This window comes from Theropithecus gelada, chromosome 9, assembly GCF_003255815.1.
Source record: "Theropithecus gelada isolate Dixy chromosome 9, Tgel_1.0, whole genome shotgun sequence".
NCBI lineage: Eukaryota > Metazoa > Chordata > Mammalia > Primates > Cercopithecidae > Theropithecus > Theropithecus gelada.
Genome location: NC_037677.1, coordinates 50,023,620 through 50,150,622, shown reverse-complemented (window position 1 = coordinate 50,150,622; position 127,003 = coordinate 50,023,620). Strand labels below are relative to the sequence as shown.

Sequence of the window (127,003 nt, the reverse complement as noted above, 5' to 3'; positions counted from 1 at the left end):
CTTGCTTAAACCTGCAAAACAATATTTTTTAAAAATTTTTTAATGTAGGTAAAAATGTACATTCTTATGCCTCCTTATAATCCTTTTACCAAAGGTATATTTTACTTTTCTTATACACCTTGCACATAAACTGTTTGTTTTTTTCAATAGTTTTACATTCAGGAGGCCTAGTTACTTTTAAATTATACAACATTTTTTGCATAAGTTCTTTTTTTAACATACTTTTTTTAATAACCTTTTTTTTTCTTTCACGACTTTTACAGGCAATTTTTCAACATGCCTTAACTTTCTGACTTATTACAAACATTTCTTTCTTTAAACAACCAGTTAATTTATTTTAGGACAAGAATTTACCATATAACACTCTTTTTATATAAATTCGCCCCCTCCCCACCTTTTGTTTTTCAGAGATAATAACCATTCTTTTGCAAAGCAAACCTTTTTTTATGTCTGTGGACTAGACTGTCTAAGGCCACAAGAATAGAAATTACTATAATACATGTTATACTGTTAACTTTTAGCAAACTTTACTTTTGTTGAAAACCTTGTAAGTTTGGGATTTTAATTATCTTTTGCTATTAATAAGACCTTGTTTTATCCAAATTAGAAGTGGTATGATGGCTTTTAAAGGAATAGGGTACACTTTTTTTTTTCTTAACTACTTGTATATCTCTCTCTTTCTTTCTCTCTTTGACTTTGTCTCTCTCTCTTTGAGTTTCCTTTTGCCTCTGTCTCTTCCTCTCTCTCTCTCTGCCTCTCTCTTTCTCTCTCTCTCCTTGACTCCCTCTTTGTCTGTCCCTTCCTCTCTGTCTCTTTCTCTCTCTCTTTGCCTCTTTTCCTCTCTGTCTCTTTCCTTTCTCTCTCTCTGCTGGTTTTTCCTTGCCTCAGCCAGCCGCTTATGCTGTTGTTCTCTCAACCACTGTGTGTTGGGGGCGGGAGGTCTAAAACCAGCTGTAACCAAGTGTCTATGTATAGGAACTGGTCTGGGTTCCCTGGCTTACATGTTACCTTGTGCCATACCTTTGAAACAAGGGACCTGTCCAGGCTTCCTTCTAAAGGCCAACCTACTTCTAATGCTGGCCAGTCTATCTTACACAAAAGTTTTAAGTTTTACTGGTGTCATAGTACTCCATAGTTTCCCTTAAATTCTTTTTTGAAATTTTTCAACATAGTTCCTAGCAGGGTGGGCTTATTTGTGCCTGACCTATGCTTCTTCAAGACAAAACACCACGCTCACACCACAAAACAAAGAGCGGGTAAAAAGGGCACACACACACTTTTGCAGTTTGCACCAAACCAAAATCAAAACCAAAATCAGAGTATCCAAAAATCCAAGCCAGGTCAAAACTAAAACCAAAATATCAACCAATCCAAGTCAAGTCAAAAACAAAAACTGAAGTGCCAGTACAGGCATACCGTGGGTGATCAGGCCACGCTTTCACTCAAATGGAGTTGCCAAGTTCCCAAGACCAATCTTGTCAAGCAATTCAAACCAAGTCAAAACCAAAACCAAAGTGCCGGTAAAGGCACGCTGTGGGTGATCAGGCACGCTTCCACTCAAATGGAGTGGGCAAGTTCCCAAGACCAGTCCTGTCAAGCAATTCAAACCAAATCAAAACCAAAACCAAACCAAAGTGCCAATAAAGGCACGCCGTGGGTGATCAGGTCACGCTTCCACTCAAACAGAGTGGGCAAGTTTCAAAGACTAGTCTTACCAAGTTTTAGATGTCCAGATTCCAAGTGCCTGTTCCTTCCCGGTGTTCAGCCACTGCGTTGATCCTTCATGGGGGCCTGCCACACACTGCTCTGGTGAGGTGTCCCACCAGGGCAAATGCCTACCCGGGAGAGCTCTCAGGATCCGCGTAGCTCGGGCTGGTCGGAGTCCCCCACAGGAATGTTCCACAGGGCAGGCTTAAGCCGCCTAAGTAGCTGCCTCAACCATCCACCATTCACCTCGCTTCCCAGTCAGGGAACCAAGAAATGTAGCAGGACCAGCCACAGACAAAACTCCTCAGACACCGACTTAAAGAAGGAAGGGGTGTATTCAGCCAGGGGCATCAGCAAGACTCCTGTCTCAAGAGCCAAGCTCCCAGAGTGAGTAATTCCTGTCCCTTTTAAGGACTCACAACTCTAAGGGGGTGTATGTGAGAGGGTCGTGATTGATTGAGCAAGCAGGGGGTAGGTGACTGGAGGCTGCATGCACCCGTAATTAGATCGGAACAAAACAAGGTAGGGATTTTCACAGTGCATTTCTATACAATGTCTGTAATCTATAGATAACAGATTAGGTCAGGGGTCGATCTTTAACTACCAGGCCCAGGGTATGGTGCTGGGCTGTCTGCCTGTGGATTTCATTTCTGCCTTTTAGTTTTTACTTCTTCTTTCTTTGGAGGCAGAAATATCATCATATGAGGGGCGGTCTCCTCCCTTAAAACAAGGTAAACCCCAAATAAAATTGTAAGCCCCTCAACTGACTGATGGACTCCCTTCCTCTTGGCCAAGGGAATTCCAAAGTAAACCTGAATAAACTAGTTCAGGCCATGATGATAAGAGGAAGTCAGACATGCCTCATTATACTCTCTTCCTTTGTAATTCAGGCACAACTAAACAGTATTAACATTAAAACAGAGATCTTAAGACTAATAAAACAGACTTTTTATAGCAATAAGATACCAAATTCCAGCCTGACTCTAGTGTAGTATCACATGACAGGTAGCAAGCCCTGAAGGAAATTGAAATATTTTACCCCAACATATACTTCTTTGATGTATTTTGAAATGGTCCTGCAAAGCTGTCTCTTGTGGGGAAAATCTACATTCTGTAGAGAATCACACACCTTTTCCATCCTATCCACAGGCAGGCAACCTGGTGCCGCACCCTGGGCCTGGTAGTTAAAGATCAACCCCTGACCTAATCAGTTATGTTATCTATAGATTACAGACATTGTATAGAAATGCACTGTGAAAATCCCTATCTTGTTTTCTTCCCATCTAATTACCGGTGCATGTAGTCTCCAGTCACGTACCCCCTGCTTGCTCAATCAATCACGACCCTCTCACATGCACCCCCTTAGAGTTGTGAGCCCTTAAAAGGGACAGGAATTACTCACTTGGAGAGCTTGGCTCTTGAGATAAGAGTCTTGCTAACGCCCCCGGCCGAATAAACCCCTTCCTTCTTTAACTTGGTGTCTGATGAGTTTTGTCTGCTGCTCATCCTGCTACATTTCCAAGTCTTTTCCCTGATCCAGGAGAGAATTAACTAAGAGTCTGGTGCCTTTTTAGGTCTGACAAGAGCTCCGAAGCCAGCTACCTGGAGACTTCATCTGCATAGTAAGAACCTTGGTCTCCACAACCTCGTATCTTAACCCAGACATTCCTTTCGATTGATCCCAGGTCTCCACCTATGACCTGGAACCACCACTCCTTTGAACTGTCCCATCTTTCTGTACATAACTACTACTGGAAAGGGGTCCTAATCCAGACTCCAAGAGAGGGTTCTTGGACATCGTGCAAGAAAGAATTCCAGGTGAGTCCACAGAGTAAAGTGAAAGCAAGTTTATTAAGAAAATAAAGGAATAAAGAATGGCTACTCCATAGGCAGAACAGCAGCATGGGCTACTCAACAGTATACATATAGTGATTTCTTGATTGTATGCTAAACAAGGATTGGATTATTCATGAGTTTTCCAGGGATGGGCAATCCCCGGAACTGAGAGTTCCTCCCATTTTTAGGCCTTATAGGGTAACTTCCTGACATTGCCATGGCTTTTGTAAACTGTCATGGCACTGGTGGAAGTGCCTTTGACAAGCTAATACATTATAATTAGCATATAATGAGCCTTGAGAACGACCAGAGGTCATTTTCTTGTCATCTTAGTTTTGGTGGAATGTAGCCAACTTCTTCACTGCATCCTGTTTTATCAGCAAGATCTTTGTGACCTGTACCTGTGCTGATCTAGCATCTCATCCTGTGACTAAGAATGCCTAACCTCCTGGGAATGCAGTCCAGTAGGTCTCAATCTTATTTTACCCAGCCCCTATTTAAGATAGAGTTGCTCTGGTTCAAATGCCTCTGATAGAACAATAGGCATCTTACATGTATCAACTGTTGTCTTAAGTCTCCCTAAGGGAGGAGACCACCCCTCATATTGTCTTATGCCCAATTTCTGCCTCCAAAGAAAGAAGTAAAAACTAAAAGGCAGAAATGAAATCCACAAGCAGACAGCCTGGTGCCACACCCTGGGCCTGGTAGTTAAAGATCGACCCCTGACTTAATTGGTTATTTGCATAAAAAAGCACTGTGAAGATCCCTGTCCTGTTCTGTTTCTAATTACTGGTGTATGCATCCCCCAGTCACGTACCCTCTGCTTGCTCAATTGATCAGGACCCTCTCATGTGGACCCCCTTATAGTTGTGAGCCATTAAAAGGGACAGGAATTGCTCACCCAGGGAGCTCAGCTCTTGAGACAGGAGTCTTGCCGATGCTCCTAGCCGAATAAACCCCTTCTTCTTTAACTCAGTGTCTGAGAGGTTTTGTCTGCCACTCTTCCTGCTACATCCATAAAATGCATACAACCAAGCTGTAGCCCAACTTCCCTGGGCACATGTTCTCAGAATTTCCTGGGGCTGTGTCATGTGCTGTTGGTCACTCATATTTGGCTCAGAATAAATCTCTTCAAATATACAGAGTTTGACTCTTTTTGTTGATTAACAGTGGGAAAATTCACAGCACCCACGGGAGCCAAGTGTATCCTCAAAAGGATCGGGGGTTGAGGGAACAGATACCAGACAGACATACCAGCCTTGACTTCAGCAGCAGGATGCCCGGAGGCAGTAGGCTGGAGACTTACAAGGAAGTTCAGACTAACTGTAAAAATGGAGGAAACTATTGGGTTTTCGTACAGGTTGTGACAGGTGTGTGTACACTGAACATCAGCGTTGTGAGTTATTCTCATTTGTGCACGAGCTCTCACAGAACTCTGGAAAGAACCTTTGGAGTCAGACAGATCCGGTTCCAGTTGAAAAATTCCCACAACCTTTTTTATGGAGTGAAAGGAAGGTTCCCTTTCCCTGTTGAGTAAGGTAACAAGTAAATGCCTGTCTCCCGGAAGGGGGCAGATAATTAAATGAGGAGACAAACAAAGGATGGTGCCCAGGCCTGGTGCCTCCCTTCATTATAAGATGAGCTGCAGTTTTCTAAGTAAATAAGATGGGAGAGTCATTTCTGATCAATGTTGGGGGGTCTATAAAATGCTTTTGAAAGAAGAGCATGGTGACTGGGAGTGAAGTGTGTAACTCACGCCCAAAGTGGTTTGCCAGTAAAGGGTGGGGACACTTCAGGCATTTCCTAACTGGTCTTAGAAATTACAAATTAAGCCAGGCGTGGTGGCTCAAGCCTGTAATCCCAGCACTTTGGGAGGCCGAGACAGGCGGATCACGAGGTCAGGAGATCGAAACCATCCTGGCTAACACGGTGAAACCCCGTCTCTAATAAAAAATACAAAAAAACGAGCTGGGCGAGGTGGCAGGTGCCTGTAGTCCTAGCTACTCGGGAGGCTGAGGCAGGAGAATGGCGTAAACCCGGGAGGCAGAGCTTGCAGTGAGCTGAGATCCGGCCACTGCACTCCAGCCTGGGCGACAGAGCGAGACTCCGTCTCAAAAAAAAAAAAAAAAAAGAAAGAAAGAAATTACAAATTAAATTGGAAAAAAAAATGTCTTCCTTACAAATTCCCCAGTGTGTTAGGTGTGTCTCTGGAGAACTTTTCTTCTCAGGAAGGCAGCCAAGTTTTCAAAATCACCTTTGGAAATCATCTAAAGCCTCAAATTTGAGTATTTTTTTGTACCAAAACTGCATATGCTCAAAACTAACAGGTATTCCTGTTAAAATGCCTCTCATTTTCACCTTTCTCAGTTCAACATGAGATTTTGAATTTTCTAAAGAGCCCGAGGTGTTTGTTCCTTTTTTAAAGCAAGAATTTGACAGCTCTCTTTGAAATGTTAAAAGCAGGTGAAAATCTGTGAACAGTGATTGTCCCTGGGGAGTGGAGTTGAGGCAGAACTTACACTTTATGCCCTGTGTTGTTTAAATTAATGTGGCATGGATTGCTTCCGTCATTTTTCTGTAAGTGTTTTAAAAGCAGGTAGAATTTGACATCTGAATCTTTTCTTCCTTCGAAATATATGGTCCCAGGAAAACCTGCAAATCTGTGAATTGTATGTGTGACTAGTGAAGGCAGAGAGCCCCTGATGTAAGAAATTCTTCCTGCTTTTAGCAGAAACTAGTGCTCGTAGTCTCTGTTCTTCAGTGAGAAGAAGGGCTGTGTTGAGAACCTAAAGTCTTTCTGACTCCATGGCTGAGTGGTTGAGGGATCTTGAGAAAATTATCAAAGACCTGGTTCGGTTGATCAGTGGATCCAGATGAATCTTTCTCTTCACTAACCTGAGAGTCTGCCCCTAATTCCTGCACCACTGCTAAGCGACTACAGTCAGCTTTAAGAGTTGGCCTAGTCCCTGAACTCTGCCAGCTAGCTTGTTCTTTTCACCTCTGATGATGGTTTACCAAAAGCAACAAGGAACTATTTCAACAAAAAACAGGTAACAGGTGAGTGCCAGCTGAAGGTGTGATGCTGCCCAGAGAACTCATGACAACACCCTCAAATGAGCCCTGAGAAAAATAAAATCGTGGTGCTGATCCTGATATGGAACATAGACGTAATTCTAACCTTAGGAAGCACCTTTAGGGAACGTTGCTGAGGTTATTAACGCGTAGCAGGCACTCCAAATAAGAGCGGTGTCCCAGCTAGCAATGCAGCCTCAAGAGGAACCCCACCTCTTCCTCGCCCTCAAGCCTCTCCTGGGCTCCAGCTCTGCAATTGTCCCTGGTAGACAATTGCAGAGACTCCTGGGGTCTTCCTGTCCCCACCTTCTGCTGTGGCTGCTGTCTGCTTCACACAGATATCAGGACTCAGACCACAGCCTGCAAAGAGAATCTCCCAGGGGCCAGGCAGGTAACTGAGATAGCATGATGTATAGTTCAAAGAAACCAGTTTATTTGTGTGAATCAATTTTAGTTTTTGCAAATGCATAAAAGCATAAGGGCGGCCTGTCAAAATGTCTCCTGCCATTGATTTGCCCACTGAGCAGCCTGAGCACGTGGTCTAACTTGTTTCTCTAATCTGTGACAAAAAGAGAAAGCCAGTGAGGTGCACCATTGGCCAGTATCTGGCAGTGGGCAATGTCTGAACTGGCTTCCAGGAACCAGGGAGATCCTGAAGTGTTGAACCAGGTACTGGCATCTTCCCATATGTCCTTCAAGCTAGGAATCAACATCAGTTTTTTTGGTTAGGAGCTCATCCTTAGTCTGGGTGCTGTGACTCACACCTGTAATCCCAGCACTTTGGGAGGCCGAGGCAGGTGGATCACCTGAGGTCGGGAGTTCGAGACCAGCTTGACCAACATGGAGAAACTCTGTCTCTACTAAAAATACAAAATTAGCCAGGCATGGTGGCACATGCCTGTAATCTCAGCTACTCAGAAGGTTGAGGCAGGAGAATTGCTTGAACCCAGCAGGAAGAGGTTGTGGTGAGCCGAGATCGTGCCATTGCACTCTAGCCTGGGCAACAAGAGTGAAACTCCGTCTCAAAAAAAAAAAAGAAGAAGAAGCTCATCCTTATTAAGGCAAAGGACAGGTGGGCACCACATCACAAGGGCAGACACAGTTCTGTGCATGACACAAAATTCACATTTTTTTCTTTTTTTTCTTTTTCTTTTTCTTTTTGAAACAGGGTCTCACTCTGTCGCCCAGGCTGGAGTGCAGTGGCACGATCTTGGCTCACTGCAACCTCCGACTCCCGAGTTCAAGAAATCTCAGCTTCCTGAGTAGCTGGGATTACAGGCACATACTACCACGCCCAGCTAATTTTGTATTTTTAGTAGAGATAGGGTTTCACCATGTTGGTCAGACTGGTCTCCTGACCTTGTGATCCACCCACCTCAGCCTCCCAAAGTGCTGGGATTACAGGTGTGAGCCACCCTTTGGGATTACAGGTGTGAGCCACCGCGCCCAGCCAAAATTCACACTTTTTCTTCAGCCAGGGACAACCCCCAACCCATGCTCAACAACATGGAAATAACCTCCCACGCATCTTAGCATTCTCATTGCTGGAAGGGAATTTGCATGCTCCTCAATTCTTATATCCTCTAAGCATTGGGCTGCATTGCCTCCTCTTGCCCAAGTCTGACCTCCCGGATGACAGCTTCCAGATGGGCAGGTGTCACAGTGGACCTTCAGCACACCCAAGACATTGCAGAGCTCTGCACTGCTCACAGCTGACCAGAGAGGCTCAACCAGGCATAAAGGTGCAACTGGTTCACATGGCCTGCCCCAACTCACAGGGATTCTGCCCATGATTTGCCGTGGGCTCAGGTCTTGAGTTTCCAGGAGCTCACCATCCAGTGGGAAACAGCAGGCTGAGGTAAAGGTCATAGCATGCATTAACACTACCTGTACCGGGGCCAGGGAAGGCTTCAAGGTAGGGAGATTCTTGAGCTGGGGCTGGAAGGATGAGTAGCGCTGGTTTGGGAGTGGAGGTTTGAGAGCAGCCCAGGCAGAGGCTCATCAGGGTGCATGGGAAACATCCTCATTTCTCCCAAAAAATATTCCTCCTACCCACCATCTCTCATAGGCCCAGGGGCTCTGGATCCTCTGACACCATCTGAGACCAGAGCCTAGCAAGTGTTCAGGCACCCATGCACTATTATTAAAGGGAACTCAGACCCGCTATGATGGAAAAGGAGCCCAAAGCACTCCTGGAATCAGTCTCTACCTGGCTAAAGGACCCCCGGCCTCCCTTTTGCCAGTCTGATTCTTCTGCTGGTCCAGGAAGCCACCATGACCTGACCTACCATGCCAGGCCATCCCCCACCCAATCTCAGTCCAGCTCTGCAGAGCGTCCCCTCCCTCCCCCACCATCTGACTGAGCAACCTACCTCCCCTTCCTTCAGTATAGACAGCACTTACAATGCTGTGAGACAGTCACTCATCTGCACAGCTTCCTCCACCAACAGGAGCTCCTTGAGGCGAGGCTCAGTGTCTTCTGTGTCCCTGGAGCCAAGCGCACGGCTCAGCCCAGGTCACATGTCCAGTGAATGGCTGGCGTCTGAGTCTCCTGCACCTGTGGTCAGACTTTCCCCATGCCTGCCCTGGGCAGAGGCTCCTCTCCTCCAGGCCTTATTCAGTGTGATCCTGTACTTGAAGTGCCTTCTCATTTCATCACTGTCTTAAACATCAAAGTCCAGCCGTGGCCTCACCTCCTTTAAGAGCTGTGTGAACAGCCGGGCGCGGTGGCTCAAGCCTGTAATCCCAGCACTTTGGGAGGCCGAGACGGGCGGATCACAAGGTCAGGAGATCGAGACCATCCTGGCTAACACGGTGAAACCCCGTCTCTACTAAGAAATACAAAAAACTAGCCGGGCGAGGTGGCAGGCGCCTGTAGTCCCAGCTACTCGGGAGGCTGAGGCCAGAGAATGGCGTGAACCCGGGAGGCGGAGCTTGCAGTGAGCTGAGATCCGGCCACTGCACTCCAGCCTGGGCTACACAGCGAGACTCCGTCTCAAAAAAAAAAAAAAAAAAAGAGCTGTGTGAACACCTTGATGCAGATGGCTTCTCATACATGCCTCATACAGGCTTGTAAGAGAGATAGTCCTGTGCCCATTTCACAGATGGGAAGCCGATCCAAAGACATTCAAGGACAAGTTTGAGGTCACACTGCTAAGTGGCAGAGCCAGGACTCAAACCCAGGTCATCTGACTCCAGGGCCTGTGCTCCCTACATCTCATTGGTTACTCAAGGCTCATCCTTGGATGAGAACCTGCAAGGGTTTTATGATCCTTTTCCCAGACACAGCTGAGGAATGAGCAGGAAGAGCTGCATTTGATAGGATGATTCCTGACACTAAAAGTTAACGTTCAACTCTAGACAGTGGCTTTTCCTGGACAGTTGTTTCCTGCTCTCACCACTGAAGCCAGTGCTGAAACCTCTCTGGGCTGGGCATTTACAGCTTTCTGTGTTACAGGTTACTAACTGCATCTCGAAAGGCTGGTTTTCCTCTTGGGAGGGGCTGACTTCACCGTTTAGGAGAATTGCAAGGCTACCAGGGCCCTGCCCATTGGGAAACGCCTCTCTCTGACTCTATAAATGTCCAAGGTGGCCCCAAGGAGGACTTCTGCAGCACAGCTCCCTTCCCAGGACGTGAGAGTCTGCCTTCTCACAATGAGGCTTCTAATCCTTTCCAGCCTGCTCTGCATCCTGCTTCTCTGCTTCTCCGTCTTCCCCACAGAAGGTAGGGCAGCCCCCAGGGTGCAGGTCCCTGAGCAGGATTTCAGCATCTGGGAAGACTCTGATCAGGAATTGTTGGAAGGCAGGCCTTGGCAGGCAGTCCTGAGCCCTGGAAAGACGGGCTCTTGCTCCTGAACCTATAGGTTTGGGGTTCAGAACTGCCCGCAGGTGGCATGGGGGCTCCATTCACAGCCCCTGTACCCCCAAATACATACCCAGCCTAAGTAAAGTGGTGTATTCACCATGCAAACACATATACAAAACCTCTCAGCTAGATTATTGTGCCTACCTATCTAGCTATCTACCTATTGTGTCCTACCTATCTAGAATTTCTGGAGCCACTCTCTTGTACTTGTACTTGTATCATGCTTGGAGCAGAGTAAATCAGTGTTGGGCAAATGAATACATTAATTAGTAGACCATCTAAGTCTGAACATCCCAAAACCTCATGAACAGAAAATATCCATGAGCAACTGGAATGAAGGTGTGTGTGGTGGAGAGGTGGGGTATGTTTACGCATGTTTAGAAGAAGGGGACACCATCTTTTTACCTCTATAAATATGAATATTTAGCTCTGTTGCCTTTCTTTCTTTCTTTCTTTCTTTCTTTCTTTCTTTTTTTCTTTCTTTCTTTCTTTCTCTCTCTCTTTCTTTCTTTCTTTTTTTTTAGAGATGGAGTCTTGCTCTGTTGCCCAGGCTGGGGTGCAGTGGCGCGATCTCGGCTCACTGCAAGTTCTGCCTCTTGGGTTCATGCCATTCTCCTGCCTCAGCCTCCCAAGCCTGACTAATTTTTGTACTTTTAGTAGAGACGGGGTTTCACCATGTTGGCCAGGCTGGTCTTGAACTCCTGACCCCATGATCCATCCACCTCCGCCTCCCAAAGTGCTGGGAATACACGTGTGAGCCACCTCGCCTGGCTGCCTTTCTTGATTCAGATAGCTGAGTGTTTCAATACTTTTCTCTTGTCTAACCCTCTAGAGACTGCCTACACTTGTTTTTTGTTTTAGTGGTTATGGTTATTTAAACTTTTTGGTGGGGGGAGCTGGAGCTATAGAAATATATAAGGAGAAGAAAAACACTCATAATTCCATGATTCAAGAGTAGCCATGTTCAACATTTTGTTTATTTCCTTGCATGTAGAATTTTAAAAACTTAATTGATGTACCTCTGTATGTTTAAGGTTATATCTTTTTTATTTATCACTATATATATTGTTATAATCACCCAAAATACTTATGATTGAAGATATTCTGGAAGCATTTACAACACAGTGTCAGCAGCAGCCATCTCTGAGTAGTGGGATTATAACAAGTGTTTGTTTTACAAAGTTTCTGCAATGAAAATGTGCCACATATATAACAAGGAAAACAGTGATTAGAATTCCTCATAAACACAGCCCATGACATGCAATTTATCAGACCTCTATTTTTGGACATGTTGGAGGTTGCCAGTGATACCCTAGTGACAATTAAATGAGGATAGATATCTTCCCCCATAAAGTTTCCTATCCGTTTAGAACTATCTGTGGCAGATTGTTGAAGTAGCATTAATCAACTGATATTTTCCGGTATAACTTGCTATCAAGTGAATGTACTATGATGAATTTACATGCTTAGACATTTAGATAGTTCACAATTGTGTGCTTTTCTTTTTTTGAAGCAAGATCTTACTCTGGGCCGGGCGTGGTGGCTCAAGCCTGTAATCCCAGCACTTTGGGAGGCTGAGACGGGCGGATCACGAGGTCAGGAGATCGAGACCATCCTGGCTAACACGGTGAAACCCCGTCTCTACTAAGAAATACAAAAAATAGCTGGGCGAGGTGGCAGCGCCTGTAGTCCCAGCTACTCGGGAGGCTGAGGCCGGAGAATGGCGTAAACCCGGGAGGTGGAGCTTGCAGTGAGCTGAGATCCGGCCACTGCACTCCAGCCTGGGCGACAGCGCGAGACTCCGTCTCAAAAAAAAAAAAAAAAAAAAAAAAAGATCTTACTCTGTTGTCCAGGTCGGAGTGCAGTGGCATGACCATGGCTCAATGCAGCCTTGACTTCCAGGGCTCGAGCGATCCTCCCACCTCAGCTTTTCCAGTAACTGGGAAAACAGGTGTGCACCACAATGCCGTGCTAATTTTTAAAATATTTTGTAGAGACAAGGTCTCTCTATGTTGCCCAGGCTGGTCTTGAACTTCTGGACTCAAGCCATCCTCCCACCTTGGCCTTCCAGAGTGCTAGGATTACAGGCATGAGCCACCACACTCAGCCTACTTTACACATTTTAATTATGTGGTAAAAGGTATATGTGTACATAAAATATGTCCTTTATTCAAGCTTATTTTCTTCTTTCTTTCTTTCTTTTTTTTTTTTTTTTTTTGAGACGAAGTTTTTGCTCTTGTTGCCCAGGCTGGAGTTTAATGGCATGATCTTGACTCACCACAACCTCTGCCTCCCAGGTTCAAGCGATTCTCCTGCCTCAGCCTCCCGAGTAGCTGGGATTACAGGAGTGCGCCATCATGCCAGGCTAATTTTGTATTTTTAGTAGAGATGGGGTTTCTTGTTGGTCAGGCTGGTCTCGAACACCCAACTTCAAGTGATCCGCCCGCCTCAGCCTCCCAAAGTGCTAGGATTACAGGAATGAGCCACCACACCCGGCTCAGGCATATTTTCTTAGACTAGATTGCCAAGGGGAGAATTATTATGTCAAAGAAACTACTTATTGGACAGAAACCTGAGAAGGATGTGTTTTGGGGCCATTGTGTCTCTCAACACTGTTATTTCTGAAAAGTAAACCACAACAAGGCCTACCCTTTCCCTGGGACCTCTCATAGCCTGGCTCATCCTGAGTTTCTCCGGATAAATATTCCTGAGCCCTGTGCCTCGGAAGGGGAAGCTCACTCACTCACAGACAAGCCTGCTAAGGACAGTCTCTCTTCCTTTGTGTCCACCTTCAGGGAAGAGGCGTCCTGCCAAGCCCTGGCCAGGCAAGAGAGCCAGGCTCTGCTGCCACAGAGTCCCTAGCCCCAACTTGACAAACCCGAAAGGTAAGTACCCGCACGTCGTCCAGACTGTGGGGGAGAAGTTCTGCAGTGGCCGTGGGACCAGCCACACGTGCTGATCAGCCCCCACCCATGGCTAGCATCAGGCTCTGGCTGGGAGGACATCTTTGTTTTGTTGATTAATTTGATAACTCCCCCCAAAAAGTCAACAAATTAATCATTTTAAACTGAATACATTCTACCATGGAAAGAAAGCAGGGTGCAATTAGAAAACGTTGTGTGGAAACACCCTTACTTTAGGTGGGAGGTGTCTGAGGAGGGTGACATTTATGAGACCTGAACAAAGGCCAGGAGCCTGGCTGAGGACTGTGGAGGTGGGGGATGCAGGCAGAGGAGGCTCAAGGGTGAAGGGCAAGAGGCGGGTATGGAAGACAGAGGGCAACAGAGCTTGTGAGGTGCTCCCAGAAGCTAAGGACCAAGGCTGTCTGTGGACCCTGTGAACCTGAGGCTCAGACCAGCATGCAGGTCACCAGCAGGGCAGTGGGCGTGAGGGTCCAGAGAGCCACAGCTTGGCAGGAGGTAAGGCAGTCCCAGAGATGCCAGCAGGCAGCATCCAGGCTGCATGACCAGGGCGAGGCCCAGAAGAGCAAGGCTGTCCTCTCTCTGAGCCTGGGGGCACTGGGAGGCCTGTGGAGGACAGGCCCAAGCCCAGGAGGGCTGCGGGCACCCAGTTCCCTGCACAGGGGCTCCAGGCCAGGGCAGGCATTCATTGGCGTTGCCCAGCCTAGGTGGAAGAGCCAGGCTGCTGGAGCGTGTGTGAGGCAGGCAGATCTCCAAGGGGAGGCTGTGGAGCCTGAGTCGGACAGCCTGACACCAACCTGGGGCTCCTGCCTGGACTCTGCAGCCCCAGTGCCCTCTCTCAGGAGGCTGAGGAGGTCCCAGCTCCACTTGCTTCTCTGGGACCATGGCCCATGGGGTCCATGACCAGCGCCGGAGCCTCCATGCCTTTCCCACCTACCAAGGGGATGCTCAGCTGTGAGGCAGGGGAAGGACAGAGGGAAGAAGCAAGACAGGAGCAGCCGCAGACCTTCTTCCGGAGATGTTGACATCCTCTTCTTCCAAACTGGAATCACACCCAGCTGGCCAGGGTAAAAATAACCAGCTCTCACACACCTCTTGCTGAACCAGTGCGAGGTGCTAGCCCAGGAAGGATGCAGGGTGAACGCAGGCTGTGGCTCTGCTCCCCCAGTCCCCTGGTTCTGTGAAAGAAGGTGAAAACTTTCCAGAGAGAGGTGAAGGCGAGCCCCAAGAGCTCACACACCCTACCCCTCCTCTTCCTCTCTCTTGCACCGACTGCTCAGAGGCAGGAAGTTGAGGGAGTGTGTGAGCTCCCACCATGCACACACACACAACAAACCCAAACACACAAACACAAATACTACACACATAAGTAGATAACACGCCACACAACCACACACACACACAAATACATGTGCACACAGACTCACACCATTCACTACAGCCGCACAGACACATACACACTACACAACTACACACAGACACACAGCCTATACACACAATACACAGTATAGTGATAGACACATACACACAGCACAAACACACACCACACAACTACACACACAGACACATACTACATGCACTCTACACACACACACCACTCACTATACATACAGACACACGGACACATACACACTACACAAGTCCACACACAGACACACACTATACACACAAACACACTACATGCATATACACACTACACACAATCATACACACATAGACACATGCACACAGCACACGCACGTATACCACACAGACACATACACAAATACGTCTACACACAAACACATACCACACAACTATACACACAAACACACATAAATACGCACAAATATGTAACACTACACAACTATACACACAGACACACACACAAATACATTCACACACAGACACACACCACACGACACACAGACACACAATCACACACACACAAGCACACACACACGCTACACAACTACACACACTACACTCCTATGCTACACACAGCACACACACACTTCACACACAGATGGACAGATATACACCCAAGCACACACAGTGCACAAGAGACGTGGCCAGGTTAACTCCTGTGCAAGTACATGTGCATCCGTTTTGTTTTGTTACTTCGGGAGAATAAATCTAGGTGTGTGGCTCCTGTGCTGAGACTGGATTTCTTTTTGTGTGTATGTTTTTAAAATTCCATTGTAGAAATGTATGAACAACTTAGAACAAGAAGAGCAAAACAAACATATGTATGGGGTCCTTGTCATGTGATCTCATTGAAATCCTTGAGACCACCGTGGGGAGGTCTTGTCACCATTGTATAGATTGGGAAACCGAGACTGAGAAAGAAACTGAGGCAGAGCCAGAAACCAAGATCTTTCCACTTCTTTCCACTACAACAAACTTCTTCCCTATAGACAGAAAGTTTCCTGCAGCCTGTGTATGAAGACATGCGCGCGCAGGCCAGACGGCTGACTTCCCGGAAGGAAACAGCCCTTCTGGGCTGGGATCTCAGCTTCACCGCCCCGCTGGCTGTGTGCCCTGGAGCAAGTCACCCAGCACTGCTAAGCCTCAGTCTCCCTCTCTGTGAAGAGGGAGTGATAATAGAATCTCCTTCACTGGACCATGATGAGCAGTCAGTGGGGTCATGGCTATATAGGACTTGGCATCAAGCCTGCCACACAGTGCCCTGTAAACATGTCCTGCTGTTGCTATGGAGACAGACCCAGCCCTGCCAGGGCTGCTGGCACAGGAGATGAGCAATTCCAACACTGACAACTAAAGCCTGCACGTTCTTGTCCAGGCTTGGTGGTTGCACCTTCTGTCTTATGGACTGATGCTGGGGTTCAACAAGGAGGGAGAAGATGAGTCAGTGTTCCCAGGGTGTTGTGTAAGCAACAGCAGGATTGCTGAGTGTGCCAGGCTCCAGAAATCTGGCCTCGTGTGCTCCAGTTCACTGATGTATGACATAGCCCATGCTTCTGTCTGTAGAAACACAAATTAACTCAGGGTTGCCTGGAGGATGTTCCTGAGCCAACAACAGCAGCTATGACACACACACTTGCTAAATACTGACTACTCCTCATTCTGTGGTGTCTTTCTTGAACACTGCTTTATATCTCAGCACTGTGGTAGGCCCATGGGGATGACAATATGTGGAAGGCCCGGGACTCTGGGTCAATGTGACAAAACCATCTTCGAAAATCAACATGCTAAATGGCTGATTTGCTTCCTGAAGGGGTGGCCTGCCCCTCCACACCTGTGGGCGTTTCTCATTAGGTGGAACGAGAGACTTGAGAAAAGAAATGAGACACAGAAACAAAGTATAGAGAAAGAAAAAGTGGGCCCAGGGGACCGGCGCTCAGCATACAGAGGACCCACGCCGGCACCAGTCTCTGAGTTCCCTTAGTATTTATTGATAATTATCTTTACCATCTTAAAGAAAAGGAACTGGCAGGATAATAGGATCATTATAGGGAGAAAGTCAGCAGTAAGACATATGAATAAAGTTCTCTGTGACATGAATAAGATTACGGAAAAGTGCTGTGCCTTGATATGCATATGTAAACATCTCCATAAACCTTTTTAGTGCATAAAGAGCAGCATTGCGCTAGCAAGTCCCGCCTTTCGCCCTAAGGCGGTTTTCTCCCATCTCAGTAAACAGAACATACAATCCGGTTTTACATCGACATGTTCCATTGCCCAGGGACGGGCAGGAGACAGATGCTTTTCTCTATCTCAATTGCCAACAACCGCCAGGAGGCCTTCTTTCCTCTTGTACTAGTCCTCCTCAGCACAGACCCTTCACGGGTGTCAGGCTGGGGGACGATCAGGTCTTTCCCTTCCCACGAGGCCATATTTCAGACTATCACATGGGGAGAAACCTTGGACAATACCTAGCTTTCCTAGGCAGAGGTCCCTGCGACCTTTGGCAGTGTGCGTGTCCCTGGGTACTTGAGATTAAGAGAATGGTGATGACTTTTAACCAGCAAGCTGCCTTCAGGCACTTGTTTAACAAAGCACACCCTGCACAGCCCCAAATCCTTTAAACCTTGAGTCACCACAGCACATGTCTCTTGCAAGGACAAGGTTGGGGGTAGGGTCACAGATTAACAGCATCTCAAATGCAGAACAAAATGGAGTCTCTTATGTCTACTTCTTTCTATATAGACACAGTAACAGTCTGATCTTTCTTTCTTTTCCCCACAACTGAATTTATTACATTTACCAATTTACTTTAAAAAGACTTTTAAAAAAGTATTTAGAAAATTTATAGCAATCTGTAGAGCAGCTAGTCTTTTTGTTGTTGTTTTTTAAGAAGCAGGATCTTGCTCAGTCACCCAGGCTGGAGTGCAGTGGCACAATCATAGCTCACTGCAGCCTCAAATTCCTGGGCTCCAGTGATCCTCCCTCTTCAGCCTCCCCAGTAGCTGGGACTACAGATGCATGCCATCACACTCAGCTAACTTCTCTATTTTTGTAGAGACAGGGTCTTACTATGCTGCCCAGGCTGGTCTCAAACTCCTGGCCTCAAGCAACCCTCCTGCCTTGGCCTACCCAAAGTGTTTAAAGTACTGGGATTACAGGCATGAGCCACTGCATCTGGCCCGGTTTTTTTAAAAGGAAGTTTCAATGTGCTGACTCTGTTGGCTCTTTACGGGCATCAAGCACTAGCCCCAAGCCCAGGGGCTGCTTAGGCTTAAGCTGGGGTCAGAATGATGGCTGTGAAGGCCCTACCAGCCAGGAAGTGCTATGGTCCTGAAGCCTCAGTCAGGCCACCTTCCTTCTATGCATCCTGGGCCCACTGTGAGGAAGCTATTTGGGAAGACTGGGAGGTCCCGAGGGAAGCCTGGAGCCTGAGAGGCTGCCTAGGTCCTGAGAGCTCCATGCCACCTCCTGTTTTTGAAACCCAGCAAAATGGCTGAGCCCATAGTGGGAGACTCAGGCTGGAAGGGGCACAGCGAGGTTCCTCCCTCACCATAGGGTTGTCTCTGCCTTCAGGAAGGGGCTCGGACTGCATGGACAAATGTTACCCATTGAGGACATGAGGTTTTCAGCAACAACGATACCAGGATGGACATGAGTGCCCAGAAAATAGACCCTTGAAAGGAGGAGGTGAAGAGGACTGGCAGCCCATCCTGCCCAGTGGCTCAATCAGAGGGGCCTCAGACCCGTGGTCTTGCTCCTCGTGATTATATCTGTTAGCCATAGCTACAGAACAACCCACTCCCAATTTTAGTGACCCAAAGCAGTATTTATTATTTTCCATGAGTCTACAGGTCAGCTGGGTATTTCTTCTAGTCTTGGCTGGACTCATTCTTCTAAGATTTGGATAGGCAGCTCTACTGATCTTGGCTGGGTCTCTCATATTTTTGGTGTCTGTGAGTGTAGAATGGTCTTGGTTGGAACAGCTAGCCTCTCCTCCGTGTGGTCCTCCACGCTCCCTGCAGGCGAGCCCAGAATGTTCACATGGTGTCTGCCGAGTTCCACTTATATAAATGGAAACACGTCAGGCCTCTTGAGATATGGGCTCTGAACTTCCCGCCTTCATCTCTACCATATTCACTCTGGCCAAAGCAAGTTTCAAGGCCAGTCCAGATTTTAGGAGCAGGTAAATAGACTCCATATCATGATGGGAGAAACTGCAAAGGAGAGATGGAGAATTGCAACCATATTTGCAACCAGTCAACCACAAAATTTATTATAAGAGCCAGAGAAGATAGTCTTGGGATCTGAGGCGAGGAAAGGAGGTGGAGGAGGATCAGGGGTCAGGAAATCATGTGTCTCCACCAGAAAGGCTGGTGGAAAATGCTCATGAAATGATATTAATGGAAAAGAGTAAGTTATGCTATATATTACTAAGATTATCACTCTGGGAAGATCAAAGCATTTACCAATAGAAAAAAAAAAACAGAAAAACACACCAATATTATCACTTATTTGTGGTTAAGACATGAGTGGATGGATGAATTATAATTAAATGTATTTCTTTGTATAGCTAGTGCTTATATAGCAATTACTAGGTGTGGCACTTACATCCGCTAACTCATTTGATCCTTACAATAATCCTAAAAGTTAGACACTATTACTCTTGTCACTTCTACAAATGAGGGACCAAAGCACAGAAAGGCTAAGTAACCTGTTGCAGGTCCCACAGCCAGTAAGTAAGTGATAGATCCAGGCTTTGAATTCAAATAATCTGGCTCTCTTCAGATTTCATGATCTTAATTACCACACCACATTGCATATAGTAATAATCTGAAAACAGAAGGAGAAAAAAGTAATCTCATGGTCATAACTTAGTAACCCTTCTCATTCATTTGTGTGTCCTTTGCTTTCCATACAAACATGTTTACCTGGTTTTATTTTTTATTAATTATATCTCATTTTTTTCATTTTTCAATTTAAGTCTGAAGCGTTTTTCTTCTTGTTGCTACGCGGTGGTCGTAACCACAGGGTTCTGTCCCCATAAACATTTCCATCATCATGAATTATCATTAATTTTTTATTTTATTATCTATTTATTTATTGAGACAAGGTTTCACTTTGTCACCCAGGCTGGAGTGCAGTGGCTTAATCATGGCTCACCACAGCCTCGACCTCCCAGGCTCAGGTGATCCTTCCACCTCAGCCTCCTGAGTAGCTAGGACCACAGGTGTGCACCCATGCCCGGCAAATTTTTGTATTTTTGGTAGAGATGGTGTTTCATCATGTTGTGCAGGCTGTTCTTGAACCCCAGGGCTTAAGTGATCCACCAGTCTCAGCCTCCTGAAGTGCTAGGATTACCAGTGTGAGCCACTGCGCCTGGTCAAATTATCATTACTAATGAACAAGTTCTCTATTATAGGATATTCAGATTGTTTCCAAGTATTTTTTTTTCTGCAATTAAAAACAAAACTATGGGCCAGGCATGGTGGCTCATGCCTGTAATCCCAGTACTTTGGGAGGCTGAGGCAGGAGGACAACTTGAGGCCAGGAGTTCGTGACTAGGCTAGGCAACATAACGAGACTCCTATCTCTCTTAATAAAAAAAAAAAAAAAAAAAAAAAAAACAAACAAACAAAACAAAACAAAACAAAACAAAACCTATAAAGAATAGTTTAATGCATGCAGCTTTTTCTTTCTTGTGGATGATTCTTCCCATAAATGGGACTGGTTTGTCAAAAGATGCAAATGTAGTTTTGGGACACATTGCCTGGCATGTGCCATCTGGAAGGAGACAGCCAGGGGGCCCAAGGGCACACATCCATGTGCAGACCCTCCTACCAGAGTCATTAGACACAGGCCTCCCAGACCCGAGGCTCTTAGGTGGGCTCCACTTAGGATCAGCCACCTTCTCTTCATCTTCTACCAATCAATTAGATTCCCTTTGATGGGACTGAAATAACCTGGGCTGGTCATGTTTGCCATGAAAAGCCACTCCTAGGCCTCTACGGAAAAGGATAAGATCTAATTCTTGCCTTGATTTTTTTTTTTTTAATGTGTTTGAAAATGCATCTTAATTGTGTTTTCCTCTCTCTCCCCCCAACCTGGCTCTGACCTTGCCACCTTCCTGTCCTTGTCCCTCTTGTCTACTCATTGCTCCTCCCAGGACATCATGTGAGACTCTGCAAACCATGCAAGCTTGAGCCAGAGCCCCGCCCTTGGGTGGTGCCTGGGGCACTCCCACAGGTGTAGCACTCCGAAAGCAAGACTCCAGACAGCGGAGACCCTCACACCTGGCACCTGAGGTACCCAGCAGCCTCCTGTCTCCCCTTTCAGCCTTCACAACAGTGAGCTACAATGTTGGAGGGCTTCATCTTGGGCTGCAAGGACCCTGGGAAAGTTCAAGAACTCCATGTCCTTGTCTCAGTTGTGCCATCAACTTTCAGAGCTATCATGAACCAACCTCAGCCACAGGGCCTCAGTCGCCACCATGCGGGTCTGTCTAGTGCAAACAGGCGAGCATTCCACCATGACTGGTCACAGCTACACATCCAGAGACCATCAATCCTGCTAGGGTGCAGGGTAGCCAGCACCCAAGGGTGGCTGACTAAGACTGCAGAGTCTCCTCCATCTTCGGGTCCATTCAGCTTCCTGGCATTTAACCACCAGCATCCCCCCCAAGAAATCCCTTTGGACTCCCCAAGAAATCCCTTCCTAGCCTCCCAACATGAGTCTGCTGGAAAGAACACCCAAACAAACAAGTAATAAATAAATAAATGAACTCAATGCAGACACATCCTTGTTTGACAAGGTCAGTGATAGAGCCTGAGGCACAACTTTCTGCTAGAACAAACCTGTCCCTAAAGCCTTCCCTGCAGGCCACTCTTGGCCACAACACAATGTAACTATGTGAGGAGCAGGGACAGAGTCCCTGGGTCCGGCACATCAGGGCTCGAAGCCCTGCCCTGCTAACGGTGTTTTGTGTGAGCTGAGCATGTTGGGTCTTTTCTAGAAAACAGATTACAGGACCTACTTAGAGGGCAAATAGCCAGGTGTGAAGTGCCCACAAAGGGCCTGGCACACCGAGGGACTTGGTTCAGGGAAATCCTTGCCTCTCCTTCCCCATCCTGGGGGAGGGTGTTTATGCCCACGGTGAACACAGCGCTGCAGGGCTGAGGCTCAGAGAGCACAGATGGCTCAGGTCTGAGCAGCTTATCTCTCAACAAAGCTCCCTTCTAATCCGATTCTCACAGCAAGGTTGGAAGCCCCATCGCTGCACCCTCCACAGCCGCGTAGGAGAACGCCAGGCCCCCTCTGGGCTGATGGGCAGAGGTTCCCTGGCCCAGGGCTCTGGGGACAGTGGTACCCAGGGCAAGTCAGAGTCTGTCTTGTCACAGGCCAGACTTTTCACATCCCTTCCGTATGTTCCACTCTCAGGCTCACTCATTCACTCACTTGTTCCCAGGCTCTGCAGTACTGTGTTCACCACGGGCATAAACACCCCTTCAGGTGGAGCAGGGGAGGCGGGGACTTCCCTGAACCCAGCCCCTCTGTGCTCCAGGCCCTTTGCTGCACTTCACACCTGCCTACTTGCCCTCTGAGCAGGTCCTCTAATCTCCATGTTCATCTATCCCGGGGTAGTAATTGTCAGGCCCTGAGCTGGATTCTGAGGCTCGGAGATGAACAAATATGGTCCCTGATGTCTGAGAGGCAATCATTTGTTCCACAAAGTTGTGGGCACCCAGGTAAGAACAGAGGGCTGGGACTGTAGGAGAAGGAGTGGAAGATGAGAGGGAATGCAAAGACTGCTCAAACTTAGCAGAGGCCAGCCAGAGAAGGGGCGCAGGGTGTGTGTGTGTGTGTGTGTGTGTGTGTGTGTGTGTGTGTGTGGTGTGCAGAGGGGTGTGGAGGACATGGGAGGTGTAGGGGGGTTTGTGTGGTGTATGTGGTGAATGGTGTGTGTGTATGGTGTGCAATGTGTGTGTGTGATGTGTATGTGAGGGTATAGGATGTGTATATGTGATGTGTGTGTGATGTGTGCTGTGTGTGTGACAGTATGGACTTTGTGGTGTGTGTGCAATATGTATGTCTCTAGCGTGTGTGTAGTTTATACAGTGTGTGTGATGTGTGTTGTGGATGTGTGGTAGATGGTGGATGCGTGGTTTGCAGTATGTATGGTATGTGTGCATGTGGCATGTGTGATGTGTGGTGTGTGGTGTATGTGTGTAATGTGTTGTGTATTGTGTTGTGTGTGGTGTGTGTGATATGTGGTGTATGGTTGTATGTGTGGTGTGTGTTTGTGATGTGTATGATGTGTGGTGTGTGTGATGCATTTGTATGGTGTGTGGTTTGTGTGTGGGTTATTTGTGTGTGTGTGGACGGTGTGTGGTGTTTGTGTGATGCGCGTGTGTGTTGGGGCATGTGGTTTGTGTGTGTGTGTGGTGTATGTGTGCTGTATGGTGGATGTGTGGTTTGTGGATATTGTTTGTGGTATGTATGGTGTGTGTGTGGCATGTGTGATGTGTGGTGTGTGTGGTGTATGTGTGTAATGTGTGTGGTGTGTTGTGTGCGTTGTGTGTGATGCAGTGTGTGAATGTGGTGTGTGGTTGTGTGTGTGATGCATTTGTGTGGTGTGTTTGTGTCTGTGGTGTCTGTGTGATTGTGTGTGTGTGTGTGTTGGAGTGTGTGGTGAGGGGTGTGTGTGTGTGGTGTGTGTGTATGTGTGTGTTGGGGTGAAGTAAGGATGTAGCAAGGGCCAGGCAGGAAGCATGAGTGTTGAAGGAGAAGTCAGCAACTGGACAGCAGCATCAGGCAAAAGGGAAGCAGAGGGTTCAGCCAGGACCTAGGGAAGGGCCTGGAAAGTTCTCAATGTTTGGGGTTTATCTTGAGAGCAATGAAAAACCAGAGATTCAGTAAGCAGGAGAGAATGCCATGAGAGAGGGCCATTAAGAGACAGAAGGAAGGGAGCTGAGGCAGGGGTGGCAAGTATGGCACCAAGGGCCAAGGTTGGGGTGTTCAGAACAGCAGTGGAGAGGCTTTGGAGACGTGTTAGCTGCGGGGCTAACACGTCCACACTGGGAACTCCGTGCTGTGTCAGACCCTCACCAGGAACTCCTTTGGCAAGGTGGATCACCTAGCAGCAATGCAAGAGCTGGCCATTTCTGTGTCCTTCTCTCCCTTCTCTCTTCTCCACCCCAAGCCCAAAAAGTAAAGAAAAAACCCACAGACAAAAAAAATTAAACATGTGTGCTAGAGAGTCAACCAAAAGGAAGACTCAAAGGCCGTGTGCCCCACTGATGAGCTGACCTCCTTCTGGGAACCATGGAGAGGAAGGGGAGCAAGAGTTCTAGAAGCCTCAGCCTCTGTGAGGGGTGCAGGTGAGGAAGACCAGATATTTAATACACACGAATAAAAGGAAGACACAGCCTGGCCTGTGAGAAAGAAGGAGCACCTTCTCTGAGGGCCAGGATTGCAGGGTCACGGCTGTGAGCCACTCACAGTGAAATTGTGCTGCAAAGAGGCTGGCCTTGGGCCGTATGAGCTGTATGAGCAGCGACTCCAAGACCCCAAGAGGCCCTCAAGGGACACCAGCCCTTCAAAACAGCCTAGGTCAAAGGTGAGAACATAAAAGGAGCAGAAGACCCTGCACCTGCTCCACCCCAGCCTGTCCTATCTGTCCTTCTGAGGAGGGACGGAAAGCCTGTGATGGGTTCCCAGGCCAACAGAGATGCTCATGCAGAGCTAGAGGGCCGTGGCTCCTTGGGAGCAGGTGCTGCTTCCCTTAGAAATGCCAAAAACTTTCCTTCCCACTCTCACTGACCACCTTCAAAACTTGCAACATGCAGCTAGGCGCGGTGGCTCACACCTGTAATCCCAGCACTTTGGGAGGCCGAGGTGGGCAGATCATGAGGTCAGGAGATAAAGACCATCCTGGCTAACACGGTGAAACCCTGTCTCTACTAAAAATACAAAAAATTAGCCGGGCGTGGTGGCGGGTGCCTGTAGTCCCAGCTACTCAGGGGGAGGCTGAGGCAAGAGAATGGCAGGAACCCGGGAGGTGGAGCTTGCAGTGAGCTGAGATCACACCACTGCACTCCCTTCTGGGTGACAAAGCGAGACTCCGGCTCAAAAAAAAAAAAAAACTTGCAACATACACTTTTAATCTTTCTCAGCAACTGCTTGAACCCAGGAGGCAGAGGTTGCAGTGAGCTGAGATCACACTGTTGCACTCCAGCCTGGGCAACAGAGCAAGACTCCTTCTCAAAATAAATAAATAAGTAACTTTCTCAGCAGTGGAAGAATTTCGCTCTCAAAGGGAGGTTGAGACTAAAGGTAAACTCTTGTGAATAACATTTTTTCCAGCTTGGAGAGAAAACCCAAACATCTGGAAGTGGCTTTAAAATAATAAAACTGGAATTCTTATGTTGCCCTGGTTGACTCTTGAAGAATCTAGACCAGTTTGCAGGTTACAGTACCACCAATAGAGGACGTGTACAGTCTCCATGGCAACTAAAGGGGTCCATATTCCCTGAAAGGGTGGGACACTGCTATAATTGATACAGCATGAGCTTCAAAATCAGCTTTGGGCTCATATGATGATATGATGGCTCTGTCATACACCCACTTTGTGACATTGGGGAGGTCAGATAACCTCTCAGAGTTTCTCCCCATCTGTAAAATGAGGCTAAAACTGTCTATCGCACCTCCCAGCTCATCTCTGGGCAAATAGCCAATGGTAAACCACCTTCTGGAGCCCTGCAGGGGCCATACCCTGGCCAGTTAATGCTCACACAGTGACTCCCCTTACTGACTCTGCGGCATTTTCCCTGCTTTGGGAGCATAGGTGTGTCCAGGGCTCAAGTCTGGTCTCCCCAGCCATGGCTGGACCTTGCCCATTTACTAGGAGCCTGGTAACATGTAGGTGGCTCTAGAAGCAATGAGCAGACTCATGCTATCAACAGCTCCATCTCAGGAAGAGGTCTTTGGCACTCATCTGCTCTTTAACCTCAGTTAAACTACACTGTCCCTCAGGATATGCAAAGTTCAACCAGAATGTGGGGGACGGTGTCAAATTATAAAATGTTCACTCTGAGAAGTCCCTTTCCACATTAAATGCAAGAATTTCAACTCAATGTTTAAATATGCTGTGAATGTAAACATTTATATATGTGCCATAGTCTCCACCACTCCCTATTGCCTTTCACCCAGCCATTTCACACATTTCCATTTCCTGCCTGGTTCAGCAGGGATTTTCAGTGTATACCCCTGGTCGCTCCACTCTGCCAATTTATGGATGGATGGATAAGGAGCATGACAAAGGTCACGACCAGGAACCAACGCTTATGACATTGTCAGATGTCTCTTCATTCATTCATTCATTCATTCATTCATTCATTCATTCAATGTTCCTCTATTTGGCTGGGCACAGTGGCTCACCCCTTTAATCCCGGCACTTTGAGAGGCTGAGGTGGGCGGATCATCTGAGGTCAGGAGTTCAAGACCAGCCTGGCCAACATGGCGAAACCCCATCTCTACTAAAAATACAAAAAAATTAGCCACGCGTGGTGGCGCACAGTTACTCGGGAGGGAGAGGTATGAGAATCACTTGAACTTGGGAGGTGGAGGTTGCAGTGAGCAGAGATCATGCCACTGCACTCCTGCCTGGGTGCAGAGCCAGACCTCGTCTCAAAAAAAAAAAAAAAAAAAACTCTCTCTCTCTCTCTCTCTCTCTCTCTCTCTCTCTCTCTATCTATTGCTCTATTCATTCAGCCAGTCAATAATAAAATAATTACCCATTGAGGACCTACTTTGTGCCAGACCCTATGCTAATGCTGAAACACACTATGAATGAAACACAGCCTCTTCCCTGGTGCACAGCCTTCTAGGGGAGACACACAAGCAGACTGCACAAAATACTTTTTCTGTTTTTTTTTTAAAGACAAGGTCTTACTGCACTCACTCTGGAGTGTAGTGGTGCAATCATGGCTCACTGCAGCCTCAACCTCTCAGGTTCAAGCAGTCCTCTCATCAGCCTCCCGAGTAGCTGGGACTACAGGTGTATGCCATCACACACAGCTAATTTCTTTTTTTTTTTTTTTTTTGGTAGAGACAGGTTTTCATGGTGTTGCCCAGGCTGGTCTTAAACTCCTGGGCTCAAGTGATCTGCCCACCTCGGTCTTCTAAAGTGTTGGGATTACAGGCGTGAGCCACTGAGTCAGGCCTACTAAAGTCTTTTAAAGGCTCTGTTGAGGTTCCAAATAAGGAGCAGTTCTGCTTGGAGGCAGAGGTATGCTGGGAAAAAGAACTTTCTGGAAAGAGAGAGATCCTTCGATGTATTCCTCTACTCAGGCTCAGCCATGTGGCAGGCTGAGAAAGCACAGGAGACTACTGTAGGAAGGAAACAGGCAAAGTCAGGGTTAGAGGAGGCTCTGCCCACCCATGTGAATGCCCATACAAGCCAGGAGTCACAGTCAGTGGGCAAAATGGTTACTGGAGCCACTAACCTATTAGATGGGTGTAAGGAAACAGGTGGCACCACAGAGTCCCTCAGTTAAAGAGATAGGCAAGGTCTCAGACAGATAAGAAAGGGACCCCATCTTCATGTCAGAGGAAACTGAGGTAGCCACTCTACACCTGGCCTGGGTACAGCAAGGGGGCAGAGGAAGTCACATGTCACAGTAGATGGGTATCCAGCCTCCCCAGGCACACTGAGCCCACAGCTGAGCTAGTAACATCAGAGCACACTGCTGTGGGGCGGGACTCCCAATTTCCAGCCAGGGGAGGACATCCTGGCCCAGACCTGCAGAGGAGAGTCTTCAGGACCTCACCTGGACTGGGACAGTACCTGACGGAATTGTATCCAGAGACAGTAGTATGTCCAGTACACAGTTGACACATCCAGGCCTACTCAGAAACCCTGACCCTATTCCGTCAAGCTCAGTACCAAACTCTGCCTTGGGCCAGGACTTTCTTATCATGAGCAATCACTTTGTTGAAACTTTGGACAGAGCAGCTCAGGATGCCAACACACCAGGACAGAGGTCGGTCTGTCAAATGGTCTCACCGTCACTGTCTCAGACTGCTGAGGCAGAAGCAGGGCACTAGAGACCTACTGCGACTGTCTACCCGACTTGCTCCCTCCTCATATTGTCAGGAAATGAGCCTGAATCGCAGGCACCTGCTGCTCACCACATCCTCAGTACCAGATGGAGCCTGGAAGGCACCTGGCCCAACTGCTGTCAGTGCAGGTATGCACGTGTGTCTATGTGTGGAGATAAGACGTGAGTGGATTCACACATTGTTGGATATGTGTGTATGTGTGTACAAATGGGGCTATGACTCGTGTGTATGTTTGTGGGCAGCTGTGTGAATTCGTGTCTATGCACAAGGGCAAGGGACTTTGGGTTGGCACACTCAGGTAGATCAGATAAAGGCAAAGACATGGATGTACACGTGAGCCTGAGTTGGCATATTGGCAGACTTAGAACACATGCATGCTCAGGCTAACAGCTGACATGAGCTTTCTTGCTTACCAATAGCTGGAGCAGCTGCCATAAATCCACCAGAGGAAGAGCTGTCAGAAGCTGACTTTAAGATGACACTACCACTTTAAGATGTGGTACTGCACTGCAGGTACCATGGCAGGGAGGTCCCAGGAGACAGGGAGCTCACCACTCTTCAGGGGTGATGGGCATTTGCAAGACTGGGTGACTGGTGTCCCTGAGGCTGCCCAGGCTCTGTAGGTGACAGCCAAGTCCCATGTCTCATGACAGATGAGTCCTACTGAGCCTTGACAAACCAAGACCCTCCACACTGCAAGGTCAAGATCAGGGTCCATGGTGAGAATCACCATAAAGAGCTGCTGTTTTCCCAGGTCCTTAGGTGATTTGAGGACAGGGTTGTATCTAGGGTGACTGCCAAATACCAGGTTACCCTAGGCTTTGCTGGTTTTAGCATTGAAAGTCCTGCATCCCTGGAAACCCTCAGTCCCAGGCGAACTTGGGCAGCTGGTCACGTTAGCAGATCTAAACCCAGTACAGCTGAAAGAAGCAGCAGGAGCTGGAGTGGGGGGTGTGGAGGGTCTTTCTCAGAAAAGAATAGAAGTCAGATGTAATGGTGCTGCCTGTATTCCCAGCTGCTCAGGAGGCTGAGGCAGGAGAGTCTTTTGATCCTAGGAGTTCAGGACCAGCCTGGGTAACATAATAACACCCCATCTCTAAGAAGAAAGAAGAAGAAAATACAAAGCAAAATACAAAACTGGGGCTCTGGAAGGAATGTGTGATGTGTAAGTGAGAGGCCCAGAAGCTGAAGCTTCAGTAGCTTCAAGATCATCTACTTCTGCCATGAAAAGGGTTTGAACTGGGCAGGCACAGTGGCTCATGCCTGTAATCCCAGCACTTTGGGAGGCCCAGGTGAGTAGATCACCTGAGGTCAGGAGTTTAAGACCAGCCTGGCCAACATGGTGAAACCCCGTCTCTACTATAAAAAAAAAAAAAAAGAAAAAAAATTTGTTGGGCATGGTGGCGTGCATCTGTAATGCCAACTACTTGAGAGGCTGAGGCAGGAGAATCACTTGAACCCAGGAGACGGAGGCTGCAGTGAGCCAAGATCGTGCCATTGCACTCCAGCCTGGGTGATCGAGTGAGACTCCGACTCAAAAAAAAAAAAAAGAGTTTGAACTTTGTTTGGAGCCAACCCAAACTGTATGTGAATCCAAGCTCTGCACCTCAGAGAGGGAAAGTCACTTGCTTGGACTCACACAGCCAATGAGGACATCTCCTTCCTCTGTAAAGCAGACAAAATCACATTGGGAGAGTGGTGCGGGTCAAATAAGATAATATGGGAGAATATGCGTAGGCACATATGGCGTGTAGGCTACTCCTTCCCCTTCCCTCTCCAGTGCATGGCTGTTGACTGAGGAAATGGAGGAGAGAGAAATCAACAGCCCTAGATTGGTGAGGAGCAGGGCTAACAGGACCCAGGAAAAGCTGGCTCTTCTCAGCACACCAAGACATCTTGGCTCTGCCTCTGGCTCCTGGGAAACCCACAGCAAGCCTAAGTCTCCACATCCCTATATCGGACTTGCAGAATACTTGCCTTAGCTTTGTCCCAGCACTTTGTGAAGCAGATTCAGAAATGTCTGTGCAATTTAAAGTGTGTCTTTTCAGCAAAAGAGCCAAGCCCGAGGAGACTCAACAAGGGTTTTGGCCAATTAGGCCTGAGAACTGCTGCACATTCTAAGACCATTGATTCATCTTCCTTCTTCTCTGCAAATCCCTGACCCTTGCTCACAGTAGATCAGGTAGGGCTAGACCAAGGGATGGGGGGTGCTCTGTTCCCTCAAAGGCCCCTGGCAGGGAGACGGGGGAATGCTGAGACCTCAGCTGTGGAGACCTCTCCCAGGATCCCAGGAGCATACAGAAGAGGGGTCTCCTCTATCTGAGAACACATCCACCCAAGGGCATCCTGGGAAGTGACCTGGCTTGGGCTTGAAGTGACCACCCTGCACCCCCCCCATAAATGGCCCAACCAAGAGAAGGAGGACAGGCTGCATTTCCAAGCACCCTCCAGTGTCACAGCAGGAGAATGAGGGTCTAGCCCAGGGAGTTTTACCAGCAGCCAAAAAGCTTCCTGGGCTTACCTGTGTCTTCAAGTTATCAGCATCCAGGACCCCAATAGCAGTGCCTTGCTTTGTGTAAATATCCTCCAGAAATGAGATCTCACGCCTCTCAGGCAGTTCAGATCTACTTTGGCCAGCTCTGTGCAAGTCTGTCCTAAGATGGGGCTTGACTCTGCCTTCAGGCCCTTCACTCTTCCTTGGAAGGTTTGAAGAGTGGGTCAGCTGCCCCTTCATGGTCCCAGACTGGGCACTGACTGGGGATGGGGAGCAGAACTGCCTCTCACCCTGGTGGAGACTCGAGGGTCCTCCCTGCTGCCCACCACACAGATCAGACCCTTTGGGAGAGGTGGTCCAGCCTCGGGAACACAGCAGGAATGGGTTGAGATCACAGAGAGGGGGTCCTGATAACCCCTCACCATCTGCTGCCCACTCATCACCCTTTCTCTTTGCTTTGGTCTCACGCCGCTCATGGAACCTGCTTAGACTGCTAAGGCAAGGCCCTCCCGGTCGCTCCACTAACTTTTCTTCTGGAATGCTTAGCTCAGAGAGGATGGCTAAGCCCCTGAAAGTCACAGAGGAAGTTCATGAGAAAAGAAAACTCCCATGAAGCCCAAGCCCCACCAGGACTTAGGGACCCTGGGAAAGCCCAATTTTCCAGCGCCCTCCTCAGGACAACTTGGGGGAAAGACACTCCACTCCTCCACGGTGTCCTGTTCTGCACTGGGGACCCCGCCAAGGGGGCGTGGTGGGCGGGGAGTCCTCTTGTCACGCCCTCCTGCCCCCGCCCGCGGTTGGGAGCCTGTCTCTCCGCTCTGCACCGCTAATTGGTCTTGTCAGGTGGCCGGCAGGAGCAGATCCGAGCCGTGTCATCCTCTTAGCGCCCTCACACCACCCGCCGCTCCCACCCCACGCCCCCTCCCGCCGCGGCTGCAGTCGCCGCTACCCCCATTGTGTTTTCTGCCCTCCCCGCGGGCCCAGGGCATGCTCCGTGCCCCTGCGCCGGGCCTCGGCGGCGGCAGGAGACACTCCGCGCCGGCGGAGACATGAGGCGTGGCCGGTGGGCCGCCCTGGCCCTGGGGCTGCTGCGCCTCTGCCTGGGTGAGTGGCCGCTGGGCCCCGCTGGCCGCGTGGATGGAGAGGGAGGTGGGCGCCGGCGTCACCCAGGTGGCCACAGGGACATGGTCCTGGACCACTTCCAGAGTGGGACTCGGGCTGGTGGACGGGAGCGGAGAAATCCTTCCATCTTCCTGGCCCATTCGGTAGTGGGGAGTGGGGTAGTGGAGTAGTGGGGAGCTCCGGGGCGCTTCTCCAGAGCCGGCATCCTAGAGCCCCAGGGTTTGGCGTCCGGACCCTCGCTGCTCTCCGCTTGCTGGGAAGCAGAGCTGTAGGCTTGATGGCAGCTCCAATACTGCGTGGGGCAGGGGATAGTGCCCCGACTCGCGGCGTGACCTTGGCTAGGGCACTGCCCCTCTCTGAGCGCGGATGCAATCTGCCCATTGATGAAGGAGGGGTTGGATTGCTCCCTGGGCTCTAAGAGCCCACATGCTAGTGTCCCTGACAAGCCCGAGCCCACCGGAGGTGGAGTAGGGGTCAGGGGCATCCTCTGGGCGGCGCCCCAGGGGGGTCCCTCGGTGCACTTGGGTTGGGGAGGCGGAGCGCCCTCCTGCCCAGTAGCGGGACCTGACGCGGGACCGAGCTGGTGTGAAGCTCCCTCCTGGTGTCTGGGTGTCCGTTGTCTGGGTGTCCGTCTGTTCTGTGTTGTTTTCCCAGCTCAGGCCAATTTCGCCCCGCACTTCTTCGACAACGGGGTCGGCAGCACCAACGGAAACATGGCTCTGTTCAGCCTCCCAGAGGACACCCCTGTAGGTGAGTAGCCCTGGCGCCGGCTCCCGATAGGTCTCTCTGAGGGGTGACTCGCATTCCCCTGGACGCAGGGACCAAGCCCGTGATTCACCCAAGCCTGTATATGTGCCCAGCGCCAAGTTGCTGCGCAAGGCCGGGGGCTCCTGGTTTTTCTCCGAATTCCCCTAGGCAATCGCGGGAAAGAAGGTCATTGCTACCATGGCGACTTAAGCCTGGCCAGTCCTGGAGACCAGGGCTCCCGCCCACAGACAGGGTCGCCCTGCGAGGCAGGCCGCTGTAGGAAGTAGGTAATGAGGTGCTGCCCCTTATGGCTGTGTGAACTTGAACAAATGTATTTACCTCCCTGAGCCCCAGGTCTCTAGGCTTTAAAACGGCCGAAGAACATCCAACTTGCTGAGATCTGCAGAGAGAGGGGAGGAGAAAGGGGAGATTTCACACTCCCTCTCCCTCACTTTGTGGGCATTGGGAACCCCGGGAAAATGGAGAGCAGAGCAAAGCAGACATCTGGCTCAGAAATCCCTGCAGAACCAGGTCCAGGCATGGGGGACAGGGCTGCACTGTGGGTCACCCCTCCTGCCTTAATGGCTGCCTAATGGTCTCTTAAAGGCCTTCATTCCCCTTCCCTATACCCAGGAGTCCCTCAACCTTGGATCCTGAGAGCCGAGTTATTACCAGGCAGGGCAGAACACAGGCACTACAGTTAGGCACAGCAGACCTGCACCTGCTCTGTAACCCGTGTTATAGATTACAATCTGGAAAGTGGCTGATCATCACATCCAACCGCTGTGAAGAATAAACATACAAAGAGGCAAGCAGCCAGCAGGGGTGAGGCCAGCGATGAGCACCCAGTTCAGGGCAGTACCTTTGGCACTGAGTTGAATTGTCACTTTATAAACAGCTGAATCGTTGGTCCTGAGCAGCTGCCACTTTTAGGAAAAAGTTGGGTCTCAGATTCTATGTCTCTCCACTGTGTTTCCTTCCAGGCTCTCATGTATACACCCTGAACGGGACAGACCCAGAGGGAGACCCCATCTCCTACCACATCAGCTTTGACCCCAGCGCTAGAAGTGTCTTTTCTGTTGACCCCACTTTTGGAAACATCACCCTGGTTGAAGAGCTGGACAGAGAGGTATGGGGAGGTATGGGGAGTGCTGCAGGGCCGCTGCCTGTAGATAGACCTCAGTGGGCTGAAGTTCCCCTAGAGCACTTTGGTTAGAACCTCTCCGTAGAGTAGGGGATGAGGGGGCACACCCCAGGCACATCCAGTCTGTGAGATCTCTGGGCCTCTTCCCATCAGCAGAGTGGGCTTTACTTTCACACTCCTTGTTCACACAGAGCGAAGAGTGGGCTCCTTTAATGAGCACCTGCCAGCCCTGCTAATCTTTTAAGCATGTTCCGTTAAAAATAAATCTGTTTGCACTTTGAGGTTTCTGAAAGAAACCTCACAAAGTGATTTTTCAAGCCTGTCCTGGGAGAGGTGCTATGCTGCACAGGAACTCAGAGCAGGTCAAGGCTGAAAAGGGTGGTTGGGAGTGAGTCTGAGTTCGGCAGGGCTCCTTCGCTCTACACATTCGTGAACTTGCAGGTGACAGGGCATGGCCTTTTTCAGACCGTACAGCAGCCTGGTGTGTGGCTAACTGGACCTCAGCTGTGGGGATGCTGCCAGTTCTGGTGACAGCCTCCATTAGCTGCAGGCCAGGGTAGAGAAAGGAAAGGGAGGTCTCAGGGACTGCTGTGGGGACACAGCAGTGGAGCCTGACTGTGCTGCCAGTACCCCACTCCCTGGCACCCACGGGATCCGGCAACCTCCGATACCCCACCCCACTGAGGCCTCACCATATCCTGGGGAGCACTGAGCCACCATGGATGTGAGCCTCTGCAGAGACCTGGAATGTGGAGAGGTGTGGAGAGAGAAGGGGAGAAAAGGGAAAAGAAAGAGGAAAAGTCTTTATGGGACCTTGAGCACACTAAGGTCGGCGTCTCGCCTCACTGTGGCAGGAGAGTATTTTCTGTTGGAGCCCAACAGACCCTCTGGGTCTCTGAGTTTATAAGAACCCCGGACACAAAAGTCCCAAAATAAGGCCTCAAGCATGGGGGGAGGCAGCTTTCTACCCTGCCAGGCATGCTGTTGCCACCACTCACCCTGCTCCAGGGATCCACTGGCACGCCCAGGCCTCCTCTGATGGGTGCGTGGGGCAGGCAGAGCTCCGCCCAGCCACGGGGGTCCTGTGGTGTGTCAGACCCCTGGACACTCACTCAGTCCCTGTGCTTCACAGAGGGAAGATGAGATTGAAGCCATCATCAGCATTTCTGACGGCCTGAATCTGGTGAGTGCATGCCCGAGGCAGTCCCTGGCAGCCTGCAGTATTCGGGCCTGAGAAGGGTGAGGCTAGCATGATTCCTCCCCAAGCCTTCATGGGGGCTTTTCTGCAAATTTAAGCCAGGGCCCCGCAAGACCTGCCCAAAGTGCCCGCAGGAGAGGGCTGCAGCAAGGCCAGAGAGGAAGGAAGGAAAAGAAGGAATGGAGAGATCAGGCTCTCCGAGCTGAGTTTCTAATGGGTCTAACCCATATTCCACAGCATCTCCTCAAACTTGCCCTCCCCATCTGCCTCCCTGACCCAGGTCTTGGCCTCCTGCTCAGTCACCTGAGCTGAACACCCCACAGCAACCACTTTCTCTCAGCGATCATCAGTGCTCCCTGGATAACTCAACAAACCCCAGGGGCTCACTGGCCTCCAGGCTCCCCAACCCCAATTGCCTGAAGTTGTCACTACAGAACAGAGTCAGATCTGCCCACTCTGAGGCTCAGAAAGCACTAACAGCTGGCCTCTGCCACTGGCAGGATGAAAACCAAGCTTCGGTCTGGCGTTCTGGGACTCCCTGTTGGGCACCATCTGCCTCGCTGCCTTTTCCCTCACATCCACCCCACCCAGGCCATAATCTAGCCATAAATCTACTTCCATTCTCTCAGCTCACCATGCATTTCACTCCTCTTTGCCTTTGCACATGCAACCCCTTCTTCCCGGCACACCTTTGTACCTCTTTCCTTCTGGCAAACCTGTCTTCATGGATTAATTCTCACTCCTCTGAGAAGCCCACCTGCTCTCTGCCACCACAGCCCAGGAACTCTCAACCCCATTGGACACATTTCCGCAGGCCATGTGTGTGCGCTGGTGCAGTGCAGGGGCCCCGCCCTCTGTGCCTGGCATACTGCTGCTATCACCTTGAGGAGATCATAACGTATCTTTTTAATATGCTGATCTTTGCCCTGATATCCCAGCCACCATGACTACTGCAAAATAATACACCATTAGACTGTCTCCTGCCTCCAGGATGAAACACAATGTTTGGCACTAAGAGGCTGCTTAATGTTTATTGCATTAATGAATAAAAGAAGGAAGGGAGGGAGAGAGAGAAAGGAAGGATGGGCAGGGACGTGTACCTTGGAGTGTTAGAGGTCGCTATCCATTCAGCCCTCAGAAGGTCTCGTTGCGCTGGCTCTTGACCCCTCTGCCCCTTCTCAGGTGGCCGAAAAAGTCGTGATCCTGGTGACCGATGCCAATGACGAGGCGCCCAGGTTCATCCAGGAGCCTTATGTTGCCCTGGTTCCTGAGGTGAGTGAGTAGCTGCTAGAGGGGCCAATGGTCCCACCCAGGCCCATAGCCTACCCCTGGGGCTGCTCTGTGGCCTGGCCATGGCTCACTGCCCTGTGGAGAACCTCTCTGTCACCACCTGTTCCCTCCCACATTCGCTTTTATTCCAAAGGCATGTTCATTTACTTTTTTCATTATAGTCATAATACATGTTCAGTGTAGACTTGTGAAATATGTAGAAAAGTAAGAGAAATGAGAGTTTTCAAAGTCACCCTCACTTTCTCCAACTTGAGACATTGTTAAATTTTGGTGTATTTCCTTCTAGTCTTTTTGTCATTATAGAGCTTTGTTTTGTTTTGTTTTGTTTTGTTTTTCTGTTTGTTTGGCATAGTTGTGATTATACTAAACATATGCTTTCTATAACCTATTTGCACTTAAGTGACAACATAAGCATTTTCCTCATTAATTGTAAAGTTTCAGCAGCTATTGTTTTAATAGCATCCATCAAGTGAACGGTCTATCATTTACAGAATCATTCCCTGATGTTTGGATATTTAAGGTGCTCTAAATTTTGCGGCCATGGACACATCAACTTCTGAGCATCAATTCTGTTTTTCATTAATTAGGATTCTTTCCTTAAGATACAGTTCAGAATTTGAAATTACTGCATCAAAAGCACACATGCCCACAGGGTGTTGCCAGACTGCTTTTCCAGAAGGCACCTGTTTGGTCCTTCCCTGCGATGGGAGGGTTTTTCTCCCCTGCCCCTTGACAACACTGAATTCTCAAAGTTTAAAATGTTTGCTAATTCAGGCCGGGCGCGGTGGCTCACACCTGTAATCCCAGCACTTTGGGAGGCCGAGATGGACAGATACCCTGAGGTCAGAAGTTTGAGATGAGCCTGACCAACATGGTAAAACCCTGTCTCTACTAAAAATACAAAATTAGCCTGGCATGGTGGCGGGCACCTCTAATCCCAGCTACTCAGAAGGCTGAGGCAGGAGAATTGCTTGAACCCAGGAGGGAGAGGTTGCAGTGAGCCGAGATCACACCACTGCACTCCAACCTGGGTAACAAGAGCAAAGCTCCGTCTCAAAAAAAAAAAAAAAAAAGAAAAAAAAGAAAAAAGTTTGCTAATTCAATAGGAGAAAGATATCTCATTCTTGCTCTAAAATGCAGGTATATGGTCCCTGGTGATCCCAAATATGTCTGTGGTTATGAACCATCTCCTCCTTTTTGAATTGCTGTTTCATAGGTAGACAGCAATGAAACAGCAATTTATCTGTTTGGGGTCTTGGTGTTTTCTTCTCCCTCTCTCCTTGAGCGCATCTCCCAGCCCCTCACCAAGTCTTTTTGCTCAAATTTCCCTTCCCTCTTTCCTGCACCTCCTCTGAGCCCTAGCCCCCATTGGGTGCTCACACACTTAAAAAAAATTTTTTTTTATTATTATACTTTAAGTTCTAGGGTACATGTGCACAACGTGCAGGTTTGTTACCTATGTGTACATGTGCCATGCTGGTGTGCTGCACCCATTAACTCATCGTTTACATTAGGTATATCTCCTAATGCTATCCCTCCCCTCTCCCCCCACCCCACAACAGGCCCTGGTGTGTGATGTTTCCCTTCCTGTGTCCAAGTGTTCTCATTGTTTACTTCCCACGTATGCGTGAGAACATGCGGTGTTTGCTTTTCTGTCCTTGCAATAGTTTGCTGAGAATGATGGTTTCCAGCTTCATCCATGCCCCTACAAAGGACGTGAACTCATCCTTTTTTATGGCTGCATAGTATTCCATGATGTATATGTGCCACATTTTCTTTATCCAGTCTATCATTAATGGGCATTTGGGTTGGTTCCAAGTCTTTGCTATTGTGAATAGTGCTGCAATAAACACACGTGGCTCACACACTTTATCCTCAATTGTTTGCCTCTTTTTTGGTGCTTCACTCCCCTGACCCCACTGCTGCATGCCTCTATGCCTCTGTCCCCCTGAGAATGCTGTCACTGTCTCTGACCCTCCCCTGTGGCTGTGACCCCCCAGGACATACCTGCTGGGAGCAGCATCTTTAAGGTCCATGCGGTGGACAGGGACACAGGCTCTGGAGGGAGTGTCACCTACTTCCTGCAGGTAAGGCGGGACACACAGGACCTAACCTGGGGCTGTGCCAGAGGGGACTCCTGGGTGGCCCCTACCTCCATCACCCAGGCGCTTAGGTCGGTGCCTCTACGATTCCCGAGGAGCACACAAAGGGGTGGGATGGGCTGTAGGGGATGTGAGAGGGACAGAAGCCTTCTTCCCCTGATAGGCCCATCGTGGCTTTCTCTAAGTCAGTCTGTCCCCTCCTTCTTCCCACATCCCCAGGACCCTCAGCCCTCCACATCCCCAGCCCTTTCCCCAGGGACTGCCACATGGGTGGAGAACCCCGTGTAGGCCCAGAATGGTCAATAGAAAAAAAGAGCAGAAGAGACAACACTCAAAAGAGGCAGAGCTCTGATGCCCCTAACAACACAGGCCCAGAAGTCCCCTGGACTGCATGGGTGCTGGAGAGACCCCACCCCTCACCACTCACGTGACCTTCCGCGCATTATCTAACTCTCCCAGCTCAGTTTCCTCATGTTTCACATGGGAGAGATAAACACACATCCTTGTTGCATTGTTGTGAAGACTACATACGTGTAAAGCCCCCACTAACAGCACCTGGCACAAGCGCCCGACACTACCCAGCCAGAAGGGCCCCCAGGGACCCCACCAGAGGCTGGTGCTCCCTGCCAGCCTCCTTCAGGCTGCACACCCTCTCCCCCGATGCCAGGCTGCCTGGGACTGCCCCACAGTCACTTGCTTGGTGTAGGGTTTGAAGGCCCCAACGTTTCTCTCCTTCACGGTGACTTTTAATCCCTGGCTCCCTCCAGGTTAGATCACTCTGCAGACGTTGCCACCTGCTGGACCCTCCAGGCCAGAGCTTAGCCCAAAGCTTAGCCAAAGAAAATTTGTTTTCCAGCTGAGCAGGAAGAAAAGCAAAGGCCCAAAAGGGAACGTTGTGTTTTTGACTGAGGGTGTGGGAGGGAAAGCCCCAAGTCCTATGAAGGAGAACCTGGGACCAGAAAAGCTGAGCACTCTGAAGCAGGAACCTCAGCCCTGAGGCCCTGTCACAAGGGGCTGTGAGGACTCCCTTCAGAAAGCAGAGCGGGCATTCCTGGGGCTGGCCTGCGCTCTTGCTGAGGTCCAGCTGGCCCCTAATTCTTATAGAACCTGCACTCCCCATTTGCTGTGGACCATCACAGCGGTGTGCTGCGCCTCCAGGCTGGGGCCACTCTGGACTACGAGAGGTCCCGGACGCACTATGTCACCGTGGTCGCCAAGGTAACACAGTAGGACAGGGGAGCATCCAGTCTCTCCTCAGCCCTTGGGTTGGAACGGAGTTAGGCTCTGCAGGGGAGTGGGGGCAGTTTGGAAAGCAGGAGACATGCTGGGCGTGGGAAAATAGGGAGCAGCTGCTTGGAATCTTTCCTGCCTGGACATATTCTCCAGGGAGGCTGGGATCTGTGGGCTGCGGGACGGCATATGCCTCCTCAAAACTAACAGGCCAGGATCCCCTAAGTAAGACCAGGTGGGATGTCCAAGAGAATGGTGTCCTCCTCGCATCCTCAACAACATGGCCTCCAGGCACCTCCATCTTGCTGACCAGGCTTGCTCACCCACCTCCTCCTCTCTGTGTGCCCAGTCACCCCTTCTGAGCCTCAGTTTCCTCATCTGCCCAGCCGTGAAGCTCAACTAAGTTCCTCATATTTCTGAAGTGGTGGTGTGGGAAACATTGGAAACCAGCAGATGCCCACCAAAGTTTCTTCTCCTGCAAAGAGTGCAAAACCCCACCTGTCCCTCTAGGCCCAGCACTTTCTTTTGCAAGCAGGCCCTTGCTGGTCACAGCCTGGCTTACAGGCCATCCCACTGCAGCCTGTACCCGCAGGCCCAAGTCAGCCTCGCCTGCCCATAGCTGCACGGGCTGGGCTGGGCTGGGTGCACATCTCTGTTATGATGCTCAGTGCAGGGTCCAAGTCTTGCTGTTGTGGGTCCCTGACACTCAGCACAGGCCAAGCACAGAGTAGATCCTCAGGAGGTGCTTGAGGCTTGGTTCCTGGCTGGAAGGGGGAATTTAGCTGTGAATGCCCCCTCTCCTGCCACTCACCTGATATGATTTCTCTGGAGAGAGAACTAACCCCATTTGCAAAGGAATGGTGGCACTTTTACATTCCCAACACTCCCGTGAGAGAAGAAGTATCTCTGGGTGACACAGAAGCAAACAGAAACTTGGAGAGGACAGCTGGCCTCGCAGCCATAAGGGGGTAGGAGCCAGGTTCTCATAGTTTCCGTCCAATTCCACATCCCAACTTGCCTTCACTCTCCGTCTGTGGCCCCCGATTCTTCCACAGGATGGCGGTGGGAGGCTTCATGGGGCTGATGTGGTGTTCTCAGCCACCACCACGGTCACGGTCAATGTGGAGGACGTTCAGGACACGGCCCCTGTCTTCGTGGGCACACCCTACTATGGCTATGTGTACGAGGACACCCTTCCGGTGGGTGGCTGTGCCCCTCCGCCAGCGTCCCCTCCAGATGCCTCCTGCCCTGACCCTTGTGATTTTAGGGACCCCCTGCTGGAGATGGCTGGGCTGGCCTCGGTCACCCTCCTCACACAGAGGCCAGCTCTGGACTCACCCAGCCTCAGGCCATGAACTGGACCTTTTGCTCCCAACTAGACCATGAGCTCCCCGTGGGCAGAGATCAGGCTGGAGCCTGGCCTCACTAAGCCACAGCTTAAGATCTGTGTGCAATTGAATTGTATTCTCAATTTGCATTTGTCTGATTATACTTTACTTTTCTTTTGGAAACGGAGACTCACTCTGTCACTAGGCTGGAGTGCAGTGGCACGATCTGGGCTCACTGCAACCTCTACCTCCTGGGTTCAAGCAATTCTCTTGCCTCAGCTTCCTGAGTAGTTGGGACTACAGGTGCACACTGCCATGCCCAGCTAATTTTTTGTATTTTTAGTAGAGATGGGGTTTCGCCATGTTGGCCAGGTTCGTCTGGAACTCCTGACCTCCGGTGATCCACCCGCCTTGGCCTCCGAAAGTGCTGGGATTACACGCATAAGCCACTGCGCCAGGCCTAGTATTGACTTTATAAAGCAAAAGGAAACACTTTTTGAGGACCCAGTGGTGGAGACAAGCTCAGAGTGAGGGGGAAAGATGCTGGACTGCCCTGGGTGGGGGCTGTAGGGTGGGCCAGGGTGGGTCCAGGCCATCCCACTGAGGAGCTTAAGGGAGAAGGAGGTGCTGAGGGACAGGGCTCAGGGCAGGCTCCAAGGGAGGAGGCAGCACCTGGGCTGGGTTAAGAAGTAGCCTGGAGTTGACCAGAGAGAAGGGCCTGTGTAGGGGGCTTAAGAGGGGACAGCAGGCAGAAGTCAAGCAGGCCTTATACAGTTGGGGCAGCCCTACCCTAAATCCTTCCAGCAGTACCAAAGGCCCACAAGATAAAATCTTAATTCTAGGACCTTGCATTTGCGATCTGGCCTCTCTCCCATCTGTGTTTCCCCTCTCCCCTCATGCACGTCAGGGGTGGGATGAAAGCAAAAGATGGAGAGGGCAGTGAGAGTAAGGCTAGAGAGTAGAGAGCAGTAGAGGCAAGGGCTGAGTGTGGTGTGTGGGCCAGAAGTTGGTGCAGGAGGCCTGAGAATCCCTGGGCAGCCCAGGTACTGACCCTTACTGGCAAGGAAGAAGCAGGGGCTCAGGTTATCCCTCCAGCCCTGGAGGCCAGTGGGCGCTTAGAGCCCCTGCAGAGGAGAGGAGGGCCATGCTCCACGGCCACACAGAGGCCTGACTCTTTCCTGGGTGGGGGTAGCACCTCCTTTTCATCACGGGGACATTGTTTGGGGAGGGGAGGGTCCCCATGTTGCCCACCAGGCAGCGGCTGCTCCTATTTCCCCGAGGGCTCGGAGGTACTGAAGGTAGTCGCCATGGATGGAGACCGGGGCAAACCCAATCGAATTCTCTACAGCCTTGCGAATGGTGAGTCTGAGCAGCTTTGGGGGCTGCAACTTTGACTCTGTAGGTGACCTGAACAAGGTTCCCCAACCTCTCTAGATCCCAGCTCCCTCGCCTATAGGACCAGGAGTACAAGATATATGGAGAGGAAAGGCTGTGCCCAAGACAAGCAAGTGTCTGTGTTGTGTGCTTCGGCCCCTGCCTGTCATGATATCCAACAGCCAAGAGAGCATGGGCCAGGGGCGCTGAGAGCAACACGGAGGTGCTCACCCATGCTCCTCTCCCCCTGGATATTTGCTCCTTGATGGGAATGCATGGCAATATTTCTCACACTTTTTAAGTGGCTATGTATTTTCCTCATTCTTTTTAAATGTTATCCCACAGCATATAGATGAATTAAATGAATCAAATGCAGTGGTGATGTGGCATCTCCCTAGTGCTAGCCCTATATATGGACAAGAAAAATGAAGTTCAGAGAAGCTAAGTAGGCATCCCAACTTTCCATCATTGTATTTGAACCTGAGCCTGCTAGCTCCACAGTCTGTGCTCTTCCCACAGCTGGGCAGCAACTGAGCCAGATGAGCTGTCCCTGGGCTAGGCCAGGGCATTGCACCTGGTGCCTGGTCCCAGACGTGGGCATGTCTATATGCCCCAGCCTTTCTCTAGGACATGCCTGTGCATACTCACCTTCCAGCAGCTCACATGTGGGCAAACCTGCCAGCTTCCTTTCCCCAGCCTCACAGGACCTCAGCTGCCTTCCCTCCCATCACCACTGCAAACCTTTACCCAGTCCCTTAGCACCTACCCCATCTCCTGCCCGTCCCACTCCACACCCTCCCTCTCCTCTCTTTATTCCCTCCCTCCTATCCCTTCTTTCCCCACTCCCCTTCCATGACCCTGTCTCACTGTATGTCCTCCTGATTCCTTTCTCTTTTCTTCACACGCACACACACACACACAAACACACACATGCACACATGCACACAGGCACACATATTATTATGCATAAGAGAAGGGATGCAGTATGGAACCTGGGAGCTGGACAGAATTGAGTTCAAGTCCCAGATCTGCACTAACTGTGTAGCTTTAGACAAGTTACTAAGCCCCTCTGAAACTGTTTCCATGTTGACAAGACACAGATGACAGGATTTCATTCTATGAAGACTTCCCTAGGCAATGCAGGAGGAGCCTGCGGCATGACTCCCCTGCGCCTCCCTGTGGTCCTGTGCAGAACTTCAGGGTGCATCTCTCTGTGACAGGGAGCGATGGAGCCTTTGAAATTAATGAGACATCTGGAGCCATCTCCATCACTCAGAGCCCGGCCCAGCTGCAGAGAGAGGTGTATGAGCTGCATGTACAGGTACCCTCCCTCTAGCTTTGTCTTCCCTGCCCACCTTTGACCCTGGAAGGCTATAAAGGTGATGAGACCCAGGCCCTCTTTCCTGGCGCCCATAGTCTGGGGAGGGGGCTAGATGTTGTTCTAAAAAGCACCTGCGCCAGACATGAACTCACAAACAGGGAGTCACAGAAAGGCAGGAGAAGGTGCAACTGAAGCAGCAATGCCTGAGCGTGGGTGGGATCCTGCAGGTGCATGCTGCCAGAGATTGGCATTGGGTGGGTCAGGGTGGAGTGAAAGCATTCCAAGCCAGGAAAGTGCAGCAAGCCCAGGCTGGAGGGGAGAGCACTGATATATTGGGGGAACAACAAGGAGTCAGGTGAAGCCAGAGCAGAGAGGATGGGCAGCCTGGAGAAGAAGGAAAGGTGGACTCCCAGGCCGGGGTCAGAGGAGTAAAGGTCCTGAATGGGAGGTGTGGATCTGTCGCTAGAGCTGGGCATGTGACCTGTGAAGTCACACAGGGACTATACTTAGGAGGATCCCACACTAAGCTTAATGCTCGCTGTTTGCTGTCTTGGAATTCTTAATAATTTCACCAAGGGACCCTATATTTTTATTTTTCACTGGGCCTGCAAATTATGTAGCTTGTCCTACTCAAGAGCAATAAGGAGCCATTGGAAGGTTTTCAGCAGGATTACAGTCACTTGGAAAGTTCACTTGGCTACTCACCAGACCAGTGGGGTTCCCACATTTGGAGAGTTGGGCCAACCAAGATTTTCAGGATCCACTCCTGGGCATAGGAATTCAGTGTGTTTGGGGCAAACCCAGAAATCTGCATATTATAAGCACCCAGGTAATTCTGGCACCAGTCCCAGCCAGAATTTGAGGACTCTGGTCTCAACTTGGGTTCAGAGGGAACTGGATGAGAGGTAGAGCCATTGGCCAAGGTAACAGAGGAAGAGAGCCTGTGAGGCTGAGGGGAGGTGGGATGGAAGAAAGGGACAAATTGAAAAGTATGCACGAGGCAGATTGCACAGAAAGAGGAAACTGGAGGATCTTGAGGGAAAGGGATGGGAGAGGGATAGATGAAGCCCAGGTGGTCCCGTGCCATCAGGAGTACAGGACAGCACACAAGTGAAGTAAGTGAGGAAGGATGCATTTGAATGCTTGAGGGACATGCAAGTTCAAACATCGAAACTTGGGCACACAGGTTTGGAATTGTGGGAGAGAATGTCAACCTACAGGTAGCTGTGGAAGGCATGGGAGGGAATAAAAGCACCCAGAGAAAGAAGAAGAGAGAGAACAATCGACCAAGCACAGCTGCGGAAGCTGTGTGAAGAGGCTGAGAGTGAGGAGGAGGAGAGGGGCAGGTAAAGGAAACTCAGGAGGGATCAGAGAGGTTAAGGAGAGGATGTAGAAAGCAGGGTCACATTGCTGAGAGAACAGAGCACTTGAGAAGGAGAAAGAGTAGCAGTGCCAGATGCAGTGTGGAAGTCAGAGTGAAGTATCTGAATGAGGGGTGGGGTGAGAAACGAGGGATAGCAGTGAAAGTGTGAAGGAGTGGAGTACAGGGATGGTTATTTTAGGATACATAAGACCAGAGCATGCTTACAGAACAAGGGAAAGGAGGTCTTGGAGAGGTTTGTAGGATATCTGCAACGTGGTTCACAAGGTGCCTATGGGCTCTTGGCCCTAGCTTTGTACACTGTATTAGTCATCAGTTGTGTAACTACCCCAAACTTAGCGGCTTAAAACAATACACATTCATATCATAGTTTCTGTGGTTCAGGACTCCAGGCTCAGCTTGGCTGGGTCCTTGGTCTCCAGGACCCTCACATGGTTGCAATCAGATTGTCAGCCAGGACTGGGGTCTCATCTGCAGGCTTGACTGGGGAAGGATTGATTTCCATGCCCACCCAATTATTGGCAAGACTCAGTTCCCTGTGGGCTGTTGGACTAAGAGCTTCAGCTCCTTGCTGGCTGTTGGCTAGAGGTCACCATTAGTCTCTGTCAACCACAGCTGCCTGCTTCATCAAAACCGGCAAGAGAGAGACTTCACAAGACAGAAATTGCAATCTCTTATCATCTAATCATGAAGTGATAGCTTGCCATCTTTGCCATATGTTATCAGTTAGATCTAAGTTGCTAAGCCAGGACACACTGAAACAGAGGGGATTATACATTCTACAAGGGAGGTAGGAGCTGGACCATCTGAAGGGTCCACCTGCCACACAGGCCATAGTCACTTGTACCCATCCCAGGTGACCGAGATGAGCCCTGTGGGGAGCCCAGCTGCCCAGGCCACTGTCCCAGTCACCATCAGGATTGTGGACCTCAACAACCACCCGCCAACATTCTATGGAGAGAGTGGACCCCAAAACAGGTTTGAGCTGTCCATGAATGAGCACCCGCCCCAGGGAGAGATCCTGCGGGGCCTCAAGATCACCGTCAACGACTCCGACCAGGTGTGTGGTCCTGCCCCCGAGTCTGCTTTCCCACAAACGGTATGGAGCCAGGGTCTCAAAGCTAAGTGGGTCTGCATCAAACTGCCCTGCGTATGTAGCAGGGGCCAGGTGGGCCACAAAATGAATGAAACAGGAAGTTGTAACCAAGGGGGAGAGGAGGGAGAGTAACCAATCAAAGACTCTCTGCTTAGCCTAAAGGCACTCACAGTCCATTCAGAAGGAAAAGTCAGAGGCAGAAACTCTCTTAATAATATCTCCCAAGGTTAAGGGCGCGTGAAGACTTCTATATAGTATGAATATAAATTTCTATCATCATTCATCTTCCTTGTTTCCACTCTCCAAATTCTCTAGGGAGCCAATGCCAAATTCAACTTGCAGCTGGTGGGGCCCAGGGGCATCTTCCGAGTGGTTCCACAGACAGTCCTGAATGAAGCCCAAGTCACGATCATTGTGGAGAACTCAGCTGCCATTGACTTTGAAAAGTCTAAAGTATTAACCTTCAAGGTAGGTGGTGCCCTGAATTCACTGCCCTGAATGGGAGGGTCCCAGGAATTCATACCAGCATCTTGGTTCATTCCTGAGGGGGTCTCTTGTTACTCTCTGCCCTTCCTGGCCCTACTCTTTTCTTCTCCAACCCTCTGCCCCTCCTGCAGATTGCTCACAGCCTCAGCCTCACTGAGCTTCCTGGTTTCCACACCACAACCAGCCCCAGGAATGCAGGTGGTGGTGTGGGATCAAAGGATAACTACCAGTATAATTTGCCATGTTAATAGATTGAATGAACTATTTTATTATCATGATAGATGTTTTATCTTATGCCTTGACATTTGTCATCTCTTCTGATAACAATCTTAGCTGAAAAGGAAAAAAATACTTCTGTGATATCATTTGTAATTACGTAAAATCATAAATGTATTATGAAATGCATATTATATATGAACATTACTTTCCGATTATATTGTATATTATATATGAACATATAGAATATGTTAATAGGAAAAGTAAATACTTCATTGACACTATTAAAATTATCTTATTTATAATTATACACATATATGCACACTCTCCTATAGCCTGCATCATGCTTAAAAGTGAAATACTATTATAAAAGCAATCCATGAAATTAGGAAAAAAATACGGATGCCTGCTAACACCACCATTATTTAGCACAATTCCTGAAATAACATTGTTCCTGGATAAGGAAAGGAAATAAGAAGTTCAAACTTTAGAAAGGAGGAGACAAGACAGTCATTATTTGCAGGTGATGATTGCTTGCTTAGAGAATCTGAGAGAAAAGCCAAAAAAAAAAAAAAAAACAACTCTTGGAAACTCAGCCACATGGCTGATTACAAAGTTAATGCACAAAATCCAGTAGTTTTCCTACATACAAAAAATAATAAGAAAATATGGGATAAAAATTATCTTTTACAATAACAACCAACACATAAAATTTATAGGAATTACCACAAGAAATATGCATCATGCAATGATGAAAAATGCTAAATTTTACAAAGAGGCATAAAGAAAGAGATGTAAAGGCACACCTTGTTTAAAAAGTTCAAATTCTCCTTAGGTTAATAAAGAATTTGGTTGGGCATGGTGGCTCACGCCTGTAATCTCAGCACTTTGGGAGGCTGAGGGGGGCAGATCACTTGAGCCCAAGAGTTCGAGATCAGCCTGGGCAACAAGGCAAAACCCCATCTTTACAAAAACTGCAAAAATTAGCCAGGCATTGTGGCACATGCCTGTAGTTTCAGCTACTCAGAAGGCTCAGATGGGAGGATGGCTTGAGCCTGGGAGACAGAGGTTGCATGAGCTGAGATAGCACAACTGCACTCCAGCCTAGGCAACAGAGCCAGGACTCGTTTTCTTTGTTTTGTTTTTGAGACAAGAGTCTCACTCTTTCTCCCAGGTTGGAGTGCAGTGGCGCGATATTGGCTCACTGCAACCTCCGCCTCCCAGGTTCAAGTGATTCTCGTGCCTCAGCCTCCTGAGTCACTGGGATTACAGACACACACCATCATGCCGGCTAATTTTTTGTATTTTTAGTAGAGATGGGGTTTCACCATGTTAGCCAGGCTGGTCTCGAACTCCCGACCTCAGGCAATCCACCTGCCTCAGCTTCCCAGAGTGTTAGGATTACAGGTGTGAGCCACCGTGCCTGACCCGTTTTTTTTGTTTGTTTGTTTTTATTTATTTATTTTTAAAAAGAATTTAATGTCCCCAATTAACTCTTCCCTGGAATTTCATTTGGACAGGTGGCAACAAGGCTTGACAAAATGAAACCGGTTTTTATATGGGGCAATAAACTTATGAGAATAGTTAAGACAACTGGAACTGGAAAGGATATGCAACTCAGTGGAACAAAATAAACTGACCCCAATACAGATGGGAATGATAAGAAAGCTGGCATTACAAGCCAATTGATGGAGTAGGGGGTGATGCCAGGCCTTAGAGGTGACCCTTGCATGAGTAGCTAGTCGGCAGCTGCGAGGAAGATTGGGAGACATGGCAGATGGATGCCAGATCAGTCCTGGGGAGATGAGGTGGGAAGGCCCTCCACAGGGTGAGTGCCCACCCAGACAAGTCCTCATTTTCCTCCCTTCCCAGCTCCTGGCTGTTGAAGTGAACACCCCGGAGAAGTTCAGTTCCACAGCGGATGTTGTGATCCAGCTCCTGGACACCAATGACAATGTCCCCAAGTTCGACTCCCTCTACTACGTTGCCAGGATTCCTGAGAATGCCCCAGGGGGCTCCAGCGTGGTGGCTGTCACAGTGGGTTGGGAACTGGCCCAGGGACTGGGTGGGATAGGAGGCCTTGTGAAGCCAGACAAATCTGGAAGGTCATTCCAGTTTGAGTGGCAGAGCCCACACTCATTAGCTGTCCTTGGACAAGCTACTTGCCCTCTCTTAGCCTCAGTTTCTTCATCCATACAATGGGTATTACAACACCTCACAGAATGCAGTGAGGATATACATGTAAACAATAATTACAGGGCATGGGACCCATCCCCTCTTCCTCATTTATAAAGGAGGGATGAATGTTTTCCAGATCTAAATCTCTTGGCTGTTTCAATACTTAAAGCTTCTTGAAGGAAAACTAGGACTCCCGGGCAGGTCTCTCCATCAATTTTTCCCCAGTTGGGCAAACCTCAAATCCCCTTGCTTTGTGGTTGAAAGCAACCCTCAGGGCATGGGAGCTGCCAACATACCCTGACAAAGAGGCGAGTACCACCTGGGGCTCTTTCTCTTCCAGGCTGTGGATCCAGACACAGGACCCTGGGGTGAAGTGAAATATTCCATCTACGGGACTGGGGCAGACCTGTAAGTAGATCCAGAATCCAGGACAGGGACTTGGGCAAGGGGGTTGGAAGGCTGAGGGTGGAGGAGGTCTGTGGCAGAGGCAGGAGGGGCCTGGGAGGGACAGGAGCCTGGGTGAAGAGGAGTGGAGAGAGGCAGTGGAAAGCTGAGGCAGACGGTGAGGAAGGTCAGGGCCCAGAGCCTCAGGAGCCAGGCAAGCAGGGCTGGCTGGGGAAGGAGCAGGCCATAGGAAGAAAGAAAGACTATAAATGGAGTTGTTAAGCTGGATAGTGACAGATAGGTGAGTGCACGGGTGGATCTACCTCACTTAGACTGCAAGGATAGGAGGGAGCAGGTGGGACACTTTGGAGGAGCTGCATGACACCTCACTGCTGCTTCGGGAGGCAGCTCATTGTTGCAGGCATGTGCGTATATGCACATATGTGTGTATGCGTGCACACCCATGCCTATGTGCTCTGCCTGGCAGCTTCCTGATTCACCCATCCACTGGGCTTATCTACACCCAGCCCTGGGCTAGCCTGGATGCTGAGGCCACTGCCAGGTACAACTTCTATGTGAAGGCAGAGGACATGGAGGGCAAGTACAGCGTAGCTGAGGTGTTTATCACACTGCTGGATGTCAATGACCACCCCCCTCAGTTTGGAAAGAGCGTTCAGAAGAAGACGATGGTGCTAGGGACCCCAGTGAAAATTGAGGTGAGTTTCGGAGGCAGCTGAGCTCCCCTAAAAGCCTGGGTCCAGCAGCTGCAAGAGATACTGGGGCATAAGAATTTCATTGAAGATAAAATTTATTGGCTTCCCACCATGGACAAGGGACTTTAAGACATTTTATGTATCCCCATCCCCACCTCAACACGGAATTCAACTCTGAGAAGGAAGACATTGCTACTCAATAAATGAAAAAAACAGGCCAGGTGGATTAAGTGTTTGGCTTGCCTTCACATAGCTGGTCTGCCTGCTTTCGAAAGAGTGGTTTTCTCACTGTACTTTGTCATCTTGCCAATGTGGCAAAAAGGATGAACTCTGAAACCCAGCAGGCTTGACTTTGAATCCTGACTCCCTTTCTTACACCTCTGTATCCATGGACAAGCCACTTTGCATCTAAGCTTTCATTTCTGCATCCGTAATCTGGATTCACCAATATTTGCTTCCTAGTCTTGTTCTGAGAATGGAACTGGGTAGCACATGTGTAAGGCCTACGTAGACCCTGGCTTATAGGAGGGCACGCATTCTATTCCTTTCCCAACCCAATCCTCTCAAAATAGGATCAGGACCATTTCCCATCAACCCAGCAAGCCCCATACGACATGCTGATTTAGCCAGTGTACACAAGGATGGTCCCTAAAGCCCAGCTCTGTCTGTCTCTCCCTGTGCACAGGCCATAGATGAGGATGCAGAGGAACCTAACAACCTGGTGGATTATTCCATCACCCATGCAGAGCCGGCCAATGTGTTTGACATCAATGCCCACACGGGGGAGATCTGGCTCAAGAATTCCATCCGCTCCCTGGATGCCCTGCACAACATCACACCTGGAAGGGACTGTATATGGTCCCTAGAGGTGCAGGCCAAGGACCGGGGCTCCCCGTCCTTCAGCACCACAGCCTTACTCAAGATTGACATCACAGATGCTGAGGTGAGTACAAAGCCATGGTCAGGAAAAAGGGGTCTGAGGGCCAGCTCCGACCTCTCTGCAACGTGGGCAGACAGAGAAGGATCATCTCCAGGCTTCCTTCAAAAGACACTCAGTGTTATCAAAGGCAGCCTGTGCCATCAAACACAGGCTTTGGAAGGGGGCTGAGCTTCTAGTTTAATACTTATTAATGGTGTGACTTTGGGCTTTGCTAAGCCTCTGTTACCTTTCCTGTGAAACGGAGGTAACCATGGCTTCTTCACATGGGTGTTGAAAAGCAGAGTGAAATCATTATGCGTAGCTCTCAGCTCAGTGTCTGGCAGAAAAGTAGCCACTTAAGAGGTTTCTGATACATCTGGGCAAATGGGCCCCCCAGCCTTTGCCACAATCAAAGGCAGGTGGTCTCCTACTATCTCAAGGACAGAGTCCAGCTAAAGCAGGAGTTCTGAATCCAAAAGAGGTTGTTCGCATTGCAGTCCGTCTGAGCTTATTGTACTAGAGAGTGGTCTGCACCATGCTGTGTCTGCGTGCATTTTTCTGGAGAGCTGCATGCATCATGCTTTCTCTGGGTGCATTTTCCTGGACAAAAGCCCATAGTGCCTATCAGATTCTCAGAGGGACTCCTGACTCCAGAAAGTTTAAAAACCATTAGGCTTAAGGAAGCACAAGCCTACTCTACTTCAAGGACCAGGTGGGAACTGCTGAGTGCAGGGGCTGGCTCTCTCTTTCAGACCCTTTCCCGGAGCCCCATGGCTGCCTTCCTGATACAGACCAAGGACAACCCCATGAAGGCCGTGGGTGTGCTGGCCGGCACCATGGCCACCGTCGTGGCCATCACTGTCCTCATCTCTACCGCCACCTTCTGGCGCAACAAGAAGTCTAACAAGGTCCTGCCAGTGCGGCGGGTGGTCCGCAAGCGGCCCAGCCCTGCGCCCCGCACCATCCGCATCGAGTGGCTCAAGTCCAAGAGCGCCAAAGCCGCTACCAAGTTCATGCTCAAAGAGAAACCTCCCAATGAGAACTGCAACAACAACAGCCCAGAAAGCTCCCTGCCCCCGAGAGCTCCAGCTCTCCCTCCACCACCCAGCGTGGCACCCAGCACTGGTGCAGCCCACTGGACCGTGCCTACTGTCTCTGGCTCTCTCACCCCCCAGCCGACCCAACCCCCACCAAAACCCAAAACTATGGGAAGCCCCATCCAGTCAACTCTGATCTCTGAGCTCAAGCAAAAGTTTGAGAAGAAGAGTGTGCACAACAAAGCTTACTTCTAGTGCATGCCCTATGGTCCCCACTCTTTCCTCCACCCCTGACCCACACCACCCTGCTGCTCAGACAATGCTGCCCTTCCTCTCCTCCTTAAGGTCACCCCTGTTTTTTACAATGGTGTAATCCCCACTGTCCTCATCTCTACCTCCACCTTCTGGCACAACAAGAAGTTGCGCTCTGACAGGGCTCTGGTCAGGGCCTTGGGCAAGACATTGGGCTATAGGATGCAATTGGCAAATACTTCCCCATTACTCAAATCCTTGGCACTGCTACAATGCCCCCCATTCTTCAGGGCTGGGAATTGATGAGAAGACAGCCCTATATGTCTTCTACTCACCAACCCCAGACCTCACAGTCCCTCAGGTCCTACTGGGAGCTCATCATCCTTAGTCAAGCAGCAGGGCCCTGGCCATGTGGAGCAACGAGATCCCTGGAATCTGGATCCTGATGCCTGCAGCTGACAGCAGAGCAGGAAAAAGAGGCTTAGCATTGCTTCAGGCTGGAGGTCAGCGAACCTCGTGAGCTGTAGGAAAGCAAATGTAGGTAAGGGGAGGGCAAATGTGTGCGGAAAACACACTGACTGCGGGACTGTGCTGGGATGCATTTGGAAAGATAGAACATTCTGTCTGGGCAGAGACTGTGGACCCTGGTATGCCCACGTGGGACAAGGGACACAGAGGTGGAAGACGGGCCTTGCCAAGAGTGAGGGCAGATGTCTCCAGCCAGAACTGCCATGAACCCAAAATTGTCAAAGCTGGAGCTATCGAGGTAGCCCTAAAGGCATCTAGAAGAGCATCAGGGCCCCTCTCTGAGGAGCTGCCCCACCGGCCATCCTTGAAGAGACAATTCAGGGCAGTCGATGAATATCAGGGCTGAGATGCGGGGAGACTTCCATTTTTATCCAGCTCTTCTGTTCACATCACGTGGCCTTGGGAAAGCTGTTTAAAGTCACTGATCATCTTCTTCCTCATCTGTAAATGAAGAGAGTAAGCCCTGTCTGCATCACTTGCAGGTCTAGGGTGAGGATTGAAGAAAATGGTGGTGATGAGGGCTTTAACCAAAGCGGCATGAATGCAAAAAGTATTTTTCTGCAACCCAGTTCTCTGGGTGCAGCTCTTCCAGAAAGTATTAGGAGCCTCACAGCTACTCTGCCAAGCACCCCAGCAGGCACTGTGCTGGGCTTAGGGGCTACCACTGGATGATGGCATTGCCGTGACTCACACACCTCTCCTTCCATTCTTCCCTCACCCCATCTCCACTGTGGTCCTGGCCAGCTACTGTCAGAGAGAACCAGAGCTCCAAGTCTCCAGTTTGCCAAGATGAAGAAAATGAGTTCCCAAGAACGGAATGCTTTGCCTGAGGCCACACAACAGGCTGGTAGCAAGGATCTGGTCTAGCCAGGGCAGACCTCATCAGCTTGTGACAACCTTCCCCAGGAGAGAAGTCATACCAGGCCTCTGGGATTAATACAAAGAGGTTGTGCCCTGCTTTAAGGAACCTGCTATCAGGAAATCTAGATGTGTGCACAGAGAGAGAAAAGTAGATCAGTCTGCATTTGGCTCCACTCACTAACAACCCCTCTAGAATATATTGATGATATTATTTAAAGAGATTGTATGCACATGTGGCTTTCCTGATTTCTGAGTCTGTGTTTGGAGGTGTTACTGAGATGTGCCAGTGTGCAGAATCCTTGCTGGAGTTTCTATAGTCCCTGGCTTGAACGGTATTAAGCAAGAGGTGGACTCTAGCAATCCAGGAGCCCAGACTGAGCAAACAGGTACTTTCCAGCCCGTGTTTCAGGAGAGGGCTGTGCTGGATCATGCTTGGCCTCCACAGGGAATACAGCATCCTTAAAGCTTGCATGCAATCAACCTCTTTCATAAATGGAAAATAAAGTCTGTTACCCAAAGGCCATGCTGATCCCCTGCTCCCTGCTTTCATTTGTGTTTGCTGACCTGTGGAGACCAGTCTTACTGACACACAGCCAAGCTCAACTTGCTTCCTGGCTCCTTCAGCAGGTGGATCCATTCTTTCACCCCTAGATCTGACTCTAAAGAAGGCTGAAAAGTTTTGTCCAAATTGCCATGCATTTATCTTGAACAGGACATTTGTGGGCCTTGTCTCCTGGACTTTTCTCCCAAACAGGACAAGCCCAGGCAGGGCTGCATGGAGAGGAATGGAACCTGGAGCTAGAATTAATTGCCCACTCTCCCACCCTACCAGTGCAGCCCAGCAAGGGCAGGAATTGGGAGGCCTAGGGTGGGCGTGAAAGCTTGTGAAAGAACTGTCGTCTCTCAGACAGGGGTCATAAAGACCTCTGGACTGGAAGCTCAGGCTTGCAAGTGGATCCAGGACCGAGAGCATTCTCTTGGACAACCCCAGGAACTTGAACCAAGGCAGAGCCAATCTTGCAAACTAGCCATGGATGGGGAAATGCCCAGTAGCCAGCATGAGCCACACTGGGAAAGAGGAGGAGGATGCAGCCAAACCTAAGGCACCGGCAAGTGTGGTCAGCACTGGAGGAGACCCTGCCAGTGGGGTGAGGCCAGTCAAGTCCCTGTGTTACGAATGGTGGGCCACGGGGCTGCCTGCTCAGTCCCAGTAGGACAAGCAGAGTTCCAGGCTGGCACCATGATAGGCCTCCAGGGAAAGAGCGGGGAGGCAGGAAAGGCACACTGGGCAGGCTTGCCCATTCCTGGCCCTAAGAATGGAGCTGTAGCCTCATGGACAATAAACAGACGTGACTCCAAGGACTCTGTAGAGTCATTTTCCTCCTGCGCCTGAGCTCAGATATTCCGATCACATGATATAACAAAGAGCTTTACAGTTTGACAGCCCTAGGTCTGAATTCTGGTTCTGCCATTAATTGTGACTTTGGGCAAGAGGTCAAGTCTCTCTGGGCCTCACTTTCCTCAATAACACAGGTGCAAAGTGTGGTTGCAGAGAGGATGACAAGAGCTAATACATGTAAAGTGCCTAGCACCAGCTTTGTACCTACTTACACAAGCTCAGTAGACACTTGCTGTGACTGTGGCCCACATACTAGAACACTATGTCTTGAAAGAGAGGACCCCCTCCATGCATCCTCACCCCCTGGGATGTTTCCACCCACCTATAGGTCCAGAAGCTTTTACTTCATGCTAGGAGAAGGGAGGAGAGTGGGTCTGGAGGGAAGTGGAGAACAGGGCAGTTGCCACAGCATCTGTGGCTTGTGCAGCCGGCAGCCTGCACTGAGATTCCAGGGGGTTAGGAACAATGAGATGTCTGTAAGAACCTGTGGAACTCTGTCCTCAAGCAGCTCTCCCTCAGAATCCAGCTGGAGAAGTGTGTTCAGAGATGGGAAGGAACTACCATGCTCTGCTTCTCTAAGGATTTTGGTGATTCTATCTTTAGGAACTAAAGGCTTTGAGGGAATCCAAGGCCAGTCCACCTGCCAGGGGTGTTGGCATCTGTTGACAGGCAGTGGCACATCCTGACAGTCTTCAAGGGCCTTGGCCACCAAGGGATGGAGAGGGAGAATGGAGAAGATGCCACATGAGGAATGAGGCAGGAGACTGGCATGTGCCACATGGAGGACCCCTTAGGAGACTCACAAACAACCTGGGGAGGGGTTCTCTGAAGGTCCTAGTTTCCAGAATGAGGCGGTCATGGCTTAAGCTACCATCATTTGATCAGTAAAGGAGAGTAACAACAGGCTGATGTTGTGGACATCGGTTTGATGTTATAAAATCGTGCACACGCACTTCTTTTAAGGCCTGAATGAGGTTTGGTTATTTATTCATTTCTCAATAATTTACTCAGCCATTCCTAGGGTGACACATTTGGAGTATATCATCTGTGCCAGGCTCTCTTCTAGGTGTTAGGTGTACGTCTCTAACAAGATAGAAGGAAAGAAGAAAAGAAAAAGAACAACATTCCTCTCTTAAATTGCCTGGGACTAGAGAGGCTTCATTTTAAAAGCAAGTAGCTCTGCTTACAAATGTTTCCTCAATCAAAGGCATTTACCTTGAACTTGTATGGTCTAAGCTCTAAATAAATAAGCTTCTCAAGGGCATGACAACTACATCTGAAACTGTAGCATCTTTTCAACATGAATTAAACAGAATATGTGAAGGATATTAGCCTAGATATCATGTTATTACATATATATATTTATAAATATACACATGTGTGTAGTCCTACTAAGATCTGATATTCCAAATGGCCCTGTCTATGTGCTGAGTCACATTCAAAGAAAGCACAAACTGACGTAGATGCCTGAAATGATGGTAGCATTTATTACTGTGACATTTACTGAGGGTTTACTATGTGCCAGCTATTGTTCCGAGAACTTTACATGTTTTTTTTAAAAAAAGCCTTGTATACTTATCAGAATAACCCTATGAGGTAAGGACTGTTATTATCCCCATTTTACAGGTGAGAAAACTAAGGTACTATTATTACTCTATTTTATAGGTGAGAAGACTAAGGTACATGAAAAGAGAGTAACTTCCCTGGTACAACAAAGCCAGTAAGAAAGCCAAAATTTAAGCCCAAGAAACCACATTCAAGTCAGGGTCTATTCTTGCATCCCCACTATGAAATTGCCTTATTCAATCTGAGTAACATGAATCTTTACTCTAGGGTTTTTCAAGGGGAAGCGCAAGCATCTTAACAAGTATCAGATTCTCAGAAATCCTCCCTAGACCATTTTCCCTCTCCCTAAATTTCCATGTTTACAGAAGCAGCTGAATACTGCCCTGCCCACCAACATGCTCCTGGCTCTCCCCCTGCACTGCTTTCTCCTCTTCCACAGCCCTTCCCTGCTCCTGACTCCTCTGTCTCATGTGCACCACCAAGCCTCTTTTGCTTGGCATGAAGGTCAGAACATCCACTCTCACCTTCATGGTAGCCCAGGCCATTTCATGATGGCTGCACCCTCAAGATCCATAGACCACTGTATTAGTTCATTCTCATGCTGCTAATAAAGACATACCTGAGACTGGGTAATTTATAAAGGAAACAGGTTTAATTGACTCACAGTTCAGCATGACTGGGGAAAACTCAGGAAAGTTACAATCATGGTGGAAGGGGAAGCAAACATGTCCTTCTTCACACGGCGGCAGGAGAGAGAAGAATGAGAACTGAGTGAAGGGGGAAGCCCCTTATAAAACCATCAGATCTTGTGAGAACTTACTCACTATCATGAAAATGGCATGGGGGAAATGGCATGATATGTACAGATTATGGAAACTACAGTTGAAGATGAGATTTGGGCAGGGACACAGCCAAACCATATCAACCCCCCTTGATGCTATGGAAGGAAGTACACAGAGGTTACGAGAAGTACAAGTTCTTTTCTTGCTCCAACCACTTTTCTTCAAAAATTTATCATAGGAAATTCCACATAAATAAATTCTCCACTACATTACATGTATGTGTGTGTTGTACACATGTGCATATCTAAATATATATATGTCCATATAATTTAAAAATATATGTTCTTAAGAGTGATAATAACATTTTGGTTATGTTTTTTTAAAACTTCATCTGTTAGACCTCAAACTAGAACATTTACAGGTAAACTGGTGTGAAGCTTTGTATTTGTTTTAAAACACTCCAGTTAAGAAAACTGCTGAGGGCAAGGACAAGATTAAAGAAAGCTTGGAAAATATTAAAACTTGCTGAAGCTGACAGAAGAGGAGGAATGAGATTCTCTCTACTTTTGGCGTGATTAAAAAATTTCTTTTAAAAGTGATTTTTGCCAGGTGTAATCCCAGTACTTGGGAGACTGAGATGGGAGGATAGCTTGAGGCCAGGAGTTTGGGACCAGCCCAGGCAACATAGTGAGACTCTGTCCTGAATTTTTTTTTAATTTAGAGTTTTTTTTTCTAGTGCCCAGAAGAAAACAAATGAATAGAACCTGAAGAAATGAGTGGACAATTAGTCTGAAAATGAGAGCCGTCTTCAATTTTTAAAAATTTATTGTAACTAACATTGATTATGAACACAATCCAGGTATTAGACGAGTGCAGTGGCCACAGTGAGGAAGGTCAGTCTTTGCCTGTAAATGTCTCACAACCGAGGGACACACTGTGCATACTGTCCTTTTCACCAGAGGTGTGAAGTCAAGGAAGGCTCTGTGGAAGACGTAATGTACACACTCGAGAGAGGCCTAAAAGGATGATGAGGAATGGGTAAAAGTCGTGGGAAGGAGGAAACATGTGTGATGTCACAACGAGGCTAGTTCATGTTTACACTCTTCGAAAGGCTTCCATGTGGCCAGTGAGGGAAACTGCAGGGAGACAGATGTGGATTAAATCCTGGGAATGGTCTCCCCTAGAAGGGCTGTTCAGAGGGACAACGAGCTAATGCTGGGGTTCTTGGGGCCCCTCCATTCCACATAGGTCCAGCTAAGAGGAAATGACCACGTCTTATGGATTTCATAGGAGGGCTTGAGACATTCACTAGGGGAAAGCAGTGGACATATGTGTGCTCTTCTTTCTGGGTATGGCCCTGCAGAGTCTGCTTTCTACCAGACCCAGGGCTACAGCCAATCCCCTGCACTTCCTTGGTGCTGATGGCTCCAGCCTGCCCAGCAGCACCAAGGGCTGCTCACAGGGGAACAGATACCCACAAAAAGAGACTCCCATTGCCCAACAGCTCTCATTACCCTGATGGGCAGCTCTTTTGAACATTTATGTGATCTCATTGGGAGTTTGTCATGAAGAGAGAGGGTCACACTTTATAAACAATGAAAGACACAAGAATACTGCAAAACAGACATTCAAGGAAACAACGGAATTGGAACTTCTTTTGAGTGGGGCTTCTGCCTCCTGCCAGATGCAGACTCTGGGCATATCATTGAACTGTCCAGGCTGCAGTTTCTTCATCTATAAAAAGTGGGTAGACCTTCCTTTACAGAATAATATATGTAAAATGTTATACGTCGATGTTACGTATAAACATGCAAATGTTATAAGGCTATGTATATGCAAAGAGTAATATTTAGCGGTTTCTAATCACCATGTATAATAAAATGATTAATTTGATAGGACAAATCTTCATTGACTTTAACTTTATGAAGATAATGACTATGTCCCCTTTATCATGAAGATAAAGACTGTGTTTCCCTTTTTACTCTTGAACCCCCTGTGTCAAGTTCAGTGCTTGGAACACAGTGGGTGCTCAATATATACTTGTTGGATAAATGGATGGAGCTGCTGCAGAGGGTTAGTTTCAGAGGCTTGAAGCCCAAGCCGTTTCCACCCCATGGCCTGGGTTGTTCAGCTGTTTTCTTCTATTCCTTCTTTCTCCTTGTCCCCCTCAGTGTCTATGTGCCCTTCACCATCATCACAGACAGCTGGATGTTCTCTAAAGGAGCCATCCCTGCACTGCGGGGCTGCAGGGGGGCAGCTGGGGGCTTTCCTGCAATGAAGACAGTAGCACAGGACCCACTTGCTGCAGCTGCAGGGGCCCCGGGCTGCCCAGGCATAGGCGCCCACAGGCACTGCAAGCAGTACCACACACAGGACCACTGTGACATGCAGGAGGCGCTCACGTGCCTCTAGCCCACCACCATCTCTGCCTGTTACAAAAACTACACACTGGCCCTGGTGTGGAGGCTGGTCCTCTCGGCTGAGGCAGGCTTTATATTTTGTGCCAGGAAGGAGGTTGTCCACAGCATAAGTATTGATTCCGGGGCCGATGTGAACCACCTCCTTCCTGAAGGCTTCATCCGATGCAATGTGGAGGGTGAACCACTCCTCCTCAGAGGTGTCAGCCACTGCAAGCCACTCCAGCAAAATCCCATGCACTGTCTGTTTGACAACCCGCAGGTCAATGTAGGCATTGCCCTCTGAGGGGATGGAAAGAGAATCAGGTGCATGTAGGGCCTGGGCAGGCTGGACGTGGAGAGAGATTACAAGGGTGCTCTTGCCAATGGAGTTGGAGGCCATGCAGGTGTAATTACCACTGTCTACCAGGTGGGCAGCAGGTATGGCCAGCTCCGACAGAGCAGTGTCTTCTCCAGTAGAAGATGTCAACACTGGGTGGAAAGAAAAGGAAAACAGCTGTGCATTTATCTGATAGACTGCTGCAAAGTGTCTAGCAATGCTAGTTTTTGTTTTGTTTTGCTTTGGTTTTTGTTGTTATTGTTGTTGTTGTTAAAAGATGGTGGTAACCTCTTATGAACCTTGTACCTGGTGTCAGGTGTTTGCCTCCCAGCAATCCTGTAAGATAAGTAACTGATTTTTACACATAGGATGTTGAGGATTGGAGCAATCCATCAACTTGCCCATAGTGAGAAGTGTTCAGAAGCAACAATTCGTCTGGGACCTGGCTCTTCAATCTATGAAGACCATACTCTTTCAACTTCACTATCTGCACCCACCAAACCACCTTTGCCTTCCTGAGCCATGGCTTTCAGGAGAATTCTTGCAACTATGTGATTGTGTGATATTATGAGCTTCAAGAAGTACCTTCTTACCTTCCAAATGCACAGTTTCTCAGAACCTGGAGCCACATGCCTGGGCTCCTATCCCTAATGGAGCTCCTATCCTATGTGGTCCTGGGCAAGTTACTTAAATTTTCTTGACATCAGTTTTCTTGTCAATAAAATGGGATGATAAGCAATCAACTACCTCATTAGTTTGAAGGTAAGTGTTCAGTCTTAGCTTATATTTTTATGGAGAGATTATATATAACACGTTGCCAAAGAGTGATTATAGAACACCACAAAATACAACACCTGGATGCATTTCTTGGTTTTCAAAGCGGATACAACAATAAATCCCATATTTTTCTTTCATCGATATTGAATGTCAAACCAATAAGGTATGATCAAAACAATATAAAAATGTGAAAATTCAGTTAATTGGGTAGTTTTTTTTTTTTTTTTTTTTTGAGACGGAGTCTCGCTCTGTCACCCAGGCTGGAGTGCAGTGGCCGGATCTCAGCTCACTGCAAGCTCCGCCTCCTGGGTTTACACCATTCTCCTGCCTCAGCCTCCCGAGTAGCTGGGACTACAGGCGCCCGCCACCTCGCCCGGCTAGTTTTTTTGTATTTTTTAGTAGAGACGGGGTTTCACCGTGTTAGCCAGGATGGTCTCGATCTCCTGACCTCATGATCCACCCGTCTCGGCCTCCCAAAGTGCTGGGATTACAGGCTTGAGCCACCGCGCCTGGCCAATTGGGTAGTTTTTGAACCATCCAGAGGTTTGTCATAATGTAAAACAATGTCTGGGCAAACGACTATATTTCCCAAGTTTTACCCAGCTATTCCTAGTTGTCTTCTAGACAGAGAACAGAAGACAGGACACGAGGAATGTACAAAGATTTTTCTTTTCAGCTTTAGGATACCCCCAGGGAGGCCATCCCTGGCTTTGTGATGTGCCCAACCCTACAGAGTAGCATGAAAGGTAATCCCAGCTGAGGTATGAAAACAGAGCACAGGGTTCCAGGAAAGAAGAGGCAGGTTTGAATTCCAGCCCCGGGGCCCACAGAGGTCACTTCCTTTCCCTGGGTCCCAGTATTACAAATTCAAGCCAATAAGGTCTGAACAATTTTATGTCAATGTTATTTCAAACAAGCACCCCAGGTGATTCAGTTCAGGCAAGTTAAGGAAATAAGTAATAGATCATCTCTAGAATCAGTCCTAGTAAAAAATTCTAGAATTCTAAAATACATGGTCCAGTGTTTTGCATCTAGAAGATTCCCAAAGACTATATCTGCTCATGTAAAATTTTATAATATTTACATAAGATATTAAATTAGCCCTGAAATGTGTATTTACATATGTGTATGTGTTCTAGAGAGATCTGTATGCAAACATTTAAAATAATGCCAATAATGGAACACTACCTTGGAATCTTTTCTGTTCTAGTGAGCATAATTCAGGGCTATCCCAGTCTTAATTGCACCCATCCTTTGTGATTGACCCAGCTTTGAACCTCTCTAATGAGGATGGGATTGCTACAGACCTCTCCATTCCCTCCAGATACACTGAGAGGGTGCATGTGGCTTACCATCAAATTCTCTCCACATACTCAGGGGATAAGTCCATGCAATGGATGGTGAGGGGCTGGCCTGTGCCAAGCATCGCAGGGTTACATTCTGTCCCACCCGGATGGTGACATTGGCACTGGGGGTTGAGATCTGTGGCTTCATGCAAGTACTAAGCTCAGTTTCATGAAAAAGCTGCCCTGCCTTGGAGAGAGGGCCCCGGCATATCAGGTAGGAATTCACCAGGATGACTGGGAGGGTAATGGACTTGACAAACTGGACAAGCCCCCTTAGGCGACAGTCACATACCCAGGGGTTGTCATGCAGCGCCACCACCAGGCTGGAGAGAATCCCGGCCCCACAGTCAGGTTGCCGGCGTTTCAGGTAGGCTGGCCAATTCAGGAAGACACTTCTGGATACAACTGTAAGCCTATTGGAGGATAGGTCAAGGTAGGTCAGGCTGACCAAGAATTGAAGAGCCAGCTCAGGGAGTGCATCAATCTTATTGCGTTTGAGATCCAAGACCCTCAGGAGAGGAGTGGCACGGAACGCTGTCCATGGTACTGAGCGGAGCCTATTCCCTTCGAGTCTCAGCTCCCTCAGTTCTGGCAGATGCTCCAGGGCTCCCAGGTGGATCACACTAATATTGTTAAAGTTGAGCCAAAGGTATTCCAAGGTGCTCATGTTGATGAAAGACCCTTGGGGCATCTCAAATAAGGGTGAGTTTTCAATTCTCACTTGCTTGAACTCTTCAGAAAGGTTCCCAGGGATCTTTCCCAAGGAGACAGATATGCACTGCAGAGTCCTGTACAAGAAACCAGAACAACTTTAAGACAAACAACAAGGAACTGGAAAGTGGGGTCAGGCTGATCCTGGCATTAGACATGTGAATCAGAATAAAAATATTATTATTCATTGAAATAAAAGGGTTTGACTCATTTTGGTAAAAATGCACAGTTCAGCAAAGTTCAGTCCCAACTAGAATGAGTCTCATAGAGATTTGCTGATTTCCTGCCAATTCTAAGCCTGCTTCCACTCCACATCATCCCCAAAGAAAACTCATTCCCCATAACCCTCTAACATCTGGCCAGCAGAGCGCACCTGCCAAAACTCTCCTCTGAACAAGTGCATCCTGGCAGACAGAAAGGCTGAGCTGCGTGTGTATCCAGAAAGACCAGAACTAACAGGAAGTGATGAAAAACCGAAGCCATATTTCTCTGTAAGAAAATACGTTGTGAGTTTTGAATAAGTATCACCCCAGCTTCCGAGTGGCAAATCCTATTATTGGTAATCCATGGTGATGTAGGTCGCACAGCAGCAGGAAAGCTCCTGGGAGCTCTGAGGTCTGTTACAGCCCAGATCACAGGTTCAGTCAGAACACACGAAGGGGGATCAATGTCTCTTAACTAGCGTCAGGAAATTCAACATTTGTGTGATTCTTGAGTCTGAAAAGTAAACTCCAAGTCAGATGTCCAATTCCATACAGATTCTACCTTTCTCAGTGTCTTAAAAAGAAGTCTGAGAAACAAGCAGGCAGTGCTATTCTCAGCACCACTGTTCAGGGGATTTGGCCAGAATCCATCTAATGCTTCACCATTTGCAGTTGATTCCTGAAACTTAGAATTTCCAATCAGTTTCTCAAAGTGAAAATAGGTAATGAGTAACAAAGTAATTCTGTGTTCATTTCCATCATTTGTTCTCTTCCCAACCCCAAGGGTGGTGTAGTCATGCTTCTACTGCATCAAGACAGCTGCCTCTGCAGCTTGTATCACCAGTTTCAAATACAAGATGGTATTTTCTGATTAAACCAAAAGATTATTTTCTTGGACCTCACAACCTTTCCTTAATACTGTGTATTTCTCTTGGTCAGAATGAACAACCTACATTTTAAAAAGAGATATATGCAATTTTACATGCTTGCTCTTTCACTCTTCATTTATTCCACAAATATTTATTGGTCATTTGCTTTAAGCTATACTCTTGCTCAATGAAAGGAACAGGGTCGAGGGCAAACCTATTATAGACCCTGTCCCAAGGAGTCTTATCTCTTGCTTGTGCTTCTGAGTCTTGAGATCTTTGGAATGTAAAGTAATTTCTGTGATTCTCCTCTGCATAGTGAGAATAGTAACAAATACCTCATTATATTTCCAGGAATTTATTTTTCATTATTTTTTAATTTTTATATTTTTTCAGAGACGGGGTCTCACTGTGTTGCCCAGGCTGTTCTCAAGCTTCTCAGTCTCCCAAGTAACTGGGATTACAGGTGCAAGCCACTATATCCAGCCATATTTTTAGAAAATTTTGAGATTATGTTAAATACAACACCTAGCACACAGTTGGTGCCCATGAATCCTCCTCCCACCGACAAACTCTTTAAGATCTGAAAAGTCTACATCCCTATTAACTAGGGCACTTCCAGTTGAATATTGAAATTCCATCAGTTCCTTTAAGACTCATGATATACATCGTACCCTACAAAAGGCCTCAGCAAAGAAAATCCGCTTAGCTAACCAGTGAGGGGGGAAATGGGTCACCAACTAAGCTGATTACACTCCAAGCTTTCCATCCAAGCCAGATATATTTGCAGGAGTTTCCAAAGAGTCTAACTCTAAAACCTGGCTGGATCACTGGAGTTTGTCTCAAGGTAAAAATCCAAAACAAAACGAGAGCTATCGGCACAAAGTTTGTCATACATATGGCGATGTGCTGCCTAGATCCCCCTTCAAGGGATGAGTGGATGCTTAGCTGCAAGGAGTGCTTGCATGAGGTCATGTTCTTCCCAAGGCAGCCACATCCCACATCCAGTGACTGAGGGTGGTGAGGGCCTGGTCAGTTTGCCCTGATGGGGGAAAACTCTGATGAGCAATTATCACTCCAAAGTACCCTACCAGATTTGCTAAGGCTTTGCCAGGCTTGTTTCATGGAAATATGTGATTTAATTCATGACTATTCCAAACCACTAGTGGATTCCTTTCTCTCCCCTTACCCCAAAGGATAAAGATCTTAAGAGTCCTCCATTCCCCACAGTTTCATGTCTTTCCTTCTCATGCCAGCCTTTCCAAATGAATCCAGCTCCATCCGACTTCCCAGAAGTCTGCGGGAAGCTCGTGAAGCACACCCACTGGCATGCTATCTCTAGAATCATCTAGGCCACTTCTCTACTGCCCCCTACTCCTTTCCTGACCCCTTTATTCTCTGGTTTCCTTATTTGGCATATGAACACAGGGAGTGGCTCTCTTGGAAACGGAGGCAGGAGACCAGGACAATTAAAGTTAGCGTGGGTCAAGTTATTTATGTTAAACAACCTGTGGTTAAGTGTAGTCTCTAAACTCAAGAGACCCTAACAAAAATGGCAAGAGGGTCTGGGAATATTATAACCCATCTTCCCTCTTGCAGGATGCTTTTCAGAACTAGGCTCTTAAAATTCTCCATAGAGACAGAGTCATGGGGGAGGAATTACTCTGTGCTTGTGAATTGCTTAGATATAAATGGCTTCAGGAAGGCAGCTCCCTGGCTTGTCTTAATAGAATCTTAATAGGAGAGTGTCCTGTCTATTCAACTGGAAAATGCCACTCACCTTCCCAATATTAGTAAAACACTGGGATACCTCAGACAGAGAACTGGGCATCCTATCAGGGAGCAGACATGCTGTACTCCCTTTCTCTAAAGCTAGGACTCTTTCCCAACCCCATCCTCTGCTGCTAGCATGTCTGAGATGCTGCCTCAGCTACCCACATTCTGAGGTATGCCTGTGGCAGACATACAAAAGATGACCTTTCAAAGCCTCCTTGAAATAGGTGGGCTACAAGACTCTTGATCTGGCTAATGAAATGTTACAGGAAATGAGGTTTGAAAAGCCCTAACCCAATCTTCCAATTTATCTTTTTCCTTATTGTGGCAATCACTGACATTCCTAATGGTAGAGCCTTCCCAGCCATGTCCTTGAGTAAATAAGTGAAGCAGAGCCCTCCCTCCTTCGGCATTTCCCAAACTTAAGTAGAGTCTGTGGAACAGGAATACATTTTTCTGTGTTAAGCCGGGGACGTTTGGGAATGGTTGCCTAAGCATAAATCTAACCTATCTTAACTACAATGCCCTTGTGAATAAATATGCTCAGGTACTTGTATGTTGATTTTTGTCCTTGTTAGATTATATGATAATCAAGACAAAAATTTCCAGCTCTTGTCCTCTAGACAAACTGCTCACTGAATCCCTTGATTGATAGGCTAGGTTTGATAGCCCACATTCACTTTCCAGAGCACAATTTCTGTATTTGCCTTTTTGTGCCCAGCAACTACAATGGGCAAGTGACCTTGGACATATTCTCTGCTTAATCATGAAGACTATAACCATGTTGCAGTCATAAAAAGAAATCATGAGGATGCTATGATTCCAACCAGCCTCCAAACCAGGCTTCCAAGGCCAGCTATGCTGCAGCCTCACCATGGCCCAAATTGGTCTTCATCATTGGAAGGCCAGAAATTCTTTTGCCAGGATACTCAGAGGGCATTCAGTTTTCAGGAACTAACTCATACTCATCAGACTCACATACTAAAAGACTAAGGTAAGCCAGACATCATTTTATTTTTTACAATAAGAATGTGTTTCTTCCCATGACTTGAATATTCATGGGCATAATCCAGGATGATTCTTCTCTACAAGAGCAAACCAGGGATGACAGGATACACAAAGGAAGGTTGACAGATGGGTATTGGGAGGCTTATCATCTTGGAGGCTGTATTAGTCCATTTTCATGCTGCTGGTAAAGACATACCCAAGAATGGGTAATTTATAAAGAAAAACAGGTTTAGGGGACTCACAGTTCCACATGGCTGGAGAGACCTCACAATCATGGCAGAAGGCAAGGAGGAGCAAAGGCATGTCTTACATGGTGTCAGGCAAAAGGACTTGTGCAGAGGTACTTCCATTTATAAAACCATCAAATCGCATGAGACTTATTCATTACCATGAGAACAGTATGGGGGAAACTGCCCCCATGATTCAATGATCTCCACCTGGCCCCACCCTTGATTGGTGGGGATTATTACAATTCAAGGTGAGATTTGGGTGGGGACACAGTCAAACCATATCAGAGGCCTTTCCGTACAGACCATGAAAATAGGTCCCAATAAACCATTGGATTGTTGGCAAGATTGAGCTCTCTCTCTCTCTCTCTCTCTCTGTTAGCATCAGATAAATACTACAGATTTCTTGCTTTTAAGTTCCTGATTTTTTTTCAAACAAGACTCAGTAAAACTGGCTACATGTTACTTGTCTTTAGGTCAATAACTGTCCCATCATGATTGTTCACACAATCATTTAAAGGCAACGCCCTGATCACTTCAACAGACGACTGCTTTCATCTACTGTGTTTACATTTGTCCTAATTTTGGGGGTGTCTATCACTCTCATTTATCAAACAGTCAGAACTGAGTCTTGGGTCTCCAAAAACTCACCAGAAATGCCTTTCTAAATCTTCATAAGGGGTAAACAAACTACAGTCTCAGGGTCAAATCCAGCCTGTCAACCGTTTTTGTAAAAAGTGTCTTATTGGAAGACATCCATAACTACTAATTTACATATTATCTATGGCTGCTTTTGCATCCCATCAGCAGAGTTAAGTAGTAGCAACAGAGCCTAAAATATTTACTATTTGCCTTTCTTTACAGGAAAAAAGTTTGCTGGCTCCCAATGTATACAGTGTCTTTGTCATCTTTCAACAAAACCACCTCTCTTACCAATGTCTATGGCCCACAAGTTATAGTCAGGTGCACCCTCCAGGTGGTAGCAGAAGATATCCAAGAATGGAAATTCCATGCTCATGTGCATAGGTGCTCTCATGGTTCTGATCCCAGGTTTCGGCGATTTTTAAAAAGTTAATTTCTGTAGTGAACCTGCTGTGGACCACACTGCAGGGACTGATACTGAATAAAGACCCTCAGCCTGATGAGAAAGTTGTCAGAGAACTGGATTCTGAAAGAGAATTCATCACTTCCTTGTATAAATCATTCAACTCTTTGGTCCTCGTCTGTAAAATCAAACAGCCCCGCCTCCATAGTGGGTTGTCATGAGTATCACATGTGAGAAAACTGAGTGAAATATGTGGTAAGGTCTTTTGTAAATGTGAGGGGGAGTACAGTAATTTTAGGAACCACTGCATCACACTGGCTTATATCTAATAAATCACGTGACATAATACTTGCAAATACTTGGAGTTTCTTGCATAATATTAGCAAAACACTTTTCTTTGATCACTTGCTGTCCCAAAATTTCTTCAGTTGCTACCCAAAGGACTTGGCACAGGTACCCTGGATGCTCCTCATGCCAGAGATCAGCTCTATAAACAAGAAACAAATTGAGCCTTCTGCTGGGAACATTCACTTTCCCCAGTGCACAGAGATAACATCTCAGTGGTTTCCTAGCTCTAAGAAAAAGCAAACAGGAATTTTCCTTTGAAACAACTTGAGCAACCAGGAAGGCTCTGAGACACTCTCAAGAACCCAGGTAGGTTTTGGTAAGAATCACAAAGGCTGCTGCATGGGGGCAGAAGTGAATGTGCCAGACAGCATAGAGTGTAATGAGATCTCTTGGATCCCTCCAGCCTGACATTCTGAAAGCAAATGAGCAATGTTCTCTTGGGCATTGTCTCAAACTCTAGCATTTATCGAAAAATCAAATGATTGTCTCTAGGCAGAATAGCACTCTGAGAATAAATATTAGAATTCAGTGAGGGCACAGTGGGTTATGAGTGTGGTGTGTGTGTTAGTGAGGATGGGTAACTACCAGTATGGCTAATGCATAGAGAGATGGTGTGTGTGAGTGCCTATGAATTAGCATTAATGTAATCAAGGTGCAGTATATGAGAATGGTAAGGACTTTTAACCGTGGATCCCAACTGCGTGGTCCAAATCTCAGAGTTAGCTAAATTTGCCTAGCTGTGTAATCCTGGTCAATGAAGATTAAATCACTGTTTAGCACATATTCCGTGCTCTACCATCACCTCCAGGGGAGAAGTGTCCTTACTTGCCCCGTTAAACTTGGGTTTGGCCATGAGACTTGCTTTGGCAGATAGAATATGGACAGAAGTGGCAGTATACCAATTCTGAACTAAGAACTTAACAGGCATTGCATGAAAAATCATTCCTCTATTATCATTCAACTGCACCATGAGAGAAACCTGCCCCAGGTACCCACTGCTACTCTCCAGCCCAGGCTCCAAATGAAACACACAGAGCAGAGCCATCCTAATCAACCCACAGGCCTGTGAGTGTGAAAATAAGTGTTCACTGCTATATATCACTAAGATTTTGCTTTCATTTGTTATACAGCAAAAGCTCACTGAAACAGGCAAGTTTCTTAACCCCCCACCCCAGGGAAATGGAGAGAATAGTGGTGCCTGCTGCAAATGATTGTTACAAGAATTTAGCACTTAGAACACTTTCTAGCCTGTAGTAAGTGCTTAACGAGTGTTAGTGGTTGTTGCAGTAGCTGCTGCTGCTGTTGTTGTGTGTAAGTATCTGTGTAAGCAGGTACCCGAGCAGGTAAGAGTGGGTGATCATGTACTCAGGTGTCAGAGTTAAAGAAGGAGAGTGGGCGGGCAGGTGTGTGAATTGTGGAGGCACGTCCTTCAGCAGAAGTACTCATTGATCCTCCTGCCCCCTTTGACTCCAAAGGCCTGAAAGTCCACACTGGAACGAGCTGAGAGAAGCCTGTCGGCCTCGCTGACACTGTGCCGGGACAGCTCCTCCAAGCCATCCTCGCTGTGGCCTAGTCTCTCTAGGTTGATGTAGGTAACTGTGGCCTCAGTGGAGTCCCTGTTGAAGCACTTTCGGCAGCGCCTCTGAAGAGCACCGCAGCAGACAAGCAGCGTGAGAGGCAGGGCAATGACGACAGCCACACTGATCACCACCACATTGATGAGCTGCTGAGTGTTCTCAGCATCCACCACTTCGTTGGTGGAGAAGATAACACACTGCTCCTTCCGGGGCACCAGGCCCTGCACGCAGACACACGCCACGTACTTGGTCTTGGGCAACAGCCCAGTGATAGTCACTCTGGTCTTCCCAGGCTGTACAATCACCCGCCGCATGCTGTGCTGCCCAAAGACCGCATAGAGGACATTGAAGGCAGTTGTGTTCTTAGCCTTGGGTGCCTTCCACACCAAGGACACGCTGTGGTAAGTGTCTCCCACCACCTTCACAGACCTCACCATTCGTGCCTCTGAGGGTCCCGCCTGCCCATCAGAGAGCTCTCCCAGGGCATCCATCTGGAAGTGCTGGAGGGTCAGCTCCTCCTTTGAGCTGGGCACAGAGGGTCCAGTGGCCAGGACAGCGGGTTTGGGAATCTGGGGGACATGCCTGGCCACCAGCTTGTTGTTGTAAGCAGCGGCTTCCCCTCCACCGCCTGTCCTTGCCCATAGTGCTCCTGGGCTCCCGCTGTGCTCTGTGGCAGTCTGCGGCTCAGTGACAATCAGGGAGATAACAGTCTCAGAGGCTCCCAGGAAGTTCTTGGCTTGGCAGATGTAGTCTCCAGAGTCAAGGTGGGACACTGCAGGCAGGCCCAGCAGAGTCCAGCTTGTGCCGTCACTGGAGACTTCCTCATGCACTAGGAGGAAAACAGGCATGTGAGGGAGAACAAATGGGCCCATCTGCCCCAAGCTGCCTTTCAGGGCCAAGTTCACAGCCCCAGCTGGTGCACACTCAGGTGTCATCCTGAGAAAACACTGGTAGTCATTCAACTTTTCTTAGACTAGTCAAGGGGATCAGTATTACTTTGGCTCATAGGTGGGGAGCCTCTGGAGCCCCAGGCTGAGGCACAGCCTAAGAATGATGCCTTCTAAGTCTGACAAGCTCACACTATGGGTTTTTTTGTTGTTGTTAGCTTGTTTCAGATAGGGTCTTGCTCTGTCATCCAGGTTGGAGTGCAACAGTGTGACCATGGCTCACTCCAGCCTGGAACTCCCAGGCTCAAGTGATCCTCCCACCTCAGCCTCCTGAGTAGCTGGGACCACAGGCACATGCCACCATGCCCAGCAGTTTTTTGTTTGTTTGTTTGCTTTTTGTGACAAGGTCTCACTATGGTGCCCATGCTGGTAACTCCTAGACTCCAGTGATCCTCCTGTCTCATCCTCCCAAACTGCGAGGACTGGGTGTGAGCCACCATGCCTAGCCAACCCACTATGTTCTTAAGGGCCCTGGAATTTTGCAAAGGTGACCAGCTAGATTGTGCTGGAACCGCAGCTCCTCCATATATGAGCTGTGTAATGTAGCATTTAGCCTCTCAGAGCCTCAGTTTACTTATATGCAAAATAAGAAGGAAAACTGGGTTGCTCTCTGAAATTCAATGTCATTATGTACATAATACACTTAGCACTGTGCTAGAACCACATGAAGAGCTCGATAGATGGTAGCTCACATCATTAATTACTCCAGGTAATTCTGGCTTAATATTTACAACTGGTAAACTTATTATAAAATTAATACCCTAAAAGAGGATCTTCCACCAAAAAGTCAGCTTTTTGTTCTCTCAGTGTGGGCCCCCAGTCTCTATAGAGTGGCTGATGGGATATGATAGGACAGGTCAAGAGCCATTGTCATTGTTGAATCTGTTGTCACAGTGACTTGCCTCTGGGAAGCCCCCCATCAAACTCAACTCAGACAGATGGAAGCGAGCTTTGCTTAGACAACTTCCCTCTGGCCCTGCCAAATCCCCATTTGGGGCACTGCTTTGCTCTCCCCAGTCTGGGGTCTCAGTGCAGCATCCCTGTAGCTCATATACCTGTACCATTAAGGGGCCTGCCATTGGCCCTCCTCCAGCTCATCTCGGGCCCAGGGACTCCGGTAGCTCCACAGCGTAGCAATGCTGTGCCACCCAAAGGGGACCTGATGTTGGCCACTCCTGGATGGAGCTCTGGGCTCTGGCACTTCCTCAGTTCAAGCTGGCTGAAGGCCACTCCGGCCAGGCTGCGTGGGCTGGCACATCTCAGTTCGGTCTCAATGAAGGCCAAGTTTGGGGCCCAGCCATCCAAAAGATGAACCAGGTCATAGAGTTGGCAGTCACATGCCCAGGGGTTGTCCTGTAGCCCTGCAGGGGTGAAAAAGAAGACAAGATATTCGGATAGATATTCAAGGTCCTCAAGCCCAGCACCCTTTCCCCTCTGGGAGGACAGGCAGGTCCTCATTCAGAGTCAGCAGAACTGGCCTCCGGGCCCAGTTCCTTGCCTTGCTAGTAATATGACCTGAAATTTGATTTTTTGTGTTAAATAATAGCATTACTTTCTTTTCAGCCTTGCTTTAAACATAATAAAAAATAAATCTTTGTGGTTTTTTGTTTTTTTTTTTGAGACAGAGTCTTGCTCTGTCGCCCAGGCTGGAGTGCAATGGCCGGATCTCAGCTCACTGCAAGCTCCGCCTCCCAGGTTTACGCCATTCTCCTGCCTCAGTCTCCCGTGTAGCTGGGACTACAGGCGCCCGCCACCTCGCCCAGCTAGTTTTTTGTATTTTTTGGTAGAGACGGGGTTTCACCGTGTTAGCCAGGATGGTCTTGATCTCCTGACCTCGTGATCCGCCCATCTCGGCCTCCCAAAGTACTGGGATTACAGGCTTGAGCCACCGCGCCCGGCCAAAAATAAATCATTTTAAGTACTGGGTAGATATACAGCATCCTGACAGAACTGGCAGTTACTGTTGCCATTCTCGGACTCATCCTTTCAGGCCACTGGCCAGGTAGTATTTCCACAATAATCGCAATATGACAAAATCAATTTCTAGAAATGCATCACTGACCCCTGATCCTTAATGCCAGTTCTCTCAGTATAAATGGTATTTTCAGCATCATCCCAGCAATGAAGGCGGCTGCTCTGAGCCACGGACCCTTTGACATGGCTCAAATGGGCGTAAACAGCAGGGTGAAAGGGCCAGAAAATCAAATCCTGGGATATATCCCCTACTGTCTTTACTCTAAAATTGAACATTCTTATAGAGCCGAAAGCAGGTCATTGTACCCACTCTGTCAAAGAACATTATAGAGATAGAGGGGTACCATGTGCATATAAATGAGGTACCATATGTCCTCAATTCTAAGGCACAATTCCTTCTTACAGGGTTACATTACTGAAATGCAAGATAAATGCACTTGATACGATCTCCTTTTAGTCCCCAAAGACTTAATGAATTTAATAGTATATCTAACAATCAATGATATCTTATACATTCACATAGATATATTTAATACATGCGTCAAAGTGTTGGGGTGGGTGCATTCAGATCTGACCAGATATTCATGTCTCTCAGGTCTCTTTGAGCACAACCCACGGGTGCCAGTTCCTTTTCCTACCTCCCCCTTACCCCGTCTCGCCAGAGGTTGCTGCCTTGCGTCATTGGTTAAATGCACTTAATGATACATCTGCAACCCAAGATTCATCAAAGCCTGGCTCCAGTGGTGTGCTACCTGCCTTTCATTTTATTACAATAGGGCCAGAAAGAATGAATGTAAAAGGCAAAGTTAAACAACAGTGAAACTTTCACTTGACAGACTGGCAAAAGCTAAACATTTTGGCCATTTTAATTGTTAGTTCCATGAGTATATATGTTTTCATCTCTTTTGTTCTCTGCTGTATTCCCAGCACCTAGAATTGGAAGGCATTCAAAAATATGGAGTCTCACTCATTGCCCAGGCTGGAGTGTAGTGGAGTAAACTCCGCTCACTGCAACCTCCGCCTTCCAGGTTCAAGCAATTATTCTGCCTTAGCTTCCCAAGTAACTGGGATTACAGCTGCCCACCACCACATCTGGCTAATTTTTGTATTTTTAGTAGAGACAGAGTTTCACCATATTGGCCAGGCTGGTCTCAAACTCCTGACCTCAAGTGATCCACCCACCTTGGCCTCCCAAAGTGCTGAGATTACAGATGTAAGCCATCAAACCCGGCCCAGATGTGTTTTTAAATGTCTAATATGCACACTCTGTGACCTAATAATTCCACTTCTCAGTTCCTATCCTAGAGAAACATTGATGTGCACAAGAATGTATTGCCAAGAATGTTCTCTGTTGCATCATAGGTGTTAACAAAATAATGGAAACAATTTAAAAGTCCATTAAAGGGGGAATGGCTAAATAAACTATAGTATAAATATGTTTATAACATAGTGCAGATATGGTATACTATAGAATGTTGTGCAGTAGTTTTAAAAATGAACTTGATCCATTTGTAGAAATTTAGAAACATCTACAAGATATAGTGTTGGGTCAAAAAGTTAGTGTTGGTTAGTGTGTATGACAAAATTTTATGTAAAACCCACACATAACTTTTCTGAATCCATGGATGTATGTGTATATATATGTACATACATATGCGTATGAAATGTATCTGAACAGATAGGGAGCTTGCATATAAATATGATAATAGTAACTACTTTTGGGAAGGGGTTGGAATAGGGAGGGAGGACAGAAGGGTCTTTAACCTCTTGTGCAATATTTTAAACGTTTGTATTTATTCATGTATGAGTTGTATAATTCAGATCAATTTTCCAGAATGAATTATGCCCCTTCTGTCATTCTCAGGACCAGGCAGGTGCCTTGGGCAGGAAAGGAGATGTAGCTCACATGGTAAGCTGTTGGTTTGTTAGGAACGGGAAGGAACCGAAGAAATAGCAGGTCCAGCTGGTGTAGTTTACTAACCCACTCAGCTCTGAGTTGGGAAATTGAGTCTCAGGGGCCTTCTCCTGGTTGTGTGACCTGGAAAGACCTCTCTTATGACTGGGATGTGAACTGCCACAATCTGGCTTGTGGATTGAGCTCCTAAACCCGCCGCTCTTGTGGATCTCACTGTCTTTGCTTAAACCTGGAAGGCAGGTATGATTTCAATTTTCCAAATAAATAATCGAAACTCAGAGAAGCATGGTAACTTGCCTAAGACCCCAGGTGAAGGATGCCGCCTCTTACCTAGGACCAGCCTGAGGTGGTGGCTGGGAGGGAAGATACCGGTCTTCAGGTGAGCCCAGGAGACGATCAGCTCCTGCGGGAGCCTCATCAGCTGGTTGCTGGAGAGATCCAGGAAGGTGAGGTTCCCCAGGAAGCGCGCGGCCTCAGGGGGCACAGCCGAGAGGCGGTTGGCCTGCAGGTCCAGCAGCCGCAGCTGGGGGGCGTCCCTGAGTGCGGCCCAGGGGAAGGTGGCCAGGCGGTTCCCAGGCAGCCGCAGCTCCCGCAGGCGTCGCAGGCCACGCAGGATGAGGGCGTTGAGCTCGCTGAGGGCGTTGTAAGGCAGCCACAGCTGCTCCAGGCGGCCCAGGGGCCTGAAGGCCTCGGCAGGAACCCTGCGGATGGCCGTCCGCTCCAGGCGCAGTCTGGAGGTGTCCGGGGGGATGGACGCCGGAGGCAGGGTCATGTCGGGGTCGTTGCACACCACCGTCCTGCTGGCAGAAATGGGGGATAGTTGAGCAAGGATCCTGCCTGGTCTGGGACCTCCCACCGCTTCCTCCCTTCGCGAGGCCTCCAGTTCTGCCTGTTATCACCGGACACCCACACCCGAGTCCAGGCCATGGCTGGGACCTGGAGAGGGGCCCGGAGCAAGCCAGCCCCACTTTTCCTTTTTGCAGAGGTCTTGCTCTGAGAGCCTTTCACAAGGGTCCCAGGAAGGTCATTTGGTCTTCACGGTCCTGCAAGTCTTCACCTTTACACTGTTATGACCCATAACAGCCCACAGCACCCACAGTGCACTAAGAATGAACAGTATTAATAAACCCCGTGATCACGTTGTGCACTGTTGCTTTGCAAATATGTGTTAAAAGTGTTCGTTTGGCCAGGCACGGTGGTTCACGCCTGTAATCCCAGCACTTTGGGAGGTGGAGGCGGGTGGATCATCTGAGGTCAGGAGCTCTAGACTAGCCTGGCCAACATGGTGAAACCTTGTCTCTACTAAAAAATACAAAAATTAGCCAGGCATGGTGGCACACGCCTGTAGTCCCAGCTACTCAGGAGGCTGAGGCAGGACAATCGCTTGAACCCAGGAGGCACAGGTTGCAGTGAGCGGAGATCACCCCACTGCACTCCCGCCTGGGTAGCAGAGCAAGACTTGGTCTAAAAAATAAATAAATAAATAAAAATGTTCGTTTGTTAAATTTTCCCTTAATTTTTGTAACTGTTTTGATTTATCATTTAACAAAAAATGTACCAAGGACATAAAAAATGAAAGCACCTCAAGTCTCTCCCACCTCTGGTGAGCCATGTGATGATCAAGGTGTTCAAGAGCCAGGACTTGGCAGCGTCACAGCTGGATTCACACCTGGGCTCTTTGCGTGCTGGCTATGTGTCCTTGAGTATACTAGGTAATGTCTCGTTTCCTCAGTTTTGCCATCAAATAGACTCCACAGGTGGTTATGGGGTTAAAGAGATAATGCATGTAGAAGCCCAGCACATTGCCTGCCACCCTGCATGAGCCTAAGGGTATGGATCACTGTCATCATTGTTTGCATCTCAGCACTGCAAGTAGATGGGGTCAGTCTTATCAACTCTTCTACCCAAACCACGACTTCTTTTTTTTTTTTTTTTTTTTTAAATTTATTTATTATTATTATACTTTAAGTTGTAGGGTACATGTGCATAACGTGCAGGTTTGTTACATATGTATACTTGTGCCATGTTGGTCTACTGCACCCATCAACTCGTCATTTACATCAGGTATAACTCCCAATGCAATCCCTCCCCCCTCCCCCCTCCCCATGATAGGCCCCGGTGTGTGATGTTCCCCTTCCTGAGTCCAAGTGATCTCATTGTTCAGTTCCCACCTATGAGTGAGAACATGCGGTGTTTGGTTTTCTGTTCTTGTGATAGTTTGCTAAGAATGATGGTTTCCAGCTGCATCCATGTCCCTACAAAGGACGCAAACTCATCCTTTTTTATGGCTGCATAGTATTCCATGGTGTATATGTGCCACATTTTCTTAATCCAATCTGTCCCTGATGGACATTTGGGTTGATTCCAAGTCTTTTTAAACCTTATTCTGTTATGACTGAGACTAAAGCAGAGGATAGAGAGATAATAGGAAGCAGTCCCTGCCCTCAAGGAGCCTACATTTCAGGGTTATGTTTTACAGTACGTAAACCGAAAATAAAATCCTAAGCCCCTCAACCACTGAACAGGCCTGTCTAAGGGAGGTTGTTCTCTTGTAATAGCATAACCTACTGGTCATATCAGGCTTTCCTGGAGGTACACACACATATCACCAGCATCCCTCAGAATAACTCATATACTCCACTTAAAGGCGACTGGGCTGGGCTTGTTTTTTCTGGTAAACAGTGCCCACAAACAGCACGGATATTCTTATTCACTCCTTTTGAGCAAATATACGTGGAACTCCTACTAAGTGATGGGCAGTTCAGAAGAGAATCAGTCTCATAGCCCCTGTCTCCATACAGTGTGTAATCTAGCTCAGGAAGAAAGAGCATTTACAGCAACGGTATTTCCAGATAATAAAATAGGTTTGACCAGGTGTGATGGCTCATGCTTATAGTCCCAGCTACTCAGAAGGCTGAGGTGGGAAGGTGGCTTGCACCCAGGAGTTGGAAGTTGCAGTGAGCTATGATTGTGCCATTGCACTCCAGCCTGGGTGACAGAGCAAGATCCTGTCTCAAAAAAAAAAAAAAAAAAATACAGGTTTGGGTATTGCAAGGAGGAAGGTCTGGATGTAGGTGAGAGAAAGACAGGTGATTGGAAAACTTATCTTGGGAGAGAAAATGGCAAAAGGGGGATTTAAAGGAAACTGTAAGAACCCAATGGAAGCCTACACCACAGCTCAAACTTACAGCACAACTGAAACCTCCAGCGCAACTCCTGGTGGGGTAAAACCAGAGGCAAACTGGGACAAACAGCATGGGCACAAATCCATTCAGGTGCACAGTCCAGCTCTTCCCAGGTAATCCCAGTGACCACAGCACACACTTCATGATACAACAGCTCAGACATAAAGGCTGGGCTCTCTGAGAGGCCCAGGTGAGACAGGGATCCGAGGAAGGCTTCTGAGATGCAGAAGGAGCTTTGGTCTAACTGCACAGCCTGTGCCCATAGCCACAGGGGACCTCAGGGCCCGCTACCATCTTTCCTGATCTCATAGGACCCTCCGTGCAGATGGGCTGGTGCATGTTAGCCATGGGATGGTCAAGCGGGTAGAGCCAAGAGCTCTGGCTTCAGAGAGGAAGGAATGCCCACTGACTTACATTAGCGGCCCTAGAAACTCATTTTCCATCTTAAGGCTAACTCTGCTGCCTGGAACTTATCACTGGTCCCTGCCCATGGCAGCATCACCAGAAAAGTATTCTGAAAACTGAATCGGAATGCCTGGGTTCCAGGACTGGTTTCATCAAGGATGTTGTGTGTCTTTCAGCCCTATGCCTCCTATGGGCAATGGGAGGCTTTTTGTCACTCCAGTGACACTCTCCAGGCTGGAAACAGCCTGTTCAGGGCTCAGCCTGGCTTCTCTTGGGGACAGGATCCCTACCCTCCATATGAGTTGATGCGTTGGACACTTGGGCTACAATGGAGTTCGTTCTGGTTCTCAGATCATTTGAGGTGTCTTTTCTTAGTGGTTCTTCTCCATTCTCTGCCTCCTCTCCTCCCCCAATCAACTCGACATTCATTACCAAGATTATTAAAAGGGTAGCTCCGATAACATTGTTCCCTGGATCAGAAACCATCAGTGGCTCAGAAACCATGCAGAGGTCTTTAATGGATAAGCTAAAGAAGTCGGAGAAAAGATGTTTTAAAGGTTGCTAAAGAAAAGAAGAAAATGAGCAGTAGTGGAAGAACAAGGGTCCACAAGCCACAGTGGCATGGGAATGGTCATGGAAGGAGAGGAGGAGCGATTGGAAGTGCTCTGAGGGATCAGACAGAGGGTGGGGAAAGTCAAGGAAAAGGCTGGGGATGGAAGGTAGCATGCTTGTCATGAGGTGGGCACTCCTGGCTTTTGGAGCACCCATAAAAAGGGATTGAGGCTGAGGCTCCTGGGATCTGGCCAGCGAAGATCGAGAGGAGGAAGAGAATGAGAGGCAAGTGGTCCCATCATGGATGGGGTCATAGGAAATATGATTGGGCATTGTAGAGAGGTCAGGCAAGAGAGTGCAAGAGGCCTGGGAAAGAAGGGGCTGGGGAAATATAGAAAAGAAGAAGGAATAGAAAAAATCAAGGAGAAGAAAAGAAAGCAGTAAGGGAAGGGATTTCCTGGACGTTTAAGGAGGGCTCTTCTCCTCCAGGAGCCTGGAGGAGGACTCAGGAAGGACTTCCTAGAACTGACACACTTGTGCTTCACCCTCGGGCCCATGTGTATAGATACCTGGTACCTCTCGGACAGAGTCACCCCTTTGCTTGCTGGAAAATAATGCAGCACAGACCACCCCATAAGACCCCTGGTCCTCAGGGGCCAGGGGAGATGAAGATCTCACCCAGGGCCCCAGCTCCAACTCCTCCCAACCCAGCCTAGCTGGCAGAGCAATGGAGGCTGGGCTGCCCATCCCATACACCCAGTACCATACCTGGCCTTGCTGCCATCACCCATGATATGGAGGCTGCAGCTGCATTGAGAGGGGCAGAACCCCCGGGCCTGGGGGGGCCACCCAAGGGCCAAGAGCCAGAGCATGCCTAATGCCACCCTCATGGCTCCTGGCTCCTCTCTGGCCCAGGCAGGGACCTGTCCCTGGACCGCTCCGTCCCACCGGCCCAGCAAGCCCAGCAAGCCCAGCAGCTGCCCACTTGCTCGCCAGCCCCTTACACCCCCTCCTGAGGCCATCGGATAAACACTGACAGGCTGGGGATTAGGGAGGGGAGTCCCAGCCCCAGCACTCAGCGGCTTATTGCTTTCTGAATCACTCAGTCCTGAGGGTGGGGGCGGGGGACCCCCTTCCATAGCAAGAACGACAGGCCCAGAGAGGCCAGGGCACAGCAAAGCAAGACAAGTAGGCAGCTTCCCAGAGGCGAACAGCCATGGGACTGTCATCTGCAAAGCACCCCCATCCCAACAAGGCCACGGACAACACAGACTCCAGTGGAGTGCCAGGGAAGATGGAGACAGAACCCCCGCCTCAATAAGGGCCTTTGGAAATTCTTTCCTCTGACACTGTCTTCCAGCAAAAAGAGCAGTGAAATGAAGCAACGCTTCTTGACGGTGCTAAAGGCATTGGAAGGAGGCTAAGCTCTGGACCCAGGCTTCCTGGGGTCAAATCCCAGCTGTTTCATTAATGGGCTGTGACCTTGGGTGAGTCACATTCTCTCTTGGCCTCTGTGTCCTTATCCGACAAAGAGAAATAAAGCTACTCCATGCAGGGTGTTTGTGAACATTAAACTCAAATTCCAAGGCCTTGATAGCCTGTGGGAACAGAAGCTCCCTCATAAGTTGTAAGTGCCCAGTTTCACTGGTTCTTTTAAGTCCCTGCTTACAGAGGAACTGGACAGATTCAGATATTTTGGAGAGATATCAGAGGTGTCTCTCATGAGCCCGCAAATGGTCCCAGGCTGCCAGGCAAACAGCTGCCTGCCTTGAGTGCCCCATGGATATGGACTCAGCACACTGCTATTTCAGCTGGCCCCTCCTGGCATTACTATGAATGCCAAAGGTGGGGATGTCTCCACATGAGGGACAAGGGCACCCCTCTCCTCAATGGATGGTACTCCAGCGAGGGCCCCAGAGAGGTAGCTCAGAGAGTTCTTAGAGAAGGCACTTCAGGTTTTTTTGGAGACAGAACCCAACCTGTAATAAGGGCTTTTGGAAATTCTCCATTCATAAAGCTTTCTTTTGCTTTATAGTGACAGGGTTGCTCTGTCACTCAGAATGGAGTGCAGTGGTGTAATCATAGCTCACTGTAGCCTCGAACTCCTGAGCTCAAGCCATCCTCCTACCTCAGCCTCCTGAGTAACTGGAACTGCAGGCAACCACCACGTTTGGCTATTTTTTAAAAAATTAGTTTTTGTAGAGACAGGGTCTTGCTGTGTTGCCCAGGATGGTCTCAAACTCCTGGCCTCAAGTGATCCTCCTGCCTCAGTTTCCCAAAGTACTGGGATTACAGGCCTGAGCCACCGCACCCAGCCTAATTTCAATTTTTACCTATTCTCTCCTAACCCTATCTCACTTTACCATATCTACTCAAGATGCCGGTGGGGACTGACCAGGGATGATTCCTAATAGTAGACACTCAGTTGACTCGCTCATTTATTCTTCACATTTGACCCCGAGGCATTGTTCTCTAGTCCAGCATGCCCTACCTATGTTGTTTGACTTTTCTAGAGGGTTCCCCAGTCCTTCATGCCTGTGATTCCAGGCAGGCCTAGACCAGTGAGGTATACGACCTGCAAAGATCTCTGGGGCCCCAGCGCACACACAAAATGCCTAGCTCGGTGCCAGGTCAGTTTTGACAATACTGGCTTCTCATTCTTTCCTTCCAGTGCAGCCAGTAGGATTTTCCCAGTGTTTCCCAGCTATACTTCCTCCTCCCCAAACCCAGCCACCAGATGTGCCTGTTTCCACATCTCTGCTTCTTCCTCCTTGTGTCTTTTGCCCAAATGAACTTTACCGTTTAATCTTGGCCTTGCCCTGCTTTATCTTCTCTCATGAAGGCTTTTGTGACCTTGAAGGCATGAAAAAAGGACTGGCATATGTATTAACCAACACCATAAGGTAGAAACTGAGAAAGAAGGCCGGGCGCGGTGGCTCATGCCTGTTATCCCAGCACTTTCAGAGGCCGAGGCGGGCCTGAGGTCGGGAGTTCGAGACCAGTCTGACCAACATAGAGAAACCCTGTCTCTACTAAAAATACAAAATTAGCCGAGCATGGTGGCACATGCCTGTAATCCCAGCTACTCAGGAGGCTGAGGCAGGAGAATGGCTTGAACCTGAGAGGCGGAGGTTGCGGTGAGCCGAGATTGCACCATTACGCTCCAGCCTGGGCGACAGAACGAGACTGCATCTCAAACAAACAAACAAACAAACAAACAAACAAAAAGAAATTGACAAAGAACAGGGAACGCTCTGGAGGGTGCAAAAATAAGCTCAACCCTGCGGAGGGATTAGGCTTAGATGGAAGTGAGGACTTATCAGAGGAAAGGCCTGGGAAGTGGGCATTCCTGGAACAGAGTGGGTTGCTCTACCAGAGTGCGTCAAAGATGCCATTGAAAAGTGCCTAAGCCTGAGGAATAGGAGATTGGCTTTTGTTTCAGCTCCATCCATAAATTACTGCATGGCCTCAGGCAGATTTTAATTGTTTTTAGCCACAGTTTCCTCGTCTGAAATGGAAAGGATAATGGTATCCAATTCAAGGAGTTGTTTGTAGGACTCATCAGAAGATCCCTTAGCACAGTGCCTGACCTCGCTCAATATTAGCTATGTTGCCAATAGTGCTCTGGAGCTTGGTTTCTTAATCTGAAAATGAATTAAGTTGCCCTAGATCAGTGTTTCCTGGTGTAAATTTTATCACGAGCCAGAGCATAACAATGCATAAAGAGCCAGTGTGTCAGGAAGTCATTTGTAGCAGCCAAAGCTCTTAGTGGGGCCGGCAAGGCTGGGCGGGTTGGGGGGCGGAGACTGAGAAGACAGCAGCCCCTCTGTTCTAAGACAGAGTCCTAGGAGATTTTTTATGCTCGTGTGGCTCAAGTGCTCTATGGGAGACAGGAAATGCCGCCCTGAGGTTTATATTCACGATATCTAACCGGGACTTATACAGAGGCCACAGACAAAAGACATTGACATTGCAGAAAAGTAAACGAAGAATCTAGTGGTCCCACTCCAAGGTACATAACTAGTTAGTGACAGATTCAGAACCAGAAACCCATTCTCTGGTCCTATTTGGGGTTCTTCCTCTGACAACAGGTAACTTCCCAAACTTCATCCTTTCCCCAGTGCTTTGGAGTACACACATGTGAGCCTGAGGACACACGCGCCCAGGCACCGGGCTTGTCAGGAACAGCTGCGGCTCAGATCCCTCCTCCTGCTCCCCTCCCTTGGTTATGCAATTCTTTTCCAATAAGGCTCTCAGTCTCACACCATTTGGATTCCCCGACCTTAATCCTGTGCAATGGGGCTGAAATGAATGAGACAGGGCTCCATTCTGGCTTCACAAAGGCTGCATTGTCCAACTCGTGAATGGGTTCCTTCTGCTTGGACCAAGAGGACCTTTTGCAGGGGGGAGGCATCCAGAAAGAGCCCAAGGTCCAGCATAATAACGTGCATGTGCCTCCACGCACATGGGATGGCCCTTTAAAAGGGAGGGCCTGGCTGCGGGAAGCCAGAGACAGCTGGGCCACTGGCAGGAGGGAGAGTGAGGATGGCAGAGGCCAGTGCCCTGCCCACCGGCTTTGGGGAGCTCGAGGTGCTGGCTGTGGGGATGGTGCTGCTGGTGGAAGGTGAGCCAGGCAGAACCTGGGGTGCAGTGGGGGCCCAGTGGGTTCTGAGGACCCAGGCCACCAATATGGAGCTGGCAAGGAGAGGCGAGGTCCCCATATCCAGCTGGGTGTCAGGTCCCCTTGACTGCCTTCCCCTCTGTGCCTGGACTCAGGGGGTGTTCTGACAGCTGAACCTGTGAGGTGCAGCACACTGCCTGCCAAGCAGAGAGTAAGCCAGGCAAGGGTCAGGGAGGGAGGGACTTTGAGAGGGGACATCTGCCCAGGAGATGATCAAGAGCCAGGCTTTAGGACTTTTCATGTCCCTCCAGTCGGGAGGAAATTTAATCCACTCCTTAGAAATCCTACTAAGAATCCCACATAAGATCAGTCCCCTGAAAGGTTCTGGGGACAGACAGCTCTGCCACCTGCTCTTGTGTGACTGGAACCAAGTCCCTTCAGCTCTCTGCCCTCAATGCCTTGACATTCCGAATGGGTGGTTGTAAAGATTAAATTGGATAATGGGTGTAAAGTGCTAGCCTAAATAGACTCCAGGGCATTTGAATTCATTCTCTCCCATCCTCTCCAGCCCCACCACTATTTTCACTGTGTCTACTCCTATGAGCCTAAGCACTTTCCCTCTGGAGGCAACCTGGGTCCGCAAGGTACCTACCTCAACCTAGAATCCCTAAGATGCTCGCTGAGGCCAGAGCTAGAGACAGTGTCAATCCTGAATCTGCGCCAGCCCAAGCTAAGTTGAGGGAGAATGCAGCTTTGGTTCAAAGCAGACCCAGAGAAATCATCAGTCTCTAATGAGAACTGACAATGGAGAGGAAGTGACAGTCATTTGATTGGTCCTGAAGGCTCTGGACACGACTGTCTGGTGGCCCCAGCCGGTGACTCCCTTTCCTGAGAACCCTACAATCTAGCATCCCTCCAGGTCCTCAAATATGCCATAAAATTTTACCATTTTATTTTTTGGAAGGAGTTTAAATTTACATTTTTATTTCATGTTTGATGATTAGAAATGTCATTATATACATAATGCTTTGGTTTTTATGTTATTTTATTTTAAAAATATTTTTAAAATTTCAATAGCTTTGGGGGTACAAGTGATTTTTGTTTGCATCAATGAATTACATCATGGCAAATTCTGGGATTTCAGTGCACCCATCACCCGAGTAGTGTACATTGTACCTAATATGTAGGTTTTTTTAATCCCACCCCCCTCCCACCCTTCCTGTTCTCCAGTCTCCAAAGTCCATTGTGTCCTCTGAATGCCTTTGTGTACTCACAGTTTAGCTCCCACTTGTAACTGAGAACAATCAGTATTTGATTTTCCATTCCTGAGTTACTTCACTTAGAATTATGGCCTCCAGCTCCATCCAAGTTGCTGTAATAAGACATTATTTCATTCCTTTTTGTGGCTATTATTCCATGATGTATATATACTACATTTTCTTTGTCCATTCATTGGTCAGTGGGCACTCTCACTGATTTCGTATCTTTGCAATTGTGAATTGTGCCACAATAAACATAGATGTGCATGTGTGTTTTTGGCTGGATTAAATGGCAGATCTACTTTTAGTTATTCACGGAATCTCTATACTCTTTTCCATAGAGGTTGTATTAATTTACATTCCCACCAGCAGTGTATAAGCATTCCCTTTTTACCACATCCATGCCATCGATCTATTGTTTTTTGATTTTTTAATGATGGCCATTCTTGTAGGAGTAAGGTGGCATCTCATTGTACCACAGCATGTCTTTGCGCATGCTATTCCCTCCTGGAATGCTCTTCCATGCATTGTCCTGCAGGTAAGTGCTTCTCATAGTTTTGAAGGTGGGATTTTTTTTCTGTTCCTCACTTTAGATGGGGGAAGCTGAGGTTCAGAGAGCTTAAGGAGCAGCAAGCAAGGCAACCAAGCCAAAATTCAAGGTCGGGTCTCTCTGCTTCCTGAGTACGCCCCCTTCACGCTCACTTCCCTGCCTGGCGTCCTGGGCAGCTCCCAGCTCTAACATCAACTCTCCTCCTTGGAGGCTCTCTGACTTTGCTCTGCAGTCCTTGGAGAAGGCATTTTGAAATCCAAAAGGCCTGAATTCAAGTTCCAGCTCCACCACTTACTAGCTGTGTACTTAGGGCAAGTTAGCTAGTGTCTCTGAGCCTCAGTTTCCCAGCTATAAATGGAGAAGAGTATCCAAGTGAAGACTGAATGAGATGACTCATATTAAGTGCTTATCCTGGTGCCTGGTGTGTGCTAAGTGCCCGGCAGGTGTCAGTGATTATGATCGTTATAGCATGAAGCATGCTACGCTATATTGATTGTCTTTCTTGTCTGTCTGGGAGGTTGCTGATGCTCCATCCACCCCACGCACCCTGTTCTGACCCCAGCTGGGCTTCAGCAGCCCCAATGCCAGCCCCCACCCTTCGTTTCAGCTCTCTCCGGTCTCAGCCTCAATACCCTGACCATCTTCTCTTTCTGCAAGACCCCGGAGCTGCGGACTCCCTGCCACCTGCTGGTGCTGAGCTTGGCTCTTGCGGACAGTGGGATCAGCCTGAACGCCCTCATTGCAGCCACATCCAGCCTTCTCCGGTACCAGCCCCCTCCCCTGAGGTCCTGAGGTCCTGCCTGGGGCCTGACCTCTGGGTCCCGGGCAGCCAGGCCAAGGGCATTTTTACTACTTACAGAAAATTGGCCAAGGGCGGAGGGTGGGCAAGCTAAAATGGGCTGAATTCCAGATTGATTCTGAAGAATGACAGCTGATTTCTGGAAGACAGGGATTGCTGAAACCTGATGAAAGAGATGGCAGGCTGTAGAGATCAATGGTATAGGTTCTGTAACCAAGCAACCTAGGTTTGCATTCTGGCTTCATTCAGCATTTCTAGTTCTGGGCTTCTTCCATAAATAGGGTATTATTTCCTAACTCATATAGTTCGTTGGAAGTATTTACTTCTATTATGTGTAAATAACTTAAAATAATGCTTGATACCTAGGACTCTAAGTAAGTGTGAAAACAAACAGGGTTTTGGCTAGCGTCTAACACCTCCTTATACACAAACCAGGGTCTTCCATCACAGCTTCAGAAGGTGTTTATAAAATTGTTTTCTGAAGCAGACTGGACATTCTCATTCTGATTTTGGACACTGCAGACGGAGGCTGGAGCCCACCTGGATGCGCATGCTCCGTGCTGACCAGCCTGGGGGGTCTGCATCAGTGAGAATTCTTCCTCCCACAGTGAATTGAAGCTTCCACCTTTGTTTGGCCCTTTAGGCTGGGGAGGCCTGGGATCTCCCCTCTGACTTTGCCTTCATCTTCTGTGTGACCTTGGCTTCAGTATCTTTGCCTCTTTGAACCTCAGTTTCCCCACCTATCAGATACAGGCATGAGCTCTCCTGTGACAGTGGGATCTGATCACACAGAGAGAGCCTATGGCCCAACCGTGGTGCAAAGTCACCAAGCATAGAGAGTGTGCATCGGGCTCCACCCCTTCAGCCCAGTTACTTAAGCTCTAACACCTCATAGGAAAGACACCGATATTAAGGCCCTCTTTGGAGAAGCAGGGCAACATTCAGGAACGCACACTCCAGGCTGTACTTGGCAGGTGTGGGAGGTGGAAAGGGTTGGAGGAGAGGGGTCACTGGTGCCCAGTGTCTCCCACAGGCGCTGGCCCTACGGCTCAGACGGCTGCCAGGCTCACGGCTTCCAGGGCTTTGTGACAGCGTTGGCCAGCATCTGCAGCAGTGCAGCTATCGCCTGGGGGCGCTATCACCACTACTGCACCCGTATGTATCTGGGCTCCTCGAGTGGAGGGACACCGATGCAGTGTGGAGAGGATAAGAGGCAGGGCGGGGCACTCAGAACTAGCTACCGCTCCATGTTTCCCAGGGCAGGGAAGTGTGGGTGGGTGTGAGTGTGCATGCCTATCATGTGTAGGCACTCATTTCAGGAAAGGAGGGACGGTGGGAGAGTGTGCAGGAGAGCTGTTGAGGCTCTCTTGCCATCACTGCAACCTTGGGCAAGTCAGGGATCCTCTCTGAACCTTAGTCTCCTCCTCTGTGAAATGATTTTTTTTTTTTTCTTTTTGAGACGGAATTGCTCTATTGCCCAGGCTGGAGTGCAGTGGCGCGATCTTGGTTAACTGCAACCTCTGCCTCCTGGTTTCAAGCGATTCTTCTGCCTCAGCCTGCCGAGTAGCTGGGACTACAGGCGCGCGCCACCACGCCCAGCTAATTTTTGTATTTTTAGTAGACATGGGGTTTCACCATATTGGCCAGGCTGGTCTTGAACTCCTGACCTCGTGATCTACCTGTCTCAGCCTCCCAAAGTGCTGGGATTACAGGTGTGAGCCACTGCGCCTGGCTGAGATGCTTTTATTTTATTTTATTTTATTTTATTTTATTTATTTATTTTTTGAGACGGAGTCTCGCTCTGTCGCCCAGGCTGGAGTGCAGTGGCCGGATCTCAGCTCACTGCAAGCTCCGCCTCCCGGGTTCACGCCATTCTCCTGCCTCAGCCTGCCGAGTAGCTGGGACTACAGGCGCCCGCCACCTCGCCCGGCTAGTTTTTTGTATTTTTTAGTAGAGACGGGGTTTCACCATGTTAGCCAGGATGGTCTCGATCTCCTGACCTCGTGATCCGCCCGCCTCGGCCTCCCAAAGTGCTGGGATTACAGGCTTGAGCCACCGCGCCCGGCAGCTGAGATGATTTTAATAACCAATCTCAGTTTTATTTTGAAAATCAAATGAGATCAGGGATACAGAAAATGCCCTTGCAGATAGGTACTATGGAGGTGCAGAGAGGCTGGGTGTATGTGTGTAGCTGGGCATGTGCCCTGGCACCCCACCATTCCATGAGGCTTCATGAAAACTGTCCAGCTCTAGATTTCCCAATCTGCATTGTCAAATACCATCTTCATAATTGGCCATATCAGTGTACAAACTGCTCTGTTTCTCCTTGATTTTTTTTTTCTTAAAAGTGACTCATTTTTTAAAATGTAAACACCTGCTTCAAGCTCATTCTAAACAACATCTGTAATATCACAGGTTTAATGTTCTTATAATTTTAATGCAATTAAAATAAAAATCTGTTCACCCAGAGACCATCTAGAACCCTGTTCACCACCATGGGTACATAAACATGTTTTGGGGAGCTGTGGCTCAGCTAACCCTCCTAGCAAACCCTCAGCTCACAGCCTTGGAAGCAGAGGCACAGAGAAGTTAAGCAGCTTGCCTAGGGTCACACAGCTACTAAGGGCAGAGCTGACACTGGGCATGACCTGGTACCTCCAAGTCCTGAGCTATGAATTTGCTCAGCACAGAGGCTGCTGTGAGGTCTATGGCCAGCACAGCCTCAAGCCGTGGCATGGCCTCTTTGGAATCCACAGAACTTCCCTTGCCATAGTCACATGTACAGCCCCCTTCCCTGCAAAGTCACTGCCCGTCATGGGTCTCTCCAGGCCAAAATGCTTCCATCGGTCTCATCATTTTGAGTGGCAATAGTTTAGCCTTCCTGTCCACCTGGCCTCAGAGCGCTTCTCCCACTACTTCCATCCCAGCCCCCACCCCAGTGATCCCTTGGACCATCTGACACACACACACACACACACACACACACACACACCCCACCTTCTCAGACAGCAACAGGCTTCTCTGCCTCAATATAGAACAGTTAATCCCTACGCCAGAGGCCTTAGATCACAGCCCTTTCTATACTGAGAGCATGGCAGAGCAGTGTGAAGGCAGGCAAAGGGGAATGAGGAGGTCTGAATTCATCTACTCCATCCCTGGGTGGTTGTAGGCATGTCACCTTGGCCATCTGTTTCTAAAGCTGAAAGTCTGAGGCAGCACAAGGGTCCAGGTAGATATTCATTATTATGCCCACAGAGAATTGCTTGAACCTGGAAGGCAGAGGTTGCAGTGAGCCGAGATGGCACCACTGCACTCCAGCCTGGGCAACAGAATGAGACCATGCTTCAATAAAACAAAAACACAAACAAAAACAAACAAACAAACAAAAACAGGAAGAAGAAAAGGCCAGGCACGGTGGCTCATGCCTGTAATCTCAACACTTTGGGAGGCTGAGGTGGGCAAATCACTTGAGGTCAGGAGTCCGAGACCAGCCTGGCCAACATAGTGAAACCCCATCTCTACTAAAAATATACAAATTAGCTGGGCATGGTGGCATGAGCCTGTAATTCCAGCTACTTGAGAGGCTGAGGAAGGAGAATCGCTTGAACCAGGGAGGCAGAAGTTGCAGTGAGCCGAGATCACGCCACTGCACTCCAGCCTGAGTGACAGAGCAAGACTCTGCCTCAAAAAGATTTTTTTTAAAAGATTGGCAGAACTGACCTCTTGACTATATCGAGTCTTCCTATCCATGCACATATTTATTGTGCCCACAGTTGGGGTGGGAGGTGTCTTAGTCTGCCCAGGCTCCTATAATAGAATGTTATAGACTGGGTGGCTTGAACAATAGAAATTTATTTCTCAGTTATTCAGGCTGGGAAGTCCAAATTCAAGGTGTCAGCATGGACAGGTTCGTTGAGGGCTTGCTTCTTGATTTATAGATGTTCACCTTCTTGCCATGTCCTCACATAAAAAGAGAGATTGTCACTTTTGTGTTCCTTCTTTTATTTTTTTGAAACAGAGTCTCACTCTATTGCCCAGGCTAGAATGTAGTGGCACCATCTCAGTACACTGCAACCTCCACCTTCTGGGTTCAAGTGATTCTCTACCTCAGCCTCTTGAGTAGCTGGGACTACAGGCGCATGCACCACGTCCAGTTAATTGTGTCCCTTCTTATAAGGGCACTAATCACATCATGGGGGCTCCACCCTTATGGACTAGTTATATCCCAAAGGCCCCACCTCCAAATGCCATCACACTGGGGATTAGGGCTTCAACATATAAATTTGAGGGGACATGAACATTCAGTACATATCAGAAGGTCACATCCAAGCAAACTCCATCTGGAACCATATCAGTAGACGCAAAGTGTCAGATGAGGGAGGTTGTAGATGTGCTCTTCTCTCCTGATCAAAACCCACCTAGAGACCTGTCCTCTGCCCTGGGATCTTAGACACAAAGGAGTATGACAATAAACAGTAGACAGAGGAGGGCACCTGTGAAGTGCATCCTGAAGCCAGATCCAGGAGGAACCACTGGATGGGAAGGACCCAGTGACACTGCAGCAGAGAGGGGGCTTCAGGGAAGGGATCAGAGGAGGTCAAATCAGCATGACTGGTTCACATCAAAAGATGCTGCTGGGACCCAGCCTCTGCCTTTGGCACTGAGATTGAGCCCCAACCCCCGAGTCAAGCATTCTCAGAGGGTATCCTGGAAGCAGGGGCAGTGGCCTGATTCTGAGCAAGTGCTGAGGATGGTAGTAGGTCCAGACTTCTGCCTCCATCCCCTATGACCCTCACCTGAACCCCTGCCCATGCTTCTTCCTGAACTTTGGCTTTGAAAACACATCTGTCTCTTTGCCATTCCCTCCTTGTCTCTGTCCTCTGAAGAAGATGGTGTAGTGTGTCTATTTGGAGACCTTCACCATCCATTATCTATTTCATGCTTCATAACAATCCTCTGAGCAACTCATTATCATTCCCCTTGTGGCAAGGATTATCATTCCCCTTGTGGGCGAGAACACTGGGGCTCAGAGAAGCTTTTCACTTGCCTGAGGCCCTGAGTTATTAAGCATCAGAGCTGCGGTTCTCATTTTGGTGAGTTGCTTAGTTAATCCCCTTCTCAGCCTCAATTTTTTAGACCATGACACAGGGATAAGAAAACCTCCTTCTGGCAGGATGTGGTGACTCAATCCTGTAATCCCAGCACTATGGGAGACTGAGGTGGGTGGATCACTCGAAGGGACACTCTTCAAGATAGGGAAGTCCATTCTTTCTCACTCTACCAGGCCATCTCCCCCTCACAACCTCCTCTTCGTCCTCTGTCCTGGGCAGGCAGCCAGCTGGCCTGGAACTCGGCCATCTCTCTGGTGCTCTTCGTGTGGCTGTCTTCTACCTTCTGGGCAGCCTTGCCCCTCCTGGGTTGGGGCCACTATGACTATGAGCCACTGGGGACATGCTGCACTCTGGACTACTCCAAAGGGGACAGGTGAGGTGGGAGGAGCAGCTTCGAGGCTCCTATCCGTGGGAATCTTGGCTTTGAAATCCTATGACAAGGGTGCCCCAGCTGAAAATCCAAATGGGAAAATGTGAATGTTTGCCAGATAATCTCAACTCCTTAGTCATGATACCTACATGTAGGCAGACATTGGGACTGGAAAAAGCCTGTTCTGAAAACTGGCCGGGTGATGGGAATGCTATGAAAATTGGGACCCAGAGTTGAACCCAAAAAAAGACATCATACAGGGAGCCATTGGCTTGTGTCAGTGATAACAGTCACCAAGCCACACCACCTCTTTGCCGTCTTCAGCACAGTCAGCCATCATGGCTCTGACCTCATCAGTTTCTAGAGGGTGCCATACCCTTGGCACAATAGATTCAAAGAACATTATGGTCCTTCCACTGGGAGGGAATGCCCTGAGCATATGCTATGAGGCAATCCCTGGAGAAATAGAACTGAATGCAAGAGGGTCCCCACCCTCATGGGGCTTGTGTTCTGGTACTGCCCCATCAGGCGGCTCTAGGGAGACAAGGGCTTAGGGGGATCCTTTAGAAACTGCCTTGAGGAATGGTCACATGGGCTCCAGCCCCTCTTGCTTCTACTAGAGCCACGTTGCATTCATCTGCTTTACCCATGGTGTTTAATCATGAGGCATCTGCACTGGACGACAGGCTTTCCAGGTGATGCCTTTTTGAGAATGCTGGGCTTGGTCCAAGTGTCCCTCCATGGCCCTCCCCAGCCAGGGTCCAGTCCTTCCAGCTGCCCCTCCCTGGTGTACAGCTCCAAGGTGACATAGTCTTCCCTTCAGAAAATGGGAATCTGCCTCCCTGGGACTCCCACCATTCCCTTCACCTCCCCATGACCACTACCTGGGAACCCAGGCTCTTCTGTGGTCCCTTCAACCATTTCTTCAGTGACGTAGTATCCAATCTTCTTGTTATCCAGTCTCCTTTTAAAACCTTTGGGCCTAGAATGCTCCTTGAGTGTTCCTTCCTCTTGGTCCACTGACATCCCCACCATTGGGTGAACATGTTTCCCAAACTAAAATTTCCCATTCTTCATGCTTGGGGGACAAACAGGAAAGCAGGGCTAAGCACTTGAACAAGAAACAGGCCTCTTCCTCCTCGGAGCTCCCTGGCTTCTAAAGGCAAGTTCTAGGGGGACCTCGTAGCTCCCAAAGGGAATTTACCTGGGACCCGGGAGCAATCACACTGAGTACTTGTGTGAATGGAGCATTTCCCCACATCCGATCATCGAGAGCAGAGCTGGTGGGTCCTTGAGGGCAGCTGACCATCCCTGAGAGCTGACCCCAATCCTCCATCCGCTCTCCCTGTAGAAACTTCACCAGCTTCCTCTTCACCATGTCCTTCTTCAACTTTGCCATGCCCCTCTTCATCACGATCACGTCCTACAGTCTCATGGAGCAGAAACTGGGGAAGAGCGGTCATCTCCAGGTAAGGACCCCTCCCGGAGTGTTATCTGACGGTGCGGCGCAGCCCCAGGCTCTTGGTGTCCCGAATGAAGAATTGGATGTGACACACACAAATAGCAAAGCAAATATTCATTGCTTTTGCAGCAAAGCAAAGCAGCAAAAGTTTATTCAGCACAGTATTACACTCTCAGAGAGGGGAGGGCGGACCGATCTCTGCGAAGTGAGATCAGCACCAGTTTGGTGTATTTTGGGTTCTTTTATGTGTTTATTTTTCTTCTTCCCAAGGCTGCCTAATCTCTAGCCAGCGTCTGCCTTTTGATTGATAGGTTACTTAGTCGCTTTGGCCCTTGTGTGATTGCCTGTCACCTCCATCCCATAATCTTAAGTACATGCATGATACGCAGTCCATATGCATGAGCCTTAATGAGCTTATTATCATACAGGGTCATTTTAAGGATACTTTTTCTCTCTAATGCACATGCCCATCTCTGAGGAACTGCTCCTGACAGGTTTGGTCCAGATCTAGCCGGCCATGGGAGCTTCTTACTCACTTTTTAATCTTATTTTTGTTTTGGTTGCTCAACTTCTGTTTCTTGTCTTGCTTCTTGCTCACCGCCTCTTCACCTTGCTTCTGCTCCTACTTATTCTGCCCTTTAACCTCCAATTCCCTCTGCTAGTCTCCTGACTCAAGAGCAGCAGAAATTTCTCGGCTCCACTCAGGGACACCAGGGAATATGAACAATGTACAGCAACCAGGGGTTTTCTGCGTTTTCAATGATCAAGAGAAAATCCAGCTTGTGCACAGCATAGGATGTTAGAACTGGAAACTACCCTCCCTTTGCTCAGATCGCTAAGGCCTGGGGAGCAAGGATCAGGACTGCTCAGATTCACCCAGACCTGGTAACTCTGGCGACCAGGGCTCCCTGCCGGACACCATCCCTGCTGTTCCACTTAATTCTTGCCAAAGATCTGAGGTTTGGCACAAAGTTACAGTCTTTTTAAATGCTGCTTTTAAAGTGCTTTGAGATGTTTAATTTAATCACAGTCACAGGGTGGTGTCCAAAAGATAAAAATCAAACCTATAAGCACATTTGTCCAAGAAATATAGTACTTCAAAATAAGCCCTCCTAGCCATTTTTAAATTTCTGCGTTACTATTCCCTTGCCACGGTTTTATTTTAACTTGGTCACCTGGATGACCTCTAACAAAGGAGTCCTAACAAGCAACAAAGATTAGAACAAATTTAGATCTTAGTATTATTTCATCTTTGCAACCACTCTATGAGGAAGGAGGTTTTCTCTTTTTTTTTTTTTTAGTTTTTTTTTTTTTTTTTTTTTTGAGTGGGAGTCTCACTCTGTCGCCCAGGCTGGAGTGCAGTGGCCGGATCTCAGCTCATTGCAAGCTCTGCCTCCCGGGTTTACGCCGTTCTCCTGCCTCAGCCTCCCGAGTAGCTGGGACTACAGGCGCCCGCCACCTCGCCCGGCTAGGTTTTTTTTTTTGTATTTTTTAGTAGAGATGGGGTTTCACCGTGTTAGCCAGGATGGTCTCGATCTCTTGACCTCGTGATCCGCCCGTCTCGGCCTCCCAAAGTGCTGGGATTACAGGCTTGAGCCACCGCGCCCGGCCTTTTTTTTAGTTTTTTGAGACGGAGTTTTGCTCTTGTCCCCCAGGCTGGAGCGCAATGGCGCAATCTCGGCTCACCACAACTTCCACCTCCCGGGTTCAAGCGATTCTCCTTCCTCAGCTTCCCGAGTACCTGGGATTATAGGCATGTGCCACCACACCCAGCTAATTTTGTATTTTTGGTAGAGACGGGGTTTCTCCATGTTGGTCAGGCTGGTTTCAAACTTCCGATCTCAGGTGATCCGCCTGCCTCTGCCTCCTAAAGTGTTGGGATTATAGGCATAAGCCGCTGTGCCCAGTCTTCTCTTTTCTTTTCTTTTCTTTTTTTCTTTTGAGACAAGGTCTTACTCTGTTGCCCAGGCTGGCGTGCAATGGCAATCTCGGCTCACTGCAACCTCCGTCTCCCGGGTTCAAGCGATTCTCCTGACTCAGCCTCCCTAGTAGCTGGGATTACAGGCATCCGCCACCATGCCTGGCCAATTTTTGTATCTTTTGTATCTGTTGGCCAGGCTGGTCTTGAACTCCTGACCTCAGGTGATCCACCCATTTCGGCCTTCCAAAGTGCTGGGATTACACGCTTGAGCCACCGCGCCCGGCCAGAAGGAGGTTTTCTTATCCCTGTGTTGTGGACTGAAAAATTGAGGTTGAGATGGGCGTTAACTAAGCAACTCACCAAAAGCCACACACCTGGATTCAAACTTAGGTCTGGGACTCCACCACCCACGTGGTCAATCACAGTGCATGAAAGAAACTCTCTTTTTTTTTTTTTTTTTAAGTCACTTCATCTGCCACTTTATTTATTGTAAATTGGAAAAGGACTGTGCAAATCTATTTTAGCTGCAGCCCCGATGCTCCCCCGAGGTCAGAAGGAGCGAAAGGACTTTGCTGGGACCAGAATCCAGTCCCCTGGCTTCCAGCTGGCAGCTAGCATAGGCGCCGCCTCCAGGCTGTCCTCCGCGATGCCTGTCCCAAACCCTGTCTGGAGGCGCAAAGTTCACATTTATTGGAGGCACAGGCAGCCGGGAGACAAGGGTGCCACCATGATCTCCTCATTTTTCTGGGTTGACTTTAAACCATTGTCTCTGGTGGGCATCGTCAAGGTCACACGCAGGGGTCCGGGGACCTCATCCCAAGCTAAGCGGCTTCCGGAGACCGCACAGCCTCTCCAGGGGATTCCAATTCTCACGGCCTCGGCTCCCGGGAGGGCCCCGCAGTGCTGAGCTCCCTTCCCCCCACCCCCAAATAAGGGACAATTAAGAGAGAAAAAAAGTCTCTTGGTCAACATATTTTAAAAATCCAAGATGGAAGAAAATATGTTCTCTTCCAACTTAATCACCCTCTTTGTTAAAGAAAGTCATGTCAGCGAGAAAACAGGCAAGAACTTTAGCGTCAGAATTTGCACGTTCGCGTGTGTGTTGGGGGGGGGCGGGGGCAGGTATCCGGCCGCTCCCGCTGAAATTAAAGCGCGAGTCTTGCGCCCCCTCATGGCGCCACGCGGCACCCCAGCGTCTCCCGCTCTCCGGACAAGCCCCGTGCCCGCTGATTATATTTCACATTGGGAGCCCAGACAGGGTGGTCTCGCCAGGTGGCTGTAGCTGTGGATGACCAGTTGGTTCTAGGACTGAGGCCTGAGGGCAGCTCAGCCTGGGGCCCCTTGAGCACGCAGTCACAGAGCCCAGGATTCCTCTTAAAGAGCGCAGACCCGGGCCAGGCACAGTGGCTCATGCCTGGAATCCCAGCACGTTGGAAGGCTGAAGGAGGAGGATCCCTGGAGCCCAGGAATTCGAGACCAGCCTAGGAAATATAGTGAGACCCTGTCTGTATTTGACAAACAAACAAAGAGTACAACCCAGGAGGAAGCTCATTATCCACCCAGTCTCGACCTCCAGCCACGTCAGGTATTATCAGGCCATTTTACAGACACAGCAACTGAGGTCAGGCAAGCTTAAATAAAAGGCTTAAGGTCACACAGTCTTAAACAACAGAGAGGCCCATCTGGTCCCAAGTTCCCCTGCAAACTCAGCTCCCTCCTGAAGCCTGGTTCATGCTGCCCAGCCCCGCTGACTGCTGACCTGGTCTTCTCGGCCGCATGGGGCTGTGGGCCACCTGGAGCAAGCTGACATCTCCTGCCACAATTTCTCCCCAGGTAAACACCACTCTGCCAGCAAGGACGCTGCTGCTCGGCTGGGGCCCCTATGCCATCCTGTATCTATACGCAGTCATCGCAGACGTGACTTCCATCTCCCCCAAACTGCAGATGGTACAGATACTTCTAGTACCCAAAGCTAGACCCCTCTCAGTCTTTGTGTCTCTGTCTCACCTCATCTCACTTTCTGGAGTTATGGCCTCTGTGTCAGTCTCTTCCTCTCTGTGTTTCTTCCTTTGGATACTCACAATGCATAGAGCATTAGTTTGCCTCCCTAATCCCCTACCTCGTCCCTGAGTCATACCAGGCTGCTACTTGACATTGCCCAAACCTCATGTGAGATGACAGGGACAGCCAGCCAGATGGTGCAGATAAGGACTCTGTGACTAGGGGTTGAGATTGGAACCCAGGCTGGGAGCAGGTGGGTCTGGGCAAGAGTATGACTCCATGGGCTCCATGAGCCATGAATCTCTGCCAACTAGTCAGGGAAGGCTCCAAGGCTGCAGAACTAAATGATTGGCAGCTGCAGGTGGGGGTGACTGGGGTCGCCAGGTGGGACCAGAGAGAGGAGCAGTGGCTTTGAAGCTTCTTTTCTGGACTTTTCTGCCACAACAGGTGCCCGCCCTCATTGCCAAAATGGTGCCTACAATCAATGCCATCAACTATGCCCTGGGCAATGAAATGGTCTGCAGGGGGATCTGGCAGTGCCTCTCACCGCAGAAGAGCGAGAAGGACCGAGCCAAGTGAGCCTACCATCCTGGACTGAGCCCCAGGCCGGGAGGCTGCCCCAGGAGTCCTGCCCAGCAGCCTCAGCGGCCAAGCCCAGACACTCACCCACCTTCCCTAATGGCCCCGTGGAGCCTGGCCCTAGGCTGGACACAAGGATTCAGAAAGACACCAGGCTGCACAGAAAGAGCCAGATGGACCTGAGTGTTGATCATAGCCTTCTACACTCGAGGCTGAGAGGCTTCAGGAAAGTCACTCCTTTTTAAAAATAATAATAAATTTAAGGGGGTACATTGCAGTTTTGCTACGTGGATAGATTGCCTAGTGGTGAAGTCTGGGCTTTTAGTGTAACCATCACCCTAATAATATACATCATACCCATTAAGTAATTTCTCACCCCTCACCCCCTGCCACCTTGTCACCCTTCTGAGTCTCCGATGTCTATTATTCTACACTCTGTGTCCATGTGTATACATTATTTAGCTCCCACTTACAAGTGAGAACATGTGGTATTTGACTTTCTGTTTTAGAGTTATTTCACTTAAAAGAATGACCTCCAGTTTCATCCATGTTGCTGCAAAAGACATGATCTCATTCTTTTTTATGGCAGTGTAGTGTTCCATTCCATACACACACACACACACACACACACACACACACACACACATTTTCTTTAACCAATCATCTGTTGATGGATTGATTCCATATCTTTGCTACTGTAAACAGTGCTGTGATAAGCATACAAGTGCAGGTTTCTTTTTGATATACTGATTTCTTTTCCTTTGTGTAGATACCAATAGTAGGACTGCTGGATCAAATGATAGCTCTATTTTTAAGACAGTATGGAGAAATCACCATACTGTTTTCCATAGGGGCTGTACTAATTTACACTCCCACCAACAGTGTGTAGGTGTTCTCTTTTCTCTGCATCCTTACCAATATCTGTTATTTTTTGACTTTTTAATAATAGCCATTCTCACTGGTGTGAGATAAGATCTCACTATGGTTTTAATTTCCATTTCTCTTGATGACTTTTGATGTTGAGCATTTTTTCATATGCCTCTTAGCCACCTGGCATGTATTCTTTTTGAAAAAAAATATCTATTCATATCTTTTGCCCACTTTTTAATGACATTATTTGGATTTTTTTTTTTGTTGCGTTGTTTGAGTTTCTTATATATTCTGGATAACAGTCCCCTACTGGATACATAGTTTGCAAATATTTTTTCCTGTTCTGCAGGTTGTTCATTCTGTTGATGGTTTATTTTGCTGTAAAAAACTTTTTTAGTTTAATTAAGTCCCATTTGTCTATTTTTTGTTTTGTTGCTTGTGCTTTTAAGGTTTCTGTCATGAATTCTTTGCCTAGATCAATGCCCAGAAGAGTTTTTCCTAGATTTTCTTCTAAGATTTTTATAGTGTCAGTTCTTACACTTAAGTCTTTAACCCATCTTGAGTTGATTTTTTTTTTTTTAAGTCGGAGTCCTGCTCTGTCGCCCAGGCTGAAGTACAGTAGTGCTATCATAGCTCACTGCAACCCTTGCCTTCCAGGTTTAAGCAGTTCTCATGCCTCAGCCTCCTGAGTAGCTGGGATTACAGGCATGCGCCACTATGCCTGGCTAATTTTTTGTGTTTTTAGTAGGGACAGGGTTTCACCATGTTGGACAGGCTGTTCTCAAATTCCTGACCTCGAGTGATCCACCCGCCTCGGCCTCCCAAAGTGATGGGATTACAAGCATGAGCCACTGTGTCTATCCTTGAGTTGATTTTTATATATGGTGAGAGATATGTGTCCAGTTTCATTCTTCTGCATATGGCAATTTAATTTTCCCAGCACCGTTTATTGAAAAGGGTGTCCTAACATCACTCCTTCTAAACCTTCTAACCCTTAACATAAGGATGTTAATGCGGACTTCACAGGGTTGTTGTGAGGCTTGAAGATAACGTGTACTCACTAAGCATATAGAAAATACTCATTAAAACAGAGCTGTTCGTTAAGTCTTGGCCATGCCCTCCAGGGACTCAGTCTTACATAGAAAGGGGTAAAAGCCCCAGGGTTTGCTTGTGGGAACTCAAGCCAGGCTGCCAGCATCCAAACACCACGTATTAAATCGTGATCTGCTGCCTGTCACTTCCTCTGCCTGTGCATCGTTTCCCAAGTTGGGAAGTGAGATGACGGCAATGGCAACTTGACTACACAGAAAGGACCAGAACATTCCCTGGCATGGTAAGTGCTCACGGAGTATCAGCCACCAGCACATGCCAGTCAAAGACAGCCTCTGGTAATATGGGGCTTGGCCTGCACATTGTTTTAAAATGTTTTGAGGTTCGTTGCCAACATTTAAAAATCAGGAAAATTTATTTAAATCCAGATGTCAGAAGGTGAGGCTACCTTCCTACATGGTTACAGTTTGCAGAGCTCAGGGCAGCTTGGCCCTTTGCCCAGGACACATGCTCTTCTGTCAGCTGCAGTGCCTGTGTCCCCTGTGGATCTTGTGAGCCTCTGGGTTTGTGACAAGAGCCATCCCGGGTCCCCAAGCGAAGGAGACGAGGCCAAATACATCAGCGTCCTCATCTGTGCTCAGAGGAGAGGCAGGGAGGAAGGTGGTTTGGTCAGGCTGCTTTCAGGGATGGCTTAAGCTCAAGCCCTGCATTCCCAGGCTTCCTGCAGGAGGGAAAGGAGAGCTTGGCGAAGGCCACCCTGGCCTGGGTTGGCAAGAGATGGGAAGGGCTGAAGCAGCACCTGGTGGGGAATGACCACAGTCCTGCCTGAAGCTACTCACTTCAGAAGCCCCACGTCTGCCCACACCCCCATTTCCTGCTCATGGAGTGGGCTTGGGGACACTCATCACCTTCAGGCTCTTCTGCCCATGTTCCCAAGCACTGTTAGGATCTTTATCCCCTGTGACAGACACTGTGTGCAGGGCCTCTCCTCTGCCCTCCTTCCCACCTACCCCACAACCTCCCCTGCACCCCTGCCTTCTTTTAAGCAGCTCAGCTGCCTCTGGGAGAAGAGGACAAAGGAGGTGGCTGAATCCTGTCTGCAGTCCACCTCCCCGTGGGCCCTTGGCACAGTCACTGAGCTGGCATAGGAATCAAAGTCCACCCATCCCTGGCACTTGGCCAGGCAGAAGTCAGACCACAGCCCTCAAAGGCCTAAATCCTTCTCAGACTCGCTTTGCTCTGCCCAACCCCTATGGTGATGGATTCACAGCCCTCAAGCTCTCTGCTGATTTTCTACAATGAATATGTACCACTTTTGCAATCACAGAAACATGTAAAGAAAAATGTTACTTCTATCTCCTTCAAGTGTTTTATCCCTGGCTATAGTTGTATGTTCGCTGCAGAGCCTGTGGGCCTCTGGGTTTGTGAAAGTAATGCAGGAGTCCCCATCCCTGAATGTATATCTGTATATCTGGTGAGACCCAGGGTCCTGCAGGGAAATGGAGATGGTGGGCAAGGTGACTGAGGAAGTCTGATGATGAAGGCGCAGCTGACCCAGGACCATGGAGGCAGGTCTGTCCCACAGAGCGGAGGGGAGGAATAGATAAGCCCCATCAGTCTGAGTCTGTTGAACATCACTCCCCACCAGCCTTCCTCTCCTGCCTCCCTCCCAGGCTCCTCTGGAGCAACTGCTCACCCTTTCCTGGGCACCCCTAGGTCTTTTTTCTCCATTCGCTTGTGTCCCCTTAATGCCACCCCCTGCAGACACAATGAGTTTAAGGGGGACACATCAACAAGGTCCCCCCACCTGCGTTAGTCATCACTAGCACCACAATGCTCTCTCCAAGTTCCGTGCAGCCCTGGAGAACTGGGGCCACATTGTGGAAAGGTGAACAAGAGCAAGGTGAGAAGACTGAGTCTGGAGAATTCAGGAAGGAAGAAAGAAGGGTGAAAATAGCAGAGAATGTGCTAGAACCTCATCTACAGAGCTCAAGGGCTCAGGGCATCTTCATTGGAGGCCCGGGGAACCAGCCTAACCTTCCCCTGCCCTGGCCTCTAGCCACACTCTACACCAAAGACCACACTGATACACAGACACACAGACTGGACTTGGAAGAGGCCGCCAGGAGTCAGGTGGACATCCAGAACCAGCAAGCACCAAGTACCAGAAAATTCCACCTCCAGCAATCACTTCCTCTTTTGTAAGCCAGCATCCATTTGACCCCCTGAATTCCCGTCTGTCACTTAGTTCTGACATATTCACCTATCCATCCAATACATATCTACTGAACAGCTGCTGTGTGTCAGACACGCGCTCGATGTGACGACGCACCAAGATCCTTTCCAGATACTGCCAGAAAATGTCCACTGTCTCTTTGTCTCTTCATTACATTTGTGAGGAAAACACAGTTGTTAACAATAGCTAGGAAATCAAATACAGAAATTACGGTACAGCCATGTCCAAGTAAGTGGAATCAGGTATAATAATAAGGGTGATCAAGATAGCCCAGAAATTTCCTTCAGAATCTCCGCAAGTCATTGTCACAAAACTAAACACTTATCCCTGGCTCTAGATAAATTAAGCGTGCACTCTGTGCTTCATTGTGTACTTGGTTTAATTGTATTTCAAGAGAATTATCCCCCACTGAATTTCAATGTGTAGCCAATTTTAGCCCCATTCTGGATTTTTAAAATTTTCTGTTTGACTTGGAAATCATCGTGGTTTTTTTTCTTTTCTTTCTCTCTCTCTTCTTTTAAACTATGTAGTCCTCTGTAAGAAAACCACCATTATTTCTAAGAACAGTTTTCCCTAAATTGTCATCCACAGAGGAAGGCCCCATAATATGCACTCCTGTAGTGTGATCAGGCCCTGCCTTCCCCTCGCTGGGTAAACTTGGGAGTCAAGACCCCCTCTGGCCCATCCCCTCCATCATCTCAGTCCCCCGGGGCTCTGACACAGGCAGAAGATTCTCAAACACTATCGAAATTTTTTTCTCCAAACTAGATGTTTGTGGTGGACTGAATGTTTGTGTCCCCTGAAATACCTATGTTGAAACCCAGTACAGTTAAATGAAGTAATAAGAGCGGAGCCCTGATCCCATAGGATTGTGTGCTTATGGGAAGAGACACCAGAGAGCCTGAGCTCCCTCTTCCCCCACCCCACACATACGTCCAGGAAGGACCATGTAAGGTCACTGTGAAAAGTTGGCCCAGCCCAAGGAGAGAGCCCTCACCAGACACCAACACTGCTGGCGCCTTGATCTCGGACTTCCAGCCTCTAGAAATGTGCAAAATAAATTTGTGTTGCTTGAGCCACCCAGTCTATGTATTTTGTTACAGCAGCTTTAACAAACTAATACAATGTTACATCAAAGCTCATCATTGAAACAGATGATAGTGGAGGGGACCAAGAGCCCAGCTGGTGTCCCCAGCCCAGGAACACCCAGTGCCACCTCTGCAGAACCTGAGGATTGTAAAAATCCAGTTTAAAAGTTGTAAAATTTGGCTTCTAAGATCCCCTCCCACTCTAAGATCCATTGATTTTAGAATGTATTTAAGTTCTTTTGCAAAGAAATGTAAGTACAGTAGAATATTATCACCCACCTCATCCTCTTGCTGGGAAAGATGGCGCTGCCTATTGCCAAATGGACTTGACATCACAAATAAAGTAGAAAGTTTTAACCAAAGTAAAGGATTAGCCCCTTCTGGAGACCTTCACTGGCACAGTTTTCCTGGGGAAGGAAAGGGCTGTGCATTTGACTGGCTAGCAAGAAAGTAGATACCAACTAGATACTGTCTGAACTATACAGTATCTATATTCCCTCTTAAAGGGAAAAGGGATTCTGCAAATTTTCTACATAGATAAATAAATTAATTGGCAAAGAAGTTAGCCTAATTTATTCATATCTTTCTTTTTGCCACAAAATTAATAGAATTTTTGCTGTTCTCCCTATCAGAGATACTCCTGGTCCAATTCTCTCAAATACAAGCTCACTCTCCTTCCCACCACAACCGCCTCCCTTCTTCTTGTGTTCCCTATGTATGTAAATATCACTATTATCTGTCCTGTCATCTAAGGTAAACGAAGAGAGAAGAAGGGAAAAGCAGAGCTCTGACATGCATAAATACCACACTAGGTAGAATGTGAGGGTGGCGCAGTGCTCAGCAGGTACCACAAGGTGGCAATGCCCTCTACATGATCAAGGCATCCTGAGCTGCCAGATCTGATTCCTGCAGTTTCCAACACGCTTTCCTGTGGCTGCTCGTGGTACAAGAAGCCTGACGTTTAGCTGTTTCTACCTCAAATGATGACATGATTCTACATCTCTCTCTTTCTTAAAGGAAACAGAGTGTCATGCCCATTGGCCAGAGGAGTCTTTGATGGCCCCGAGGAATCAGTCTCTTTTCTCTGCCTATAGAACAGCCATTGAATGTCTAGCCAAATGGAGGCCTCCAAAGCCCCGCACACCACAGCATTTTGATAAGAGTTCTGGGCCTGGGTTTTGTCTTTGTCTGACTGATAAGTCAGGGCAGTCCCTGGATTTCTCCGACCTGGGATTGTTCATCTGAAAAGTGGTGGTAATTACCTCTCATGCTGTGATCATAGGTGGAAGCCCACTGAAAACTATGGGATGTGCTGCAGGAGGGTTCAGAGAAGCACCCCACGCCTCAGGCAGAGGCACAACAAATGACATTTGGCAATTGTGGGCAATGTTTCTAAGGTAACGAGGGCTGGAAAGGCCCTGGGTGAAGGCCAGAGACATAATCCTTAAGTCTGCCCTCTGTTCTCGCTTGAGGCAACTTGCTGCTCCCCTCTTAAGCTGCTCCTTGGCCCCAACATCACACACCTGCTCTTCCCTCCATCCACCTGGCAGCTCTCACAATGGCCTCCATTGTCCCCTGCACAGCATCCTCAGCTCAGCTGCCCTGCCCTCTGCAGCTGTCCAACACATGCACCGCCTTCGTCTTCTAGATCACAGCCAGCTTGGCAGATTGGAAAGGACTCAGCTTTGGGTGTCGGAAATCCCTGGGCATGAATCCAGGATTTACCATTTATTCAATGTGACAAAGATTCTCTGCTTGACCAAACTTGAGTCAGGCTCTTGAACCTTCTTCTAGGCCCATCTCTGATCTTCCTTGTAACATCCAGTTGTAGCAAAGAACCCTATTAAGTTAGTTTAGCAAGAACCATCAGCCCCTCGACATCTGATCAGGTTCCTCAGCCTGCACCATCCCCCAGGTGATTTCTGATCACCCTGGCCTGTCTTCAGCAAGATTCTTGTTCGATAGGTTTAGCCAGAATCCCCTTTATTCTTGATATTTCATCTTAGTAATTTTCCATCCAGCAAACCACACCCTGCTCCTGGGCTATCATTTCCCATTTGTGCATCTCTCTCACCTGTTGCAACATTCCATTGCAGCTGTCCCTACACCTGAATAAAGTCTTTACCATGCTTTCACAAGTGTCATTGAATAGTATTTTTTAACAAATGTCTAAACAAGTTCGAGCAAATTTTTTTTATCTCTGACTTTGTTCCACAGCTACAAAAATGGACTCATTTGGGTGGCATACTTTAAAGCACATGGTACATGGTAAGTGCTCAATAGATATTAGACACGTTCCGTCGCAGACTTCCTCATCTACTCCTTGCTGTCACTCAAGAAAAGAGTGTGCAGGAGAATTATGATAATTGACTGGCAATTACACACCACAGGTGTCCCAACTACTCCCTCATTTACTCCCCACAACATCCTCACAAGCACAGTTCTCAACTTTGTTTGCACATTTGAATCAGCTGGGGCCTGGTGACTCAATGTGTTGTCCCTGCACCGGAAACCCCAACCTCATTTGGGAGCTTGTTCAAAATGTCTCGGGGTTGGGTGTGGTGGCTCATGCCAGTAATCCCAGTACTTTGGGAGGCTAAGATGGGAGGATCACTTGAGTCCAACAGCTGGACACCAGCTGGGGCAACATAGCGGGACCTTGTCTCTGTAAATACATACATACACACCCACATACATAAATACATAAAATAAAATAAAATTTTTAAAAAAGAAATGTCTCAGGACCTCAAGTCTCAGGGCCCAGCTCAGACCTCCTCAATCCAAATCTTCATTTTAACACCCCGCCCCCAGAGTTGGTTTGTGTGCACCTTATAACTTGAGAAGCATCAGAGAGCTTTACAGATTATAGCTGTCTAGGTCCCTGGCAGAGATTCTGATGTGGTAGGTTTAAAGGGCTGGCTGGCTTGGGCTTTTTAAGCTCCCAGGTGGTTCTAATATGCAGCCATGAGTGAGAACCACTTTTGGGGAGTGGTATGAACAGTTCTGTTTCATGAAGAGTGATTCAGCTGAGATCTACTCTGAGTTATCTCTGAGGCCATTGTTTGCTGTTTTATATGAACATATATTTCTCTCTAGGTGTTCATTCTTCTTCACTTGCTCTTGTTCTGTGGCTTGCTCTCATCTTTCTCTTATTAAGTCCCCTAAATTCCAAAGACCACAAGCCAGCGGGAGAGACTCAGCCCAAGGCTTTTTATTTTATTATCATGATATCATCTACAAGATAATAGGGCCAGGGCTTTTAGTGGAGACACTAAAGAATAAGAGGTTAACAATACTGCTTAAGGTCATATAGTAAATGAGAAAGCATGGTTAGTGCCTCCCGGCACAGGGATTTTTGGGTATCAGTGCAGGCAGTGCACATCCAAGGTGCTGTAGGGCAGCACTTCTCAACCTCTTCGGTGCACACAAATCACCTGGGATCTTGTTAAAGGCAGACTCTGGTTCAGTAGGCCTGGGTAGGGACTGAGGGTGCATTTCTAACAAACTCCCAAGTAGACTGATGTTACTGAAGTTGCAGTGTGTTAAGCCAAAGCAACCGATTATGATCCTGGCTTTGCCTTTGTCACTTCCCAGCCTCTGACTGGATGTTCATTGTCTCTCACCTGCCAGATGATTCAGATCAATGTTTCAGGTTGTGTCATTGGACTGAGCTCTGAAAACCTCCATGCCAGGCCTAAGATGCCACTGGGTGGCCCTCTGGTGCACCTCCCTATGGTATTTCCTGTTGCAGAGCAGCTGTTGGGTGTTCATTCAACAACAATTCAACAAATATTTATAGCGCCTAACTGTAAGTCAAGGACAAAGTTTAAACAAGACAGACAAGGTCCTCATGAGGGGCTTACATTGTACTGACAATAAACAAGTAAATGTATAAGAGATCGTTACAAATTTTGATAAGCACTTTGGAGGACATAAACTAGGGAACAGATAGGGAAGCTGGGAGAGGTGGTTGGAAAAGACCTCTCTGAAGAGGTGATATTCGAGCTGTGACTTAAAGGATAATAATAAGGCTGTCAGGTGAGGGCAAAAGAAAAATATTTCAGGCAGAGGGAACAGCAAGTGGGAAAGGGAGTGGCTGTTCGAGGAGCATAAAGAGGCATGAGGCTGGGGCAGAAAACCCAAAGAGAAGCAACAGGAGACGCAGGGGCCATGTCCATCCAGTAGGGCTGGCTGGGACGGCGAAGGGGAACAGTGAGTTTTATTTTATTATTATTATTGTTATGATTTTTTGAGATGGAGTCTTGCTCTGTCACCCAGCCTGGAGTGCAGTGGCACGATCTCGACTCACTGCAAGCTCCACCTCCCGGGTTCACGCCATTCTCCTGCCTCAGCCTCCCGAGTAGCTGGGACTACAGGTGCCCACCACCACGCCCAGTTAACTTTTTGTATTTTTAGTAGAGACAGGGTTTCACCGTGTTAGCCAGGATGGTCTCCATCTCCTGACCTCGTGATCCGCCCGCCTCGGCCTCCCAAAGTGCTGGGATTACAGGCGTGAGCCACCGCACCTGGCCAGTGAGTTTTATTTTAAGAGCAAATGAAACTCTTTGAAAGGTTTTCAGCAAGAAAGTAACCAGATCTGGTTTCCATTTTTAACTGATCTCTCTGGCTGCTGTTTGGGGGCTACATTGAACAGTAGAGGCTGAAAATTGAAGTAGGGATTGTTACAATAGTCCAGACCAAAGATGCTGCTGCCTTGAACTAGGTGGTGGTGACAATAACAGTGAGATATGGACAGATTTGGTATACAGTTTTGGAAACAGATATTACATGACTTGCTAGTGGTTTAAGTAAGTTTATCAGTTTGGGTGCTTTTGATTTCAGGTAACGGAAAATGTAAACATTAACTGTCTGAAAAATAAGTGCAACTTACAGATTCACACAAATGAAAAGTGGAAGAGTGGAGGCTTCAGGCAAGGTTTGATCAGGTCTCCAGGTTTATTTTTCTGTGATTGTCAGGCCTACCCTTTCTCTCTCCCACTCTTTATGTGTCCATTTATTCTTATGCTAACTTTATTAATAACTGCAAGATGGCTCCAAGAACAATATACGTACATGATTGTGAGTTAGCTCTGTTCACATATAGGAGGAAGCAAGTATCATTCCCAATAACCATAAAACAAAAATCTTGAGTTGGGGCTTGATTGGATTACTTCTAAACAAATCCCTGTTTCCAGGATAATTAACATGATAGTTGGCTTAATACTCCCATTAATCCCCAGCTGCCAATGGAATGATTAGCTTAGCTTAGATGGGGTTTACTGGAAACCATCACCATAGGTAAGGGGGTGAAATTATTTTAATTTGCTTGCACCAATAAAGGTAGGGGTGTAGTCAGTCCTACACAAATGACATAGTTGCTGAGTAGTGGGGGAGGGCAGAATGGATGCTGAAGAGAAAATTTCCATTTCCATTTGTAAATGAGGTGAGAATCGAGGACATGGGAGTACATAAGGATGGGACCTAGGGTTTTGGAGGTGCCATATACCAAGATGAGGAAGACAAATCAGGCCTGGGGGAGAGTAAATACAGATGCCCCTTAGATACTCAGGTATTTGAGTCTAGTGAGCATCTGGAAATATGAGTAAGAGCTGAAGGGAGTTGTCCTGGGTGGAGTCACCCACATCACCTGGCATCCTCTAGGTGTGGGACAGAGTGACAAACTTTCAGCCACTAGCACAGCCTCTCCCTGACAGCTCGGGAATCAGAAGAAAAACACCGTGATGAGAAGGTTAGAACTAGTGATTCTCTAAACCAAATAAAGCCATGAGCATCAATATTCTGCTACTAAAGGAATAAATGAAGATCTAAAGGAATACATTACAATTAAACATCTTGTTCATATCTTTTGTTTGAGCGATCCTCAGAACAATGAAAGAAAGGTAACAGGAAGAGAATTTAGAATCCCATTTTTTCAGATGAAAAAGGTGAGATGTGCACAGGTTAACTGGCACCCCAGATACATCAGAACTTAAGTTTGGAATCTATCCTCTTGATCCTAAATCTAGTCCCCACCCCCTGCAGATCCAAACATCTATGATCGGATAACTCTATTCCTGGAGACAATATATCTACGACCAAAGATATTCTATGACTCAAGTCAGCACATGCTAAGAACTTTTCAGATGCTGTGGGAGGTGACTTAACAGGGAGGCAGCAGGTGAGATAGAAAGAATCTTGGTCTCCTGGTCAGAACAGACACCTACTTGGGAGTTCCAGCTTTGCTGCTCCCTTCCTGTGTGACTTTGGGTGAGTCACTGAATTTTTCTGGGCTGCATTTTCATTTATGATGGGTTGGATTATATCAGTTGTTTTCAAACTTTTTAAAAAAAACTGAAGCAATCCTTAGGTCACTGGTTCAATTCCGGCTGGAAGTAGGTGCCTTACACTTCAACTGGGCATGGTGGCTCACGCCTTTAATCCCAGCACTTTGGGAGGCCGAGGCAGGCGGATCACTTGAGGTCAGGAGTTCAAGACCAGCCTAGCCAACATGATAAAAACCCATCTCCATTAAAAATACAAAAATTAGCCAGGAATGGTGGCAGTGCCTGTAATTCCAGCTACTTGGGAGGCTGAGGCAGGAGAATCGCTTGAACCTGGGAGGTGGAGGTTGTAGTGAGCCAAGATTGTGCCACTGCACTCCAGCCTGGCAACAGAGCAAGACTTCATCTCCCCCCGCAACCCCCACCCCCAAAAAACTAAAGCATTTTCTTTGAGAAAACACACACACACACACCAGGAAATATAAATAAACTAAAGAAATCCCAGCATAACTTCTCCTATCAAATGTTTAAGATGGTGAATGGGGATAAGCCTCCTCTCCCATGACTACCATCTTAGAAATCTGCAATCCACTCTGCTTTGCTTTCTAGGAGTCTGTGGGTTGCATCTCTTTTTAGGTAAGTTCTGAGATTGCCTGCCTTCCCCCAGTTCTAATGCCCCAACTACTCCAGGAAAACAGCCTCACTTTCCCTCTCTTCACAGCTGGCCAGTACCACAGACAGCAGGTGTTCCCTGTTCACAGTGATGTCCCTGCATGAGCCCCATGGATAGAGCACCTTGTTGTTCAGCCTACCTGGGTTTAAAGAAGGTCTTTGTAGAAGCTCAGGCGTTAGAAAGCTACAGATACCATTGTTTATCAGTTGCTGTTAGCAGGTGTATTTGCCAACTCTTGCTCAAGTTAAACAGGAAGTGATTAAAGGACTCCTTGAAGTTAGGAAGGTAAGAAGAACAAACACTCATAATTATGAAACAGCAGAGTCTAACCCTTTATTATGGGCTTTCCATGTGTCAACATATCCAAGCCTCTGAACAATACTAAGATGACAGTATTATGATCTTAAGTTTTACTATCTGCATTGCATATGTGAGAAAACTGAGGCTAAATTGATAAAACTCTAGAAGAAAACATAGGCATAAATATTAATAACCTTGGATTAGGCAGTGGTTGCTTACATAGAGTAAGAAAAGCACAAGCCAAACAATAATAAAAATGGCTAAACTGGACTTTTTCAAAATTAAGAACATTTGTGCTTCAAAAAATGCTCAAGAACATGAAAATACAGTCCACAGACTGGGGGAAACATTTGCAAATTATGTATCTTATAAGGCACTAGTATTCAGAATGTATTTTAAAACTCTTATAGTTCAACAGTAAAAGGACAAATAAGTGATTTTTTTAACGGTCTAAGCATTTATATAGATATTTCTCCAAACGGTTACACAAGTGACCAATTAGCCCATGAAAAATCCTCAACTTCGTTAGTTATTAGAGAAATGCAAATCAGAACCATAATGAGATGTCATTTCATATCTACTAGAATGGCTGAAATAGAAAAGGTTAATAATAACAAGTGTTGGCAAGGATGTGAAGGCACTGGAAACTTTATACATTGCTAGTAAGAACGTTAAATGGTACGGCATTTTGGAAAACAATTTGGAAGTTCCTCGAAAAATTAAAAATACAATTATCATGTGCTTAGCAATTCTACTTCTAGGTACATGCCCAAGATAATTGAAAACATATTTCTACACAAAATATTGTATACCAGTATTCATAGCAACATTATTTACATTAGACAAAATGTGGAAACAACCCAAATGTCAATCAACTGATGAATGAATAAGCAAAATGTAACTTATCCATACAAGGAAATACTATTCAGTCATTAAAAAAAGTGCTGATGCATGTTGCAATATGAATAAACATTGAAACAAGCCAGACACAAAAGATTACATGTTGAATTATTTCATTTATACAAACTCTCCGAAATAGGAAAATTTACAGAGACAGAAAGTAAGTTAGTGGTTGCCAGGGGCTGGGAGAACAGGAGTTTGAGAGGTGATTGCTACTAGGTATGAGGCTTATTTTGGGGATATTGAAAACATTCTGAAATTAAATAGTGGTGACGATTTTATAACTTTTTGAATATACTGAAAACCACTGAATTGTACATTTTAAAAGAATGAATTCTAGGGTATATAAATTATATCTTAATAAAAATTAATAATTAATAAATTTAATTAATTAATGGAAAGTGCAATGGGAACTCAGAAAAGATGAAACTCAAAAGTAGCAGGAGGGATCCAGAAAGGCTTCCCTGAGGAGGTAACACAAGTTCTCCCCTTCTTAACTCTCAAGGCCCTGAAGCATAGTACATGCACAATTACTTTAGAAACTAATGTCTCAGCAGAGCAGAATGGTCCTACATCACATCCTGATACTCCTTCCCAGTGCCTTCCTCTCCTCTATATAGGCTTTACGTAATAATCACAAAATCCCCCAGCCCCATCTGTTCACCTATTTTTCAGTAGAAGCTGCTTCTACACCTAAATACATTTTTTATTGCCATTTTAAAATCAATTTCTAACAGACATCTTGCACAAAAATTCTCCTATTTTCCCTATGTTCAAGTTCAGAGCTGGGTGGGAAAGGTTGATCATGGGGACGTAAGGAAAGGGGGCTACTAGAGGCTGAATGCCAGAGTGTAAGGGGCATTATTCTGTGACTTGTAGCATGGAAGCATAGTGACCAAGCACTATGCTTCAGCATAAACGAACCACAGAAGCAATGCTGGTAAGGATGTCGTGGCCCAATGCCAGGATCCATTAGGAGTGTATTCATCTGAATAGGAGACAGAAGACAGAAACAATCTAAAGGCAGTGGTGGAAGTCTCCAAGTGGATGGATGAAGGACAGATTTGGAAATGGGCAGGGCTGGGTGGAGCGGAATCGTAACTCAAAGTCCTGAAGCAGAGAATGTTCACATTTAGAACAGGAGGTGGCTTCCCCTCTGGCTTTCTGGACCTTCATATTGCTGAGGTTTGAGAAAATCACACCCTTTTAGTTGGGATGTTTTTGAGATGAGGGTAAAGGCACTGATTGAAGGCCATGGAGCTTAACTGATAAATGAAAGGGAGGGAATGATATGACATGAGACTAGACAAGAGACAGGGTCCAGAACACAGAAACCCTTACAGGCCAGGTTGAGGATTTGGGGCTGACTGGGTGCAGTGGCTTAAGTCTGTAATCCCAGCACTTTGGGAGGGCAAGGCAGGAGGATCCCTTGAGCCCAGGAGTTCGAGACTAGCTTGGGCAACATAGCAAGACTCTATATTTACAAATAATAAATTTTAAAAATTAGGTGGGCACAGTGATGCACACCTGTAACCTCAGCACTTTAAGAGGCCAAGGCAGATGGATTGCTTAAGCCCAGGAGTTCGAGGCTGTAGCGAGCTAGTATTGTACCACTGCGCTCCAGACTGGGTGATGGAGAGAGAACTTGTCTCAGAAAAAAAAAGAAAAAAAAAAGATTTGGGGCTTGATGCTAAATGCAATTGGAGGTATTAAAAGGGTTTAAGCAGAAGCTGATATAATCCAATTTATATTTTGGCATTGTGGTACAAATAACCATCCATCCGTGTAGGTGGAGGGGATGTAGGGAGTCCAGTTGAGGCTATTTATGGACATCCAGGTGAAAGATGGTGATGGCTTGGACCATGGTGGTGGCAGTGGAAATGGAGAAAAGAGCAACAGAAGATGACTGGGCTTATGGGGGAAGGGCATGAGTTCTGTCTGGCATTGTTTTGGCTGATGTGTCTTTGTGACAGCCAAGTGGAGATTTAGAGAAGGGGATTGAATATGAGAGTTTGCAGCTCAGAGAAGTCTGGGTGGGGATATAGATGTGCAAGTCTTTGCTATGGAGTTGGTAACTGAAGTGTTGGTGGTGGATGAGGTTTCCCAGGGAGCGGTTTTAGATGGAAGACAGAAAAGAGCCTGACTAAGCCTTGAGGAATCCACTATACTGAATAGCCTGGTGGGGAGGAAGAGTCTGCAAGGGGGACCAGAATGAGTATCCAGAGCACCAGGAAGAAAACGTGGAGTGAGAGTTTCCCAAAGTATAAGGAAGAGGGTATTTCAAGATAAAAAGAATGGTCAAGTAAAGTAAGTGTGGATGAATGCCCTCCGGATTTGGTGATTTGGTGGCCTTCATTGACCTGAGCAAGAGCTGTTTCAGTGAGGGGAAGAGAACAGAAACCAGACTGGAAAGATAAGTGCTTGTTTTGCCAGGCATGGAGGCACACACCTGTAATTCCAGCACTTTGGGCTGCAGCGGGAGGATAGTTGGAGACCAGGAGTTTGAGACCAGCCTAAGCAACATAGTAAGACACTGACTCTATTTAAAAAATTTTTTTTCATAGAAATGAAGTGTTTGTTTTGAGAAATTTTGACTGAGATAGAAGAGAGAAACAAAATAACACAACAGAGGGGAGGTCCTGTGTGCTTTTGTTTAACAAAGTGAAGCTTGAGCAGATTTAAATGTTCTTGGGAAAGGTTGATTGAGAAGTAATTGAATATATGGGAAAGATAAGCAATAATTAATGGCATAGGGTTCTGAGAAGAGAAAGAGGGTAGGACCCCAGGCGGAGAGAAAGGCTGAAGGGGGCAAATTTTGATTCATTTGTGGGATTGGTATTAGAAATTTGAGGAAATTCCCATTTGATGACTTCAATTTTCTTTGAGAAGAGGAAAATCTGCTGTTAACAAAGCAGGAATTAAGATGATCAGAAGGTTGAGAGAATAAGAGCTTAAGACAATAGTTGAATTTCACGGAAGAGAATTGCAGATGTCACATAAGCACAAGAAGAGATGTTCAACATCATTTGGCATTAGAGAAATGCAGATTAAAACCACAACGAGAGAACTGCTTCCAGGAAAACGAAACAGAGGAATGCTTTTCTATTCTTCCTGCTAAGAGACACTAAACACCCTCAATATTTTATGTATAAAACAAATACAGGAAACTGAAAGACGCAGAGAAGGAAAAGCTGCCTAGAGATCTCAAGATGGAAGAATGACACAGTGATGAGTTCTCTAGGTTTTCTTTTTGCCTCATTTATCCAAGATTTGAAACTAAAGAAGAAGTCAGTGGCTCAGTCAAGATAATTAATGTAGCGCAAAAAAAAAAAAAAAAAAAATACAGTCCCAATAAAAGGGCTGTTTAGCCAAATAAATGGGAAAGGGGCAGCCTTTAGGGAATAGCTGTCCCACTCCAGCAAAACTCCTTGGAAAAGACCATGGCCCCCATCCCCACCAGCCCAGCAAAGGTTGAATGAGGAGCCTAGACTTCCACTTTGGCAGGGCTGTAAAAAGGCAACAAAGACCCCTTTTGAGATGGTGTCAGGTAAGTCTAAGTAGGGAACTGAGACTTTTATTCTCAATAATCAGTAATGAGCCCACCCCAAATTGTCAGTGGAGACCACATGGGCAACCTGGACTTCCACTTCCATCTGGCAGTAATGAGGGGCCCTCCCCCAACCTCAGATGTCAACAGAGGCCAGGTGGAGAACCTGGACTTCTACTTCTACCTGGAAGTAACAAACAGGTGATCCCTCCTTCCCTTGCCAGAAAAGTGCCAGGGAATATCAGCTAAAACAGAAAGTTTCAATAAGATCCACAGGCTCATATTATAGGAAAATATCCAGATTGCAAGTGAAAATTACTCATCATGTGAAGAACCAGGAAGATCTCAAACTAGATGAAAAACAAACAATTATAGATGCCAGTGCTAAGATGAGAAATTGATTAGGATTATCTGACAAAGACTTCAAAGCAGCCCATATATAATATATATAATATATGCTTCAAAGCAGCCCTTATATAATATATATATTTATTATATATATATATTGTGTGTGTGTGTGTGTGTGTGTTTTGAGACAGAGTCTCGCTCTGTTGCCCTGGCTGGAGTGCAGTGGCCCAGTCTCAGCTCACTGCAGCCACCACCTCCTGGGTTCAGGCAATCCTCGAGCCTCAGCCTCCCGATTAGCTGTGATTACAGGCACGCACCACCACGCCCAGCGAATTTTTTGTATTTTTAGTAGAGTAGGGGTTTCACCATGTTGGCCAGGCTGGCCTCAAACTCCTGGCCTCAAGCAGTTGGCCTGCCTTGACCTCCCAAAGTGTTGGGATTACAGGTGTAAGCCACTGCACCCGGCCAATATTTTTTTAACAAAAAATTTGGAACGTGCCTGAAACAAATGAAAAGAACTAGAAAAACCCATCTAGGAAATAGATTATATAAAGAAAAAACTCTGGATGGACTCAACAGCATAAAGGAGGGGAGAGAAGAAATGTTAAACAAAATAAAGCAGGAGCAGCTACACTAATGTCAGACAAAGTAGATGTCAGAGCAAAGAAAATTGCCAAAGAGAGAGAAGAACCCTATATATGATAAAGTGGAAATCCTCCAAGAAGACTTAATAATTCTTAATGTGTGTGCACCAAATGCCAGAACTGAAAAATATGTGAAGCAAAAAGTGATGGAATTGAAAGCAGAATTAAACAATGGAAACTTCAATAACTCCTTCTCAATAATTGTGAGAACAACTAGGCAGAAAATAAGCAAGGATGTACAAAGAACTCAACACACCATCAAGGAACAGTTTCTAATCAACATTTATAGAATGTTCCACTCATCAGTAGCAGAATACACATACTTTTCAAATGCCCATAAAACATATACCATGATAGGTAATATCTTGTGTCATGGAGTGTAGTGGCATGATCTCAGCTCACTGCAACCTCCACCTCCCAAGCTCAAGCAAATCTCATGCCTCAGCCTCCCTAGTAGCTGGGATTACAGGCATGTGTCACCACACCCAGCTAATTTTTGTATTTTTAGTAGAGACAGGGTTTCGCCAGGTTGGCCAGGCTAGTCTTGGCCTCCCAAAGTGCTGGGATTACAGGTGTGAGCCACCACACCCAGCCAAAAAATTTAAAATAACTGAAATGATATAGAGTATGTTCTCTAATCACAATGAACCAAAATAGAAATCAACAACAGAAAGATAACAGGAAAATCTTCCAATACTTGCAAACTAAACAAAATACTTTTAAATGATTCACGAGTGAAAGGGAAAGCATCAAGGGAAATTTTTAAAATGCGTTTAACTGAATGAAAATTAAAAAATATAACATATGAAAATGCATGAGGCACAGCTACAGTAGTGCTGAAAGGGAAATTAATAGCACTAAATACATTCATTAGAAAAGAGAAAAGATTTCAACTCAATTGTCTAAGCTCCCACCTCAAGAATCTACAAAAGAAGAGCAAAATAAGCCCAAAGCAAGCAGAATAAAGCAAATAATAAAGAGAACAACAAAATTGACTGGACGCAGTGGCTCACGCCTATAATTCTAGCACTTTGGGAGGCCAAGGCGGTTGGATGACCTGAGGACAGGAGTTTGAGACCAGCCTGGTCAACATGGTGAAACCCCATCTCAACTAATAATACAAGAAAATTTAGCCAGGCATGGTGGTGCACACCTGTAATCTCAGCTACTCCAGAGGCTAAGGCAGGAGAATCGCTTGAACCCAGGAGGCAGAGGTTGCAGTGAACCAAGATTGTGCCATTGCACTCCAGCCTGGGTGACAAGAGGGAAACTCTGTCTCAAAAATAAATGAATATATAAATAAATAACAGCAAAATCACTTGAATTAAAAACAGAAAACCAGTAAAACAAAGAGCTTTTTTTTTTGAAAAGGTAAATCCACAAAACTCTTGTAAGAATGACAAAGAATAAAAGAGAGAAGACTAAAATCTCAAATATCAAGAATGAAACTGGGATCTCTCTATAGATCCTGCAGACAGCAAAAGGATAATATGGAAATACTACAATCTACACTCATAAATCTCCGAGCCTAGATGAAATAGATCAATCCCTCAAAAAAGCACAAACTACTACAGTTCACCCAATATGAAACAGATAACTTAAGTAGCCTTTTAGCCTGGTGTTGTGGCGCGTGCCTGTAATCCCAGCTACTAGGGAGGTTGAGACACAAGAATCGTTTGAACTCGGTAGGCGGAAGTTGCAGTGAGCTGAGATCATGTTACTACACTCCAGCATGGGTAACAGAGCAAGATTCCATCTCAAAAAAATAAAAAATAAAAACATAAGTAACTAAATAGCCCAACAACTAATAAGTAAAATGAATTTATAATTTCAAAACTCTAAAAAAAGAAATTCCAGACCCGGATGATTTTATTGGAGAATTCCATCAAATGTTTAAAGAAGAATGAATACCCATTCTATGCAATATTGTCTAGAAAATGGAAGCAGAGGAAACACTTCTCAATTCATTTTATGAAGTTAGTATTAACTTGATTCCCAAACCAGACATGACAAGAAAATAAAACTACAGACCAATATCTCTCAAGAATATAGATGCAAAAACCTTCAACAGAATATCATAAAATAGAAATTAACAACTTACAAAAAGGATTATATACCATGATCAAATAGGGTTTATTCCCAGGGATACAAGGCTAATTTTAAAATGGGAAAATTTATCATTGTAACCCACCACACTAACATACTAAATAATTTAAAATCCCATGATCATATCAATAGATATAGAAAAGGTACTTGACAAAATTCAACACCCCATTCATAGCAAAAACTCTCAGAAATATAAGAATAGAGGAGAACTTCTTTAACTTGATACAAAATCTACAAAAACTTATAGCTAACATATTTAATGGTGAAAAACTGAATTCTTTCCTCCTGAGATCAGGAGCAAAGCAAGCTGTCTGCTCTGCTCTTGCCAATCTTATTCAACATAGTGCTAGAATTTCTAGCTAGTGCAATTAAGGCAAGAAAAGGAAATAAAGTGCATACAGGTTAGAAAGGAAGAAATCAAACTGCTTCAATTTGCAGATGACATGATTGTCTGCATAGAAAATCCCAAGGCATCCACAAATAAGCTCTCAGAATTAATTCATCATCAATGCAGGCTGCAGGATAAACATCTAAAAAACAAATTTTTTCTGTATACTAGCAACACATGGAAACTGAAAATTAGAATACAATACCGCTTACAATTGCTCAAAGAAAATTAAATACTTAGGTGCAAATATAAAATAACATATGCAGGATTTGCATACTGAAAACTATGCAATGCTGATGAAAGAAATCAAAGAATATCCGGATGCACAGAAAGACACATCATGTTCATGAACTGGACTACTCAGCACTGTTAAATATTAATTCTCCTCAAATTGATATACAGGTAGAAAGCAATGACTATTAAAATCCTAGCAAAATGTTTGTAGCTATAGATTATTCTCAAATTCATAACAAAGGCAAAAAAGCAAGATTACTTTAAAGTTTTTGGAAAAGAAAAATAAAGAAGGAGAAATCTGTCTATTCGATTTTAATACACAGAGCTACAGTAACCAAAACTATGTAGTTTGGTGGAAGGATAGTCACACAGATCAGTGGAACAGCACAGAGAACCCAGAAACAAACCCATACCAACATACCTAACTGATTTTGACAATGGTGCAGAAGCAATTCAACAGAAGGATAATCTTCCAACGAATGATACAATTGGACATCCATAGGCAAAAACAAATAAACAACCAACAAAAAGAAACCTGACATATGTCCTACATCTTACACAAAAATTAACTCAAAATAGATCACGGATATAGATATAAAATGTAAAACTATACAACTTTTAGTAAAAAACTTGGGAGAAAATCTACAGAATAGAGGGCCAGGCAGAGTGTTCTTAGAATTGATACCAAAAGGACAAGTCATAAAAGGAAAACCTGATAAATTTCTCTTCATAAAATTAAAAACTTTCGATCTGCAAAAGGACTCTGTTATGACGATGAAAAGAAAAGCTCCAGAATGGAAGAAAATATTTGGAAACGATGTCTGACAAAGTGCTACTGTCTAGAGTATATAAAGAACCTCAAGACTCAACAGTTAAAAAATAATGCAACTCAAAGTGGGCAAATATATGTAGAGATATTGTACTGAAGAGAATATACAGATGGCAAATAAGCACATGAAAAGATGTTCAACCTTATTACCCACTAAGAAAATGCAAATGAAAACCAGAATGAGATAACCTCACATAGCTATCAAAATGACTGAAATTTAAAACAGGCCACACATGTTGGCTCATGCCTGTAATCCCAAAATTTTAGGAGGCTGAGGCAGAAGGATGACTTGAGCACAGGAGTTTGAGACCAGCCTGGGCAACATAGTGAGACCCCATCATTATAAACAAATAAATAAATACAGAGACAACATCAATGCCAGTGAGAATTGCAGAAAATTCACCACTGACACATTGCTGCTGGGCATGTAAAATGGTACAGCCACTCTGAAAGACAGCTTGGTAGTTTTCTTAAAAACTGAACGTGCAACTACCATACCACCTAGTACACCTCCGGACATTTATTCCAGAGAAATGAAGGCTTTTGTTCACACAAAAAACCTATACCCAAATGTTGATATACCCAGCTTTTTGCCCCACAGTGGAATAAACATAGCTCTCCTTCAAAAGGTGAATGATTAAACAAACTGTAGTATGTACGTACATGGAATACTATTCAGTAATCAAAAAGAATGAACTATTGGTATACACAACTATCTGGATGAATCTCCAAAAACTTATACTGGGAAAAAAATCCCTGTAACAAAAGGTTACATACTGAATGAGCCCATCTATATAACATTTGTGAAATGACAAAATTTTAGAAATGGAAGACAGATTAGGATTTTTCTGGAGTTAGGGATGGGGCGGGGAAGCGAGGAAGGTGGGGGTGACTATAAAAGAATACATGACGAATCCTTGTGCTGTTACAGTTGTTTAGTATCTTTGTTATGATAAAGAATACACGAACCTACACAGGTGATAAAATTGTATAGAATTTATAAACACACACACAAATGAGGACAAAAAAATGGAAATTGGCATAAGATCAGTGAGTTATATCAATGTTAGTATTCTTGTTGTCATATTATGCTATAATTCTGCAAAATATTACCGCTGGAGGAAACTGGGAAAGCTATGCAAAGGATCGCTGTATTATTTTTCTTTCCTTTTTTTTTTTTTTTTTTTTTTTGAGACAATTTTGCTCTGTCACCTAGGCTGAAGTGCAATGGTTCAATCTCGGCTCACTGCAACCTCTGCCTCCTGGATTAAGGCCTTTCTCCTGCCTCAGCATCCCAAGTAGCTGGGACTACAGGCACGTACCATCACGTTTGGCTAGTTTTTGTATTTTTAGTAGAGACGGGGTTTCACCATGTTGGCCAGGATGATCTCGATCTCCTGACTTCAAGTGATTTGCCCACCTCGGCCTCCCAAAGTGCTAGGATTACAGGCATGAGCCATCGCACCCGGCCTGGATCTCTGTATTATTTCTTACAGCTGCATATGTATCTATAATTGTTTTTCCATATATAAATTAATAAAATTATAGATTTTGTTTCATATAAAAATATAATTTGACTGGAGAGTATAGTAGGAGAAGCTTGGGACAGTAACCATGATCATTTGAGGTAAGTGACTATAGTCCTGTTGTTGAAGTTCCTCTAGCACCTCTTGGCTGCTCAGGTAAGGCCTTGAGAGGAAACTATTTGGGTTCATCCAGAGGTGGGGTTTTGTTGATGACCATGAGAAAAAAAAGCAGAAAGATAAGGTTTAGGGCCATTAAAGTGACAGTGTTGAGAATCTAGTCCTACTGAGGAGTATAATGAAGAGAAAGAGGTGATGCTTTGGATGAAAGCAAAAGAGTCAACAGACTAGAAATCCTAATGAAGTAAAAACACAGAGTGGGTACATGAGCATGCAAGCTGGCTGGAAAGGAGCAGTCAGAGATAATGAAATTCTAATTAGACTATGAAGGTGGACCATCTTGGAGGGGACACAAGGTCAAGGATGACTATGCAAGTCATGGGTGAGGTAGCGTGGACAAGGAGTTCACTGGTAATAAGGACGTCAAGGAAATAAGAGTCACAGATATTGGATGCTGAAGTCATCAGATTTATGGACAGCTGATAGAATGAATAGCAGGACTTTGCACCAGGAACCTAATGCTTTAGCCTGTGAAGTGATGTGGTGGCTTAGTAACACATCAGCTTGCCTAGGTGGAAGCAGGTTTCCTAGAATCCCTTCCCTGTTTGTTTCCAGTTAGGCTTGGCCACAAGAGACAAATTGCAAGGCATGGAGACATTTTTCTAACACTTGAAAAGCCTATGCAAGGGCACCAGGCAGCTCATGCACCTTGTCACTTATCTACTGGGTCACCTCGTTGGCATGGGACACCAGCCAGGCTTGCAGCTGCTCCATTCTCCCCTGAATTTGTACTTCAGCTTCTCCACTCATGGGTAAGATATGTGTTCATCTGCATGAAGAAGAGCACCAGCTTTTCTTACAAGACACCATATATTTAAAATTGGAGGCAGTGCAATAGTAACATGGGTTCCAGTCCTTCTGTGTTCATTTCAGCTCATGTTTGTCACCTCCAGCTTGTCCTTGCTCTCTTCCACTTTGCAATCATCTTCCCTTCCCTTCCCAGCCTGCCCTGAGGACTTCATGGTTCAGCAACAGATATGAAGATGACAGCCCTATAGAAACTATTTAACCAGCTTCTAAGGTGGTTAAATATCTTACCAGCCTATGTAAGGTCAAATCCTACTAACAAATCACTAGCATATGTAATATCCCAGTGGTTTGCTTCTCTAATCGAACCCTGACTATTACAGGTAAGAATTTTGACAAGAATATATTAACAGCTTCTAGGAGGAAGAAAGGGAAACTCATTTCAGGTCAATAGAGATTGTCATTTGGGACCCCTTCAAGACAACCAAAACCAATTATGACTCTCTCTAAAATATCCAGCCTCCATTCCTCACTTTTGTCCTAGTGGTAATAAGGCATTCATCGTGTATCTTTCAGAAGTCCAGATACCACTGTCCGGTAGTTCTTTAATCTGCTTGTCTGGTTATTCCATCACGAATGGCTCAAGTAAGGCTGGCACGCCTTGGGCTTGGTGTGATTTTCTACACAAAACACACGTTATAGGTGGACCCGACAATTAATCTAATTAATAAGAAATGCTACAGTCAAGGCATTTTATCCCAGACTCAGCTATCTCAGTTATAAGAAAAATATGTTTTCTATTTGAGAACCCTTGGATTTATGCATTCAATTTGGAGGTTAAAAGGAATAAGGATGACAGTTCGTAGTGTTTGCTTTATCCAAACATTTTTACAAGGTGAAGATGTGTTAACTAGTTACTATTTTGAGCTCTTCATACTAAAGTTTTGAGTGAAAAACGCAATCTGCTAAGTTAAGGCAACAATATTTTTCTTTTTTTGAACTTACTACACCATTTAAATTATGAATAAATCAAATGTTAATAATCATAAACACTTTTCGTTGTAAAACTGCTTTCCCCTCTCTTTCCTTTCCTTCACTGTACACTGTACTGAAAATGTTTCAAATACTTCCAAAGACAACTGCCTTTAGGCCAGTCATACACATTCTCCTTTAGCCTGGACATTAACTCAGCAAGCAGTAGCTTCAGAATAATGCACCTGTGATCAGGCCAATTGGGATAGAGGCATCATCTGCCCTTATCTTCTCAGAGCCAAAGAACCTAACTTTCTTTTCCATATTAGCTTCATTTTCCCCCTTACTCACTGCCCAGAGATTAATTCTTAGTCTCAGCCCCACCCCCTGAAAAGGCTGTCTATTCAATGAGAGAGACACAAAGATGGCTTGTACAAACCAAGCAAAAAAGACACAAGAGGAATTTATTCTGGTTAATAAGCTGGGAGCAAACATGTACAGGCTAATTGTATGGTGAGTACAAGAAGAGTTTCTTATCTGGGGAGTCTATAATGTTGGGGTAGACACTGTCATTTGTTTTCTTATCCAATAGCCATCATTCTTCATTGCTTAGAAAAACCTTTGTGCTACAGCCATCAGGCAAGTGGCATGGGATTTAGGAGAAAATTATTTGCTGTCAGCCCTGAAGGATGAAGGAATCACAATTTCTCTGTACAATCATGGTAGTCAGCTTTCAAGATTCCTCAAATGATTCTCATCTCCTGCTATTCATGCCCTTGTGTAGTTATCTCTTGCACAGAATAGGGCTGATGTGTGACCAGTAGGATATTGCGGAAATGGTAGAATTTGATGTTCATAAAAGACATTGCAGCTTTTACCTTGCTCTCTCAGATTATTCACCCTGGAGAAGGTTGCTGCCAAGTTGTGAAAACAGTCAAGTGGCGCTCTGTGAAGTCCATGTGATCAGGACTTCAGGCTTCCTGACAACAGCCACCATGAATTTGCCGACCATGTGAGTGGCACAACTTTGTTCAGGTGACTGGAGGTCCAGCTGGCATTTTGCCTCTATTTCATAAGAGACTTCAAGCCAGAACCACCAAACAGAGCCAACTAAATCTCTTCCAAATTCCTGGCCTGAAGAAACTCTGAGATACAATACATATTTATTGTTGTTTAAGCCACTAAATTTCAGAGTAATTTGCTATGCAGAAAAAAATAACACCAATTGTGTTGAATCCCATTTCTCTCTCATGGTATATATGTAGTCAGAAAACCATAGACTAAAATCCACAGGCATATATGATAGTCCTTGATATTACCCATGCCTTATTTTAATAATCTGGGCTAGTTAAGTACTGCTAAGCCATATCTCTAGAAAAATTTAGAAAGCCCTAATTTGCAGTGTTTACCTAGTTGTGTGGTGCAAATATTCCCACTGGTTAACATCATACTACCAACACAGAGTTGGGAAGAAATGCCCACAGTTGGTTCTTGCAAGCTTATATGAGCCCCAAAGCACCACTGAATTGAGCTCAGAAGAAACAGATTGGGTCAAGTAATCATACCTCTGCCTATTTGGCCAGAAGGATCTTCAGATGTAGTGTAATGTTTTGACAATAGCTTTAGGACCAAATGACCAGGAGCCTAATTTTGCCTCTGCTGTTTCCTGGCTGAGTGACCTCAACAGGTACTGCTTATTGGCAAAAAGTGTCAGATTCTTCATCTGTAAAATGAGGATGGCAATTTCTGCTTATCAGAGATTTGAGAGAATTAAATGAAAATAACAATAGCAAAAACAACAGTTATAAGTACTTACTATATATCAGGCCAGAGTTGCTTATAAGATATCATTACTTAATTTAATAATACAGGCAAAGCAGTAGGGACTAAATGAATGTTAATTATCAGTGTTGTTATTACCTTTCTGAGCAGGGAGCTGTTCATTAGAATGAACTGAATCAGAAATTGTTGGAACTGACGTGTCTCCTATTTTCCAACCTCGATTCATTGTCTTCCTATGTTGGGCAAAAGACTCCAGTGAAGAGCTGTGAAGCTTATCTATGGGGACTCACCAGGGGTCAGCCCAGGCTGCCCACAAGACCATGAGCCACTCTGTGACTGAAGGAAGTGGAGAGAAGGGAAAGTAGTTAGGAAATCAAGAAAAGTGTCTTTCAGCACCATGGCCAGAAGTTGTGCCACAGAATTAGAACAGGAAAACCCGGGGAGCCAGTGCTGTCCTAGTCCTAGTGCTGAATGATTCCACCGGTCCCCTTAGAAGGGCTCTGACTTAAGCCCACCAGCAGCATGTGCACTCATCAGCTTTCTAGCAGAGTTGGAGATCCCCAAGAACAAGAAATCTCTTAAAATGAAATGAAACTTCAATCAACCAAGCCCTTCTAGCCTGATGTGAGCTGTCTTTACACATATAGACCTTTTTAACAATGAAGAAGAAAAGAATGGACATTGATAGAACTTGCATTCTGTGTTCATCACCAGGATAGTTGCTTTATAGGCATCATTTTGTTTTCAGTCACAACCCCATGCAGCATTTTCCCTACTGACAAAGAACCTGAGGCATAGAGAATTTAAGTAACTCGCTGAAGGCCACCCAGCTAATCAGCAGTGGGAAAAAAATTTAATTATAGATCTTTCACTCCAAAGCCCAACTCCTTACACTTTGGAAACTACTATTTCCAAAAAGTCCACAACACTGTAGACTATCAACCTAAAGAGTATTTGAAGCAGTAATACAAATTGTTTTCTAATTTATTATGGTCGGTTCTCTTCTTTGAATCCAGGTGATACTGATGTCTCCATACCTCCTCTTCACCCTTCAGAGGAGGTCTTCTTGCTTCTAGAAAGAGAATACAAATATCTACATTCTTACTCAGTGGGAGAAAGTGAGACTGTTCCAGAAGATGAGGACTCAGGCTGGTAATGTCCTGAGGAAATGACTAGGCCAACCTAGAGATCCCCTTGTGTGTGGTAAGGTCCCAATGAACAGAATGGGGCCGACACCTGACCACATCTCAGGCATGGCTTCAAGATGGGTTTCAAACCAGAAAGTAATCATGTTGTATGATTACTACATACTACATACATTGCCATCCTCATTTTACAGGTGAAGAATCTGACTCTTATTGCCAATAAGCAGTGCATATTGAGGTCACTCAGCCAGGAAACAGCAGAGACAAATTTAGCCTCCTGGTCCTAAAGCTATTGTCAGTAATCTCAGTATACCTGAGATGTGGTCAGGTCAGCATACTTTAGAATGAGCTTTTATGCTAAGATAATAACATGGTGGTTAAGTATTGACTCAGATTGTCTACATTAGCATTAAGTTTTCACTGTGTTATTTGGGGGCACTAACTCCATAAGCCTCAGGATTTTTTGTTTTTGTTTTTTATTAGATGGAGTCTCACTCTGTTGCCCAGGCTGGAGTGCAGTGGTGTGATCTCGGCTCACTGCAATCTCCACCTCCCAGGTTCCAGCAATTCTCTGCCTCAGCCTCCTGAGTAGCTGGGATTACAGGCACCCACCACCATGCCAGGCTAATTTTTGTATTTTTAGTAGAAATGGGGTTTCACTATGTTGGCCAGGTTGGTCTTGAACTCCTGACGTCATTATACACTCATCTCGGCTTCCTAAAGTGCTTGAATTACAGGCATGAACCACTGTGCCCGGCGGGTTTTGCAGCTTTAAAATGGGAACTATAGGGTTGTTTACATGCAATTATGTGTGTCATGTACTTTCCCTAAGGAAATTATTCAATAAACTTTAGGTAGTTTTATTATTATGATTATTATTGCTGTGCAGTGATGCAGGTCACTGAAGGAAAAGGGGAACATTTTCAACAATAAAAGAGAGACATTCCTTTAGTGTATCTCCATATTCCCTGAAGGGGAGCTGAAATGACAGGACAGACTTGGCCTCTCGGCCCCAGGCCTTCCCTGTTGGAGTCTCTATGATACTCCTCAGAAGCAGCAGCCTCAGCCATATTTGGAACCATTCCTTACCAGACAGGAGGACCTCAACTCATGATCTGTACCAAGCCAAGCCTCTTTTGGGGTACCCACCAAGCCTCAGGCCTCTCCTTCTCTGCCCTGTTGTCCCTGCCCATGACCTGCTTTCTGACTAGTTTCCACTACTGGACACTTGTCTGAGGCTAGGTCCCCACCTGGATCTTGCGGCCTCTTGCCCAGGGCTTGGTGGGAAGTTGCTCCCACACTTGAAGATGGCAGCTAAGCATGGTCCTTTGTGGATGTGCTGTCAGGAAGATGACAGTGCAATCTGTTTAATGTGCCAGTTGTCTCTGTGAGCTCCTCATCCGGATGAGCACTTGTCACACCCCTGCAGAGCCCCAGCTGGTTCTCAGAGAGGTGCTCCAGCTCTGTGATTACCTAATCTGTCTTCCCAATCTACCCCACAATGTGTCATTGCTGAGGTCCCTGTGGGTCTTGCAGATAAACTTGCTACAGACATCCTACACACAAAAGCAGCTCGTTGTCATGAAACCAGCCTGCTCTTTGGCTCCTGGGCCCTAACTCACCCCAGATTGCTGCCAGCTCTTTTGTTTTCCCACTTAGACCAAAGGGATTGAGAAGCTTTCCCATTCCTTAGAGCTGCCACCCTCCATTCTGTATCCTCTGGCGGAACACAGTAAAAGGCAGTCTTCCCCCTTCCCCCGGCTTGCTACACCCCAGATGCTGCAAAGCCCATGTGCTGTTCTTGACTTCAGTACTTCAGA

General features: G+C 47.2%; 5 protein-coding genes across 8 annotated transcripts; 3 read left to right on the top strand and 2 right to left on the bottom strand.

Moving 5' to 3' along the window:
* The first annotated feature begins 10,221 nt into the window (after window positions 1-10,221).
* C9H10orf99 (chromosome 9 C10orf99 homolog) lies at window positions 10,222-21,597 on the top strand. The gene is made up of 3 exons (XM_025397227.1): window positions 10,222-10,339; window positions 13,276-13,365; window positions 20,972-21,597. The coding sequence occupies exons 1-3, from the start codon at window positions 10,270-10,272 to the stop codon at window positions 21,055-21,057; spliced, it is 246 nt and encodes an 81-aa protein (XP_025253012.1). The 5' UTR covers window positions 10,222-10,269; the 3' UTR covers window positions 21,058-21,597.
* A 9,663-nt stretch (window positions 21,598-31,260) lies between these two features.
* On the top strand, window positions 31,261-55,997 carry CDHR1 (cadherin related family member 1). The gene is made up of 17 exons (XM_025396615.1): window positions 31,261-31,522; window positions 32,195-32,290; window positions 33,271-33,416; window positions 34,564-34,614; window positions 35,812-35,901; window positions 37,920-38,006; window positions 39,126-39,239; window positions 40,307-40,450; window positions 41,860-41,938; window positions 43,174-43,274; window positions 45,512-45,715; window positions 46,067-46,219; window positions 48,326-48,490; window positions 48,972-49,039; window positions 49,503-49,731; window positions 50,414-50,671; window positions 51,400-55,997. Exons 1-17 carry the CDS (start codon window positions 31,468-31,470, stop codon window positions 51,937-51,939), a joined length of 2,580 nt encoding a protein of 859 aa, XP_025252400.1. The 5' UTR covers window positions 31,261-31,467; the 3' UTR covers window positions 51,940-55,997.
* Window positions 55,998-57,862: 1,865 nt separating this feature from the next.
* On the bottom strand, window positions 57,863-63,188 carry LRIT2 (leucine rich repeat, Ig-like and transmembrane domains 2). Of its 2 annotated transcripts, XM_025397408.1 has the most exons (4): window positions 63,016-63,188; window positions 61,938-62,719; window positions 60,115-60,144; window positions 57,863-59,960 (listed from the first exon to the last, which is right to left on the bottom strand). In XM_025397408.1, the coding sequence occupies exons 1-4, from the start codon at window positions 63,123-63,125 to the stop codon at window positions 59,200-59,202; spliced, it is 1,683 nt and encodes a 560-aa protein (XP_025253193.1). In that variant the 5' UTR covers window positions 63,126-63,188; the 3' UTR covers window positions 57,863-59,199. The 2 variants fall into 2 exon arrangements, with proteins under 2 accessions (XP_025253193.1, XP_025253194.1); XM_025397409.1 differs by lacking the exon at window positions 60,115-60,144.
* Window positions 63,189-69,045: 5,857 nt separating this feature from the next.
* Window positions 69,046-79,689, bottom strand: LRIT1 (leucine rich repeat, Ig-like and transmembrane domains 1). The gene is made up of 4 exons (XM_025397612.1): window positions 79,436-79,689; window positions 74,856-75,322; window positions 71,692-71,997; window positions 69,046-70,518 (listed from the first exon to the last, which is right to left on the bottom strand). Exons 1-4 carry the CDS (start codon window positions 79,687-79,689, stop codon window positions 69,542-69,544), a joined length of 2,004 nt encoding a protein of 667 aa, XP_025253397.1. The 3' UTR covers window positions 69,046-69,541.
* A 3,492-nt stretch (window positions 79,690-83,181) lies between these two features.
* On the top strand, window positions 83,182-98,059 carry RGR (retinal G protein coupled receptor). Of its 3 annotated transcripts, none has more exons than XM_025397116.1 (7): window positions 83,182-83,291; window positions 85,705-85,861; window positions 86,930-87,051; window positions 91,227-91,380; window positions 92,729-92,846; window positions 96,594-96,707; window positions 97,209-98,059. In XM_025397116.1, the coding sequence occupies exons 1-7, from the start codon at window positions 83,213-83,215 to the stop codon at window positions 97,338-97,340; spliced, it is 876 nt and encodes a 291-aa protein (XP_025252901.1). In that variant the 5' UTR covers window positions 83,182-83,212; the 3' UTR covers window positions 97,341-98,059. The 3 variants fall into 3 exon arrangements, with proteins under 3 accessions (XP_025252901.1, XP_025252900.1, XP_025252903.1); XM_025397115.1 differs by having other exon boundaries at window positions 86,918-87,051; XM_025397118.1 differs by lacking the exon at window positions 96,594-96,707.
* Window positions 98,060-127,003: the final 28,944 nt, after the last annotated feature.

Coding starts and splice junctions, on each gene's coding strand:
- C9H10orf99 (XM_025397227.1), top strand. CDS start 10,270: ATGAGGCTTCTAATCCTTTCCAGCCTGCTCTGCATCCTGCTTCTCTGC. Junction 10,340..13,275: donor CTCCGTCTTCCCCACAGAAG/GTAGGGCAGCCC, acceptor GTCCACCTTCAG/GGAAGAGGCGTCCTGCCAAG. Junction 13,366..20,971: donor CAACTTGACAAACCCGAAAG/GTAAGTACCCGC, acceptor TGCTCCTCCCAG/GACATCATGTGAGACTCTGC.
- CDHR1 (XM_025396615.1), top strand. CDS start 31,468: ATGAGGCGTGGCCGGTGGGCCGCCCTGGCCCTGGGGCTGCTGCGCCTC. Junction 39,240..40,306: donor ATGTCACCGTGGTCGCCAAG/GTAACACAGTAG, acceptor ATTCTTCCACAG/GATGGCGGTGGGAGGCTTCA. Junction 48,491..48,971: donor CCAGCGTGGTGGCTGTCACA/GTGGGTTGGGAA, acceptor TTTCTCTTCCAG/GCTGTGGATCCAGACACAGG.
- LRIT2 (XM_025397408.1), bottom strand. CDS start 63,125: ATGGCTTCGGTTTTTCATCACTTCCTGTTAGTTCTGGTCTTTCTGGAT. Junction 62,720..63,015: donor TCAGAGGAGAGTTTTGGCAG/GTGCGCTCTGCT, acceptor TTTCTTGTACAG/GACTCTGCAGTGCATATCTG. Junction 60,145..61,937: donor TATGTGGAGAGAATTTGATG/GTAAGCCACATG, acceptor CTTATCTTACAG/GATTGCTGGGAGGCAAACAC.
- LRIT1 (XM_025397612.1), bottom strand. CDS start 79,689: ATGGCCTCAGGAGGGGGTGTAAGGGGCTGGCGAGCAAGTGGGCAGCTG. Junction 75,323..79,435: donor GGTGATGGCAGCAAGGCCAG/GTATGGTACTGG, acceptor TTCTGCCAGCAG/GACGGTGGTGTGCAACGACC. Junction 71,998..74,855: donor CCACCTCAGGCTGGTCCTAG/GTAAGAGGCGGC, acceptor TCACCCCTGCAG/GGCTACAGGACAACCCCTGG.
- RGR (XM_025397115.1), top strand. CDS start 83,213: ATGGCAGAGGCCAGTGCCCTGCCCACCGGCTTTGGGGAGCTCGAGGTG. Junction 83,292..85,704: donor GATGGTGCTGCTGGTGGAAG/GTGAGCCAGGCA, acceptor CCTTCGTTTCAG/CTCTCTCCGGTCTCAGCCTC. Junction 92,847..96,593: donor GGAAGAGCGGTCATCTCCAG/GTAAGGACCCCT, acceptor ATTTCTCCCCAG/GTAAACACCACTCTGCCAGC.